Raw genomic sequence first — 144,179 nt, 5'->3', positions numbered from 1 at the left:
CAGTTGCAGAGGGAGGTGTTTAGTCCCAGGATCCTTAGCTTAGTGATGAGCTTTGAGGGTACTATGGTGTTGAACTCTGAGCTGTAGTCAATGAATAGCATTCTTACATAAGTGTTCCTTTTGTCCAGGTGGGAAAGGACAGTGTGGAGTGCAATAGAGATTACATCATCTGTGGACTTGTTTGGGTGGTGTGCAAATTAGGGTTTCTGGGATAATGGTGTTGATATGAGCCATTACCAGCCTTTCAAATCACTTAATGGCTACGGACGTGAGTGCTACGGGTCTGTAGTCATTTAGGCAGGTTGCCTTAGTTTCCTTGGGCACAGGGACTATGGTGGTCTGCTAGAAACATGTTGGTACTACAGACTCAATCAGGGACATGTTGAAAATGTCAGTGAAGACACCTGCCAGTTGTTCAGCACATGCCCCGAGCACACGTCCTGGTAACCTGTCTGGTCCCGTGGCCTTGTGTATGTTGACCTGTTTAAAGGTCTTACTGACGTCATCCAGAACATCTGATGCTGTCATGCATGCCTCTGTGATGCTTGCCTCGAAGCAAGCATAGAAGTGATTTAGCTCATCTGGTAGGCTTGTGTTGCTGGCTGTGCTTCCCTTTGTCGTCTGTAATAGTTTGCAAGCCCTGCCACGTAAGACGACCATCGGAGCCGGTGTAGTACGATTCAATCTTAGCCCTGTATTGGCGCTTTGCCTGTTTGAAGGTTCGTCTGAGGGCATAGCATGATTTCTTATAAGCTTCCGGGTTAGAGTCCCACACCTTGAAAGTGGCAGCTCTACCGTTTAGCTCAGTGCGAATGTTGCATGTAATCCATGGCTTCTGATTGGGGTATGTACCTACAGTCACTGTGGGGACAACATCCTCGATGCACTTATTGATAAAGCCAGTGAATTATGTGATGTACTCCTCAATGCAATCGGAAGAATCCCGGAACATGTTCCAGTCTGTGATAGCAAAACAGTCCTGTAGTTTATCATCTGCTTCATCTGACCACTTTTTTATAGGCCAAGTAACTGGTGGTTTCTGCTTTCATTTTTGCTTGTCAGCAGGAATCAGGAGGATAGAGGAGAGCTTTGTACGTGTCTCTGTGTGGGGAGTACAGGTGATCTAGAATTGTTTTCCCTCTGGTTGCGCATTTAACATGTTGTTAGAAATTAGGTAAAACTGATTTAAGTTTCCCTGCATTAAAGTCTCCGGCCACTAGGAACGCCGCCTCTGGATGAGGGGTTTCCTGTTTGCGTATTTCCTTATACAGCTGACTGAGTGTAGTCTTAGTGCCAGCATCCATCTGTGGTGGTAAATAAACAGCCATAAAAAATATAGATGAAAACTCTCTTAGCAAATAGTGTGGTCTACAGTTTATCATAAGATACTCTACATCAGGCGAGCAAACTCTAGAGACTTCCTTAGATTTTGTGCACCAGCTGTTGTTTACAAATATCCACAGACTACCCCCCTCGTCTTACCAGAGTGTGCTGTTCTATCTAGCCGGTGCAACGTATATCCTGCTAGCTGAATATCCATGTCATCATTCAGCCACGATTCCGTGAAACATAAAATGTTACAGTTTTTGATGTCCCGTTGGTAGGATATTCTTGATCGTACCTCATCTAATTTATTGTGCAATGATTGTACGTTGGCGAGTGATATTGACGGTAACGGCAGCTTTCCCACTCGCCTTCTCAGGATCCTTATGAAGCACCCCGCTCTGTGTCCTCTGTACCTGCATCTCTTTCTCTTGCTAATAACGGGGATGTCGGCCTTATTGTGCTTCCTGCTTGTTGAGGAAAACATCTTAATCTAATCCGAGGTGAGTGATCGCTGTCCTGATATCCATAAGCTCTTTTTTGCCGTAAGATACAGTTGCAGAAACATTATGTACAAAATAAGTTACAAATAACGCAAAAAAAACCACATAATAGCACAATTGTTTAGGCTCCGTAAAACTGCTGCCATTTCTTCTAGTGCCATTTTACTGCTGGACAGCTTTGTGACATCAAATGGACTTTGGTGGTCCAGATGTGTTGGTATCTGTACTGATGGCGTAAAAGCCATGATAGGGAGACATAGTGGAGTGGTAACGCGCATGCAAGCAGGTGCTCCTGACACAACTTGGGTACACTGCAGCATCCACCAAGAGGCTCTTGCTGCCAAGGGAATGCCTGACAGCTTGAAAGACGTTTTGGACACTACAGTGAAAATGGTTAACTTTGTTAAAGAAAGGCCCCTGAACTCTCGTGTATTTTCTGCATTATGCAATGATGTGGGCAGCGACCATGTAACACTTTTACAACATACAGAAGTGCGCTGGTTATCAAGGGGCAAAGTATTGACACGTTTTGTTAAATTGAGAGACGAGCTTCAAGTTTTCTTTACTGACCATCATTTTCACTTGTCTGACCACTTGCATGATGACGAAACTATCTGGGTGATGTTTTTTCTCGCCTGAATGATTTGAATTTAGGATTACAGGGATTCTTCGCAACTGTATTCAATGTCCAGGACAAGATTGAGGCTATGATCAAGAAGTTGGAGCTCTTCTCTGTCTGCATTAACAAGGACAACACACAGGTCTTTCCATAATTGTATGATTTTTTGTGTGCAAATGAACTCAAGCTTACGGACAATTTTAAATGTGATATATCGAAGCACCTGAGTGAGCTAGGTGCGCAATTACGCAGGTACTTTCCAGAAATGGACGACACAAACAACTGGATTCGTTATCCCTTTCATGCCCTGCCTCCAGTCCACTGACCTATATCTGAACTAGAGAGCCTCATCGAAATTGCAACAAGCGGTTCTGTGAAATTGTATTTAATCAGAATCCACTGCCAGATTTCTGGATAGGGCTGCGCTCAGAGTATCCTGTCTTGGTAAATTGTGCAGTTAAGACACTGATGCCCTTTGCAACCACGTACCTATGTGAGATTCTCGGCCCTCTGTGGATTCTCGGCCCTCACTAGCATGACAACTAAATACAGGCCCAGACTGTGTGTGGAAAATGATTTAAAGACTGAGACTATCTCCAATACAACCCAACATTGCAGAGGTATGTGCATCCTTTCAAGCACACCCTTCTCATTAACCTGTGGTGAATTATTCACCATTTTTGATTAACAAATTAGGTTTTATATGTAAGATGGTTAAATAAAGAGCAACATTTTTGATTATTGTTGTATTATTATTTGTGCCCTGGTCCTATAAGAGCTCTTTGTCACTTCCCACGAGCCGGGTTGTGACAAAAACTCACACTTATTCTTATGTTTAATAAATGTATCGTATAGTGTGTGTGTGGCAGGCTTACAATGATGGCAAAAACCAACATTTGAGAGTGCGCTGACCCTGGTGCTAGAGGGGGTACGCAGCTGGAGGTTGAATGTTTGAAGGGGTACGAGACTATAAAGAGTTTGGGAACCACTGGCCTAGATAATAATTGATTTGACTATTAAAAGTTTTTTTTTGCTAAGGTTGAGTTGTATTCATATAATTTCAGTTGCATTGCATTTCAAAGGTCCTTCAGAAAACTATTTTATGAGAGATGAGTAAATACTGACATTTATTTCCCATGATATGTGCCCATAGAAACACATTATATGCTTTCAAATGAATTGAGAGTAGTAAGTGTTCCAGTTGTGTGCTCTTGTGAGATCTGTCTGTTGTTGTTAGGAGTTGGTTTGCTCTGCTATTGCACACAGATGTGAGCTCCTCTGCTGTTGGTGTTGTCTCATCATTGCCCTCTGCAGGAAAGCAGGGAGTGTTGCCTTCCCCTCCATCGATCTCATGACACGCACTTGCACGCACACACAAACACACATGCACATGCATCAGGCGCACGCACACACAAACACACATGCATCAGGCGCACGCACACACAAACACACATGCACATGCATCAGGCGCACGCACACACAAACACACATTCACCCTTCTAGCTGACAGAGTTAGATGCATGTCCTCTACAGGGTGTTTGCGTTTGGATGAGTGGACAGCAGCTCATATACACTAATTAAATCACCTGCATTACTATCCTATCAGCTGACTGGCCTGGCAGAGATTAATAAACCAATCAACACACACTGAACTCAACCGACCCACCTGACTACTCACACACGGATGGATGTTCACACACACACACACACACACACACACACACACACACACACACACACACACACACACACACTCCCCTCTTTGAAACTCTCCCTCCTTCGAGGCACGGTAATTAATCAACCCAACACACCCCAGTTTGCCTTCCCCGTCTCTCTAAACATGGTAAATAACCCGGTCTTCGCTCTCGCCACGATGCAGGGAGACATTTCATCAAACAAATATGATCAAAACAAAGCTAATGACGTGTAAATTGTTGATGATGTATTCTGTAGTGAGCGGCCACAGTGTGCTGTCTGTCTGAGGGTAATCACTGACATGGGTAAGGCATAATGAAGAGGAAATTCATATGAATATGAGGGACATTGAACATTACGCAAAGCAAAGTTGACATTCAGAGAGTGATTGGTCTGGCTGTGGATGGTGTGATAAGGTAAATGTTTTATTTTGACGGTACAGTACACTCCCTGACTGTCTGAATAGCACACCTGCAAATCAGTCTAGTTCCTTGATGTTGAGGACAAATCTAAAGTGAGGAACATCAATGTCTTTAAATGAATAGTCTATGAATAGCAAAGATATAATAAGATAATGACCCACGAAGACCAAATGCAATAGAGTCAAATAGCAGAGCTATCATAAGAAAAGTGGAGGGGGTGGTTGAGGTCATGGTAGGGTGAAGCTTGGCCAGTCTCCCCACTGTAGGCTCACCTCTTTGAGGCTTGTCTCCCTCTGCTATAGCACCTCCACCCTGGTCCCTGGCTCTGCAGTGGGTGGTGCAGAGCACCAGACAGCCACTTTGCGTAGAGCGCCAGGCTAGTCCACAGCTAAAACCCCTGACATTCTGAGTAGTGTAGAGCGCTAGCTAGGCTAGTCCATATACAGCTAGAGTCCTGCTAGAGCCCTGCCAAGCCGGCGTATTACCAGCCCTAATCCCACAAGCTGAAGCAGGGGATCTTACATCTGAGAACAATGGCTCTCCTTCCCAAATCTGACAGAGGCACAGGCACAGCAGACACAGATTTGTGGAGACAGCATTGGGGTTGGCAGGGAGGGAGGGTTCATGGGGAGGAATGGAGGTGAGGGAGAAGGAGATAGCTACTAATAGACACAAACAGTGCTACGAGAGTTGGGATAATCCACGGTGAACAACTATAGTAACAGTCTCTATGTTATTACAAAGGAGGAGGTTCTTTGTCTAGTCAATAGAAAGGGCCGAGTTGACTGATCATACAGCACTATTAGAATACCTGAATACATGAGACATACTCCAACTGAGTGCTTGAACAACGTAACGAAATGACTGGACATGTAAACCAGACAAAGTGTGGAGTGGACTTATGGTTGATCATGTTTTTATCTGTGTTGGCATAGTCTTTTGTAACATGCTCAGCAAAACCTAATAACTGGCCAGGAAGCATGTGAGATTTTGTTCTGGGTGCCAAGATTAGTTTTAGCAAGACAAGAGCTACAAGCTCTTTTGCAGATTGTCGATGGATACCTGTATTCACGGAGTATAAACATGTAGTGTTCAGACTAAAGCCCAAGCATGCAGATTTTCTTCTTTCAAACTTGTGTCTTATATCATCCCTCTCTCTTATTTCACAGAAAATGTGGAATAGAAATGTATGATGTGTGGCGTGCCAAGGACCTCATTTGCCGTGGTACAGATATCTGGCAGAAGTGATACCTGTTTTAATATTGAAGTAAATGGTTGGTGTTGTGTGTGTTTGAGAGGCTGGAGGAAACATGCCTTTTATGCACGCACACCTCACACACACACACACACACACACACACACACACACACACACACACATTCCACACAATCTCTGCAGTGTGTGCAACAGATGGATTTTCCCCTCCAGGAGCTGACTGAACAAAAAGAACATTCAATATGTAATTACCTTCCTTCTCTCCATACACACAGCAGCCAGTCACGCTGTTGTAGAGAATTCAATATGCACCCATGACACTTCCTAGTGTAATGCCATGGAAATAAATGTTTGTTTTGCTACTGTGTGTGTGGAGGAGGGAGAGAACCACCTGCATTGTTAATCATGAGATGTGGGTCGTCCGTCGAACGCTAGCCAAACGCAAGACTGCACGGCTGGTTGGTGCGGGAATTTGTGATGTTGCCTCTTGTAGAGAGCCACCGCCGAGAAGATGGAGTTTCTTTAATAGCAAACTTTTCCCTGCAGATGTTTCCATGCAGTATTTTTTTATGGTTGCATGAGCGAACTTCACTCAAAATATTTTGTATTCTTATTAACTGCTTGGGTGCAATTTACTGTCCTCTAAGGCGATGGAGGTGGTTGGGAGAGGAAGAGGGGGACTCTGGTCAGAGCTGATAAGCCGCTGCTCACAAGCGGGCCTGCTGGAGGGACCAGATTTTCCAGGAAGACAATGTCCACTAGGTCAGACACACACATGCAGGCGAGTGTGAGCATGAGCACACACACACACACACACACACACCAAATTGTTCAGACACATACGCACGTCACATAGGCCCTAGCCTGACAACTCACACAAAATTGTTCCGCTGCTCTGTTGTTCACTACATTCTTTAGTCTGAGACTACTATCGTTGAAGTCGTTTTTGGTGACAATCAGCATATCAAAACCAACGACACATTTTCAAACCGCCGATTTACCCACGTGTGTTCTGGCTCTGGCCCAACCCATCGGTTTCTGGACCAATCAGACGGCCCCATATGTGTTCACATTCGGTGAAGGGTCGAAGAGGTACTCAGATCCAGACTCATTGAGGAGAATAAACTAACGTCTGTGGGCGTGGCGTAGCAAGGAGTCTGGGTAGCCAGGCAACATAGGAACTGCATAGCACTACACACACAAACACTCACGGCTCTACCCAACACACACACAGACTCCCGTTTCCAGCCTCACACACTACATCCACACATGATAATACACATACCTATGTACTGTAATTCCCCTCTATAACTAATTGAGTAATGATGATTATTCTACACTGCACTTGAACGACATCAAAGCGAAAGTTGAAAACAGAAAGAAATGATGATATTCTCCCCCTTCTAGTTGCTGTGTGTTGGTGTTTATGTCTGGGAGACTGGGGAAGGAAACGGCAGGGTAGCGATAAGGGGAGAAAAACGATGGTGGCTCAGCGGTGAGCTGGGCTGGGATCCACTCCACAGTGCAGACAAGAGCACAGCAGAGACGTGCGTCTATAAAGTAAAAGAAGCACCTTTCTGTGGGGATATGACAGCCAATCCATCAGGGGAAATGGAGCCTCTGTCTCTGGCACCAAGGAGAGAGGCCCCCAAGCTTTATAAATAGTTGCGCATTTTTAAAGGAAATTGGAAGTTGTCAGACATATGCCATCCGCTTAGATTCTTTTTTTAGGATCTCTCCTTCTAGACTTGTTGACGTGCGGCTCGGGGGAACATGATTGAAACATCACAGAATACCAAGTAGCAGGGGTTTGAAAGGCTAACCTGCAAGGTCGCTCTCCTTGGAGCAGGAAGATGAGTGTATTCATGGTCCAATGCCACCATGTCAAGGAGTGGCACTCTAGTCGGGCTGGAAAATAGAGTTTACTGCATTGTAGTGTCTCCCTTTTCAGAACTTCATCTTCATTGCATTATGGTGAAGTGTGTGTGTGTGTGCTCCTGCTACTTTTTATTTTTTTATTTTTTTATTTTACCAGGTAAGTTGACTGAGAACACATTCTCATTTACAGCAACAACCTGGGGAATAGTTTCAGGGGAGAGGGATGAATGAGCCAATTGTAAGCTGGGGATGATTAGACAGCCATGATGGTATGAGTGCCAGATTGGGAATTTAGCCAGGACACCGGGGTTAACACCCCTACTCTTACGATAAGTGCAATGGGATCTTTAATGACCTCAGAGAGTCAGGACACCCATTTAACGTCCCATCCGAAAGACGGCACCCTACATGGGGCATTGGGATATTTTTTAGACCAGAGGAAAGAGTGCCTCCTACTGGCCCTCCAATACCACTTCCAGCAGCATCTGGTCCCCCATCCAGGGACTGACCAGGACCAACCCTGCTTAGCATCAGAAGCAAGCCAGCAGTTGGATGCAGGGTGGTATGCTGCTGGCTTGCTTCTGATGCTAAGCAGGGTTGGTCCTGGTCAGTCCCTGGATGGGGGACGTACAGTTGAAGTCGGAAGTTTACATACACCTTAGCCAAATACATTTGAACTCCATTTTTCACAATTCCTGACATTCAGTCCGAGTAAAAATTCCCTGTCTTAGGTCAGTTAGGATCACCACTTAATTTTAAGAATGTGAAATGTCCGAATAATAGCAGAGAGAATTATTTATTTACGCTTTTATTTCTTTCATCACATTCCCAGAGGGCCAGAAGTTTACATACACTCAATTCGTATTTGGTAGCATTTCAGGTAGCCTTCCACAAGCTTCCCACAATAAGTTGGGTGAATTTTGGCCCATTCCTCCTGACAGAGCTGGTGTAACTGAGTCAGGTTTGTAGGCCTCCTTGCTCTCACACGCTTTTTCAGATCTGCCCACAAATCTTCTATTGGATTGAGGTCAGGGCTTTGTGATGACCACTCAAATACCTTGATTTTGCTGTCCTTAAGTCATTTTGCCACAACTGTAGAAGTATGCTTGGGGTCATTGTCCATTTGGGAGACCCATTTGCGAAAAAAGCTTTAAAATTCCTGACTGATGTCTTGAGATGTTGCTTCAATATATCCACATAATTTTCCTGCCTCATGATGCCATCTATTTTGTGAAGTGCACCAGCACCCCCACAGCATGATGCTGCCACATCCGTGCTTCACAGTTGGGATGGTGTTCTTCGGCTTGCAAGCCTCCCACTTTTTCCACCAAACATAACGATGGTCATTAGGGCCAAACAGTTCTATTTTTGTTTCATCAGACCAGAGGACATTTCTCCAAAAAGTACGATCTTTGTCCCCATGTGCAGTTGCAAACCATAGTCTGGCTTTTTTATGGCGGTTTGGAGCAGTGGCTTCTTCCTTGCTGAGCGTCCTTTCAGGTTATGTCGATATAGGACTCGTTTTACTGTGGATATAGATACTTTTGTACCTGTTTCCTCCAGCATCTTCACAAGGTCCTTTGCTGTTGTTCTGGGATTGAGTTGCACTTTTTGCACCAAAGTACGTTCATCTCTAGGAGACAGAACTCATCTACTTCCTGAGCGGTATGACAGCTACGTGGTCCCATGGTGTTTATACTTGCATACTATTTTTTGTTCAGATGAACGTGGTACCTTCAGGCATTTGGAAATTGCTCCCAAGGATGAACCAGACTTGTGGAGGACTACAATTTTTTTTCTGAGGTCTTGGCTGATTTCTTTTGATTTTCCCATGATGTCAAGCAAAGAGGCACTGAGTTTGAAGGTAGGCCTTGAAATACATCCACAGGTACACCTCCAATTGACTCAAATTATGTCAATTGGCCTATCAGAAGCTTCTAAATCCATGACATCATTTTCTGGAATTGTCCAAGCTGCTTAAAGGCACAGTCAACTTATGTATGTAAACTTCTGACCCACTGGAATTGTGATACAGTGAATTATAAGTGAAATAATCTGTCTGTAAACAATTGTAGGAAAAATTACTTGTCATGCACAAAGTAGATGTCCTAACCAACTTGCCAAAACTATAGTTTGTTAAACATCTAGACGTTCCGCTAGCGGAACACCTGCTCCAATATCCAATGATAGGCGTGGCGCGAATTACAAATTCCTCAAAAATACAAAAACTTCCATTTTTCAAACATATGACTATTTTACAGCATTTTAAAGACAAGACTCTCCTTTATTTAACCACACTGTCCGATTTCAAAAAGGCTTTACAGCGAAAGCAAAACATTAGATTATGTCAGCAGAGTACCCAGCCAGAAATTATCAGACACCCATTTTTCAAGCTAGCATATAATGTCACAAAAAACAAAACCACAGCTAAATGCAGCACTAACCTTTGATGATCTTCATCAGATGACACGCCTAGGACATTATGTTATACAATACATGCATGTTTTGTTCAATCAAGTTCATATTTATATCAAAAACCAGCTTTTTACATTAGCATGTGACGTTCAGAACTAGCATTCCCACCAAACACTTCCGGTGAATTTACTAAATTACTCACGATAAACGTTCACAAAAAACATAACAATTATTTTAAGAATTATAGAAACAGAACTCCTCTATGCACTCGCTATGTCTGATTTTAAAATAGCTTTTCGGTGAAAGCACATTTTGCAATATTCTAAGTAGATAGCCCGGCATCACAGGGCTAGCCATTTAGACACCCACCAAGTTTAGCCCTCACCAAAGTCAGATTTACTATAAGAAAAATGTTATTACCTTTGCTGTTCTTCGTCAGAATGCACTCCCAGGACTTCTACTTCAATAACAAATGTTGGTTTGGTTCAAAATAATCCATAGTTATATCCAAATAGCGGCGTTTTGTTCGTGCGTTCAAGACACTATCCAAGGGTGACGAAGGGTTACGCGCCAGACGCGTTTCGTGACAAAAAAATTCTAAATATTCCATTACCGTACTTCGAAGCATGTCAACCGCTGTTTAAAATCAATTTTTATGCAATTTTTCTCGTAAAAAAGCGATAATATTCCGACCGGGAAACCGTGTTTTAGTACAAAGAGAGAGAAAGTAAACATGGAGTCGACTCGTGCACGCGCCTCAGTCTCATAGTACTCTGACCGACCACTATCCAAACGCGCTAATGTTTTTCAGCCAGGGCCTGCAAAGCCACCATTCAGCTTTTTGCCGCCTTCTGAGAGCCCATGGGAGCCGTAGGAAGTGTCACGTAACAGCAGAGATCCCCTGTTTTGGATAGAGATGATCAAGAAGGCCAAGAAATGGTCAGACAGGGTACTTCCTGTACAGAATCTTCTCAGGTTTTGGCCTGCCAAATGAGTTCTGTTATACTCACAGACACCATTCAAACAGTTTTAGAAACTTTGGAGTGTTTTCTATCCAAAGCTAATAATTATATGCATATTCTACTTTCTGGGCAGGAGTAATAATCAGATTAAATCGGGTATGTTTTTTATCCGGCCGTGAAAATACTGCCCCCTATCCATAACAGGTTAACAAGAAATTTGTCAAGTGTGTAACATCTGCAGTAGTGGGTGTGGAGTCAGGCGCAGGAAACAGGAGTAGTTGCTAACGGGCTTTTAATGAATTGCACCGTAAAAGAAAAGTACACCCACGAAAACACAACTGGGTGTGATCCAACAAACACAATGATCAAATAACACGTACCACTGCATGAACGACAAACGACAACAGAAAGTAAGCCCGCACACAGAACAGGTGGGGAAACGGGCTTAAATACTCCACTAAACACTAATCAACACAGGTGCAAACAATTAAGACAAAACCAACAGAAAAGGGAAAAAGGGATCGGTGGCAGCTAGTAGGCCTGTGACGACGAGCGCCGAGCGCCACCCGAACAGGGAGAGGAGTCACCCTCGGCAGGAGGCGTGACAAAGTGGTTGAAAAACGAGTTTTAATGACTCCAACCTAAGTGTATGTAAACTTCCGACTTCAACTGTACACATGTCAATCACAATGTGCTACAACTACATGCAGTGAACAATCAGTCTAAATACGCATACCAGAGATAGTTTCAGCATGGATTGTGAATTCCATCATGCCTTTAGGTTACTGAAAACCAATGGTCATTGAGAAGGTAAATTCGGGAAGGACTCCCAATGTTGAACTTCAAAGAGGCAGTGCACTGTGTCTAATTCAGATCATAATGTCGGTCGGAGTGGTTGATTAAAGTTGGCTATCGCTGCACATGGAAATGGCAGGTGGTCTGTATGAGTGGCCTTCATGCTGAGATGAGAGGAGAGAGGAGGTATAGCCAGAGGGCTCAGACAGACTGTCCTGTATGGATCTGTAGCCTTCCTCCCCTTTCATCTCTCGTGTAGTGGAACAAGCCACAGACACAGAGACAAGGAACATCCTACAGAGAGAAAGTCCTTTACACTGAAAATCAGAGTAGAACAACCTATTGTACACTATCTGGATATTCAGTGTCTCATTAGGTCATGTGGACTGGGCATCTGCCATACACAAAAAAACACAAATAAATCATTGTAAATTATACTATGAATGTAAATTGCATTGAATCATTTGTGAGAGTGAGATCACCATTATCATTATACTTTTAATTTTTTTTTGATCAAATGCACAGGGTCACAGATGTAGTTGCATTGTATAGTGAAATACTTAATGTTCAAGCTCCAACACTGCAGGTGTGAATTAAACAATGATGTCCAAAGCAGCAGGAAGACAGGGTGAGCAGCAGGAAGACAGGGGGAGCAGCAGGAAGACAGGGGGAGCAGCAGGAAGACAGGGGGAGAAAGAGGAAGACAGGGGGAGCAGCAGGAAGACTGTGGGAGCAGCAGGAAGACAGTGGGAGCAGCAGGAAGACAGGGGGAGCAACAGGAAGACAGGGGGAGCAGCGGGAAGACTGTGGGAGCAGCAGGAAGACAGTGGGAGCAGCAGGAAGACAGTGGGAGCAGCAGGAAGACAGTGGGAGCAGCAGGAAGACAGTGGGAGCAGCAGGAAGACAGTGGGAGCAACAGGAAGACAGGGGAGCAGCAGGAAGACAGGGGAGCAGCAGGAAGACAGGGGAGCAGCAGAAGACAGGGGGAGCAGCAGGAAGACAGGGGGATCAGGTACAGTGGGGGAAAAAAGTATTTAATCCCCTGCTGATTTTGTACGTTTGCCCACTTACAAAGAAATGATCAGTATATAATTTTAATGGTAGGTTTATTTGAACAGTGAGAGACAGAATAACAACAAAAAAATCCTGAAAAACGCATGTCAATTTTTTTTTTTAATGAATTGCATTTTAATGAGGGAAATAAGTATTTGACCCCTCTGCAAAACATGACTTAGTACTTGGTGGCAAAACCCTTGTTGGCGATCACAGAGGTCAGATGTTTCTTGTGGTTGGCCACCAGGTTTGCACACATCTCAGGAGGGATTTTGTCCCACTCCTCTTTGCAGATCTTCTCCAAGTCATTAAGGTTGAGGCTGACGTTTGGCAACTCGAACCTTCAGCTCCCTCCACAGATGTTCTATGGGATTTAGGTCTGGAGACTGGCTAGACCACTCCAGGACCTTAATGTGCTTCTTCTTGAGCCACTCCTTTGTTGCCTTGGCCGTGTGTTTTGGGTCATTGTCATGCTGGAATACCCATCCACGACCCATTTTCAATGCCCTGGCTGAGGGAAGGAGGTTCTCACCCAAGATTTGACGGTGCATGGCCCCGTCCATCGTTCCTTTGATGCAGTGAAGTTGTCCTGTCCCCTTAGCAGAAAAACACCCCCAAAGCATAATGTTTCCACCTCCATGTTTGACGGTGGAGATGGTGTTCTTGGGGTCATAGGCAGCATTCCTCCTCCTCCAAACACGGCGAGTTGAGTTGATGTCAAAAAGCTAAATTTTTGTCTCATCTGACCACAACACTTTCACCAGTTGTGGCAAATTTTAGACGGGCATGTATATGTATTCTTGAGCAGCGGGACCTTGCGGGCACTGCAGGATTTCAGTCCTTCACGGCGTAGTGTGTTACCAATTGTTTTCTTGATGACTATGGTCCCAGCTGCCTTGAGATAATTGACAAGATCCTCCCGTGTAGTTCTGTGCTGATTCCTCACCGTTCTCATGATCATTGCAACTCCACGAGGTGAGATCTTGCATGGAGCCCCGGGCCGAGGGATATTGACAGTTATTTTGTGTTTCTTCCATTTGCGAATAATCGCACCAAATGTTGTCACCTTCTCACCAAGCTGCTTGGCGATGGTCTTGTAGCCCATTCCAGCCTTGTGTAGGTCTACAATCTTGTCCCTGATATCCTTGGAGAGCTCTTTGGTCTTGGCCATAGTGGAGAGTTTGGAATCTGATTGATTGATTGCTTCTGTGGACAGGTGTCTTTTTTACAGGTAACAAGCTGCGGTTAGGAGCACTCCCTTTAAGAGTGTGCTTCTAATCTCAGCTCGTTACCTGTATAAAAGACACCTGTGAGCCAGAAATCATTCTGATTGAGAGGGGGTCAAATACTTATATCCCTCATTAAAATGCAAATCAATTTATAACATTTTTGAAATGCATTTTTCTGGATTTCTTTGTTGTTATTCTGTCTCTCACTGTTCAAATAAACCTACCATTAAAGTTATAGACTGATAATTTCTTTGTCAGTGGGCAAAAGTACAAAATCAGCAGGGGATCAAATACTTTTTTCCCTCACTGTATTTAGACATAATAAAACACATTTTTTCCTATCACGGGTATCATCCGACCCGAATATCAACTGTCAATTTATGGATACGATTACGAATATGAGTACTGCCATGTTGGCACAACCCTAGTAAATTCTACATTTGGGCTACACCTCAACTATCGGTCGATCTGAACACTGTCTTTTCCCACAGACTTAAAACCTCTTAATTGATCCAACTCTTTTATTAAAATGTTCGCCTAAAATGTCATACCCAAATCTAACTTCCTTTAGCTCAGGACCTGAAGCAAGGATATGCATATTATTGATACCATTTGAAAGGAAACACTTTGACGTTTGTGGAAATGTGAAATTAATATAGGAGAACATAACACATTAGATCTGGTAAAAGATAAAACCATTATCTTTGAAATGCGGAATCAAATACTTTTTTCCCCCACTGTAGCTGACTAGTGCCTTGCGGTCAGTGGTGGTGGAGTTGCCATACCAGGCTGTGATGCAGCCCAACAGTATGCTCTTGATGATGCTCCTGTAGAACACTGTAAGGGGCCCTCGGGGACAGGACAGATTTCTTCAGCCTCCTGAGGTTAAAGCGTCGCTGTCGTGCTTTCCTCACCACGTTGTCCGTGCTGTTTGACCATTTCAACTCCTTGGAGATGTGTACACTGAGGAACTTTAACTTTTTTGACCATCTCCGGGGCGGACCATTGATGAGGATGGTTGCATGCCCAGCCTGGTTTCTTCTGAAGTCCACAATCAGCTCCTTTGTTTTGCTGACGTTGAGGGAGATGTTGTTTACCCTGCTCCACACCGTCAGAGTGCCTCCTCCCTGTAGGCCGTCTCGTCGTTATTGATAATTAGGTCTACTACTATCGTGTCGTCAGCAAACTTGATGATAGAGTTGGAACTATGCGACTTTTCTACTTACAAATGTACAATAATTGCAAAAAGCCAGAAAAAAAAACATAATTCAGCCAGTGTGCATCAATCGCATTCGTAGCTTAGACTTGCTCCTGCCCAAGGTGAAAATAACCTGTAATAATACTTGAAATGACAATTAATCTGTCCGTAGTGAGGAGAGGAACATTAAGATAACACTTGATAACATCTCCTGTCGCCTCTCACAACGAGTCACTGTGTTGGTAATCAAATTTCCCCACATTTCTTTGCAGATCTAAGCTACGGAGGTGGGGAGAAAGAGAGAGAGAGATGCGGAAAGGCAAAGAGAGTCTCAGGGAGGTAAAGATAAATGCTACAGACCATGTTGTCACATGATTTGCAAAGTATGAATGGATAAATATTTCAATTTAAATGCAAAACGCTGGTGGTAGTGGGGGGTTATATCAACTGCTGCATTTCAGTTACATGCTACTGGAGGATCCATAAATAAATTAATTATTATTCCTATTCAAATTAGGTTTTAAGCCTTCTGTGGCATGCAGTGTTCTTTACAGTAATGTTTTTATTTCCTAAACCCTGTGTTATTCTTGTTCTTAATGTAATTGATTCTGTCCTCTGGCTCATCGAGTTGACAGATATCTGCAGCGAGACAATTTCTCAAGATCCCAGCAGGAACACACTCATACGTAAGGGGCCTGTGTGTGTGTGTGCGTGTGTGTGTTTCCTTCCAGAGGCCTGTGAACCCCTCTACCTCCTCTTCCTCCTCCACTCCTAAATCACCCTCTACACTCTGCCCCACACCTCATCTTCTAACCTGGTTTATCAACATCAACCACCTCTAGCCTCCACCATTTCTGCTTTCTGATGTTTATGCAGTTTGTCCTGTCTAAGAGAGAGAGGGGGAGATATAGCCTACAGAGTGCTGAGTTGGTGAGAATCTTTGTAATGGCATAGTATTTTATTATACTTTGACTGACTTATGAGGGAGGTACTGTGGAAAGGCTTGCAGCATGGGGTCACAGTCAGGATTCAATAAGACATGCTTTACAACTCCTCTCCATAGCCGTAAATATATGTTCAAATATGACATGCCTGCCTTTTCAGGGCCATATATCTCTATATGGCTCAGGCCTTTGTTCGTTCTCTAGGCCTACCTATAGTGCCTACGATCTCTCATCATCCAGAAAGTCAAGGCTTTCATATGATTCCTTTCTAGGACTGAATATAGAGCCTACAATTCAACTTACCCAATCCGTGTAAACAAAGCTTCCAGAAAGTAAAGGATTCCATATGATTCCTTCTCTAGGCCTACATACACTGAACACCTTCCTAATATTGAGTTGCCTTCAAAACAGCCTCAATTCGTCGGGGCATGGACTCTACAAGGTGTTGAAAGCGTTCCACAGGGATGCTGGCTCATGTTGACTCCAATGTTTCCCACAGTTGTGTCAAGTTGGCTGGATGTTATTTGGGTGGTGGACCATTTTTGGTACACAGGGGAAAACGTTGAGCTTGAAAAACCCAGCAGCGTTGCAGTTCTTGACACAAAACGGTGCGCTTGGCACCTACTACCATACCCCGTTCAAAGGTACTTAAATCTTTTGTCTTGCCCATTCACCCTCCGACAGGCACACATACACAATCCATGTCTCAATTGTCTCAATGCTTAAAAATCCTTCTTTAAGCTGTCTCCTCCTCATCATCAACACTGATTGAAGTGGATTTAACAAGGGACAACAATAAGGGATCATAGCTTTCACCTGGATTCACCTGGTCAGTTTATGTTATGGAAAGATTTTGGGGGGAATTATATGACGTTTAATCCATAGAAGGTCTTTTGAAGGAAGGATTGCTCACATATATTTGACATTTATATATTAAAGCGTAATTGAGAAATCATTTGTATGTAGTTGGAACATTTGGAAAATATTGCCCTTCCTCAGGCCTCCTTTAAGACTCCATACATAATGTCCATCTGTCATATGAAACTTTACCGCTTGCTCCGTAATAGTGGTATTTTGATTTTTAATTTCTTACAATAATTGTTCAATATTGACAAATATAAACATGAATATTGAAAATAGAAAATGTTTATGGAATAATACAAACAAAAATTACACAACACAATAACTACATAATCAGGCCAAAATGGCCAACTATAGCAATGACTCACAATCTTTCAGATCTGTTTTGAGGTCAGAATTAAGGTATGTTCTGGGCATGTTCGTATTATCATACTGTACTGACCTTGACTAGTTTAGTGTGAATTCTTTTCACTTCTTTCTCAGTCAACAAATGCACATAAGATGTATGAGTGAAACATAAGAGTTTGGAAATAGGGAGAAAGGTGACAATGTTGATGTCATTGATGATGACGCTGATGGTTATGATGATATCCCAGAAGTGTTTTGATGCCAGGCAATAGATACAAATCTAGGGCTTTAGAGACACGATACAGTGCCATTTGTCATCGGCGGGCAAGGACAGTCATAATCATCCTTTCCGTTCACCTCCCCCATCAGTCTTCCCCTCGCCGTATATCAGGATCAATCTAGGCTCATTTATTTTAATCATCTCCTGTTTGCTAAACTGCCAAAGTCAAAGGAGGACAATAGAAACAAACCTGTCTGCAAACAAGCCAAAACAGGCTTTTATTAGCCTGTGTTTGCTATTTTTACATTTTAAACGTAACCGTTATTTAACTAGGCAACTCAGTTAAAAACAAATTCTTATTTACAATGACGGCCTACACGGCCAAACCCAAGCCAATTGTGCGCCGCCCTATGGGACTCCCAATCACGGCCGGGTGCAATACAGCCTGGAATTGAGCATGGGTGTCGGTAGTGACGCCTCTAGCACTGAGATGCAGTGCTTTGGACCGCTGCGCCACTCAGGAGCCCCCTATTCAGACGACAACTTTTTCGAGAATATGGCTTAGGTTGAACTAAGACATTAAATAATCTAATGTTGTTGCTATTGGCATTTCTGACATAGAGTTAAATGATATTTTAAATTAATGTAGCTATTACAGTGTCTGTGGTTGTGATAACTTGTCAAAAATGTCATGTTTAAATAGAAATGATATAACCAATGTTAGTTTTTTAAATTAGACAGCTCGCCACCCGCAGGCAGGAAAAACCTTTTAAATGTAATGTATATTTGATATTAATCACTCAACACACAACATGCTTTCCCCAAATGGCACCCTATTCCCTATGTACCGCATTACTTTTGACCAGGGCCCACAGTGTTTTGGTCAGAAGTAGTGCAGTATATAGGGAATAGGGTGTCATTTTGGAAAGCAGACCTAGCCTACTGGAAGTCTGTGAAATTATGTGACAGGCCTAAATCTCAAGCCATTTATCCTTCAATATCCCTCATCAGTTGACAGTAAGAGAGACACTCATGTGGAGAGAATGAGAGAGTGAGAGATAAGGCAATCACCAGCTGACCCTATTGACTCCCACATCTCACTGTGGTGGCGACAGGTTGTGCAAACACGGAAGGCCAGTAATCATGATACGTCAGAACTCTCAGGACCTGCTCTTTAAGATGATTGCCAAAAGCAATTAAAGTGAAGATCAAATCCAAAGTACACTCATCAAAAATATAAAGGCAACATGGAAAGTGTTGGTCCCATGTTTCATGAGCTGAAATAAAAGATCCCAGAAATCATAAAAAAGTGTATTTCTCTCAAATCTTGTGCACAAATTTGTTTACATCCCTGTTAGTGAGCATTTCTCCTTTGTCAAGATAATCCATCTACCTAGCAGGTGTGGCATATCAAGAAGCTGATTAAACAGCATGATCATGGGCCTCCCGAGTGGTACAGTGGTCTAAGGCACTGCATTGCAGTGCTAGCTGTGCCACTAGAGATTCTGGGTTCAAGTCCAGGCTCTGTCGCAGCCGGCTGCGACCGGGAGACCCATGGGGCGGCGCACAATTGGCACAGCATCGTTCGGGTTAGGGGAGGGTTTGGCCGGCAGGGATGTCCTTGTCCCATCGCACACTAGTGACTCCTGTGGCGGGCCGGGTGCAGTGCACACTGACACTGACACGGTAGCCAGGTGCGTGGTGTTTCCTCTGACACATTGATGCGGCTGGCTTCCGGGTTAAGTGGGCATTGTGTCAAGAAGCAGTGCGGCTTGGTTGGGTTGTGTTTCAGAGGACGCACGGCTCTCGACCTTTGCCTCTCCTGAGTCCGTACGGGAGTTGCAGCGATGAGACAAGACTGTAACTACCAATTGGATACCATGAAAATGGGGTACAAATAAATAACAGCACGATCATTACACAGGTGCACCTTGTGCTGGGGAAAATAAAAGGCCTGTGCCATTTTGTCATGCCACAGATGTCTCAAGTTTTGAAGAACTGCAACATTTACCTGGAGCTAACTCTGCAAATAGCACTGCTGGGTGATTTTAAAAAGTCATAGTCAATCGATTAATAATATCATAATACTCTTAGCAAAATATATTTATATTTAATTTACAATAATTTAAAATATGTATATTCTATGAGAATAAAAAAGTTAAGAACTTTTGAGAAACATCACATTTATTTTTCAACTGTAGTTGAAAGATATATGGCAAATAGAAACCCGATGGTGTTCAGAGATAGATTGGAGGGTATAAAAATATATATATATTTCACCTTTATTTAACCAGATAGGCTTGTTGAGAACAAGTTCTCACTTACAACTGCGATCTGGCCAACAGGCCAACAGAGTTACACATGGAATAAACAAATGTACAGTCAATAATACAATAGAGAAAGTCTACTGTATATACAGTGTGTGCAAATGAGGTAGGATAAGGGGACTGAGGCAATAACTAGGCCATAGTGGCGAAATTATTACAGTATGGCAAATTAAACACTGGGGTGATAGATGTGCAGAAGATGAGTGTGCAAGTAGCGGTACTGGGGTGCAAAGGAGCAAAATAAATAAAATAAATAACAATATGGTGATGAGGTAGATGGATGGGCTATTTACAGATTGGCTATGTACAGGTGCAGTGATCTGTGAGCTGCTCTGACAGCTGGTGCTTAAAGCTAGTGAGGGAGATATGAGTCTCCAGCTTCAGTGATTTTGCAATTTGTTCCTGTCATTGGCAGCAGAGAACTGGAAGGAAAGGCGGCTGAAGGAGGAATTGGCTTTGGGGTTGGCCAGTGAAATACACCTGCTGGAGCGAGTGCTGCGGGTGGGTGCTGTGACCAGTTAGCTGAGATAAGGTGGGGCTTTACCTAGCAACGACTTATAGATGACCTGGAGCCAGTGGGTTTGGCGACGGATATGAAGCAAAGTCCAGCAAAAGTGAGCATACAGGTCGCAGTGGTGGGTAGTATATGGGGCTTTGGTGACAAAATGGATGGCACTGTGATAGACTGTATCCAATTTGCTGAGTACAGTGTTGGAGGCTATTTTGTAAATGACATTGCCAAAGTCAAGGATCGGTAGGATAGTCAGTTTTAGGGTATGTTTGGCAGCATGAGTGAAGGATGCTTTGTTGCGAAATAGGACGCCGATTCTCGATTTAATTTTGGATTGGAGATGCTTAATGTGAGTCTGGAAGGAGAGTTTACAGTTTAACCAGACACCTAGGTATTTGTAGTTGTCCACATATTCTAAGTCAGAGTAGTGAATTTATTTTGACTTGCATTTAAGAGCAGTTGGAGGCCACGGAAGGAGAGTTGTATGGCATTGAAGCTCGTCTGGAGGTTGTCCAAAGAAGGGCCAGAAGTATACAGAATGGTGTCGTCTGCGTAGAGGTGGATCAGAGAATCACCAGCAGCAAGAGCGAAATCATTGATGTATACAGAGAAAAGAGTCGGCCCGAGGCTTGAACCCTGTGGCACCCCCATAGAGACTGCCAGAGGTCCGGACAACAGGCCCTCCGATTTGACACACTGAACTCTGTCAGAGAAGTAGTTGGTGAACCAGGCTAGGTAGTCATTTGAGAAACCAAGGCTGTTGAGTCTGCCAATGAGGATGTGGTGATTGACAGAGTCGAAAGCCTTGGCCAGGTCAATGAATACAGCTGCACAGTATTGTCTCTTATCGATGGCTGTTATGATATCGTTTAGGACCTTGAGCGTGGCTGAGGTGCACCCATGACCAGCTCGGAAACCAGATTGCATAGCGGAGAAGGTACGGTGGGGTTCGAAATAGTCGGTGATCTGTTTGTTAACTTGGCTTTTGAAGACCTTAGAAAGGCGGGATAGGATAGATATAGGTCTGTAGCAGTTTGGGTCCAGAGTGTCTCCCCTCTTTGAAGAGGGGGATGACCGCGGCAGCTTTCCAATCTTTGGGGATCTCAGACGATACGAAAGAGAGGTTGAACAAGTTAGTAATAGGGGTTGCAACAATTTCGGCGGATAATTTTAGGAAGAGAGGGTCCAGATTGTCTAGCCCGGCTGATTTGTAGGGGTCCAGATTTTGCAGCTCTTTCAGAACATCAGCTATCTGGATTTGGGTGAAGGAGAAATGGGGGAGGCTTGGGCAAGTTGCAGTGAGGGGTGCAGGGCTGTTGACCGTGGTCGGGATAGCCAGGTGGAAAGCATGGCCAGCCGTAGAAAAATGCTTATTGATATTCTCAATTATCGCAGATTTATCGGTTGTGACAGTGTTTCCTAGCCTCAGTGCAGTGGGCAGCTGGGAGAAGGTGCTCTTATTTTCCATGGACTTTACAGTGTCCCAAAACCTTTTGGAGTTAGTGCTACAGGATGCAAATTCTGTTTGAAAAAGCTAGTCTTTGTTTTCCTAACTGCCTGTGTATATTGGTTCCTAACTTCCCTGAGAAGTTGCATATCGTGGGGGCTATTCGATGCTAATGCAGTACACCACAGGATGTTTTTGTGCTGGTCAAGGGCAGTCAGGTCTGGAGTGAACCAAGGGCTATATCTGTTCCTGGTTCTACAAATTTTGAATGGGGCATGCTTATTTAAGATGGTGAGGAAAGCACTTTTAAAGAACAACCAGGCGTCCTCTACTGTCGGAATAAGGTCAATATCCTTCCAGGATACCCGGGCCAGGTCGATTAGAAAGGCCTGCTCGCTGAAGTGTTTTAGGGAGCGTTTGACAGTGATGAGGGGCGGTCGCTTGACCGCAGACCCATTACGGATGCAGGCAATGAGGAGGTGATCGCTGAGATCCTGGTTGAAGACAGCAGAGTTGTATTTGGAGGGCAGGTTGGTGAGGATGATATCTATGACGGTGCCCGTGTTTACGGATTTGGGGTTGTTCCTGGTGGGTTCATTGATCATTTGTGTGAGATTGAGAGCATCAAGCTTAGATTGTAGGATGGCCGGGCTATTAAGCATGTCCCAGTTTAGGTCACCTAGCAGCACGAGCTCTGAAGATAGATGGGGGGGAAAACAATTCGCATATGGTGTCCAGGGCACAGCTGGGGGCAGAAGGTGGTCTATAGCAACCGGCAACGGTAAGAGACTTGTTTCTGGAAAGATGGATTTTTAAAAGTAGAAGCTCAAATTGTTTGGGTACAGACCTGGATAGTAAGACAGAACTCTGCAGGTTATCCCTGCAGTAGATTGCAACTCCGCCCCCTTTGGCAGTTCTATCTTGTCAGAAAATGTTATGGTTAGGGATGGACATTTCCGGGTTTTTGGTGGCCTTCCTAAGCCAGGATTCAGACATGGCTAGGACATCCAGGTTGGCAGAGTGTGCTAGGGCACTGAATAAAACAAACTTAGGGTGGAGGCTTCTAATGTTAACATGCATGAAACCAAGGATTTTACAGTTACAGAAGTCAACAAATGAGAGCGCCTGGGGCATGGGAGTGGAGCTAGGCACTGCAGGGCCTGGATTAACCTCCACATCAGCAGAGGAACAGAGGAGGAGTAGGATAAGGGTATGGCTAAAGGCTAAAAGAACTGGTCGTCTAGTTCGTTCAGAACAGAGATTAAAAGGAGCAGATTTCTGGGCACGGTAGAATAGATTCAAGGCATAATATACAGGCAAGGGTATGGTAGGATGTGAATACAGTGGGGGTAAACCTGTGCATAGAGTGATGTTGAAAGAGATATTGTCTCTAGAAATATCATTTAAACCAGGTGATGTCACCGCATGTGTGGGAGGTGGAACTAAAGTGTTCACTAAGGCGTATTGAGCAGGGCTAGAGGCTCTACTGTGAAATAAGGCAATAATTACTAACCAAAACAGCAATGGACAAGGCATATTGACGTTAGGGAGAGGCATGCGTAGCCGAGTGATCATAGGAGTCCAGTGAGTGGCTCAGGCAGCTAGCGGGCCGGGGCTAGCAAGCTAGCAGAAGGGCCTTTGAGAGACGTCGCGACGGAAGAAAGTCTATTGTGGCCCCCTCGTGCTGAAAAGTCGGCAGACGGATCAGAAGGGCTTCGTGTGGTAAACCACACGGGTTGAGTGAAGGAAGTGACTAAAAACAAACAAAAGATAACTATTATAAACTATATTGTGTCCTTAAAATGTATATAGTGTGTATAAGCTGGCAGTAGAACCATAAGAGTTGTTGTCCATTAGTTTACTCCATTTAGGGGAGGGATATTAGGGTTAGCGGGAAATAATAAAGGAAATATAAAATATTTATATATATATTTGTATGAATATACTGTATATATTTACAAAAAAATGTATGGTGGATTGGAAATGATGCAGACAATTACATTGATGGAAGTCACAATATATCTGCAATATTAAAGCTGATCTACCACGCAAAAAAATGAAAAATAAATGAAAATACTTTGGGGGAGCGTGCAATTGGTATGCTGACTGCAGGAATGTCAGAGAATTGAATGCTATTTTCTCTACCATATGCTGCCTTCAACGTTGTTTTAGAGAATTCAGCAGTACGTCCAACCGGCATCATAACAGCAGACCACATGTATGCCGTTGTGTGAGCAGGCGGTTTGCTGAAGTCAACGTTGTGAACAGAGTTCCCCATGGTGGCAGTGGGGTCATGGTATGGGCAGGCATAAGCTACGGACAATGAACACAATTGTATTTTATCAATGGCCATTTGAATGCACAGAGATACCATGACGAGATCCTGAGGCCCATTGTCGTGCCATTCATCCGTCGCCATCACCTCATTTTTCAGCACAATATGATAATGCACGGCCGCATGTGTCACACCCTGATCTGTTTCACCTGTCTTTGTGATTGTCTCCACCCATCTCCAGGTGTCACCTGTTTTCCCCATTAATCCCTGGGTATTTATTCCTGTGTTCTCTGTTTGTCTGTTGCCAGTTCATCTTGTCTTGTCAAGTCAACCAGTGTGGTTTCTGTGCTCTTGTTTTTTCCTTATCGGCATTTTTCTAGTCCTCCTGGTTTTGACCCTTGCCTGCCCTGACTCTGAGCCCGCCTGCCTGACCATTCTGCCTGCCCTGACCTCGAGCCTGCCTGCCACTCTGTATCTCCTGGACTCTGACCTGGTTTAAGATATTTTGCCTGTCCATGACCTGTCTCTTGCCTGCCCTTTGGATTATAATAAATATCAGAGACTCGAACCATATGCCTCCCGTGTCTGCATCTGGGTCTGTATCGTTATACCATGTTGCAAGGTTCTGTACACAATTCCTGCAAGCTGAAAATATCCTAGTTCTTCCATGGCCTGTGTATTCACCAGACATGTCACCCATTGTGGATATTTGGGATGCTCTGGATTGACGTGTCGATAGCGTATTTCAGTTACTGCCAATATCCAGAAACTTCTCACAGCCATTGAAGAGGTGTGGGACAACATTCCACAGGCCACAATCAACAGCCTGATCAACTCTATGCAAAGGAGGTGTGTCGCGCTGCATGCGGAAAATGGTGGTCACACCAGATACTGACTGGTTTTCTGATCCACGCTACTACTTTTTTTTAAGGTATCTTTGACCAACAGCTGCATATCTGTATTCACAGTTATGTGAAATCCATAGATTTGGGCCTAATGAATTTATTTTAATTGACTGATTTCCTTATATGAACTGTAACTCAGTAAAATCTTTTAAATGTGTGTTTATATTTTTGTTCAGTATAATATGCATCTAACTAACCATCACCAACACAGTCATATATGGTACATCAACAAAATGAAAAGCATCTGGTACCTTCAGGAAGACTTGCTGAGATAGGTGTTTCTCTACCTACTCACCATCAACTCAGAAATAATCATTCAGAAGTTAATATGAATGTCAGTTAATAAGGTTAATGAAGAAGAGAGTACATGAGAGTTGTAGTATTTGTTTCCACACAACATTCTGCTTAACCCAGATAAAGAATTCTGGTGCCAATGTGACATACTGGCAGGATTTTGGCTTACAGTAACATCACTGGGACTCAGAGGTGTAGTTGATCCTTTCAAAGAAAATACTGCCTACAATGTTGAACATATTTTTTCATGACTATTGAGGGTCATGGGCTTATGTCATGTCATTATCTGTGTGAAATGCCATTAAAAAAAACTATTATTTGTGTTATCTCATTATACTCCATCCTCGATCATTTACACAAGCTTCTTCATAATCGGAGACACCGTTCAACGGTTACCATGGTTACAAACTCATTTTGTGCTGAACGTCACCACTTCTTGTGGCTAACGTTGTGCACATAACATGTTTTGAGGAGGCGTTCTTTGTGCCATTGTTCAATCGAGTAAAAACGAGAAAACGGATAAAGTGAGTGATATTTTCAATATAATGAATAATTGACAAAAGAAAGTAGCATGCTTTTATGCAGAGACGCCCACAATTTACGTTTTATTTTCTGAAGATAATGGAATAAATACTACTAGCGGGTCGAGTCATTGCTAGTTAGCTGTCTAGCCGTCTAGCTAGTCTGACAGTTGAATGCTGTTTAGCTAACTAGCAAATTTGTAAACAATATAGTTATCTACTGAGCTAGCTAATGTTAGCTACATTGTTACTGGACGAGCAATTCCGCTAATGTTACAGTTGTAACTAATAGCTATGTATTTCCATTATCTGTCAAAACGTGTTTTCCGAAAGCTAACTAACGTTCGTTAGCTAGCATTGTTCCCGTAATAATTGTATGGCTAGTGCTAGCCAGCTAGCTAGCTAGTTTGGCTAGCCATATCCCTGCTGGTCAAGCTGTGATGCCTGCATAGCAACATGTGCTTTACTCGTCTCAACCAACACAGCCACTATCATTGTGACTAGTTAGTTATGTGCATTGCTATGATTATCAACACCACAACACCTGCTTGCATAGGCTAGCCTATATTCATATTATATGTCTGATACCGAGATCATGGCAATTACTGCAATATGAATTTTGATCAGTATAAAATAACAAAGGAAGGCAATGGCAGCTGAAAATTTGCAGCAAAATATACAATTCATTGTTGATTTGGTTTGTTGAGCTATTTGTAATCATGATTTATATTTGCAACACTCAGTACATTAAATGGTGACCCAGGCCTGGCTTTAATGATGAAGGTGGTGGTACTTCTCTACCATGGCACTGAATCTCCTCTGTTCTTCTCCTCTTCCCAGTGGACCGTGGGTCGAAGCGCAGGCAGGTGAAGCCTCTGGCTGCCTCTCTGCTGGACGCCTTAGATTATGACAGCTCAGACGACAGTGATTTCGAAGTGGGAGACGCAGATGCCTCAGGTAACCAACCGCAGTGGGGGTCCTCTTCCATCCACCCCCCCTGTAAATTACACCCTTTCTTCCCCCACACACTCAGTTCATTCCTGTTATGTTCTTCTGTCAGTTCAGATAGAACTGGAGAGGAGAAAGATGGAGCTCAGAATGAATTATTCAAACCAACTTGAAATGTACTCAAAAGCAAGGCATGGATTTCTATTGTTTGTTGCTATTTGGTTGTGTATCCTTTTAGAAGTTGGCCATCATGGACTACTCGTAGTCATGAAGGCTCTATTTAGCTGTGGCTTGAATAGCTTTAAATGACACTTCAATGTACATCTTTGAGATTTTCCTAGCTGTGACATTCTCCATGTCAACACAGCTTTCAGAAGACTATCTCCACCATTACTTTCTGCCCGGTGCGTCTGTCAGTGCCGCCCCACTCTCAGATACAGGCATTCCAAGGTTTAGATGAAATCCTCATCACCCTGCTTGTCTGTGTCTTGTAGTGACCTTGTATAGCTGTGTTTCTCACTGACTCGGCATGATCTAGGGAGGCTGTGGCCGCTGAGGCGAACTCGGGCCTGCCACTCTGCCTGGGCTGGATTTATCACTCTGCTGGCCCTGAGGTCTTCATCCACCCTATCTGAAACACACACACTGAGGCCAGAAGCTGATAATGAGATTCTACAGTACTGTGAACCTCCTGGGCTCTGTGGTGTTGGAGTGTTGGACTCTGGACCTGTCACCTGACACCTTGAAATCCAACAACTCTTGTTAATCTGCATTGTAGATTAGACTACATAATATAATGTTAGAGAGCTGAATTCAACTTTGCTTTTATCACTTAGCAACATGATTTGATCATGTTCATCTTTATTTAAAGTGTCTCAATACAAACAAGAGATTAAGACAGCAGACATGCTTTCATTCATACTCCATGTTGAACATGCCCTCATGCATTCTCCATGTTGAACATGCCCTCATTCATTCTCCATGTTGAACATGCCCTCATTCATTCTCCATGTTGAACATGCCCTCATTCATTCTCCATGTTGAACATGCCCTCATTCATTCTCTATGTTGAACATGCCCTCATTCATTCTCCATGTTGAACATGCCCTCATTCATTCTCCATGTTGAACATGCCCTCATTCATTCTCCATGTTGAACATGCCCTCATTCATTCTCCATGTTGAACATGCCCTCATTCATTCTCCATGTTGAACATGCCCTCATTCATACTCCATGTTGAACATGCCCTCTGTCCTTCTCTCCTCTGTTCTAGGGTCAGAGGGTAGTGCCATTGGGAGTGATGAGGAGGGGTCCAAGGAGGAGAGCGCTGCTGAGGACAACAACAGCGACTCGGACAACATCGGCTCTGCAACGGACGGTGAGGAACAGACCAAGGAGCTGACAGGTGACGACACCCCCACAGAGGAAGAGGAGAGGACCAAGGAAGAGCAGCCGTCCTCTGACACTAGCACCACCACCACTAAAGACCCTGCTCCATCAGGGGTGCCCAGGGACCGCCGGAGGAGAGAGGAGAAGGCCTCGGACACAGAGGCTGGGAGTGGAGGAAGCGGGAGTGGCACAGGTAGGCTATGTTTTAAAATGTTTTTGTTACATTCATGTTTGGAAATAATAATATTTTTATAAACATGAAAAATAAAAACCCTTGATCCAGGTCGTGGTAATGTGGGTAGTGGTAATGCAGTAGTGGTAATGCGGAGGACGGCCGCCACACAGGAGCCCAAGAAGTGGAACCTGCGTCGTAAACGCCCCATGCTGGACTTCACCACCATGGAAGAGCTCAATGAGATGGACGACTACGACAGCGAAGACGACAACGACTGGAGGCCCGCCTCCGGCAAGAAGAAAGCCAAGGCTGCGGCCGCTCAGAGAGGAGGAAGCGAGGGAGAGGAGGAGCCGGAGGAGGAAGATGGCGACGGAGGGAGCGGTAGTGATGATGATGACAACGAGGATGACGATGGTGGTGATGATGAAGATGAGAACGAAGAAGGGAGCAGTAGCGACAGTGATAAAGAGGTGAAGAAACCCAAGAAGAAAGTGATAAGCAGCAGTGTCTTTGACAAGGAGCTGACCAATGACAGCTTGTCACAGGGAAAGAGCAACAAGGTAAACACAACTTTATGTCCTCTATCACACTTTGTTGTTGGCAAACTGCCTCACACCCTCAGCATTTAGGTGTATCATGTAGTCGTGAAAGTTGTTAGAGAAGTTGGTATAACTCTCTGATCCCTTCATTGGATCCAGTGTGTTAGCCAGCCCAACACTATGTTGCTATGTGCCACAGAGTTATATAATCCAATGAGGAGATTGGATGGTATCAGAGTGAGAGAACCACAGAGACTGCTAGAGAGATACAGCTTTGTGTTAGGCTAATCGACTTAGTTTAGAGTCCATCTGTGTGAATGAGATTTAGCCTACTGCTGTCTATCAATAATGATCTGTGGTCAGATGAGAGGGGAGATTGTGAGAGGCTTTAGATTCAGGACTTGGAGGAACTTTGTTTGCAGAGGCCGGAAACTTTATTTTTTTCCGGTCCGTTGTATACAAGCATATTAGAATCACATGTAACAGTGTATTACATTCAAACACGGAGATGAAGACATTTTAGAGACCTATACATTCCACCTAGTTAAAAACAGAACATGTGTGCAACAGCTGCAATATAGTGTATAAGGGTGCATTGATAATGGTTTTACCGAAACTTTACTGTGTCTCCCACTTCCTGTCTACCCAGGATGCCCTGCTGGAGCGTGCCCAGACGTGGAGCGCGGCGGCCCAGAGGATGGAACACATCCTGATCTGCTGTGTGTGTCTGGGAGACAACAGCGAGGACGCTGACGAGATCATCCAGTGTGACAACTGTGGTGTGACTGTACACGAAGGTAAGAGATCTGTAGCTTTTTCCTATTTTACTTCTACGGTAAGCACAGGTCAGAAACACAGCTGTTCAGAAGGGCTAGGACTACCTTAGCTGTTCAGGTTTGGGTCAGAAGGTTTGTGTTTTTTTCTGTAAGGCAGAGATTTAAAGATGAGCCGGTGTTTGGGTGCCAGGTTGGGTTTTGGTAGCATGTTCCATATACCCACAACCAGAAACAAACACTAAATAATCACCACTTCACTGTCCACCCCACACCTCAACATAAGCAGGGAAACCAGCAAACCAGAAGTGCGTTCTCCCCATCCAGCCCTGGCTGGGGAACTAACAGACTAACCCTCTTCCTCTTCATCTAGCATTATTAGCTCATTGTGTCTCCCTCTGACTGGTTGGAAACAAAATCAATGGCTTCTTAAATCGTGTCTCAGATGTGGCCTTCTTCTCTGGACAGGCGTGGTAACGCTGCCCATGCACACCACTGAATCAATGTGACAGCGCTAATTTTCAATTACGATCACTTTATTTATTTATTTACAGATGTTTTACTGATTTTAAAGCACCTACAAACGGAATGTAGAAAATGCACAGTAAGACATGCATAGAGGTTGGAGGACTGTAGAAGAGCAAGAAAGTGACAAGTAGGAACTCTCTTTCTCCTTCATTAGCCTCACTGAGGCATTTTCTCCTCCCGTGGTGGAGAGAGGCTGGCAGGTAGGAGTGTTGTGGCCGCCCCCTGACTGAACAGACAGCTGTTCCATACTGAACACTGCCCCTCCCTCGCAAGCCATTTCGTAGACACACACACACACCCCCCCCCCCCCCCCCCCCCCCCCTCGTGAGCCAGCAGCACCACAGTGCCAGGCGCCCTGAGGGAGAGGGAGGTTGGTTGATTCAGGAGAGGGTTGGCCCACACGGTTGCCTCCATGTCACAACTGCAGCTATGCGCAGCAGCTCAGAAAGTTGACCCCCCCCCCCCCACGTACACACACACACGTCAAGGCAGAACCTGTCATATGCATGGGATGATGCTGGCATGAAATGGGAAACAGAGGAATAGCCAGGGCCTTTCTACAGATTCTGTGCCCAGTGCCCTACCCACTCTGATGAGAGGAGAGTGAGCTGGCGTTTTGCCAACTCAGGAGTTTCAACTGTAGTGGGAGGAGGAGAGGATGCTGGATGCTTAAACTATGCATGGATTGTTCTGTTAGCCTTTTTGGCTCCAACCAGCTCATGTTTAGCTCATAGTTTTGGGGTCAAAAGGTGCTGGGTTATCCTCCATCCTCCTCTGGGCTTTAGAGGCACAGTGCTCTTTATGATGTCACAGACTCACTATTCTGAGAAAATAAGAGAGTGAGGGTGGAGGGAGAACAAGGGATTGTAACAGGAAAGAGAGAGAGAAAACGAGGGAGTGATTGTGAGGAAGAGATGAGAGATGAGCTGTCATTATCTGCAGCTTGGTTGAGTCGTCCGACCACCTCGTTCATCTCTCTGCTTGACTCCAGAACTCTTTGTTCTCCTTTCCGGAGCACTACACATTCCCTCGTTCAGACAGAAACTCTCCTCCTCGGACCAGAGGGAAGGAACGATGGATGAAAGGAGAAGATGCAGGAAGTCCAGTGCATAGAGGGAGGGAGTGAGGGGGAGAGACAGATCAAAAGCCTTGGTGAGCACAGCAGAGGCTCAGATAGCCAGTTGTCCGTACAGACACAGCCTGTATCTGTCACAGCCCTGGAACCTGCAGACTAGCTGCTTTTGATTAGCATGGGCTAGTGTGTGTCTGTGTGTGTTGAATGATCACAGACATCATTAACTGCATCGCCATTAAAAAAGCTCTGATTCTGTGTGTCTCTCTCTCTCTCTCTCTCTCTCTCTCTCTCTCTGTCTCTCTCTCTCTCTGTCTGTCTCTCTCTCTCTGTCTCTCTCTCTCTCTCTGTCTCTCTCTCTCTCTCTGTCTCTCTCTCTCTGTCTCTCTCTCTGTCTCTCTCTCTGTCTCTCTCTCTGTCTCTCTCTCTGTCTCTCTCTCTGTCTCTCTCTCTGTCTCTCTCTGTCTCTCTCTCTGTGTGTCTCTCTCTGTCTCTCTCTCGCTCTCTCTATCTGTGTCTCTCTCGCTCTCTCTATCTGTGTCTCTCTGTTTCTCTGTTTCTCTCTCTGTCTCTCTCTGTCTCTCTGTGTGTGTCTCTCTCTCTGTCTCTATCTCTGTATCTCTCTCTCTCTCTGTCTCTATCTCTGTGTCTCTTTCTCTCTCTCAAGCCTAAATGCTCCTTCTAGCTTTTCAGTAGTGAAGCCAGTCACTTCTTGATTGTTTTTATGTCCCTTCTTTACAATTTCTAGTCTTTTTTGTCTTGCAGTTTTCCTGTTTCAGCAGTGTGCTGGTATCTAGTGTAATTTAAAGCAGTGTGGCTGTTAAAATGCTCTCCCCTAATATAAGAACATGACATTGTCATTAATAGGCCTTGCTTGCATCCCAAATGGCACCCTATTCCCTACATAGGGCTCTGGTCAAAGGTAGTGCACTAATAAGGAATAGGGTGCCATTTGGGACATACATCATTCTACCACCAATTAAATCCCTGTGCTATTGAGTTCACTCGGCTCCCTAACGAGTTCTGGACCGTAAAGTTAATTATTTTCTCAAATGTGCTTAATTCATTTAGGCGCTACTGTTTGGGCTCATTTGTTTAAATGCATATTCAGTCGGAAACTATGTTTAGGAGGGCTGTTGTTTGTTGTCGCTGGATGGACAATGTCCATGTGTGACTAACTGGTCTGGCGTGTGTCATACTGTAGTACTGACACTCTCTCTGACACTCTAACAGTGTCCTTGGGGCCTTCTACTGTAAAACAGATCCAATACAAGGCACAAATCCTTCTATCCCCCTTCACTGTAAGGGTGCTAGTGTATGGCTGCGTCTGAAATGGCACCTCATTCCCTATGTTTTGCATTACATTCAACCCGTGGTCCATTTCATATGACATCGTTTAGTCTGTTACAGAACTGTTAAGAGCCTACCCTTCGTTCTGTTTGAAGTATAGGCCTAGTAGCTTTAGCATTGTCAATACCCACTCTTGTTGTTCCTCTGTCACGCAGTCCTCTTAGTAGTGCCATTTGAAGGCAGCCTTGCCTTAGATGAGGTTCATGAAGAGCTTAGTGCTTAGCAGACATATGGCCTTATCCATGGCAGTGAGATGCCTTCTGTACATCCTCCGTATCTCCTGTTATACACCAGGGTAATTATCATATTCATGTGGGTTAAGAGCTCAGCTCAAGGTTAAAAACCATGTTTTCCCTCATGCTGTTTCAACTAACTGCAGAAACCTTGGTGCCACAAGGGCAGCTCCCGAAGCCCTGAAATGCATTTAAAGACCCACACCTTAATAAAATAATGACAAAACACCAGCCCTGCCACTTGATTTTCTATAATGAGGCTGGAGAAATGTGGCCAAACCACTCTCAAATTCATAGTAAATATCACAGAGTGAGCCTTTAAGTGATCCACAACATATTAAGCTTGTATTGTGTTTATTTCCAGTGTTTTCAGATGAATTCAATCCTAGAGAAGTGCAGATGAATGAATGAATGGGACCCATAGAAGAAAACAATGCATTGTGAAGCTGCTTATTGACAGTTCATTTTAATTTTAGAAATAGCGTTGTAATCCATTATCAGGCCTTTGTCAGACGAGAACATTGAATTATACTTATTATTGAATTACTCCACTCTTTCTCTCCCTCTCTGTCTTTCGCTCTCCCTCTCTCTGTCTTCCTTTCAAAACAGGTTTAGAAAGTCGAATTGAAGTGAAAACGCTATCAAGCCGTAGCAGCCTTGTGGTTTTTCTCCCCCTTATAACGAGGAAATGATTTATTCTATGGTATACCGGCCATGAGAATGATTGCATTGTTTTTAAAAAGGAGCAGAATAAAGTCATGTTTTGAGAGATTGGTCTCCATCTTATTATGGAGTTTTAATTCAGTGCCGGTGATTTAGAGGAAGACAGCTGGCAGTTGTTTTCTGCTCATTCCATCTGAAAACACACACACACACACACATCTGTCATGAAAACCGTCAATTACATCATATGTAATTGGTGTTATTTAGTGAGATCTGGGCTCTGTGTGTGTGGGTGTTGTCTCTGTGATGCCCCATTTTGCACATCGGCTCTGCTTATATGAGTGCTTTTGAATAGGTCCACTTAACCTTGGAATGGAAAGTGTTACCATTGAGGGAGAAATTTAACTAATCTAAGAGCATCCATCTTGGATGCTTAAAACCTCATGAGTTAAATGGCAAAAAGTTTCTCTTTTCAGACCTGTTTTTACATAGGGTATTAGTTTATTGAGTTGTTTTTACATAGGGTATTAGTTTATTGAGTTGTTTTTACATAGGGTATTAGTTTATTGAGTTGTTTTTACATAGGGTATTAGTTTATTGAGTTGTTTTTACATAGGGTATTAGTTTATTGAGTTGTTTTTACATAGGGTATTAGTTTATTGAGTTGTTTTTACATAAAATATTGGTTTCTTGAATTGATTAAACAATTATTTAACTGCATGTACATTTCTCAAAATATTCAAACAATATTGATTTGTTCGACTTCCATCTGAAATAATTTGTGTCTGAAATCTAAGTGAGATGTAATGATGGAATAGGTAACACTGAAGCAGCATCGATAACAATGAACTGAATTCCCCTTTAATGGCGCTGCTCTGACAGGTGTGTTTGTGTACTCTCTCCACCTCACTCTCAGGAGGAGGCAGAGATGGACATTATGTTGGGTGTGTTGAGAACCGTACAGAGATGATTAGTGTGAGATCGCTGCCAACATGAAAATAGGAACCCATCTATGCACTGTCAAAATAACTGATTACTCTCTCACCAATATGATGTGTACCTATTAGTTTGATCCTGGGAAAAAGAAAAACACTCATCTTCATATTAGAACAGATGGAGATTCAGAACCACACACACACTCATATTCACACATATATGTTAACACTTCATGTCTTGTAAGCACTACCGCGTCCTTCCTTCCTCAGCAGCACCATATACCCAGTGAGATCTTTCTTTCACTATAAAATCATAATACAGTTCAAATTACTTCTTCTTCTCTTGATTTAGTCAACACTATACCCTACCCCATATAACCTCTTTAACTGCCAAGCTCGTCATTTGTGACAAGGATAATCTTCACTTGGAGGATTATGAAGCTACCCCGTAGTCATCACTTTTGGTCAGCTTAGCTCACATTAGCCAGCACCCCATGGCTTAGTGCTTCCAGCTTTGTATCTCGGTTCAAAAGGAACATCGGAGATTTGCAGCGACGGTTCAGCCGTAAGTCGGTAAAACCAGCGTGGTGATCGTTCACAGCTCCCGGTCCCCTTGGTTCAAAGCACCAATCACTATTAAGCACCCAACTGTTGCCAGCAGTATTTTCAGTAATATCTTTTTTTTTAAGAAAATAAACCTTGAGCTATATTGGAGCACCTGGGGACTTAGCCTCTTGCCCTTGCCTACATACTGTGGGGGGAATCATTGAGAAAGGACATTTTTTGTAGTTTGTTGTAGTTAAATGTGAGGCAGAGATTGTGGTTTGGAGGTCAGGATGAAGCTCCAGCTGTGTACTAATTGCCCTATTGAAATAATCAGTGCATGATTGATGTAATCCTGACTTGATTGATGTAATTCTGACTTGGACTTCCTGACCTGGTCATAAATAAACCTGCTGTAAATGTAACCTTTATTTAACTAGGAAAGTCAGTTAAGAACAAATTCTTATTTACAATGATGACCTGGATACAGCAGTACCCTATATAACCCGCCTATTTTCCACACAGACAAACATCGTTTTCAAGCCACTCTAACCTATCTGTTCACCGTGATGCAAAGCAAATGGTCAAAATCAGAGAGCACATATAGAGGACATGTATGCACTGAGAGAAAAAACAACATACAACTGAATAAACATTGCCGTCTGGTGTGGCTTCTCAATGTTTGCCGTCGGTTGGTCGTCAGACTCGACTGATTCCCGAGTGTGGTCCAGAGTGACAAGCATGCAGAGCATGTACAACATTGAGCGTTTGATTTGTGAGTCTCCCATCGCTCAGAGAGCCTGGAGGCTGGTTGACTGAATTAGGAGCCAGTGTGTTATCTCTTCAATGGAAGGCAGAGAGGCTGATTGCTGCCCTCATTTGTAGCGCGGACCACGTTTGGCCAGTGTAATAGCAGCCATAGAAACCGCATCAACGAAAGTAATTGTTTTGGCAACCCTGGAAAAAATATTAGCGTGCTTTGCGTGTGGCTTCTCTTAGTCTGAGGACTCGACAATATGATAAATATTCCCTCTTAGAACGCTGGAGTAAAAAGTTTTAGAGTAGATTGAAAGCTCTCTGGAGGTTTTAGGGGAAACAAGTAAACAGAAAGTTGACACGTTGTTTGCTTGTCAGGGCACTGTTCTCTGGTCTTTTCGGTCGTAGGTGTGACTCAGCCTTCACACCTTTTAAGAGGATCCTCAGCAAACGTAAAAGCTAATGGAATATGTTAACTGTTGTCAGCTACCGATCAACATTATTGAAAGCACCTCTGACGATGTGACTGACGTTCTACATGTGTTCCAGGTTGCTATGGAGTGGACGGGGAGAGTGATTCCATCATGAGTTCTGCCTCGGAGAACTCCACGGAACCGTGGTTCTGTGATGCCTGCAAGAACGGAGTCACGCCCAGCTGTGAGCTCTGCCCCAATCAGGACGGGATCTTCAAAGAGACTGACGCTGGGAGGTGGGCCATGATTCTACACAGTGATTTTATGATTTTTAACATGATTTAATTTGCTCATTTGGGCAAATTACATTGGACCAATCACACACACTCTTGAAATTGCAATCAACACACTAAGAATTGCCTACACTATAGGAATTGCCTTTAACCACATCAACAAAAGTAGTTGGCCGTTAATGGTAACTCACTGTAGGCGACCTAAAGCCTCTCTCCATTTAAATTGTGCATGCATTCAGCTTTGGAGAAAGTATAGCAGGTGGAGAGAGGGAAAGAGAAGAGAGGGAAGACCGGGAGAGAGAATGTGAGGGAAAGAAAGGTAGGGGAAGAAAAAGAGAGCAGGGTAGGGAATGGAGAGAGGGGAAAGAAGGCAAGTGAGGGAAGGAGAGAAAGATAGGAGGGGGGAGAAAAAGAGAGGAGAGACAGTGAGGGATAGAGAGAGAGAGGAAGTGTGTTATGTGAAGCGTGGAGACTCCAGCCACGCTGTCGCTGATAAGGCTCCTCAGCCAGCCTGCACCCGAATTTACTACTTCACTAGAGCATGAAAAACACAGCAAATTAAACTGTGGAGCGCTCGCTTGCTTGCTGGAGATGGATATCTTTATATTGGACTTCGAATTCTCGTCCCCAAAGTCCGCATGTGAAAATGTGTCACACCAACTGATGCTCAGTCAGAGAATGTGGCTTGGGCTGCTGAAATCAACTAGTGAAGTTTTAAAAGCTTTTTAAGGGATTCATTTCTGTTAATTATCTGAGTGAAGTTTTCATATTTTGCAATGTTTACATTTTCAAATTTTGCAGTACCTAATTTAATAGAGCTTTGTCAGCACACATTTACTTATATAACTTAGATGCATTATAAAGGTTTTGTATAATTTTAGCCAGTAGTGTCATCCAGTAGTGTCATCCATTTCATACTATATGTTACGTCCTGCAAAAAAATATATATATACAGTACCAGTCAAAAGTTTGGACACACCTACTCATTCAAGGGTTTGTCTTTATTTTTACTAATTTCTACATTGTTGAATAATATTAAAGACATCAAAACTATGAAATAAAACGTATGAAATCATGTAGTAACCAAAAAAGTGTTAAACAAATCAAAATAGATTTTATGTTCTTCAAAGTATCCACCCTTTGTCTTGATGATGGCTTTGCACACACTTGACATTCTCTCAACCACCTTCACAAGGAATGCGTTTCCAACAGTCTTGAAGGAGTTCCCACAAATGCTGAACACTTGTTGGCTGCTTTTCCTTCACTCTGCGGTCCAACTCATCCCAAACCATCTCAGTTGGGTTGAGGTCGGGTAATTGTCAAATTCATGGTCAAATAGCCCTTACACAGGCTGGAGGTGTGTTGGGTCATTGTCCTGTTGAAAAACATATGATAGTCTCACTAAGCGCAAACCAGATGGGATAGCTTATCACTGCAGAATGCTGTGGTAGCCATGCTGGTTAATTGTTCCTTGAATTTTAAATAAATCACAGACAGTGTCGCCAACAAAGCACCATCACCCCACCACCTTCATGCTTCACGTTGGGAACCACACATGCAGAGATCTGTTCTCCTACTCAACATCTCACAAAGACATGGCAAATCAGACAAAAGGACAGATTTCCACCAATCTAATGTCCATTGCTCGTGTTTCTTGGCCCTAGCAAGTCTCTTTTTCTTATTCATGTCCTTTAGTAGTGGTTTCTTTGAAGCAATTCAGCCACGAAGGCCTGATTCACACAGTCTCCTCTGAATAGTTGATGTTGAGATGTGTCTGTTACTTGAACTCTATGAAGCATTTATTTGTGCTGCAATATGAGGTGCAGTTAACTCTAATGAACTTATCCTCTGCAGCAGAGGTAACTCTGGGTCTTCCTTTCCTGTGGCGGTCCTCATGAGAGCCAGTTTCATCATAGTTCTTGATAGTTTCTTCAAGTGCAGTCACAAAAACATTCAAAGTTCTTGAAATTTTCCAGATTGACTGACCTTCATGTCTTAAAGTAATGATGGACTGTCGTTTCTCTTTTGCTTATTTGAGCTGTTTTTGCTATAATATGGACTTGGTCTTTTACCAAATAGGGCTATCTTCTGTTTACCACCCCTACCTTGTCACAACACAACTGATTGGCTCAAACGCATTAAGAAGGAAAGAAATTCCACAAATTAACTGTTAACAAGGCACACCTGTTAAAACCTCTCTGGGACATCTGGGACGCTAGCGTCCACTATCAACAGCCAGTGAAATAGCAGGGCGGCAAATTCAAAACAACAAAAATCTCATAATTCAAATTTCTCAAACATACAAGTATTATACACCATTTTAAAGATAAGATTCTCCTTAATCCAACCACGGTGTCTGATTTCCAAAAGGCTTTACGGCGAAAGCATAACATTAGATTATGTTAGGACAGCACCTAGACAAGAAAAACTACACAGCCATTTTCCAAGCAAGTAGAGGTGTCACAAAAACCAGAAATACAGCTAAAATGAATCACTAACCTTTGATAATCTTCATCAGATGACACTCCCAGGACTCAATGTTATACAATACATGTATGTTTTGCTTGATAAAGTTCATATTTATATCCATGAACCCCATTTTACATTGGCGCGTGATGTTCAGAAAATGTATTCCCTCCAAACCGCCGGTGAATGAGCAGATCAATTTACAAAAATACTCATCATAAACGTTGATAAAATTTACAACAGTTATTGAAATAATTATAGATACACTTCTCCTTAATGCAACTGCTGTGTCAGATTTTAAAATAGCTTTACGGCGAAAGCACATTTTTCAATATTGTTAGTACAGAGCTCAGCCATCAAAGCAAGCTATACAGTTACCCGAGTCAACTAAACTCAGAATTAGTATTATAAATCTTCAATTACCTTTGCTGATCTTCGTCGGAATGCACTCCCAGGACTCCCACTTCCACAAGAAATGTTTGTTTTGTTCGATAAACTCCATATTTATGTCCAAATACCTCCGTTTTGTTTGCGCGTTCAGATCACTAATCCAAAGGCATAACGCGAGAGCGCAAAACCAGAGACGAAAAGTCAAATAGTTCCATTACCGCTCGTAGAAACATGTCAAACGATGTTTACAATCAATCCTTAGGGTCTTTTTAACATAAATCTTCGATAATATTCCAACCGGACAATAGCGTATTCATTACAGAGGAAAAAGAAGGGAGGGCGTGCTTGCGCAGTAAACAACTCTTTGGTCCCAGGCTTGAGTCAGCTCCTATTCTCTGCCCAGCAACAGTAGAAGCATAAAACAAAGTTCTAAAGACTGTTATCATCTAGTGGAAGCCTTAGGAAGTGCAAAATGACCCCACAGACACTGTAGTTTGAATAGGGATTAGATCAACTATCCCTGTGGCTCAGTTGGTAGAGCATGGTGTTTGCAACGCCAGCATGGTGTGTGCAACGCCAGGGTTGTGGGTTCAATTCCCACGGGGGGCCAGTACAATTTTATTTTTTTTTAAATGCATGGAATGAAATGTATGCATTCACTACTGTAAGTCGCTCTGGATAAGAGCGTCTGCTAAATGACTAAAATGTAAAATGTACACGTCACTTCCTGGTTGGATTCTTTCTCAGGTTTTTGCCTGCCATATGAGTTCTGTTATACTCACAGACATCATTCAAACAGTTTTAGAAACTTCAGAGTGTTTTCTATCCAAATCTACTAATAATATGCATATCCTACCTTCTGGGCCCGAGTAGCAGGCAATTTAATTTGGGCATGTTATTCATCTGAATTTCTGAATACTGCCCCCTGTCACCAAGAAGTTAATTGAAATGCATTCCAGGTGACTGACTACCTCATGAAGCTGGTTGAGAGAATGCCAAGAGCATGCAAAGCTGTCGTCAATGCAAGGGGTGGCTACTTTGAAGAATTTGTTTAACACTTTTTGGTTACTACATGATTCCATATGTGTTATTTCATAGTTTTGATGTCTTCACTATTATTCTACAATGTAGAAAATAGTAAAAACAAAGAAAAACCCTTGAATGAGTAGGTGTAGTAGGAAAATGCTTCAAATAGCGCCTTTGCTAATGTATCCTTGTTTCTTTTCATGCGTATTTTTTAGATGGGTCCATGTGGTTTGTGCACTCTACGTCCCTGGAGTAGCGTTTGGGGACATTGATAAACTACGACCAGTGACTCTCACAGAGATGAATTACTCCAAGTATGGGGCCAAGGCAAGTACAAATAACATGTTTTTATATGTTTCAAAGAATAAAGATGATGTAAATCGTGTGGAACAAAATCAATCCATATTACTTCCAACATGCTTTATCACAGTGGAAGACTGAGGAATGGGTTTTAGATTTTTGGACTCCCTGTTTTTGTCAACACAGACAATAGACTTCCGTTGTCTGTGATGAATTAGTCTGGTTTATGAGGAGCAGCACGTTAAGACAGTAATAAAATGACTCTTGTGTGGTTGGTTACTGTTAAACTTTACATCCAACTAAACACAGTGATCAATCAGTGGAGTCACTCTGACATTCATTCTAGATGGAAACCTTTTGAGGGTCACTAAGCCAATAGAAGACTTTTGTGGAGGAGAATGATTTTTAGAAGCACTTGAAAAGGCTTCCTGCTGTGGTTCAGGGCCTTTTCAAACGGGAAATAAATTGCTGCTGGAATACGGGTGTTACTATATTTGAGAGGAGAATAATTAAAGCATTTGCAAGTTTCTCCATGTGGTCACTTTGTTTGTTTGATTGAACTGAGCGAAGTCAATGTTGAAGGTTTCTAAACCTTTTATGGTCTCCTTTGTCCCTGAGTGCAGTTTCTGAGCTCTCTATTGCATAAGTGGGGTTTCTGACCAATGTTTTTGCTTCCTCTTTGTCCAGGAGTGCAGTTTCTGCGAGGACACCCGGTTCGCCCGGACAGGCGTGTGTATCAGTTGTGATGCTGGCATGTGCCGATCCTACTTCCATGTGACCTGTGCTCAGAGGGAGGGGCTTCTCTCCGAGGCAGCTGCGGAGGAGGTAAGAGAAGAAAACAGGACATGAATCATGTGACTCTGTGTTTTTTTTGTTTCTGTAAAATTCCTCACATATGGTGTCAGAAGTGGGATTTTATTAAATCGCAGTCTGTTTTTAAAGACCCTGTAATGCGTTTCAACAACATAGCGGCGGTGGGATGTTCTTAGAGCAGGATATCCATCAGATCCCAGTTTCCAGACCTCCCATCAATAGCCTTAATTCATCTGATCAATTGATTGACTTCCTTACCTGGGATCAGTTTGTCAATGAGACAATAATGTATTAATTTACTGTAAGTTCCTCTGGTCCCAAACGAGTAGTCCTTTAAAACAGTCTCTAAAACCGGCCCTGGCTCTACACCAACCTCCTGCTTATATGGAAATTGTAATAACAAATCTAATCTGTATAATATTGACACTATAACGGTCTGGTTATAGTTAGTATTCAGGATCCTTGTGCAGTGCAGCTCATATGCGCCTCGCCTCACTTATTTCTGCGGCATGAAGGTGGCCGGCGCACCGATAAACCCAGCCCAGAAAGTGCATACTCACCGTTATCCACTTAATCCAGTGAGCTGTGGCAAAGGACCCCTATCAACAGGTGAAGCCTCTGATAAAATCAACCGAAACACCTTAAGCCTAAACGGTTCTAGGGGAGCCAGGGGCCTGCCTGGGAAATGGCTGGCGGGTTTTGTAGTGTGTTTTATCCCTATGACGGAGGAGGAAGAGGAAAGAGGGAGATGCATGTTTTAGGACCTTGAAGGTGAACTGTATGGTTGTTGTGGATATGGAATTTAATTAAGAAATACAGGCTTTTATTGTAATTCACTGTTTTCTTACCTGGAATTTGGAAGACCATTTCTGAGAAAGAAATCCCCATCGCCATACTCCGTTGTAGGAGTAAGATGCACTCTTCTTCACCAGTGAGCACAGTTCATCACTCTGTGGGAGCACTACATTGATGTTATTTTGATCTCGGATAACCAAGAAACCATTACTATTTGTTAGGTTCTAATTCTCAGAGTAAAAACTCTACGGACATTATGAAAGCTTAACCAAGTTGAATTCTTCCCAGAGGATCAATACAGCTGCATTAGACAAAACATGTTTCCACCAACACAAGTATATATACTCCAATTAAGATGCACTCCTCCTCCTCTCCAACCCTGACATCTGTTATGGATCGCCAGGAAGATGCAGTGATGGAGTAATAAACCATTCCTTCTCCCTTAAGGTGACCTGACCTCAACCCCCTTGATGTCTAATCCAAAGCTCTCCACCCGTTTCACCTATAGCACTCCCTTAACTGCCTCCCGTCCACCCAGCACATTCCAAAGCCATCTGTCTCCTACAGATAACCATTAACCTCTGATGTAAAAACCAGTCTCTATCACTCCTCAGATACTATAGTATTACTTCTGATGTATCATGTCTCTAGTATAACAATGTTCCATGTTTAATCCAGAATCTATCATAATATTTTGAATGATGTAAGTGACTGTATTTTACACAGGGAAATTGATCTCTTGACTTAAGAGTGCTGAAAGGCATACACGGTACACAAGGAACAATGTTGACCTGTGGTCGATCATGTTTTGAACACGTGTGTGTGTGTGTGTGTGTGTGTGTGTTTCCCCAGGACATAGCCGATCCCTTCTTTGCGTACTGTAAGCAACATGCGGACCGCTATGACAGGAAGTGGAAGAGGAAGAACTACCTGGCTCTCCAGTCCTACTGCAAGGCGTCTCTACAGGACAAAGAGAAGCAGCTGGCACCCGAGGCACAGGTGAGAGGTCAAGACTGGCTCAGACTCACACTGGCTCTCCGCTGTTAGGACTGCAAAATGTAAATAAATAGAAATGCTTGTCAGTGTTTGCGTCATTGATTATTGTACATAGAACAATGAACTGTCTTCGACAGTAAGTTATCCATGTTTTACTTATTTACTTTTATTTTACATTTGACATTTTAATCATTTATCAGATGCTCTTACGCAGAGCGACTTACAGTAGGGAGTGCATACATTTTGCTACTTTTTCATACTGGTCCCTCGTGGGAATTGAACCCATAACCCTGGCGTTGCAAGATCCATGCTCTACCAACTGAGCCAGGCAGGAGTGAGTTGAAGGAGAACCCAGCAGCAACAACCGGGGGAGGTTTTAAGTTGTGATGCTGCGTCCGAAATGGCATCCTATTCCCTATATAGTGCAATCCTTTTCACCAGGACCTATAGGGAATAGAGTACCATTTGGGACGCAGTCAAACTGTCATTAGATAATGAAGTGTGTGTTTCTTTGTGTTGTGTTGAACCCCTGGCAGGCCCGTATCACCACCCGGCTGCAGCAGTACCGGTCCAGGGCAGAGCTGTCCCGTAACACCCGGCCCCAGGCCTGGGTCCCCAGGGAAAAGCTACCGCGACCCCTGACCTCCAGCGCCTCCGCCATCAGGAAACTCATGAGGAAGGCTGAGCTCATGGGCATCAGGTAGGAGTTATCCTCTACAGGAACGATGGCCCCCCCACGAGACAGTTAAGCTAACATAGGCTAATGTGATTAGCATGCGGTTGTAAGTAACATTAAAATTACCCAGGACATGGGCCAGAAAGCTTAAATTCTTGTTAATCTAACTGCACTGTCCAATTTACAGTAGCTATTACAGTGAAATAATACCATGCTATTGTTTGAGGAGAGGGCACAATTATGAACTTGAAAATGTATAAATAAACCAATTAGGCACATTTGGGCAGTCTTGACACAACATTTTGAACAGGTATACAATGGTTCATTGGATCAGTCTAAAACTTTGCACATACACTGCTGCCATCTATTGGCCAACATCTAAATTGCGCCTGGGCTGGAATAATACATTATGGCCTTTCTCTTGCATTTCAAATATAATGGTTTTATCTTTTACCAGATCTAATGTGTTATGTTCTCCTATATTAATTTCACATTTCCACAAACGTCAAAGTGTTTCCTTTCAAATGGTATCAATAATATGCATATCCTTGCTTCAGGTCCTGAGCTAAAGGAAGTTAGATTTGGGTATGACATTTTAGGCGAACATTTTAATAAAAGAGTTGGATCAATTAAGAGGTTTTAAGTCTGTGGGAAAAGACAGTGTTCAGATCGACCGATAGTTGAGGTGTAGCCCAAATGTAGAATTTACTAGGGTTGTGCCAACATGGCAGTACTCATATTCGTAATCGTATCCATAAATTGACAGTTGATATTCGGGTTGGATGATACCCGTGATAGGAAAAAATGTGTTTTATTATGTCTAAATACAGTGAGGGAAAAAAGTATTTGACCCACTGCTGATTTTGTACTTTTGCCCACTGACAAAGAAATGATCAGTCTATAACTTTAATGGTAGGTTTATTTGAACAGTGAGAGACAGAATAACAACAAAGAAATCCAGAAAAACGCATGTCAGAAATGTTATAAATTGATTTGCATTTTAATGAGGGAAATAAGTATTTGACCCCCTCTCAATCAGAAAGATTTCTGGCTCACAGGTGTCTTTTATACAGGTAACGAGCTGAGATTAGGAGCACACTCTTAAAGGGAGTGCTCCTAATCTCAGTTTGTTACCTGTATAAAAGACACCTGTCCACAGAAGTAATCAATCAATCAGATTCCAAACTCTCCACCATGGCCAAGACCAAAGAGCTCTCCAAGGATGTCAGGGACAAGATTGTAGACCTACACAAGGCTGGAATGGGCTACAAGACCATCGCCAAGCAGCTTGGTGAGAAAGTGACAACAGTTGGTGGGATTATTCGCAAATGGAAGAAACACAAAAGAACTGTCAATCTCCCTCGGCCTGGGCTCCATGCAAGATCTCACCTCGTGGAGTTGCAATGATCATGAGAACGGTGAGGAATCAGCCCAGAACTACACGGGAGGATCTTGTCTATCTCAAGGCAACTGGTACCATAGTCACCAAGATAACAATTGGTAACACACTACGCCGTGAAGGACTGAATTCCTGCAGCGCCCGCAAGGTCCCCCTGCTCAAGAAAGCACTTAAACATGCCCATTTGAAGTTTGCCAATGAACATCTGAATGATTCAGAGGACAACTGGGTGAAAGTGTTGTGGTTAGATGAGGCCAAAATTGAGCTCTTTGGAATCAACTCAACTCGCCATGTTTGGAGGAGGAGGAATGCTGCCTATGACCCCAAGATTACCATCCCCACCGTCAAACATGGAGGTGGAAACATTATGCTTTGGGGGTGTTTTTCTGCTTAGGGGACAGGACAACTTTACCACATCAAAGGGACGATGGACAGGGCCATGTACCGGGCCATGTTCCGTCAAATCTTGGGTGAGAACCTCCTTCCCTCAGCCAGGGCATTGAAAATGGGTCGTGGATGGGTATTCCAGCATGACAATGATCCAAAACACACAAAGGAGTGGCTCAAGAAGAAGCACATTAAGGTCCTGGAGTGGCCTAGCCAGTCTCCAGACCTTAATCCCATAGAAAATCTGTGGAGGGAGCTGAAGGTTTGAGTTGCCAAACGTCAGCCTCAAAACCTTAATGCCTTGGAGAAGATCTGCAAAGAGGAGTGGGACAAAATCCCTCCTGAGATGTGTGCAAACCTGGTGGCCAACTACAAGAAACGTCTGACCTCTGTGATTGCCAACAAGGGTTTTGCCACCAAGTACTAAGTCATGTTTTGCAGAGGGGTCAAATACTTATTTCCCACATTAAAATGCAAATCATTTTATAACATTTTTGACATGTGTTTTTCTGGATTTTTGTTGTTGTTATTCTGTCTCTCACTGTTCAAATAAACCTACCATTAAAATTATAGATTGATCATTTCATTGTCAGTGGGCAAACGTACAAAATCAGCAGGGGATCAAATACTGTTTTCCCTCACTGTACGTATTGGCAAAATACCTCCCTACATTTTCTCACTGCAAAAAAGCTGCAAATTAGGAGCAGCTTGCGGAGGGGTTTGTGTGTCTGTGTGTGTGTCTGTGTCCTCAACATGCTGCAGGCCGTCAAGTTTGCTGTCACTCAGTCAGAATGTGCATCAGTTTCATATTTTTTCCCCACTCTTGCCCCAATTTTTAGATATTATGCACATTGATAGCTTGATAGCAAATGTTCTCACCATGTCATTTATCATAGTAGCAGGCAGCAGCAATCTAAATGATCAGACCGAAAACGTGCGAGGTAAAGTTAAATTAAAATAAACGTTAAATAAAAAAATGAAGTAATCCGGTGAAATTATCCAATCAGAGCAGCAGGATCAACATACAGCCTGCCCTTCTCTTTACAGACAGGAAAACTAGCCAGTTGAGTTATTTAGACTACACACATGACTGACTCAAAGACAGTATCTGAATGACATGAGAAAGATGCTTTCTGGCACCCGAAAATAACTGTTTTTCCAATCACGGATAATTACAAAAAATACTCAGATCATAATCGTATCCATAAATTGGCCAAATCAGTTACAATCCTCGTTTTGTCCAACTACTCGGCACACCCCTAGAATTCTTAAAGACTAGTTTTAACTGGAAGTGCGAGAGCTGCACCTTTTTCCCCTCATCAGGGAGGGGCTTAGAGGTTAGAGAGGTGGACCAGCAACCAGAGGGTTGTCTGTTCAAATCCCGGGTCTGCCCTGTTTTTTTTCTTCTTCAGCACGGACATCTTCCCCGTAGACACGTCAGACATCAGCGCCAGTGTGGACGGACGCAGGAAACACAAGCAGCCAGCCCTCACTGCAGACTTCGTCAACTATTACCTGGGTGAGCAGGGAAACAAAAACCATCTGACTGATGGCTACATAGACTTACATTACCAACCTAATACACGATTATAGTTCATGTTGTTACTAAATGTCAACTGTCTTTGAGAGTCTGTGCCAGAGTTCTATAGGCTCTCAGCATGCAGCCTTTGAAAAAATACATTTTCTTCCCCAAAATGAATGATGATGATGCCATTGCCAGATGTGTTTGTGCGTGAATGTGTGCGCTCGCATGTGTGTGTAAAGGTGTGTGCGTGTTTGTGTGACGACACAGCGTGCCAGTAACCTTGAACAACATCCCCCAGCTATCTCCCATCAGATCAGTACACCCTGTTTTCTCATGTGCCTTTTCCTGTATATAGATGGAGATAGATTGGGATCGGTCCTATTGGTGTGTGTGTGTATAGATTGGGATGGTGGTTTATTGATTGGTGTCCTTATTGCTATGCAGAGAGGAACATGAAGATGGTGCAGATCCAGGACAATATCTCTGAGCAGAAGAGCCTCAAAGACAAGCTGGAGAGTGAGCAGGAGAGGCTGCACGTTGACTACAACAAGGTTAGTAGGGGTACAAGCCCTAAAACCAACGAAAAAAATGTTTGCTTGACTGCTCTGTGGTAGTAGACACGGCCAGGGAGATGGTGGACAAAATGTTAATCCACACTGTTATCAACCAGTCACTAGAGGTTTACCAGTGATTCTCCAGTAGCATTGCTCTGAGTCCTCACACTGAAGCTGTGCTATGTCTTTGCACCTCATGGCCTCTAGTCTTCAGAAACACAGACAGTGCGTCATTCATAAACCTACAATGACACATTAACCACTGTTTTACTACATACCGTGAAAAATGCCATTTTAAGAGCGTTCTTGTTCCTCCGTCTAGCTCTCGCCATCTCTCATCTCTCGTTCTCCCTCAATCTCTCTGTGTCCCTTGCCTTTTCTCTCTCTCTCTCTCTCCATCTATCTCCTTTCATCTGTCCTCCCCATGTGACCTGGGTACGGTGGCGCAGGGCAGCTTCGCTCCATCAGGCCCGATGAAGAAGGGAATAAAACAGCGGAGTAAAAGTCAGAGGAGTTAATGTTGCGTTCAGTCTTTCTGCCACACGTATTAGGCGTTATTAATGGAGTGTGTGTTGCTAATTGCACCGCTCGACTTGCTTTTACATGGAGATGGAAAGAGAAAAACAGAGAAGGAGCGAGAGAGCGATGAAGAGAGAGAAGCGGCCCTGGGAGAGATGGAGAAACACAGAGAGGGAAAGAGGGAGAAACGGCCCTGGGAGAGATGGAGAAACACAGAGAGGGAAAGAGAGAGAAGGATAATTAAGATTAGAAGTCTAGCTACTGATACAGCTATAAAGTCCCTGACAGGGGGGGTGGAGGAGGAGGTAGACTCAGTCATCTCTGGGAGATAATGTGAGGTGTTAGTGAACGTTTCCCTTTCACCTCCTCTGGCAGAGCTGATTAAGTAAAGCCCAGAGAGAGATGGAGAAAGAGGGGGAGGAAGAGAGGGAAGGAGCCAGACAGAGTAATGGAGAAAGAGAGGGGGAGGAAGAGAGAAGACAGAGTTACAGAGATGGAGAAAGAGAGGGGGAGGAAGAGAGAAGACAGAGTTACAGAGAGATGGAGAAAGAGAGGGGGAGGAAGAGAGAGGAGACAGAGTTACAGAGAGATGGAGAAAGAGAGGGGGAGGAAGAGAGAAGACAGAGTTACAGAGAGATGGAGAAAGAGAGGGGGAGGAAGAGAGAAGACAGAGTTACAGAGAGATGGAGAAAGAGAGGGGGAGGAAGAGAGAGGAGACAGAGTTACAGAGAGATGGAGAAAGAGAGGGGGAGGAAGAGAGAAGACAGAGTTACAGAGAGATGGAGAAAGAGAGGGGGAGGAAGAGAGAGGACAGAGTTACAGAGAGATGGAGAAAGAGAGGGGGAGAAGGAGACAGACAGACAGAGAATTACAGAGAGATAGAGGGAGAAGGAGACAGAGATAGGAGACAGAGAATTACAGAGAGATGGCGTACAGTACTTGAGATTCACATCCAGTTAATAATGCTCACCTCTTTTCCTCCTCTCATCTCTCTCTTTGAGGAGCTTCGCATCTTATCTATTGTCTGTCTTCAAATATAGACATGACAGGTGTTTTTACCTGTGTGTGTGTGTGTCCTTTGATGTTTCTCTTTGTATGAGTATGTAAGGGGGAGTACAAGGGTATGTGTGTGCATCTCTCTCACACTCACACACTCACACAACATAACCTGTCTGTCTCTCCCTTTCTGTAGATGTGTGAGTCTCTGGAGGACCTGCAGAATGTCAACGGTGTTCTGAGGAGTGAGGGCCAGGTCATATGGACCATGCTGGGAGGAATCCTAGGACAGGTATGTTAATATCACACCACTTTCTCCTCCTCTTATCCTCCTTCCCTCTTCCTCCTCTGTCCACTTTCTCATCCTCCTTTCTTTTTCATCCATTCTCCTCCTATCTTTCTTTTTTATGTTTATTCCTGAGTTGGCAACACTCCCACTAAACCAAGCTCCAGCACCAGTCCTTCGTTTGTTGTTTCATCACGCCTCCGCAGAACAGAAACAGAACAGAAACAGAACAGAAAAGTTGGTTAGAAAGTCAGAGGATTAAACTCCAACCAGACAGGTCTCCCTGCTACATGCCTAGGACCTGGTGATGATGAGGGATTGAGAGGAATCTAGATTGGCCATAGCAACCCGCCGTAGCAACCCACAGAGTTACGGTGGGGTAATTCTGCAGCCCGTAATAGGCTCCTGTAAAAAACAACATCTTTCATTTACACTAAGTGATTGACCTGTCATTTGCCATAAAGGCAGACCAGACCTGGCTCTGCTCCACTCTAAACATAAAGGCAGACCAGACCTGGCTCTGCTCCACTCTAAACATAAAGGCAGACCAGACCTGGCTCTGCTCCACTCTAAACATAAAGGCAGACCAGACCTGGCTCTGCTCCACTCTAAACATAAAGGCAGACCAGACCTGGCTCTGCTCCACTCTAAACATAAAGGCAGACCAGACCTGGCTCTGCTCCACTCTAAACATAAAGGCAGGCCAGACCTGGCGCTGCTCCACTCTAAATGAAGCTAGACACGGTCCGCTTGCTTTCTATCACGTTCCCACTTGCCATGGCAACCAAATCGCCAAGGTGCATCGCCACGGGTGATGGGTCGTTTAATGAGTGCGAAATGCAGCTCTACAGAAATTGCTCTGTGAGACCTTTTTACTTTTTTAAGTAACAGAGCCTGTTTGGAAGTGCCATTTAAAACATATTTTATTCAGAAATTCTGTCCAAGGCAACAACCAGTGAAACATTATTCACACTTAGGTAGTGTGTGAAATTACTGAATCCAAGATGATCGAAATTGAAACGGTGCACAAGTCAACCATGTTATGTGATAACTTGAATTTAAACGTACAGATATAAACAGGGACAGAATTAGCTTGAGAGATGATATACTGATAATGTGTGTAAATCCTAATCTAATCTTGGTAATGCACTGATGAGATTATAAACCAGACAGGCTCTGTGCTGTGAGAGGGGAGACAGCCAGGGTAATGCACTGACACTGAAGAGATTATAAACCAGACAGGCTCTGTGCTGTGAGAGGGGAGACAGCCAGGGTAATGCACTAACACTGAAGAGATTATAAACCAGACAGGCTCTTGGCTGTGAGAGGGGAGGCAGCCAGGGTAATGCACTAACACTGAAGAGATTATAAACCAGACAGGCTCTGTGCTGTGAGAGGGGAGGCAGCCAGGGTAATGCACTAACACTGAAGAGATTATAAACCAGACAGTCTCTGTGCTGTGAGAGGGGAGGCAGCCAGGGTAATGCACTAACACTGAAGAGATTATAAACCAGACAGGCTCTTGGCTGTGAGAGGGGAGGCAGCCAGGGTAATGCACTAACACTGAAGAGATTATAAACCAGACAGGCTCTTGGCTGTGAGAGGGGAGGCAGCCAGGGTAATGCACTAACACTGAAGAGATTATAAACCAGACAGGCTCTGTGCTGTGAGAGGGGAGGCAGCCAGGGTAATGCACTAACACTGAAGAGATTATAAACCAGACAGGCTCTTGGCTGTGAGAGGGGAGGCAGCCAGGGTAATGCACTAAAACTGAAGAGATTATAAACCAGACAGGCTCTGTGCTGTGAGAGGGGAGGCAGCCAGGGTAATGCACTAACACTGAAGAGATTATAAACCAGACAGGCTCTGTGCTGTGAGAGGGGAGGCAGCCAGGGTAATGCACTAACACTGAAGAGATTATAAACCAGACAGGCTCTGTGCTGTGAGAGGGGAGGCAGCCAGGGTAATGCACTGACACTGACGAGATTATAAACCAGACAGGCTCTGTGCTGTGAGAGGGGAGGCAGCCAGGGTAATGCACTGACACTGACGAGATTATAAACCAGACAGGCACTGACGCAGTCTCAGACAGCCTCTCTCACATGACACTATGGAAACGACAAGGTTTGTGTGAGGTGTGTGTGTAAGGTGTCTGTGCGAGGTTTTCGTGTGTGTGAGGTGTGTGTGTGTGTGTGTTGTGCTGTGTTTACGTGAGAATGAGAACTGAGGCGGAGAGGCCTGCAGAGAGCTGGTGCTCTGACAGGATGCTATAGCAAGACACATACACACACACACACTGGTTACACCCAGTCTCTCTAAGGTTAAGGGGTAGTCCTAGATAATACAACATACAGTTGCCGGTAGACTGCATATGTAATCAGCCCTTGAGAAATCTACATAAGTGGCTAACTGAATGCATGATGCTTGATTAAAAGTATGGCTTGTGATGGGGGCTGTCTTCAGATAAATGGATGGAGCGATATAGCTAGAGGATGTGAAGAAAGAAAGACTGGAAGGAAAGAACGACTGAACGAACAACGTGAATCTGCAACGACCTCCATAAATCCCATAATTAGAAACGTAGAAAGGCTTAAGTGGCTACATCGGTCACGTCCCCGCGTTGCTTTGTGTCATCTATCTGATACCTTTTCATTTCCTATTTCACCTCCTTCCGCCCGTCCCATCCCTTACATTACCAGAAATGACTGCTGTCCCCAACCGCAGCCCCATCCCTCAACCCAGACACTGACTCAGTGTTGTCGTTGTGGGGGACGCCTCAGGGAGAGAGGGAGGTACTCTGTAAAAGTGAAGACATTGTGAAAGTTAAAACACCTCGGTCACAGCTTTTTAACCATTGAGATACTTCATTAACATTGCCTGGCTGTGTTCCGTTTGGCACGGAGGTAAAGCATCCAATTCGAAATGCTGTGCACGTGTGTGTCACACACCGAGACTCTTCCTTAAAGGCGTGCCAATCAGATGACCCTTCCCAGGGTACCGTTTGTGTGTGTGCTGTGTGTGTGTGTGTGTGTGTGTGTGTGTGTGTGTGTGTGTGTGTGTGTGTGTTTATGCTGTGTTAGTGTGTGTGCTTGCCGCTCAGTCCCCCACTGCCTCAGAGCCTGTCTGACTCCCAGTATGAACCAGACAGATGGCCTGAGGCTGGGCTGGTTCTCACTGCCTGTCTCCGATTCTTATTTTAGCAGATACCTTCACACACATATACACACACATCTCTTTGATATTAACTCTAACTGACAGGGGACTTCCCTCTATCAGTAGTGGAGGGATTTTTTACTCACTGAGCTATTGCACCAGGAGACTGTGGTCCACAATTAGTAGATAACACACCCCAGACAAACACACACACACCCTGGGGTCCTGTGGCCCTGGCCCCTCTCTCTTAGGTCCCCCCATAGGACTGGTCCCTGAGAGCCGTGGGCGACGGCGTACTGAGCGTGCTCAGATTAGAACTGCCCCAGTGAGAAGCCTGTCTGTTTAGTGGCCCACCAGCTCCCCAGTAGCTCCCTAGCAGATAGGTTTTCTAATTAACCTGCGACAGACAGTAGCCACCATGCAGCCAACGAGATACTGGGGAGAAATAGACCCACGTCTGTCTGTCTGTCTGTGTCTGTCTGTCTGTGTCTGTCTGTCTGTCTGTCTGTCTGTCTGTCTGTCTGTCTGTCTGTCTGTCTACTGACCAACAATAGGTTCCCACTCTATCTCTCGCTCTCTCTCTCCCCATAACTCCGTCCCTCTCCCTCCTCTCTGTGGACACCTTTGATCTCTCTGTCCTTCACTGCTTCTCTCTGAAGTCTCCACTACACCTATGAGTTGATTGTGTGACGTGTCTTTCTCCGTGACAGAAACTGAACTCCCCGTCAGTCCTGAAAGCCCCTAAAGAGAGGAAGCCCAGCAAGAAGGAGGGAGGAGCTCCTGGGAAGTCCTCCAACCTACCAGCTGTCCTCTACAGGTAAACAAACAAACACACAAACATTCAAACAACAGGCGTTACAAACAAGTAAAAGTCTCATTGAGTGGCTGGGCAATCAGAGAGGTCCCAGTATTCAACCCTGGGGCACTCCAACACTCTACAACCATCACTATTCCTAAGGACTATGTATTATCATACCTGTTTTCTTTATATGCTCTTTATATCTAGCTTCTTATCTGAGAACTATCTTGTTAGAGTTGATTTTGATGTATTTCCTGTATGTACAGTACTAGTCAACAGTTTGGACACAGATACTCAAGGGTTTTTCTTTATTTTTACTATTTTCTACATTGTAGAATAATGGTGAAGACATCAAAACTATGAAATAACACATATGGAATCATCTAGTAACCAAAAAAGTGTTAAACAAATCAAAATATATTTTAGATTTTACATTCTTCAAAGTAGCCACCCTTGATGACAGCTTTGCACACTCTTGGCATTCTCTCAAACAGCTTCATGAGGAATGCTTTTCCAACAGTCTTGAAAGAGTTCCCACATATGCTGAGCACTTGTTGACTGCTTTTCCTTCACTCTGCGGCCCAACTCATCCCAAACCATCTCAATTGGGTTGAGGTCGGGTGATTGTGGAGGCCTTCTTGGTCAAGTAGGCCTTACATAGCCTGGAGGTGTGTTGGGTCATTGTCCTGTTGTAAAACAAATGATAGTCCTACTAAGAAAACCAGATGGGATGGCATATCGCTGCAGAATGCTGCGGTAGCCATGCTGGTTAAGTCTGCCTTGATTTAGAATTAAATCTCAGACAGTGTCACCAAAAAAGCACCATCACACCTCCTCCATACTGTACTTCACGGTGGGAACCACACATGCAAAGATCATCCGTCTCACAAAGACACGGCGGTTGGAACCAAAAATCTCAAATTTGGCCTCATCAGACCAAAGGACAGATTTTCACGGTCTACTGTCCATTGCTCGTGTTTCTTATCCCAATTAAGTCTCTTCTTATTCATGTCCTTCAGTAGTGGTTTCTTTGCAGCATGTCTACCATGAAGGCCTGATTCACACAGTCTCCTCTGAACAGTTGATGTTGAGATGTGTCTGTTACTTGAACTCTATGAAGCATTTATTTGGGCTGCAATATGAGGTGCAGTTAACTCTAATTCACTTATCCGCTGCAGCAGATGTAATTCTGGGTCTTCCTTTCCTGTGGTGCTCCTCATGAGAGCCAGTTTCATCATAGTTCTTGATGGTTTTTGCGACTGCACTTGAAGAAACGTTCAAAGTTCTTGAAATTTTCCAGAATGGCTTACATTCATGTCTTAAAGTAATGATGGACTGTCGTTTCTCTTTGCTTATTTGAGCTGTTCATACCATAATATGGACTTGGTCTTTTACCAAATAGGGCTATCTTCTGTATACCACCCCTACCTTGTCACAACACAACTGATTGGCTCAAACGCATTAAGAAGGAAAGAAATTCCACAAATTAACTTTTAACAAGGCACACCTGTGAATTGAAATGCATTCCAGGTGACTACCTCATGAAGCTGGTTGAGAGAATGCCAAGAGTGTGCAAAGCTGTCATCAAGGCAAAGGATGGTTACTTTGAAGAATCTAAAATATAAAATATATTTAGATTTATTTTAACACTTTTGACTGGTACTGTATGTGTGTTCCTATTTAGCTGTGGGATCTGTAAGAAAAACCAGGACCAGCATCTCCTGCTCCTGTGTGACACCTGCAAGCTCTACTACCATCTGGGCTGTCTGGAGCCTCCGCTGACACGCATGCCCAAGAAGACCAAGAACAGCTACTGGTGAGGGAGGGAGAGAGACTGAGGGAGGTAGATGGGGAAGAAAGAGAGAGCGACTGAGGGACTGGGAGAGGTAGATGGGGAAGAAAGAGAGGGACTGGGGGAAGTGGATGGGGAAGAAAGAGAGGGGGAGGTAGATGGGGAAGAAAGAGAGGGTGGGAGATGGGGAAGAGAGAGAGAACATGTGAATGGGTGCTAGAGGACTCGGTGGTACAAGAGTTGCAAAAGTTGGATCAAGTGCTGTCCATAGCACAAACACACAACCCATCGCAATGACATGCTGCACTGTACATCTGGTATGACATTGTTTTACCATTGTTGTATAAAAACATGTAATTTAAGCAATAAGGCATGAGAACCCGGGGATTATCGTGTGATAACTCCTGACTTAGGTTAGGTGAAGCCAAGAGCTGTGAACAGCCCTTAGGAGGGAGTTATCACAAAATAATCTCCCGGTTAGAGGGCCTTTTTGCTTTTATAACGGTTGTCAACATATTTATACAAATATTAATGAAATGTTTTCATTTGTTTTTGCATTCTGAAGTTGCTAGCGAAGCGGGCTGGTCGTTAGTTCTTCTCTCATGTTTTGACCCAGTCATTAGTTCTGTTCATTTGACGTGGCTACGCTAAACAAATCATTGGCTTGTAGCTAGCAGAGATTCAATGATGATGAGAATAATGATCAATAAATAATGATTAAAAAAATATCCAATAGTCCTACGTCGGCAACAACTATCATGGTTGGCGAGTCCAAACTAACCAAGCTAGTTGATGTTAATAGTAACTTCGATGGTAGGGCTGTCCGTGGACCTGTTGGTGACAGCCAGTGCTTGCCTCTTCTTTGGCGGAGAATGGGACGTCCCACTCACATTTTTGCCAGCTAAAATGGCACGCCAGCACTTTCTGTTCTCCATGTTAGAGGGTGCCAATAACTCTTGAGTGAGCTCTCACATCGATGGCCACTCACAGCCATTATTTCCCATGCCTCCAGGCCCGCATTGGATAACTTTTGCATTCTGTTCATCCGATGTTGCTACGCTAAACAAATCATTGGCATGTAGCTAGCTAGCAGAAATTCAATGATGATGAGAGACAAGAACTTCAATAAATCAAATAGGCCTACACAGGCCGCTCTGCGTTGGTTAATGAATGAATGAATGGAATTCTGAGTGTTTACGGTTTCCATGGTGAATTATTAGTTTCCCCAACTGTTGCAAACCATTTAGTAGCATGGGAAAATAATGTGTAGACGCTTTCTTCCCCGAGGGAGATGAAGTTTAGGAATTTCCTGCCTGGGCTGCGGGACAGTGGATTGATGAGATTAACACGTCATGGTATTTTGCGAAAGTTGTCCCACAACTCCCGCATATCAACCAATCAGGATCCAAACAACCCGTTTTATAATAACTTGTAGTAGGAGATGCATTAATGTCCACCATTTATTTATTTATTTATATAAAGTGTGACATTTCAGCTTAGTGGCAGTAGATTTATCAGATAGAGAATGCAGAGATGGTGGAAATGTCCCACTTCACACAGAGCTAGATGTCCTTATCTGGATAGATAGATAGATAGATAGATAGAGGAGCTCTTTTGTGTATCTGTCTCAATAGTTTCAATAGTATTCCATCTCTGTCACTTAGTGAGATACTTCCACAGTGAGTTATCTCCATAGAGCAGCTAGTCTAATCTTTTTACTTCCGAAGTGAAGGAGGATGGGGGATTGTAATGTGTGTACATGCGTTTGCATATACGCGTGTGTGTTTATGCACGTGTGTGTGTGAGCGTGCACATCTTAGATGTGTGTGTATTGTTTGTTTCTGTGGCACCTCAACCTGCACGTTCCTCTTGTCTGTGATTGGGAGTAATTCATTTAACCATGAAAAAGAGAGGGTGGTGGCGTTCTGCTCCAGCGGGCGGAAATTAGAAAGCATTTGGATGGATGAAATTGTGTGGAGCCGAGGCCAAGTCATAGCCTACCTTATTATCAGGATCTGCACGGCAGGAATTTCACAGAGGCAGAAAGGAAGGTGCAGACAGGGCTTCTCGGTCAGAATCAGAAACGCATACAGGATCCACAAGTTCACTTTGTCTTAACTTATAATACTGATATTAACCTTTTAAGACCGATTAGCATTGTCTAACTTATAATACTGATAGAAACCCATGTCACAGTCTTATGCTTTGCCTGGGTCAGGAGAAACCCCTTTCCTCAAATCCAGTGTCGGACCTCCAGGCTCAGATTTCAGTGCTTTGGGAAAAAAGGTATTTTTTATTTTCGTAAATTTCAACACAGACATTAGAGACTAAAGTCTTAGTGTCAGTGCTTTGTTTTTCTCCCCAACATAATTAGCAGCATATAGGTTCTGTTGTTCAGACATTGATAGTAATCAGAGCAAAAGGTTTCCCGAAACCTATTTTCCATGCATAAGATGTTCACAGATAGTAAAATCAATACCCCTGCATAGAGAAGAGAACTTTTTCTGGGCCCTGAAACATCTATTTCTTACTCTCTCTCCCTTTCTTTTTCTTGCCCTTTATTTTTATCTCTCCCTCCCTCCTATCTCTCTCTCTACCTCCCTCCATCTCCTCAGGCAATGTTCAGAGTGTGACCAGGCCAGTAGCGATGATGCCGACATCGCCATGGAGACACTGCCCGACGGCACCAAAAGGTCTCGGAGACAGATTAAAGGACCAATCAAATTCATCCCTCAGGAGATGTCCCCAGAGCCCAAGAAACGAGATGTGAGGGGCACGGTGTGTAATAACACACACTTTAAAAAATATATATTATTATTTACAGTGCCTTCAGAAAGTATTCACACCCCTTCACTTTTTACACATTTTGTTGTTTCAAAGTGTAATTAAAGTAGATTTGTCATTTTTTGTCAATGATCGAGAGAAAATACTCTGTCAAAGTGGAAGAAAGCTTTATTTTTCATTTTTTTATTAATGGAAAATAAAACACTAATATATCTTGATTAGATAAGTATTCAACCCCCTGAGTCAATACATGTTAGAATCACCTTTGGCAGCGATTACAGCTGTGAGTCTTTCTGGATAAATCTCTAAGAGCTTTGGAAACCTAGATTGTAGAATATTTTTTTAATTCTTCAAGCTCTGTCAAGTTGGTTGTTGATCATTGCTAGACATTTTCAAGTCTTGCCATAGATTTTCAAGCCAATTTAAGTCAAAACTGTAACTAAGCCACTCAGAAACATTCAATGTCGTCTTGGTAAGTAACTCCAGTGTATATTTGGCCTTGCGTTTTAGGTTATTGTCCTGCTGAATGGTGGATTTGTCTCCCAGTGTCTATTGGAAAGCAGAGTGAGTCAGGTATTCAATGTCTGCTTTTTATTCTTGTTTATTTTTTACCAATCTTCTTTGAGAGGCATTGGAAAACCTCCCTGGTCTTCGTCATTGAATCTGTGCTTGAAATGCACTGCTGGACAGAAGGACCTTACAGATAATTGTATGTGTGGGGTACAGAGATGGGGTAGTCATTAAGTAATCATGTTAAACACCGTTAATGCACACAGTTACCCCATGCAACTTATTATGTGACTTGTTAAGCACATTTTTACTCCTGAAGTTCATTAGGCTTGCCATAACAAAGGGTTTGAGTATTTATTTACTTAAGACATTTCAGCTTTACTTTTTTTATTAATTTGTAAAAATTCCTAAAAACATAATTCCACTTTGACATTATGGGGTGTTGTGTGTAGATTAGTGACACAAAATCAAAATGTAATCCATTTTAAATTCAGGCTGTAACACAACAGAATGTGGACAAAGTCAAGGGGTGTGAATACTTTCTGAAGGCACTGTATTATTATAAAAAAATGTTATTTATTTTGTTTACACAAGCCCGTATAATTGCAAAAAGCATGCTAGTAGATACCCATAGACTTTCAGTCATTGCGCTAACGCTAGTTAGCATTTGTTTGTGAAATGACCTCTAACTTCCTTCATACTGGACATAGAGACATACACATTGTATCCAGAAGTTCATCTGACTCGGGAAGTAGATAAAGGCATTAATCCTGAAGTATCCCTTTAAGTGGTGGTCTGACAAAATGGGTTTTAAATGCCTCCACTTTGCTATTTTAGGGGTTGATTGGGTGGATATTTCTGGGGTAGCCTTTTGAGTTGTCCTGCCATCTACTGTATACTCCAGATTTGGAGAAACAGGCAGTAATCCGTCAACCTATACCTGGGGTTAAAAGTACTCCATCATAGGAAGTGTATATCAGGCAAGATTAACAGAGCCCAACAGATATACCAGGCCTGACTAACTGAACCCAACAGATTGGCCAGACTAATAGAGCCCAACAGATTGGCCAGACTAATAGAGCCCAACAGATAGCCCAGGCCAGACTAACTGAACCCAACAGATTGGCCAGACTACTAGAGCCCAACAGAAAGCCCAGGCCAGACTAACTGAACCCAACAGATTGGCCAGACTATTAGAGCCCAACAGATAGCCCAGGCCAGACTAACTGAACCCAACAGATTGGCCAGACTAACTGAACCCAACAGATTGGCCAGACTAATAGAGCCCAACAGATTGGCCAGACTAATAGAGCCCAACAGATTGGCCAGACTAATAGAGCCCAACAGATTGGCCAGACTAATAGAGCCCAACAGATTGGCCAGACTAATAGAGCCCAACAGATTGGCCAGACTAACAGAGCCCAACAGATTGGCCAGACTAACTGAACCCAACAGATTGGCCAGACTAATAGAGCCCAACACATAGCCCAGGCCAGACTAACTGAACCCAACAGATTGGCCAGACTAATAGAGCCCAACACATAGCCCAGGCCAGACTAACTGAACCCAACAGATTGGCCAGACTAATAGAGCCCAACAGATAGCCCAGGCCAGACTAACTGAACCCAACAGATTGGCCAGACTAATAGAGCCCAACAGATTGCCCAGGCCAGACTAACTGAACCCAACAGAGTGGGCAGACTAATAGAGCCCAACAGATTGCCCAGGCCAGACTAACTGAACCCAACAGATAGCCCAGGCCAGACTAACTGAACCCAACAGATTGGCCAGACTAATAGAGCCCAACAGATATAGATCATAACAGACCAGACTCACGGCCTAATGGCTGGCCATTCAGCACACATAGGTCACGCGGCTGTACTAAACAGGATTGCTAGTGGACATGCCAGTAAACTAGAGCTGGTGGATCCAAACACACACTTCCTCTGGTGTTCAGCCCCAAACACCCCCCGCTGGCTATTGTTTCAGGTCCGCCATCAGATTCAAACTGATCCAAATGGACTGAACTACTTCCAATCTACAATCATGTAAGAGGAAGTTGGAATATTAACAAAGGGGGAATCAAACATCTCCTTGTTGTTCCTGACACGAGTGAATGAATGATGGAGCCGGGTTGTATGTTTTTTTTTAAAAGGAGGAAGAAAAAATCAACAACATATTTAAACAGATTGTGAAAACAATTCCATCTGTTGCCTTTGGCTCCTCCGCCACCACTTGGCAGATGGAACGCGTATCATTAGAAATGCTAACTGCTAAATGCTAGAACCACAGCTACTTGGCTCCTTCACTTCAGCCCTCCCTCCTTCCCTAGCTCCCTCCATCCCTTCCTCTCTTCCTTCCTCGCTCCCTTCTAAGCCACTTCTGCCTGCCTGCGACGGGTGGGCGGGTGGCACCACCTTACAAAGGGCCCAGAGTATGAGTTTATTTAACTGTTTGGTTTCTATAGTGGACTCCATTAAGGTAATCTATGATTGGCCAGGGAAAGATCAACACATCCAATGCGGAGTCCAGTGCAATGCAGACTAAGGTTAAAAATAAATAAGATATAAGGTAAAATGTGCAAACACACACACACACACACAGCATACCTAATCAAGGTCTCTGCTCAAGTGAGGAAATTAAAACTGGGGGCAGTTTGTACGACTGAGCTAAATCAATCTTTTAATTAAGTACATCATTGCATCTTTAACAGCCATGAATCATGTCACAGCACCATGCAGGATTAGAGAAGTTAACGGAGCAGAGGACCCAGCAGTAACTAGATGTAGTAACTTCATTCTCATCATCATTCTCACTAGACTAATGGCATATGTTCATACAGGATGTTCCTGTGTAATCATGGAGGGGTGTTGCAGCAGGGCCATGTTTAATCACCACCCCATTACACACACTGTCACACAGAAGATTCTAGAAGAAGAAGCAATGATAACCAAGCCTCCTTGAAAATGCAGGATGGTTTTGGTCTGCAATTATTCTTTTTGGAGATAATAATTAGAGATATTGGTCTAATAATTAGAGATATTGGCAGTAGATTCTACTAGAAGAAGCAAATACCAAGCTTCCTTGAAAATTAGGTACAGTTTGGGTCCGGGAACTGATGGTTCTGAGATGTAATCATTCAATGAGTGTTGAAAGTAGTGATGCGTTATGAAGTATAGCTGTCAGGCTGTGTGTAGGATGTCTAACAGATATCCTCCACACTCTGTGACCTTGAGGGCACATGTTGAGATAGAAGAGGGCACTACCCTGCAGTAGGCAGTGTACTCAGTCAGCAGGTCCTGAACAAGGGCCAGAGGAGGCTGAGCTGCACCACAGAGTGGCAGTGGGCCATCTTACCCCTGTGGCCCCACACACACACACACACACACACACACACACACACACACACACACACTCATCCCCATGCAGGGGCCAGCGGGAGGTCGATTAGCCAGCCCTGATAAATTGAAACAGGGCTTTAGAGCGGTGCCAGTGCTAGGGTGCCCTGGTAAAAGCATTAAAAATGCAAAGCAGGGCCCTTTCAGCAGCTGCCCTCGCATTTGAAGATAAATGCAGCATTGAAGCTCCTCGACTGGAGCGGACGCGGCGAGAGGAAATCAGAAAAAGCCGGCTTAATCCCTGAGTACTTCCAGCAGCAGGGTCCTCAGGCCAGCGTACTTCTGGGCACTCTGCTTTAGACGCGCTAACAGAAAAACTCATTAACCCAGACTCACCGCCACAGCACTCTACACCACCTTCCTCTCGCTATCCTCCGTTCTCCACCTCCTCCCACTCCCCTCTATCCCTCCTGCCTTTCTCCATCCCTCTCTGATAGAACATACAGAGAGCGAAAACCTGCAGAAGGAATAGAAGACATCTATGGTTGTTTGTTCTTTTTCTTTTAAACTTTTTTTGTAATAAGGAATAGCAGGGTGTTTTTGGGTGTTATAAAAGACGGCGACAGCCAGCCAGCCAACCAGACAGACGCTTGGCTATTCTCTGACTCTTGCCAGGCAGTGAGTGGCCATAGAGAATGAGTGTTCCTCCTCTCCTTCCAGGTGTGGAGGGGGTTGGTTATTGACAGTCTAAAAACAAAAGACTGGGGGGAAATAAAATGGAAGAGGACTGGAGAGTGTTTTTCTCCCCTCTTCTCTGATGAATATCTGTTGTGTTTTTTCGGGGAGCTGAGACTGGGTGGGTGAATAGGGAGGTGGGGGGGAAGCAGGGCTGGGGTGGTATATCGCAGGAGGATCAGGGTATGGTGGCTGTAGATAAGTGGGATCCATGAAGAGGTGGAGGGAGAAAGGCAGGCAGGCAGGGAGGGAGGGAGCAGCCATATCTCCACAGCTCTTTCTCTCCCTTCTCTTTCTCTCTATCGCTCTGTCTATCCCGCCCCTCTCTTTCTCACTCTCTCTCTCGTGCAGTTGAATAGAACCTAGTCCACAGACAGCACTGTGTGGCTCTCTTGTCTTGTATGTCCAGAGGTAAAACAAAACACCAGCCTCACTGGGCAGTAGAGGATTAAATACAGGACAAACAAACAAAAAATGTATTTGGAAACGGTTTATGCTTTCTGTTGTATTGTAGCAAAAGGCAGAGACCACTGTGGGTTCTCTGTTTGATAATCTGATTAAACAGCTGAGGGAGCAGACGGCGTCATAAACAAACTTCCACTGGCTCCAGAATCTTTTCGAGAACAGGAAAGCTACAAATAAAGTAGATTTTTCTGATGCTGCTAATACCTTGTGGAGCATATCTCTAAGTCAAATTATTATTTTGACAGATTCTCACAGACAAAATACTAAGAACTAAAGATTTGCTGACCACTCAACAACTCAAAATAGAGAAATATTGTGACCTTGTTGTGACCTTGTGCCTTGCATGGCTAGCTGATAATCTTTCACAAGGATCATGAGACTGACCAGAGCTCAGGTCAATTATCTCTCATCAATTCACACAGATCAATCAATTAGCACAAAAATCTAGCTTTGTTAAAAGGGTCCGAAATGAACCTAACATGCTGTTCTGTATTCCACAGCGAACCAGAGGGCAGAAGAGGAAGAGAGTGTCCATCTGTGAAGAAGAGAAGTTTGAGGTGCAGGTATGTAATTGGTCTAAATGTGTTACGAAACATTCCTACATCCCCTAACCTCCCTAACACACTCACAACTAATACATACACATCCCCTGTGTTATTTACGGACTACTCTATTCACTCTATTAGCCTGCAAGGTACTCTTTCTTCTACGCCATTACCACACACACGGCAGTGTTGGGTCTAATCAGCCTGTGTTTTTCCATAGGAACCGGCTCTAAGGGAGCGGCGTCAGCGTCAGTCTGCGATGCAGAAGAAGACACCTAAAGCAGACGACACTAGGACCGACTGTACATCCTGCAAAGGACCCGGGGACAACGAGAACCTCGTCAGGTGGGTCACTGTGTGTGTTTGTGTGTACCAGTCAAAAGTTTGGACACACCTACTCATTCAAGGGTTTTTCTTTATTTTTACTATTTTCTACATTGTAGAATAATAGTGAAGACATCAAAACTATGAAATAACACACATGGAATCATGTAGTAACCAAAAAAAGTGTTAAATAAATCAAAATATATTTTATATCTGAGATTCTCCAAAGTAGCCACCCTTTGCCTTGATGACAGCTTTGCATACTCTTGGCGTTCTCTCAACCAGCTTCATGAGGTAGTCACCTGGAATCCATTTCAATTAACAGGTGTGCCTCGTTAAAAGTTAATTTGTGGAATTTCTTTCCTTCTTAATGCGTTTGAGCCAATCAGTTGTGTTGTGACAAGGTAGGGTGGTATACAGAAGATAGCCCTATTTGGTAAAAGACCAAGTCCATATTATGGCAAGAACAGCTCAAATAAGCAAAGAGAAACGACAGTCCATCATTACTTTAAGACATGAAGGTCAGTCAATACGTAACATTTCAAGAAAGTTTCTTCAAGTGCAGTCACAAAAACCATCAAGCGCTATGATGAAACTGGCTCTCATGAGGACCGCCACAGGAAAGGAAGACCCAGAGTTACCTCTGCTGCAGCGGATAAGTTCATTAGAGTTAACTGCACCTCAGATTGCAGCCCAAAAGCATGCTTCAGAGGTCAAGTAACCGACACATCTCAACATCAGCTGTTCAGAGGAGACTGCGTGAATCAGGCCTTCATGGTCGAATTGCTGCAAAGAAACCACTACTAAAGGACACCAATAATAATAATAAGAGACTTGCTTTGGCCAAGAAACACGAGCAATGGACATTAGACTGGTGGAAAACTGTCCTTTGGTCTGATGAGGCCAAATTTGAGATTTTGGTTCCAACCCCGTGTCTTTGTGAGACGCAGAGTAGGTGAACGGATGATCACTGCATGTGGTTCCCACTGTGAAGCATGGAGGAGGAGGTGTGATTGTGAGGGGGGGGCTTTGCTGGTGACACTGTCTGGGATTTATTTAGAATTCAAGGCACACTTAACCAGCATGGCTACCACAGCATTCTGTAGCAATAGGCCATCCCGTCTGGTTTGTGGGACTATAATTTGTTTTTCAACAGGACAATGACCCAAAACACACCTCCAGGCTGTGTAAGGGCTATTTGAACATGGAGAGTGATGGTGCTGCATCAGATGACCTGGCCTCCACAATCACCCAACCTCAACCCACTTGAGATGGTTTGGGATGAGTTGGATCGCAGAGTGAAGGAAAAGCAGCCAGCAAGTGCTCAAAATATGTGGGAACTCCTTCAAGACTGTTGGAAAATATTCCTCATGAAGCCAGTTGAGAGAATGCCAAGAGTGTGCAAAGCTGTCATCAAGGCAAAGGGTGGCTACTTTGAAGAATCTATAAATATATTTTGATTTGTTTAACACTTTTTTTGTTACTACATGATTCCATAGTGTTGATGTCTTGACTTTTATTCTACAATGTTGAAAATTGTAAAAATAAAGAAAAACCCTTGAATGAGTAGCTGTGTCACCTTTTGACTGGTACTATATGTGAAAAGGGTGGTGTGTGGGATAATGTGGGTGTCGCCATGGAATGGGAGGTTGGAAGGGTGCATGAGTGTGTGTGTGGGAACCATATCCTGCTGATGATTTAAGGTTCAGTCTTCATTAGTAGGCCTTGGTTGCCTTGCGTAGGCAGAAGGCCACAATGAGGTGGGCTGGTGAGGGGGGCTGAGGCCAGCAGCTCTGTACCTGTATTGAACAACCACCTGTATTGAACAACCACCTACGTTTACACACTTCATCAAGATGTGTTGAAAAGTCTGATATGCCCTGATCTCCCATCAGAGATTCAGCAGTCTCACGCTGCTTAAACAGGACCGTAACTCTACTAGATCCCTCAGTAGTGTGTGAATTACAGCAGTCAGCATTTGCACACTGTAGACTGACTGATTTATCAGAGTGTATTTATTATGAGGTAGACCACCCTTATTGTGTTATATTTGGCCTACAAACTGGGACTGTCATTGGCTCATTTCAACTGAAACTGTATGCTTTATTCACTTAATAATTTGTTAGAATTGACGCCATTTATCCAGTTAACGTATGGTTCTTATGTGAGCTGTATTTGGTATTATTAGTGTATGTAAGGTTGAGCTAATATTGTGTGGTTCTGTCAGTGTTTTATAGGTTAAGGAGGTCGGGGGCTGTGAGGTGTGCTGCCTGCCCTGACTCTTTCTATCTTTGCATTGCACAGGTTGTGAGAGCCGGGGCAGACACCTCTCCTCACCTCCCCACACCTAGACACAGCTGGACAGATGAGAGAGAGAGAAGCAGACCTTTTGCTTAGAGGCAGTGAGGGACTTAATTACGTGGAAGAATGACAGCGGCGGTGAGGGATCAGATGGCCATCTTTGACCTTCCAACCACGGTCTTCTTCGTGACCCAAATTGGACCTTCTACTGGCCGTCCAATTAAAATTGAGGGAGAGAGGCAGAAATGGAAATTTAACTTGGATGAATTCTAAAATACTTGTTGAAATTAGCAAATTAAGTTTTGGAAGGTTCAGTATTACTGAACTGGTCATTCTTGGAAGAAACAACAGGCCCTTTGTGGTCATCACTGCCAACTCTAAGAGTCCATCTATAAGGACTAAGGTCTATCTGGACTAAGGAGTGATTCTGAAACTGAACAATATTACTAGAAGCATCTCATTGGTTACCTGTCTGTCTGCTCCTCTCTATTCCTCTAACAATGGTGCTTCTTCTCTTCCCCTTTTTTGTCTCCCTTGTTCCCTTCTCTGTTTCTCTCCCCCTGTCTCTTCCCTCTCTCATCCATTCTATGTTGGCACTTCACTCCTTTGACCTCCCTAAGCATCCTATCACCACATCCAATCAGTTGTATTGACTCTAGTCATTTGTGGTCCAATCACATAGTGTTTTCCTCAGTAAAGGCCTTTAACTGGAGATGCTCTCATCAACTTCTTCTAGTGTTGTGTTGTTGTCAAGTAGAACTTTCTAGAGTAGAGGAAAAGTAGTCATTTTTAGTAGAATGATTTCCCTTTCTGGTGTTTGAGAAGTACTGTAAGTAGCTGCTTAGATAAGGTTTAACATATTGAAAATAGTAACATTTATAGTAATGGTTATTGTGACTTCTAGTGTGTGTGTGTGTGTGTGTGTGTGTGTGTGTGTGTGTGTGTGTACACAGTAGGTTTTTAGTCTCCCTTCCTTCCTCTCTTTAATATTTTTAAAGTGACAGTTTAACTCTGAGTTCTATTGGAAGTGTGTGTGTGGACGCGCCTCCCCAGTGCCCCATAGTGAGTGCTGTCAACTGAGCAGCTGCCATATGGTCTGTCTGTCAGGGTCCTTGACAGAAGTGTCACAGTTTGCCCTCACATGTCACTCCTCCGCTCATCCCCCCCATCCCAGGACCCTCTATGTCACTACTCCTCTCTTCTGCCCATCTGTCTGGGGACCCTATATCCATGGCTCTATGGCTCTATGGCTCTGGGAGCTGCCAAACCTCACATAATGCTTAGGTCCACTGGAAAATCTGCTGAGGAAATAAAGATGGTGGTTTGTTTTCCTGTGGAGATTAGAGATGCCTGTACAGGATGACCTGGTCACTCACCACGTCATGTCACCCCCACGAGCCCTCCTCATCCCTCTCATCCTCTTCTGTCTCCTGCTCCGCAAAATACTTAGAGGACTGTCCATGAGCTACAGCCTCTAGTTAACCCTACTACAGCTAACCAGCTAACTCTACTCCAGCTAACCCTACTCCAGCTAACCCTACTCCAGCTAACCAGCTAACCCTACTACAGATAACCCTACTCCAGCTAACCCTACTACAGCTAACCAGCTAACTCTACTCCAGCTAACCCAACTCCAGCTAACCCTACTCCAGCTAACTCTACTACAGCTAACCAGCTAACTCTACTACAGCTAACCAGCTAACCCTACTCCAGCTAACCCTACTACAGCTAACCAGCTAACCCTACTCCAGCTAACCAGCTAACCCTACTACAGCTAACTAGCTAACCCTACTACAGATAACCCTACTACAGATAACCCTACTACAGATAACCCTACTCCAGCTAACCCTACTGCAACTAACCCTACTTTCAGCTAACCTTACTCCAGCTAACCCTACTCCAGCTAACCCTATTCCAGTTAACCCTACTAAAGCCAACCATACTACAGCTAACCCTACTCCAACTAACCCTACCCTACTACAGCTAACCAGCTAACCCTACTCCAACTAACCCTACTCTACTACAGCTAACCAGCTAACCCTAGTGCAGCTAACCCTACTTTCAGCTAACCCTACTCCAGCTAACCCTACTCCAGCTAACCCTACCCTACTACAGCTAACCAGCTAACCCTACTCCAGCTAACCCTACTCCAGCTAACCCTACCCTACTACAGCTAACCAGCTAACCCTACTCCAGCTAACCCTACTTCTACTAACCCTACCCTACTACAGCTAACCAGCTAACCCCACTCCAGCTAACCCTACCTCTACTAACCTACCCTACTACAGCTAACCAGCTAACCCTACTCCAGCTAACCGCAGCTAACCCCAGCTAACTCCAGCTAACCCTCTACTAACCTTACTCCACTTAACCGTGCATGGCTCTGTGTGGTGTGTGTGTGTGTGTGTGTGTGTGTGTGTGTGTGTGTGTGTGTATATATATATATACACACACACACACACACACACACACACACACACACACATATATATATATATATATATATATATATATATATATATATATATACACAAAACCATTAGGCCTAGGGCTAGGCTATGGCCAACTGTGTATCTGACTGAGCCTTAAGTGCAACTGTAGCCTACAGTAAATGTACTTTTAACATGGCGATAGGTGGTGTGTTCCATCAGTTTAGAGTGTGTGAATGAACACCTGGTAGCTGTGTTGTGTGATCGGTGTGTACAGTATTTATTGATTGATTGAAGTCCATGCTTTGTGTCTTTTATTTGTGCATTCATTCTTGATTTTATATCATAATACGCCTTTTGTTGTTACTGTATTGTGAAGAAATTGAGCTCACTTTTGTGTAGGAACCTTAAAGGACTCCTTGCTAGACATATTAATTGTTTATATATTTGTTTTTCAATACATGCCTTTATGCTACTATTTGTTTACACACATGCCTATGTGTGATTAGTATTATTTGTATAAATATATTTCTATATGTCATTATTTCTAACATGTTGTGGTATTACCACATTTGGTAGAAGTTCATACAGTAACTGTGATGTACTGTATGGAGTAAGAATGTTGCTGCTCTCATGATATGTGTGAATGTGAAGTATCCCGAACTCCCAGCCCCTATGGCCCTCAGCATTACAGCAGAGCTTTAATAAACTCTTGACTTTTTCACCTTATTGCCATAGTGATAAAGGAGAGTTAGACAGCTAATTAATTGTTGTAAAGGTGTGTCGGCAGCCATGTAGATGGCGGGCAGCGGTCCGTTTGTGCGTCTAACGCCCTCTGCCATCTCTGATTTATCACGGGGGAAGTGCCCCCTTGTCGGCTGCTGACCGTTAACAGGCCAGTAGAGCTGGTGAGAAGAGGAGAATGGGCGGTGTTCTCTCTTTCTCTCCTTCTCTTCGCGACAAAGTTGATCTGTTTATTTCAGCTAAGCCCCAATTCTGTGGCCTCTCCTGTTCCTGCACCAATTCACCGCTCTTCTCTCTTTCTCCCTCTCACACAGTGCCAGATAGAGAGGGAGAATAGAGGCTTTTATGTACAATCTGGTTAACAAAAGCCTTCAATGTGTCTGGCACTAGACGGATAGGCAGCAGCAACAGAAAATAGTCAGAGAGACACTCTCAATGCTAGGCCCAGACCTGGATTCAATTTAGCTGGGTTTGATTGAGCTTGCCTGGCATATTGGACCAATAGAATAGTTCCAAAAGTGCAAACCCCGCCCATCTGGCACTCTAGGAAGGCTAGAGCAAACGCTGAAGTATTTCAAACATTTTCAATGGTATTTGAACCCAGGACTGGAGGAGAAGTACTCTGTGTTGGGCCCAGTAGAAAGACGGCCAGGCAGACAGACAGGCAGCTGTCTCACGTCGAGGTTGAGACTCAGAGAGATGGAATCAGCACAGCGTGGAGAACTGTAAGTGCCCCAATCCCTCATTCCTGCAGCCTTCTCTCAGCCCCTCTCAGCCCAGGGTCCACAGAGACACAGGGGGAGCAGGCCTTGGCAGAGGGATTGAGTGAGGAAGGGATGCTACAGCTGTGTTCCGACCATGGGGATGAGTGAATTTGAGACAGGCACTGGGTGATGGAGGGAGAGAGGGGAAGGATGGAGAGAAAGGAGGGAGGTTCTGGAAGAGCAGTAACCTTTGGGATGATGAGTGTGTTTCCCATTACTGTCCTGACACAGGATCCACTGAGATGATTTAATGGCGGCATTTTGTTTTTGCTGACTTCAGTCCTTTTTTTTTCTCTCTACTACCATTAAAAGAGAAGAGAAAAGGCATGCCAGGCTAGGGCTGAGCTGTGCTGCTGTGTGGGTAGAGAAGCCATGCAGCTCCAGTCTATTACTCCCCTGCTAGCCAGCCAGGCAGCTAGCTTCTTCCCTTCTCTTATCCCACTGATTCCGCCGCAGTGTGTGTGTCCGCTACGCTCACTTCCTGATTGCACTTTCTTCCTCCTCTTATCCTTCTCTCCTTTTTTATTCCCTTTTTCCTCTGCAGTGCAGTTGTACCCCCTCGGCCCCTCCCACCTCCCCACCTATGGCTCAGTGACTACACACTAAGATGAATCACCCAACCCCCAGAGGTGCCTTATATCCTAATTAGTGTGGGGTTTGCCCCAGCACACAGACAGATGTACACTGTTAAGGGGTGTGTGTGTGTCATAGACAATATCTTTCCTTCCTGTAACATAACATAAGGCCAAGGGGAGACAGCACATGGAGAGGCCCTCAGTGAGCAGGCTGGGGCCTTAGTTACGTCAGTCAGGGGCTAGAGGGGTCAGGCTCTACCTGGTGCTACTACTCAAGTCCACACACACACACACTCTCTGCCTGGCTCTGTATCTGTATGTCTGAGCTCGGCCCACTGAGGCCCCCTACTGGTGAACTAGGGGAACAGCTCCATACCTGTCTCACAGTTACATTCAGCATTTGCTTGTCTGCCTAGAGTGACAGCTGGGTGGGGTTTACACTATTCTATTGGTTACATTGCTCCAGGCAAAGTATTTGAACTAGGGCTGACCCCATTTAGTCGACTGGTTGATGTTTTTTTGGGGGGGGGGTCAACCGAGATTTATTTAGTTCGATTAAACAATGAATAGGCCTAAACAATTCCATTTCGGAAAGTGCATTCCCCAATGTGACTATTTTTAGTCTTTGCTGTAATAAAGGCTTTGCAAAAAAAAAACGCTTATAATATATTTTGTGTTGTTTACGTTGTTCCAAACGGTCAGAAAATTGATATTGTAATCTAACAGCACCTGTTTGGGACGCATAGGGCTAATATTCACGCAGCGCTTGTCCATTCCTTCTTTAAAAATGTTTTGTCACGTCCTCTGCATCCATTTTGCTGTCGCGTGTTACGGTGTTCAGAGTTTGTTATAACCAATTTATTGATGTGATTAGGATATGCTATAGGTCAGGCCCTATTGGTCACGTGCATTCAAAGCATACATGTGTCACGTAAAGAGAGCAAGGGTTGAGGGAATAGGGAAGGTTTTTCCTAAACTAATTAGGGATTTCAGTGACGTAACTTTTCGGTCAAAAATGGCTGTAATCATGTTGCAGCTGCAGCAGGGAGGACAGGGCTGTACACACTGTTATGTGGTGGTCACTGCAGCAGGGAGGACAGGGCTGTACACACTGTTATGTGGTGGTCACTGCAGCAGGGAGGACAGGGCTGTACACACTGTTATGTGGTGGTCACTGCAGCAGGGAGGACAGGGCTGTACACACTGTTATGTGGTGGTCACTGCAGCAGGGAGGAGAGGGCTGTACACACTGTTATGTGGTGGTCGCTGCAGCAGGGAGGACAGGGCTATACACACTGTTATGTGGTGGTCACTGCAGCAGGGAGGACAGGGCTATACACACTGTTATGTGGTGGTCACTGCAGCAGGGAGGACAGGGCTATACACACTGTTATGTGGTGGTCACTGCAGCAGGGAGGACAGGGCTATACACACTGTTATGTGGTGGTCACTGCAGCAGGGAGGACAGGGCTATACACACTGTTATGTGGTGGTCACTGCAGCAGGGAGGACAGGGCTGTACACACTGTTATGTGGTGGTCACTGCAGCAGGGAGGACAGGGCTATACACACTGTTATGTGGTGGTCACTGCAGCAGGGAGGACAGGGCTGTACACACTGTTATGTGGTGGTCACTGCAGCAGGGAGGACAGGGCTGTACACACTGTTATGTGGTGGTCACTGCAGCAGGGAGGACAGGGCTGTACACACTGTTATGTGGTGGTCACTGCAGCAGGGAGGAGAGGGCTGTACACACTGTTATGTGGTGGTCGCTGCAGCAGGGAGGACAGGGCTATACACACTGTTATGTGGTGGTCACTGCAGCAGGGAGGACAGGGCTATACACACTGTTATGTGGTGGTCACTGCAGCAGGGAGGACAGGGCTATACACACTGTTATGTGGTGGTCACTGCAGCAGGGAGGACAGGGCTATACACACTGTTATGTGGTGGTCACTGCAGCAGGGAGGACAGGGCTATACACACTGTTATGTGGTGGTCACTGCAGCAGGGAGGACAGGGCTATACACACTGTTATGTGGTGGTCACTGCAGCAGGGAGGACAGGGCTATACACACTGTTATGTGGTGGTCACTGCAGCAGGGAGGAGAGGGCTGTACACACTGTTATGTGGTGGTCACTGCAGCAGGGAGGAGAGGGCTATACACACTGTTATGTGGTGGTCACTGCAGCAGGGAGGACAGGGCTATACACACTGTTATGTGGTGGTCACTGCAGCAGGGAGGACAGAGCTATACACACTGTTATGTGGTGGTCACTGCAGCAGGGAGGACAGGGCTATACACACTGTTATGTGGTGGTCACTGCAGCAGGGAGGACAGGGCTATACACACTGTTATGTGGTGGTCACTGCAGCAGGGAGGACAGGGCTATACACACTGTTATGTGGTGGTCACTGCAGCAGGGAGGAGAGGGCTGTACACACTGTTATGTGGTGGTCACTGCAGCAGGGAGGAGAGGGCTGTACACACTGTTATGTGGTGGTCACTGCAGCAGGGAGGAGAGGGCTATACACACTTATGTGGTGGTCACTGCAGCAGGGAGGACAGGGCTATACACACTTATGTGGTGGTCACTGCAGCAGGGAGGACAGGGCTATACACACTGTTATGTGGTGGTCACTGCAGCAGGGAGGACAGGGCTATACACACTGTTATGTGGTGGTCACTGCAGCAGGGAGGACAGGGCTATACACACTGTTATGTGGTGGTCACTGCAGCAGGGAGGACAGGGCTATACACACTGTTATGTGGTGGTCACTGCAGCAGGGAGGACAGGGCTATACACACTGTTATGTGGTGGTCACTGCAGCAGGGAGGACAGGGCTATACACACTGTTATGTGGTGGTCACTGCAGCAGGGAGGACAGGGCTATACACACTGTTATGTGGTGGTCACTGCAGCAGGGAGGACAGGGCTATACACACTGTTATGTGGTGGTCACTGCAGCAGGGAGGACAGGGCTATACACACTGTTATGTGGTGGTCACTGCAGCAGGGAGGACAGGGCTATACACACTGTTATGTGGTGGTCACTGCAGCAGGGAGGACAGGGCTATACACACTGTTATGTGGTGGTCACTGCAGCAGGGAGGAGAGGGCTATACACACTGTTATGTGGTGGTCACTGCAGCAGGGAGGACAGGGCTATACACACTGTTATGTGGTGGTCACTGCAGCAGGGAGGACAGGGCTATACACACTGTTATGTGGTGGTCACTGCAGCAGGGAGGACAGGGCTATACACACTGTTATGTGGTGGTCACTGCAGCAGGGAGGACAGGGCTATACACACTGTTATGTGGTGGTCACTGCAGCAGGGAGGACAGAGCTATACACACTGTTATGTGGTGGTCACTGCAGCAGGGAGGACAGAGCTATACACACTTATGTGGTGGTCACTGCAGCAGGGAGGACAGAGCTATACACACTTATGTGGTGGTCACTGCAGCAGGGAGGACAGGGCTGTACACACTTATGTGGTGGTCACTGCAGCAGGGAGGACAGGGCTGTACACACTGTTATGTGGTGGTCACTGCAGCAGGGAGGACAGGGCTATACACACTGTTATGTGGTGGTCACTGCAGCAGGGAGGACAGGGCTATACACACTGTTATGTGGTGGTCACTGCAGCAGGGAGGACAGGGCTATACACCCTGTTATGTGGTGGTCACTGCTGCAGGGAGGACAGGGCTATACACACTGTTATGTGGTGATCACTGCAGCAGGGAGGACAGGGCTATACACACTGTTATGTGGTGGTCACTGCAGCAGGGAGGAGAGCGAGACAACGGGTGCGAGTAACACAAGTCTGAGCCAGGCGGCACAATCAAATCAATTGCGGTCGGACTCCCTCTAGTCATTTGTGTGTCTTAATTATTTCATCAAAAGGTTTGCTTAAAGCATCAGACAAGCTCAGTGCATATAGTGGATTTGATTAAAACACATCGGATGTGTCTATATATGGAAAAATACTCTGTAAAACATTTTGGTTAAACATCAATTGGTTGAAAGAACCAACAACTCTTGGTCGACCAGTATTTTATTTTGTCAGGGACAGCCCTAATTTGAACCAGGGTGTAGGCAGCTATGCTACAGTATCCTATGTTCTAGTACTATGCTACAGTATCCTATGTTCTAGTACTATGTTACAGTATCCTATGTTCTAGTACTATGCTATAGTATCCTATGTTCTAGTACTATGTTACAGTATCCTATGTTCTAGTACTATGTTAGTGTCCTGTGTTCTAGTACTATGCTATAGTATCCTATGTTCTAGTACTATGTTATAGTATCCTATGTTCTAGTACTATGTTAGTGTCCTATGTTCTAGTACTATGCTATAGTATCCTATGTTCTAGTACTATGCTATAGTATCCTATGTTCTAGTACTATGCTATAGTATCCTATGTTCTAGTACTATGCTATAGTATCCTATGTTCTAGTACTATGCTATAGTATCCTATGTTCTAGTACTATGCTATAGTATCCTATGTTCTAGTACTATGTTATAGTATCCTATGTTCTAGTACTATGCTACAGTATCCTATGTTCTAGTACTATGCTATAGTATCCTATGTTCTAGTACTATGCTATAGTATTCTATGTTCTAGTACTATGTTACAATATCCTATGTTCTAGTACTATGCTACAGTATCCTATGTTCTAGTACTATGCTACAGTATCCTATGTTCTAGTACTATGCTATAGTGTCCTATGTTCTAGTACTATGCTATAGTGTCCTATGTTCTAGTACTATGCTACAGTATCCTATGTTCTAGTACTATGCTACAGTATCCTATGTTCTAGTACTATGCTATAGTGTCCTATGTTCTAGTACTATGCTATAGTGTCCTATGTTCTAGTACTATGCTATAGTATCCTATGTTCTAGTACTATGCTACAGTATCCTATGTTCTAGTACTATGCTACAGTATCCTATGTTCTAGTACTATGCTACAGTATCCTATGTTCTAGTACTATGCTACAGTATCCTATGTTCTAGTACTATGCTACAGTATCCTATGTTCTAGTACTATGCTATCTTATCCTATGTTCTAGTACTATGCTATAGTATCCTATGTTCTAGTACTATGCTACAGTATCCTATGTTCTAGTACTATGCTACAGTATCCTATGTTCTAGTACTATGCTACAGTATCCTATGTTCTAGTACTATGCTATAGTATCCTATCTCCTTGTAGTGAGTGAGTTGTCCTAATGAGCTTGTAAATGCCGTGCAATGCTCTCGCTTTCTCTCTTTCTTTCTCTGTCTCTCCCCATTCATTACCTCCTCCTGCCCACCTTGTAAAACAATGCCTCTTTAATAATGTCTCAGTACCGTTCTACCGCCCGACACTAAATCAAAAAGTGGGAGGCTATTGGAGAATTCCCATAATCCGCTCCCTCCATTTCTATAGAGAAATTTCACAGAACTACTTTGTCACGGGGCGGGATGCGGGAGTCAATGGCTGAGTGCTTTGTGGCGTATTGATCTCCCGTCACGTGAACACCCTCCATGTAATTGCACTGCCCTCGTGTGATAAATTCACCACCGTTGTTTCGGACACTCCCAAGGCGCCACACCGCAAGGCCTGTGCTGGCCCGGGAAGAAGAGAGAGTTGGGAGGCCTGGGCTTCGACTGTTCCATAAATGGACGACTCTTTCTCTTTGCATGTGGTGCAACAAAGATGTTGTAAAGAAATCCCATATCAAAGGATCCCCGGCCCGGATTTGATGTGTCCATGGGGTTGTTTGTTGCCTGTTTGACATTCTTTTAACCAAAGGATGACTTTGTCAATGTGTTTGACAATAGTGATGGTTGTGATGATGACAATGTTGTTGATGATGATGATCATCTTGGAGTGTGTTATTCAAGGTCAACCGACGCCGCGTTGTTTTCCATTTAGTTAATCTACAAAGAGGCTGATCAAAGTACTGCATGAGGATTAATCCCCAAACAAGTAAACAACATTTATTTACCACTAACAAACATGTAGAAAATGTATCTTTTCTTCACTTGACTCATTGAAGTGTTTTTCATCTAATTTACACTACAGCCCGTTATGTTGCACTTTGGTTGTCCAGCAGCTGTACCACTAGTATCAAACCACTTGTATCAAACCACTGGTATCAAACCACTGGTATCAAACCACTGGTATCAAACCACTGGTATCAAACCACTGGTATCAAACCACTAGTATCAAACCACTAGTATCAAACCACTAGTATCAAACCACTAGTATCAAACCACTGTATCACTCTCCCCGGAGCAGAACCCCTCCGTGTATGTACTGTAAGTGTATTCCTTTTTTCTCAAATCATCTTATGACCTTGTATGTGTGTACATTTACGTATACTGTAGATTAAATACTTACATTTTGGATCCCAGCTCCAACCTTGTTATCTAATCCAATGGTATTACCTCAATTGAGGTAGGGTTTGCAGATGCTTAAAGCAGTAGTTCTGATGAAAAGTTGCCTTCAGTTTCATTCTGATCTCATTGTGATTAAACAACTCTAATTGCTCTGATTCCTTTTAATATCCAATTTATAACTCACTTGGCTTAAGTACCTCGGGAATCAATTGGATCTGACTCCCTCCCAATGTATCTATGGTAAAAAACTGCTGATTAAACGAAATGAACATTGATCTAGGCTACATCTTCACGCTAGCCCATGTACTGCCTTCTGGCTTAAACACACCCTTTTAACTTTAAACCCTATGAATCCTTTTTCTTACTTTGTTTCATATCTGTATAATCTCTAAAATGCCCTTTGATTACATTGAGTCGTGTGTGTGTGGGTGTGTGTGAGGCATCGGCTGTGATTGCCTGTAGGGGAGGAGGAACAAGGGAACAAGTCTAGGAGGACCCCTATAGAGGCCACACACTCCAGAGCACACCCTTTGAAGAGGGGAAATGTAATGTGAAGTTGTGAGACCTGTGATGAGAGCAGATCAAACCACGGCTAAGCCACCTGCTTGCCATCCCACTAAGAGAGAGACGGAGAGAGGGAGATGGGGAATGGGGAAAGGAAAAGAGAGAGAGGGTACAGGGGAGGATGTGGCAGAGAGGAGGGCCACTAAGAACTCGTCAGAGATTAAACAGCAGATGAAAGGGGATATTAGTCGCCCGCCGAGAGCAACATGTGTAGTAGACAAAACCAATCAATCGCCTACCTCATGCCCAATAAGATTACATCAATCAATAACTGCACGTTTGAGTGATTGGATTCTGTCTCCTTCCAGAGGAGGTTTGATGAGGGAGGGAGGGATGGAGAAGGGGGGGGGGGGGGGGGGGGCGAGTGAGCGTCTACATCTTCCCAATGATTAAAGCGGAGACAAATTGGTTTGATAACATCAAGGACCTTGCTGTGGCGGGGTCTATAAGGGCATTGTTCAGCGCTGATAGAGGTTGAGTGACCACGTACGGCGGACACAGTACGTGAAGAGGATGGTGGGGCTACTGCATCACCTAACTCTCAGACCAGCTAGCCAAGGACTGGCCTGCGCCACTGACAATGTATATAAGCTCAGTGAGGAAGAAGTGGAAAACAAGTGGTAGCATATACAATGAAGGAGAAGTGCGCCTAAAGCTGATCCTTGAGGGACACCATAGATAACTATTGTCATACAGTACCTGTTGTCATTGTCTTCAGAAAGTATTCACACCCCTTGACTTTTTCCACATTTTGTTGTGTTAGTCTGATTTTAAAATGGATGATATTTAGATTTTGTGTCACTGATCTACACACAATACTAAAAAATGTAAAGCTAAAATGTATTGTCAATAAGTATTCAACCCTTTTGTAAAATAAGTTCAGGAGTAAACATGTGCTTAACAAGTCACATAAGTTGCATGGACTCTGTGCAATAAGTGTTTTTTTTTATGACTACCCCATCTTTGTACCCCATACATACAATTATCTGTAAGGTCCTTCAGTCAAGCAGTACATTTCAAACACAGATTCAACCAGAAAGACCAGGGAGGTTTTCCAATGCCTCTCAAAGAAGGGCACCTATTGGTAGATGGGTAAAAATAACACTTTGGATGTTATATCAATACACCCAGTCACTACAAAGATACAGGCGTCCTTCTTAACTCCGTTACCAGAGAGAAAGGAAAACGCTCAGGGATTTCCATAAGGCCAATGGTGACTAAAACAGTTACAGAGTTGCCTCCCGAGTAGCGCAACGGTCACTAGAGCCTGGGGTTCGATCCCAGGCTGTGTCACAGCTGGCGGTGACCGGGAGTCCCATAGGGCGGCACATAATTGACCCAGCGTCGTCTGGTTTAGGGGAGGGTTTGGCCAGGGAGGCTTTCCTAGTCACATTGTGCTCTAGTGACTCCTTGTGGTGGGCCGGGTGCCTGCAAGCTGACTTCAGTCGTCAGTTGGACAGTGTTTCCTCCGACACATTAGTCCGGGTGGCTTCCGGGTTAAGTGAGCAGGTATTAAGAAGCAGCATGTCTTGGCGGGTCATGTTTGGGAGGACGCATGACTTGACCTTCACCTCTCCCGAGCCCGTTGGAGAGTTTCAGAGATGAGACAGGATCGTAACTACCAATGATATCATGAAATTGGGGAGAAGGGAGGAGTAAAATTTCCCCAAAATAAATAAACTGTTAGAGTTTTAACTGTTGTCATAGGAGAAAACTGAGGATGGATCAACAACATTGTAGTTACTCCACAATACTAACCTAATTGACAGAGTGAAAAGAAGGAAGCCTGTACATAATAGAAATATTCCAAAGCGTCCTGTTTGCGTCCTGTTTGCAACAAGGCACTAAAGTAATACTGCAAATACGGAAAACACAACACATCACTGAGTACAACTCTTCATATTTTCAAGCATGGTGGTGGCTGCATCATGTTATGGGTATGAGTTTCTTTTAGGATAAAAAGAAAAGGAATAGAGCTAAGTAGAGTCAAAATCCTAGAGGAAACTTGGTTCAGTCTGCTTTCCACCTGACACTAGGAGACATTCACCTTTCAGAAAGACAGTTACCTAAAACACTGCCAAATATACACTGGAGTTGCTTGTCAGACAAAATTGAATGTTCCTGTGTGGCCTAGTTAGTTTTGGCTTGAAAATCTATGGCAAGACATGAAAATATCTGTCTGGCAATGATCAAAAACCACCTTTACAGAGCTTGAAGAATTTAAAAGAATAATGGGCAATATTCTACAATCTAGGTTTGCAAAGCTCTTAGAGACTTACCCAGAAAGACTCACAGCTGTAATCACTGCCAAAGGTGATTCTAACATGTATTGACTCAGGGGGTTGAATACTTATCTAATCAAGATATATAACTGTTTTATTTTCCATTGATAAAAAATAAAAATAAACAATTTTCTTCCACTTTGATATTGGAGTATATTGTGTAAGTTGTTGACAACAAAAAAATGACGATTAAATCCACTTTAATCCCACTTTCTAACACAATAAAATGAGGAAAAAGTCAAGGGGTGTGAATACTTTCTGAAGGCACTTTCTAATGTACAAATTGTGAAAAGAACATAGAATGTTTGTGTTGTACAATGTTAAAGAAATACTCCTAAATATAAATGCATTTGATAAAAGATTCTGACTGAAATTGAAAGAAGTGGAAAACAGAAAGTGATCCAGAAGGACAGAAAGGAAATGTTTCTTCCTCTTGAACTTATTGCAAAATGCAGGACTCGTCATTTTGAATTTCAATGAACTAATAATCATCTACTCATCAACCAGCAGCCAGGCGGCTGGGTCAGCATCATGAGCAGTGCTTTAATTCAAAGATGCTCACCGAGATACACAACAAACAATACAATAGGTTCATTAAAACAGATGTAATGGCAAAATGTAGATTTCCACCTAAATATACATACCCAAAAGTAACTGCTATTCATGTGTGATTACATGTCAAAACGTGGTATATTTGGAACGGGGACATCTGGGAGATTATGAGGAAATGATCAGAAGATAGGAGTTACATAGTTCAGAATACACAAGGTCAAGCACACACAAAATAACTTTTTTTTAAATGTATTTTGAAATAGTCTTTCATTGACAAGCTAGAAGTGATGCCTAGAGTTGGAAACACATCATTTGGCTTCCACAATATGTGAACAATATCAGGGAAAAAATGTGATTGATGTACACTGCTCAAAAAAATAAAGGGAACACTTAAACAACACAATGTAACTCCAAGTCAATCACACTTCTGTGAAATCAAACTGTCCACTTAGGAAGCAACACTGATTGACAATACATTTCACATGCTGTTGTGCAAATGGAATAGACAACAGGTGGAAATTATAGGCAATTAGCAAGACACCCCCAATAAAGGAGTGGTTCTGCAGGTGGGGACCACAGACTACTTCTCAGATCCTATGATTCCTGGCTGATGTTTTGGTCACTTTTGAATGCTGGCGGTGCTTTCACTCTAGTGGTAGCATGAGACGGAGTCTACAACCCACACAAGTGGCTCAGGTAGTGCAGCTCATCCAGGATGGCACATCAATGCGAGCTGTGGCAAGAAGGTTTGCTGTGTCTGTCAGCGTAGTGTCCAGAGCATGGAGGCGCTACCAGGAGACAGGCCAGTACATCAGGAGACGTGGAGGAGGCCGTAGGAGGGCAACAACCCAGCAGCAGGACCGCTACCTCCGCCTTTGTGCAAGGAGGAGCAGGAGAAGCACTGCCAGAGCCCTGCAAAATGACCTCCAGCAGGCCACGTGTCTGTGTCTACAGGCCATGTGTTTGCTCAAACGGTCAGAAACAGACTCCATGAGGGTGGTATGAGGGCCCGACGTCCACAGGTGGGGGTTGTGCTTACAGCCCAACACCATGCAGGACGTTTGGCATTTGCCAGAGAACACCAAGATTGGCAAATTCGCCACTGGCGCCCTGTGCTCTTCACAGATGAAAGCAGGTTCACACTGAGCACGTGACAGAGTCTGGAGACGCCGTGGAGAACGTTCTGCTGCCTGCAACATCCTCCAGCATGACCGGTTTGGCGGTGGGTCAGTCATGGTGTGGGGTGGCATTTCTTTGGGGGGCCGCACAGCCCTCCATGTGCTCGCCAGAGGTAGCCTGACTGCCATTAGGTACCGAGATGAGATCCTCAGACCCCTTGTGAGACCATATGCTGGTGCGGTTGGTCCTGGGTTCCTCCTAATGCAAGACAATGCTAGACCTCATGTGGCTGGAGTGTGTCAGCAGTTCCTGCAAGAGGAAGGCATTGATGCTATGGACTGGCCCGCCCGTTCCCCAGACCTGAATCCAATTGAGCACATCTGGGACACCATGTCTCGCTCCATCCACCAACGCCACGTTGCACCACAGACTGTCCAGGAGTTGGCGGATGCTTTAGCCCAGGTCTAGGAGGAGGTCCCTCAGGAGACCATCCACCACCTCATCAGGAGCATGCCCAGGTGTTGTAGGGAGGTCATACAGGCACGTGGAGGCCACACACACAACTGAGCCTCATTTTGACTTGTTTTAAGGACATTACATCAAAGTTGGATCAGCCTGTAGTGTGGTTTTCCACTTTAATTTTGAGTGTGACTCCAAATCCAGACCTCCATGTGTTGATAAATATGATTTCCATTGATTATCTTTGTGTGATTTTGTTGTCAGCACATTCAACTATGTAAAGAAAAAAGTATTTAATAAGATTATTTCTTTCATTCAGATCTAGGATGTGTTGTTTAAGTGTTCCCTTTATTTTTTTGAGCAGTATATATATGTGAACCCCTCCAAAGTGGCATGTGACTGTAAATTAGATAATTACAGTGCTATTACATATTTTCAATCCCTAAATGCTATTTGTTCTCATAAAAACACAATTTCTACCATATCAACCTCACTCAAACATTGTGGTGATGTTTTGGGGTATCCAGGGTACATTCAAGTGTCCTTTCAACCTCTCCAAAGTGTCCAAATGTGGTAATTGCACTGTTTTTGCACACTTGATGCGCCTAAAAGTTATTGTTCACTATAAAAGCTACATTTCTACAACACCAACCTCTCTCAAACATTGTGGTGTCGGGGGATACGGGATATCCAAGTGCGCAAAGATATAGTCACTCGGTCTACATTCGATGTTGCCATTAAGTCATACATCATCAGATAACATTGACAACAGGCTAGATTTGTTCTTACCAACCTAAGGATGAATTTAATATCCTCCGTGTAGCTATAGCTCAAACACAGACCAAATTGAAGCTTACCTTGTAAGTTTGCTGTTTGGTGAAAACGTTATGTAAAATAAAAATGTTGACTGTCAGGGCTGGTGGTCAATAACGGTAGGTCACAGGCAGAAAAATAAGACATCCTCGTGATCCGTGGAGTCCCGGCTTTTGGTGTGTCTATACGTATTTCGTGTTTATTTCGTTTATGCTTTACAACGCTAATCAGAATGTAGATGGCAGCCATCTTGAAATGAGGTCATCGGCTCGGCCTGACCGTATACATTTGTATGGTAGTAAGTCACACCAAAGAATTTAAGGCACAGATCAAAAGCCATGATACTCAGCTTTCCGCACACACCCTGCTTTTGTAGATATGGGCTACCGTTCTCATACCAGATTGAATTGAAATGTGAAAAATCAAATAGTGTCCCCAAATATGGGGATGTTACATTTAAGAGGTTTTAAGGTCAAGTAATTAAAATAAGTAAACAGGGCTAAGTGTCGTGTGCACACACACACACAAATAAACACACTCGCCTAATAAAAGTTTTGGGAGGTGTTTAAAGTGTGTGTGTGTGTGTGTGTGTGCGCGTGCATGTCTCAGGCAGAGGAGTCTACCTCCTCCTCTCTTGGCCCTGTAGAGGAGATTCATGGTTAATCAATTGGTGATTGTGTGCCACAATAGGAGGATAACTCATTAGCGCCGCAGACACACTTGTGGTCATTTGTCTTCTTTTCACTGATGAGGCCAGAGGGTGCTTTAAATTCCCCCTTGTTTCCTAGACAGATATGCCTGCTCAGCCCATCTAGTGTGGGTGTGGTGTGTGTGTCTGCGTCCGTGTGTGTGTGTGGACCACCTGCCTCTGCAGGTTCCCTGCTGATGTGCACCAGCTGTTCGTCTCTGCTTCTACAACTTTAGTACGGTGTTTCCCAACCCTGGTCCTCCAGCACCCCCAACATTACACATTTTTATTGTAACCCTGGACACGCTCACCTGATTCATCTCGTCAACTAATCATCAAGCCCTCAATGAGGTGTTTTTGTCCAGGGCTACAACAAACATGTGTAATGTTGGGGGTGCTGGAGGACCAGCGTTGGGAAACACTGACTTAGTAAGATACAAATGGTCTATGAATTAAATTGTTACTCTGGTTTAGGGGCTGACACATAATATGCTGGGTCCTGGACTAAAAACATGGAATAAGTCCAGGAAACCAGCTCTTCATGTGCAAATAGAAGGAAGACATGTCATCCACACCCCATTCTCAACCCTAAAACTTCCCCTACTGCATATTCCCTATACCCAATCACCAGTCACACTCTCTCAGGGTTAATGCATGTGATGTTAATGTACTTAATTCCAGACGCTAAACTAAATGATTTATACTTCATTAGTTAAAGAGGATGATGAACTGAACGGACTTTAACACCCATTAGCTATTCCACTACCGATTGAATAGGTTTAATAGGATGTGAACAAAGCAGTGGTTACCGGGTTCCTCTGATGGTGTCCCCTTTAACTGCAGATCATGTAAGAGAGGCTGTCCTGTGCTGACAGTCTGCTGCCGACGGCAACACGTTTCTACATTGCCCTGTCACAGTGAATATATGGAGGAGATGGGGACAGAGGAGAGGCAATAGACCAATACAGACACAACTACTGTAGTATGTAAAATATGTGCCTGCCGTGGAATGAATTCACATTGATATATGGACACGGTTGTTTTAATGTTTAATACCTCAGGGTTATGAAATATAGATAACCTATTTTACTTGAGGTGAACACCATGGTAGCAAAAAGACATCCTCTGGCTACGCTTTCCGGGAAGCGGTGTTGGAGTTGGATGTTTTACGTTTTATCTTCTAGTCGTAATGTATTTTTTTATTTACTGTCTGTATCAGTGAAGGCACAGGGATTTTAGATGCCTTACCTTTTAGTTATCAGCGTTCATGGTATGGCTGCTGCGCTAGTATCTTATTGCTTGTACTATGACTTCCCACACAGGACAGTTGGTAGACTTTATTAATCGATACTTGCTTTTTGCACACTACAGCATGCAGTCTTTCAACAGGCGTTGCTTCTGTGCGTTATTGGCAGTATGACTTTTTTGTCATACTGTGTACATTCATATTCAGATATTCACATCAACGTGGGAAGGTTGCCTTCTCAATTTCCTTCTTGTTCGACTGCATGAAGCAGCATGAAGCAGCATGAAGCAGCATGAAGCAGCATGAAGCAGAATTCATTTGTAGGAGCGGTGACTGAACACCCATAGATTTCACAATAAACCCCTGCTCAGTATATTGACAGAGAATTGGAACAGATAGATTATGCTGGGAGGCTTAGTTCAGAACGATCCCCAGTGGTGGTTGATCCTGTGGGAATAGTGGGAATGGAAATGGCCTCGCCTGTCTGGAAGAGATAGGCCACTGTATGTGTTCAAGAAACACTGTGGCTCTGCTGTGGCGATATGTGTTGTGACAACAACACTTTCAACAGTCACCTACAGTCCTGTGTGACGGGGTCAAGGGGAGATGTCCATGTGGTTGGGTTACTTCCTCATTATTCTGGGAAGTAGACTAAGGCCTTTATTTATAATAGGTTCTTTAATTAGAATAGTGGTTCCTGGTAGTTGTTGCTGTGAAAAGGGCTCCTCTGACAGGAGGTGCTGGGTTCAACCCTCCGGAACTTCACCAGTTGTCATCACAACTTCACTGGGACTTAAATACACGTCTGGCTATGTTTCTATATGTTGTTGTTGTTACAGTCTCTCTATCCTAGACAAGTACAGTCATGTCTATTGGACTTTCACGTAGCCTAAATCATGCATAGATATCCATGAGACATTTGCATCCTATGTGGTTCACCTTCCCCAAGTCCCTCTCCCCTCCTCCCCCCTCCTCTCCTCTTCCCCTCCCGTAATAGAGATGAATACATTGATTAGGACATAATTAGTTGATCATGGACTGGAGGGAGAGAAGGATGGATGGACTGAAGGGCATTCAGGCTCAACCAATGGAATCTCATGAATGCTAAATTGAGTTTTAGTAGTCTCATTCTGTTTCTAACACTGAAAAACTCCCTCAGGTACACAGCCGCGCACACGCACACTCCTGCACACACCACACACACCATTTTGATGTGTGTGATAGTCGATATTCATATTTAGTTTTTTACTGCCTGTACTGTAAGGTTGCAAAACCCCGTTGCCCGACCCAAGGACACCATGATAGGACGGTTAACTGGCTCGAGTAATGATAAAGCTGTCTGGCTAGCCAAACTATACAAAAAGCTGTGCTCATAATATGACATGTGTAAGGTCAAGGGAAGGAGTAGTAACAGTGTGGTTAGATTTCATAATCATCTCATCTCTGACAACTACCTGCCCTGTCATCATCTGTCATTCTTTGTGTGTGTTTAGTTTATTAGGATCCCCATTAGATACTGCACATGCAGCAGCTACTCTTCCTGGAGTCCACACAAAACATACAAATACATGACAAAGTACAGAACGGTTATAGACAAGAACAACGTAAGATATTACATTCAATTCAAATAAGAGTTATATATTGGAAACAAAGAGAAAAAGAAAAATACTATACACACTATTCATATCTACATTAAAGTAGATCTTGAGGACTTTGCTTTTTGCTGACCTTGCTTTTTGCCTGTATCACCTCTGGTGGCAGAGCATTCCATGATGACATGGCTCTATACAGAACTGAGCGACACATTAAATCTGTTTTTGGTTTGGGTATACTGAAGAAACCCGTAGTGGCCTGTCTGGTGGGGTATGGGTGTTTGTTTGAAGTGTATGCAAATAGATTATACAAGAGGTTAGGCATTTTCAACACACAAATGTTTCTTTAGAAGAGAAGTAGTCAATTTCTCCTCGACCATGAAAGACTATGATGCATGTTGTTGATGTTAGTTCTGTCTGTGCGGTTAAAGGCATGCTGCTCTGTTTTCAGCCAGCTGCAGCTTTGCTAGGTCTTTATTTACTGCACCTGACTATATTACCAGACAGTAATCAAGATGGGAAATGATCAGTCTGAATATCTTGTACAGTTGTTTCTTGTGTGTAAAACAAAGCAGACATGCCCTTCCTCATCTTCACAACAATATGTCAATATGGCTTGACCATGATAACTGACCATCCAATGTTACTCCTAGGAGGTCAGCTGCTTCAACTTTTTCAATGGTCACACCCTTTACCCATATCTCCAGTAGAGGTTTAGGTCTACGAGAACGCTTTGAACCAAATGCAATGCTTTTGGTTTTAGAGGTATTTCCGACCAGTTTATTGTTAATTACCCATTCTGACACTGACCTTAACTCATTGCTAAGACTCTCAGTGAACTTACTGGCTGTAGGTGCTGATGTGTAGAGTGCGCAATCATCAGCGTACATAGTAATTTTAGCTTCTTGTAAGACAAGTGGCAAATCATTTGTAAAAATAGAAAAGAGCAGCGGCCCAAGGCAACTGCCCTGATGGACACCGCACTGCACATATCTGATGTTAAACAAGCTTCCATTGAAGAATACTATGAGTTCTAATGGAACTGTGTGTGTGTGTGTGTGTGTGTGTGTGTGTGTGTGTGTGTGTGTGTGTGTGTGTGTGTGTGTGTGTGTGTGTGTGTGTGTGTGTGTGTGTGTGTGTGTGTGTGTGTGTGTGTGTTCCACTGTATGTGACACCTGCCCCACCTCTCCTCTCTCCTGTAGGTGTGATGAGTGTTGTCTGTGCTACCACTTTGGCTGTCTGGACCCTCCCCTGAAGAAGTCTCCCAAGCAGACAGGATACGGCTGGATATGCCAGGAGTGTGACACTTCCTCCTCCAAGGTGTGTGTGTGTGTGTGGGCACAGACTGGTGGTGATGACGTCTTCTTTTGGCTTATTCTGACGCCATCACATTATTGAAGCAGCAGTTAAACAGCTGAATATTAACCTACAACACATCTTACAAGAAAATCTATAGTTATATGAGAATTAAGGATGGATGGGAGAGAAGCATGTGTTTGAAGTGGTAAGAGACTAGCGTTGACAACAGCCACGGCTTCGCTTAAATTCCCCGATCTGCTTCCCGGGCTGTGGTGTCTCTGTGAGCGACAGGGTGACGTTAGTATGACATGACAGCTCCAGCAGCTGCAGCAGAAGCACGCGTCTATGTGTCTTTTTACCTTGAAACCCAACCTGACAGCGAGCCAAAATGGCCGCTACCATCACCAGTGTCCTCATAGCTGCTACATTGTCATACATTTTCATTTGAAATGTCCCTAACTGGAAATGGCAAGTCCCACCAGAAGAGCTTTTTATTATTTTCCTCTGTTTGCATTTGAAATAATGTTTTTCTTATTGAATTACAGTGTAATCAAGGGTAGCGTGCGGCAGCTTGTGAACCTAATTAAGTTGATAAATGTAAAGCACATTTGAATTTGTCTGGGAAAGGTCAGCCTGTCCTATTGGCTCTATGTGCGTGGAAAATGGGGGTTAATTGATGTTGCAGAAGGAGGAAGAGAAAAATAAAAGCCTGAGGCATACTGAAAACGCTGCATGCTGGGAATGATACGTTAAATTACAGGCAAAATGAAAAGGTTAAAGCTCAGTTAAAATGTTAGATAGCAGAGTTAGTGGAGGGTTAAAATGTTTGCGGACTGTAAATGTAAAATGTTAGATAGTTGACTGGAGACTTGTGGTTGTTGTAAAGCGTGTTGCTATAGCGCTGTTGGGAAGGGTTCATGAAGATGCATCGGTGTACATGATCAACAACTATCCTTGGATTTCTGCAGCAACAGATTGAACTCTCGTAGTTTCTGCCCAACATTAAAGTCCTGTATGTTTGCATATTTATATTGTTCTCATAGCTGTCTTGTTCAACCAGTGGCATGCTGGTTCACAAGAGATAATACACATTCATATAACCCAAATAATTTTTACTAAGCATAGATCGAGATGAAGCTTATTTCCATACATAGAGCTGAACACTGATAATAAACAGCTTTGTTGAGAACATTAGTCACTATAATATACTGCTCTGTGTCTACTGCTCTGTCTGTGTCTACTGCTCTGTCTGTGTCTACTGCTCTGCCTGTGTCTACTGCTCTGCCTGTGTCTACTGCTCTGTCTGTGTCTACTGCTCTGTCTGTGTCTACTGCTCTATCTGTGTCTACTGCTCTGCCTGTGTCTACTGCTCTGCCTGTGTCTACTGCTCTGTCTGTGTCTACTGCTCTGTCTGTGTCTACTGCTCTGTCTGTGTCTACTGTTCTGTGTCTACTGCTCTGTCTGTGTCTACTGCTCTGCCTGTGTCTACTGCTCTGTGTCTGCTGCTCTGTCTGTGTCTACTGCTCTGCCTGTGTCTACTGCTCTGCCTGTGTCTACTGCTCTGTCTGTGTCTACTGCTCTGTGTCTGCTGCTCTGTCTGTGTCTACTGCTCTGCCTGTGTCTACTGCTCTGCCTGTGTCTACTGCTCTGCCTGTGTCTACTGCTCTGCCTGTGTCTACTGCTCTGTCTGTGTCTACTGCTCTGCCTGTGTCTACTGCTCTGTGTCTACTGCTCTGTGTCTACTGCTCTGCCTGTGTCTACTGCTCTGCCTGTGTCGACTGCTCTGCCTGTGTCGACTGCTCTGCCTGTGTCTACTGCTCTGCCTGTGTCTACAGCTCTGTCTGTGTCTACTGCTCTGTCTGTGTCTACTGCTTTGTGTCTACTGCTCTGTGTAAATAGTATTATTGAAAGGGGAGAAGACAGGCTCCTGCTGTTAGTGTGTGTGGAGTGTGTTGATCTGAACAGAGGCTGTGGGAGGACACACACTCACTGGAAGAAGCACACAAACACACACAAACACACACACACACACAAACACACACAATGGAAAGGAGATTTTCAAGGTTGGTAGGTGGGAGAGAAGGTAATGGAAAGGGAAGGGGGGGCACACAGGGATTAAACAAGTCTCTTATTAAAAGTGCTGCTGTTGGCAGCCTGCTGAGAGAGAGAGAGAGAGCAGAGAGTCCCCCAGAGACCCCCAGGACCAAACCCAATCCTCTTTAATCACCCCCGTGCAACACACACTGGAACAAACACAAACACATACACAACCAGGCAAACACACACTAGAATACTTGGCCTGCACACACTCAGAATCTCTTACATGAACATACTGTCACACACAGACACATCCATTTGATATAGACACACACACACACACACAGCGTGCACACACACACACACACACACACACACACACACACACACACACACACACACACACATCCATCTGATATAGACACACAGCGCACACACACACATACACACTTGCCCTCTCTCTCGTTACACACACTTCTAAAATCGTTTCATCCCCTCGGAGTATCTTGTCCCTGTGAAGATGCTCCCCTCTTTCCTCATCCTTCCCTCCCTCCCACCTCTCTCTACATCACTGTGTAAACCTGCCCCAAGGCAGACAACAGCAGGGTTGAGTTAGTAGAGGGGACTTTTACTCTGCTCCTCTTCAGCAGACAGTAGTGGAGTTAGTAGAGGAGACTTTTACTCTGCTCCTCTTCAGCAGACAGTAGTGGAGTTAGTAGAGGGGACTTTTACTCTGCTCCTCTTCAGCAGACAGTAGTGGAGATAGTAGAGGGGACTTTTACTCTGCTCCTCTTCAGCAGACAGTAGTGGAGATAGTAGAGGGGACTTTTACTCTGCTCCTCTTCAGCAGACAGTAGTGGAGTTAGTAGAGGGGACTTTTACTCTGCTCCTCTTCAGCAGACAGTAGTGGAGATAGTAGAGGGGACTTTTACTCTGCTCCTCTTCAGCAGACAGTAGTGGAGTTAGTAGAGGGGACTTTTACTCTGCTCCTCTTCAGCAGACAGTAGTGGAGTTAGTAGAGGGGACTTTTACTCTGCTCCTCTTCAGCAGACAGTAGTGGAGTTAGTAGAGGGGACTTTTACTCTGCTCCTCTTCAGCAGACAGTAGTGGAGTTAGTAGAGGGGACTTTTACTCTGCTCCTCTTCAGCAGACAGTAGTGGAGTTAGTAGAGGGGACTTTTACTCTGCTCCTCTTCAGCAGACAGTAGTGGAGTTAGTAGAGGGGACTTTTACTCTGCTCCTCTTCAGCAGACAGTAGTGGAGTTAGTAGAGGGGACTTTTACTCTGCTCCTCTTCAGCAGACAGTAGTGGAGTTAGTAGAGGGGACTTTTACTCTGCTCCTCTTCAGCAGACAGTAGTGGAGTTAGTAGAGGGGACTTTTACTCTGCTCCTCTTCAGCAGACAGTAGTGGAGTTAGTAGAGGGGACTTTTACTCTGCTCCTCTTCAGCAGACAGTAGTCGAGTTAGTAGAGGGGACTTTTACTCTGCTCCTCTTCAGCAGACAGTAGTGGAGTTAGTAGAGGGGACTTTTACTCTGCTCCTCTTCAGCAGACAGTAGTGGAGATAGTAGAGGGGACTTTTACTCTGCTCCTCTTCAGCAGACAGTAGTGGAGTTAGTAGAGGGGACTTTTACTCTGCTCCTCTTCAGCAGACAGTAGTGGAGTTAGTAGAGGGGACTTTTACTCTGCTCCTCTTCAGCAGACAGTAGTGGAGTTAGTAGAGGGGACTTTTACTCTGCTCCTCTTCAGCAGACAGTAGTGGAGTTAGTAGAGGGGACTTTTACTCTGCTCCTCTTCAGCAGACAGTAGTGGAGTTAGTAGAGGGGACTTTTACTCTGCTCCTCTTCAGCAGACAGTAGTGGAGTTAGTAGAGGGGACTTTTACTCTGCTCCTCTTCAGCAGACAGTAGTGGAGTTAGTAGAGGGGACTTTTTCTCTGCTCCTCTTCAGCAGACAGTAGTGGAGTTAGTGTTTGTCAAAACACTCCCAATCATTACGTACATTCAGCTTGTTTGTGCGAATACCACAATTTCCTATTTTTGATAAATGGTAGACAAACGGTTCGAAAAGCTTCCACTGTGTTTTAAGGTATTACATCAGTAATAGGTGGAAGTGAGTGTTGGAGATAATTTCCTCGACTTTGCACTCTGGGAGATGAGAGCCGTATTTAAGGAAAGTTCTTCTATAATATGGAGCTTGTAAATGCCAAGCCGTTGCTGCCTGCTGCGAAATCGCTTGTGCCTGTGGGATAGCAATGTTGCTTTAAATGCCAACTTTAAGTGCAACTGAATCGTACCTGACCGAACGTCTCAACAGTGATTTACCTGTGAGAGGAGAGGAACTAGTGGGTGTGGGTGGGTGGGTGGGTCACACAGAGCTGTGGCAGCCTGTTGGTCTGACCGTGGGGGTGGAAGACGTAGCTTGAGCTAGATGAACAGAACGTGCTGCAAAGTGGAAGAGGATTTGTATCCGTCCCAGCCCTGGCTGACTGGTAGCTGAATGGAAGGAACTTAGTTAAGGAAGAAAGAATGGAACAGAAGGAAAGATAGTTGGTAGGTAGGTTGGGAGCGAGGACACAGGTGCCAGCAAGTGTCAATTGGATGTAAGTTGAGGTAACACAATATTAAACTTGTTTAAGCTTGAAATAGTCAATGAACTTATTTGTTTTGCACAAATATTTGTGTTACAGTGCAGTGTGCCCTGTTCATGTCTTCACTGTCCTTTGAATAAAGCACACAGATATGCCTGTGAACCGTTTGTCTGATCCAAACATTGGGTTGAAGTAGTACAGTAGCTGGATTTCACTTGATGATGAGTTTGGTCCATGATGTTGTGGACCCCACATTTAGTCACCCTCTCTACCTTCCATCCATCCATCCTCCCTCTGTGTATCAGAGTGTTTCTCTCTCTCTCTAAAGGTCACAGTAAATACGATTCTGCCTCGGAGCTCTTGATTAATACTGAAATCTCTCTCCAAGGATGATTTGTCTGTTTCTATTATAAGATGGTATGCATTATGAATCGTCTTTCCCCGCGTCGCCATCGCTTTACGGTTGTATGTAGGAATGCAGTCGTTGGTGTCAGCAGTCGCACACGTGTGTGTGTGTGTGTGTGTGTGTGTGTGTGTGTGTGTGTGTGTGTGTGTGTGTGTGTGCGAGCAGGGTAATAAAAGGACAGGGTAATAAAAGTCTTTATTAGACAGCCAGGAGTTCATTAAAGAGGCTCTGTTTCTCCCTGCCTGCCTGGCTTAGATAAACCTGTGGCCTGACCAAGGCCACATCCCTGCCTCCCCCGTCACTCCAGGTCCTGGCCCAATAGATCCCAGTAATAAACTGACAGTCTTACCGTAACATACAGATGGCCTTTAATTCCAGAGCCCGTTACTCGGCAGCCGCGGTGCCGAGAGGGGCTTGTTTAAAGCTTTATTTCCACCCTGCATCGTGGCCGCATCTCTACCGGCCTGCCTGCCTGCTCTCTATCTAGACGCCTCTGTAATGTATTGGGCCTGGAGATGTGGAGAGGAGAGGGGGTTGAGGGCTTTGAAATGCCAGCAGCTTCAAGTTGCCCAGGCAGCAGTTAAAGCATTTGAAACGCTCTGCAGCGGATGGACGGAGGGTTAGTGTGTGGGCAGAGCTTCTTTAGATACACTTGGGACTTTTCTTGTCATCAAAAGACTTCTAACTGTCCATGAAAGAGTGATGATTTTGTTTTGTTTTTTTACCAAGAAATGACCAAGTTCAAAATGGCATTTCTTTGTAGCGTGACCTTGAAGTTCAACACTTGTGTGTTTAAAGTAGTCAACGTTGGTGGTTTTGTGTGCGTGCGTTACTGTGTTTGTGTTTCATGTGATGGTATGAGCCGTTAATGAGTCAGACCTACTCTAGTGTTTTGTCCTTGTTAACTGGGGTTTACAGTTAAAGCGCTTTTTGATTCAGTTTCTCAGGAATTCTAAATGGCGCCCTATTCTCTATGTGGGCCCTGGTCGAACAGATTCATCTGTAGAGAATAGGGTACCATTTGGGATGCACACTAAGTGTTTTGTAATTGTTTATAGGGTTGCAGTTAATGTGCGTTTGGATGTTGTTTTGATGTCCTACCCGATTCGGGGGACGATTACCTTTTACACGCAGCGCCATCAATCAGGAGGCTTTGCGCTTGACCTGTGAAGGTAGCTAATTAAGTTAGCCTAATTAACTTAATGACTTGTCACACTCCACTGGCTTTACTAGAGGAGAGGAAATTGAAAGAAAAATAGGAATCATTACTCATCGGATGGAATGACATTTATAACGCTCACGTCTGATATGAGAGATTGGGGAGACAGTGTTTCACCAACTAACATCAGATCAGGTTTTAGCTCCGAAAAATAAAAACATTTCAGTTAGTATTGTACTGATTTTTCTATTGACAATCCTTTCCCACTCAGTTTGAATTTCAACCTGTTAGTTTGGTCCAGCACAGTTTAAAGCAAGAAGCCCTGTACTACTGCGTGATCCCTACACTATTCAATATTCCCTCCATAAGGACACCTGCATGCCTTAAAGACTGACCAGATCAATAACAAGCAACTCGTTCTCAATCCAACCAAAGCATGATGAACTCATAAACGGATGTTGTATTTCACATGCGGCCCAAGTTTAACCACAGTTTAGTGTGATTTAAAGGCTAGAGGGGACGGCTGAACTCGACCGTGGGGACTGCCGTAACAGCGGTCCGCAGCCCAGGGTGGCCGAGTAGGCTGGGAGAGAGGCTGAACTGAAGACGGAGGGAAAATCAATGACCAGACGTCACCTCCATCACTTTAACTAAGCCGCCACGGGCCCCCGGCTGCCCCTCTCAGTGGCCAATTTGCAGAAAGTAAACAGCATTGTGTGATCTGTGATTGCTGCTCTGCTGGGGTCCCCTGTGACCACCGCCATAGGAGCATTACTCAGGAGCCAAGTTTAATAACCCTGTTACATGGTGGCCACTTCACTACTGGGACCCCTACAGTACAATACCTGCTGTATGGCCATGAATTAATAGACTCTCAGACTGGAGCAGACCATGAAGATGTGATGAAAATGGGACTACGCCACCACTCCCTGAAATGTGCTGAGGCGGCATATTAACCCTGTTACATGGTGGCAACTCAGGACCAGCTCCACTACATACTGGATGCATACTCAGCTCCCAGGACCAGCTCCACTAAATACTAGATGTACAGTGGGGGGGAAAGTATTTGATCCCCTGCTGATTTTGTACATTTGCCCACTGACAAAGAAATGATCAGTATATAACTTTAATGGTAGGTTTATTTGAACAGTGAGAGACAGAATAACAACAAAAATATCCAGAAAAACGCATGTCAGAAATGTTATAAATTGATTTGCATTTTAATGAGGGAAATAAGTATTTGACCCTCTCTCAATCAGAAAGATTTCTGGCTCCCAGGTGTCTTTTATACAGGTAACGAGCTGAGATTAGGAGCACACTCTTAAAGGGAGTGTGTAAAAAAGACACCTGTCCACAGAAGCAATCAATCAGATTCCAAACTCTCCACCATGGCCAAGACCAAAGAGCTCTCCAAGGATGTCAGGGACAACATTGTAGACCTACACAAGGCTGGAATGGGTTACAAGACCACTGCCAAGCAGCTTGGTGAGAAGGTGACAACATTTGGTGCGATTATTCGCAAATGGAAGAAACACAAAAGAACTGTCAATCTCCCTCGACCTGGGGCTCCATGCAAGATCTCACCTCGTGGAGTTGCAATGATCATGAGAACGGTGAGGAATCAGCCCAGAACTACACGGGAGGATCTTGTCAATGATCTCAAGGCAGCTGGGACCATAGTCACCAAGAAAACAATTGGTAACACACTACGCCGTGAAGGACTGAAATCCTGCAGCGCCCGCAAGGTCCCCCTGCTCAAGAATACATATACATGCCCATCTGAAGTTTGCCAATGAACATCTGAATGACTCAGAGGACAACTGGTGAAAGTGTTGTGGTCAGATGAGACCAAAATGGAGCTCTTTGACATCAACTCAACTCGTCGTGTTTGGAGGAGGAGGAATGTTGCCTATGACCCTAAGAACACCATCTCCACCGTCAAACATGGAGGTGGAAACATTATGCTTTGGGGGTGTTTTTCTGCTAAGGGGACATGACAACTTCACCGCATCAAAGGGACGATGGACGGGGCCATGTACCGTTAAATCTTGGGTGAGAACCTCCTTCCCTCAGCCAGGGCATTGAAAATGGGTCGTGGATGGGTATTCCAGCACGACAATGACCCAAAACACATGGCCATGGCAACAAAGGAGTGGCTCAAGAAGAAGCACATTAAGGTCCTGGAGTGGCCTAGCCAGTCTCCAGACCTTAATCCCATAGACAATCTGTGGAGGGAGCTGAAGGTTCGAGTTGCCAAACGTCAGCCTCGAAACCTTAATTACTTAGAGAAGATCTGCAAAGAGGAGTGGGACAAAATCCCTCCTGAGATGTGTGCAAACCTGGTGGCCAACTACAAGAAACGTCTGACCTCTGTGATTGCCAACAAGGGTTTTGCCACCAAGTACTAAGTCATGTTTTGCAGAGGGGTCAAATACTTTTTTCCCTCATTAAAATGCAAATCATTTTTTTACATTTTTGACATGCGATTTTCTGGATTTGTTTGTTGTTATTCTGTCTCTCACTGTTCAAATAAACCTACTATTAAAATTATAGACTGATCATTTCTTTGTCAGTGGGAAAACGTACAAAATCAGCAGGGGATCAAATACTTTTTTCCCCCACTGTATACTCAGCTCCCAGGACCAGCTCCACTACATACTGGATGTATACTCAGCTCCCAGGACCACCTCCACTACATACTGGATGTATACTCAGCTCCCAGGACCCCCTCCATTACATACTGGATGTATAATCAGCTCCCAGGACCACCTCCATTACATACTGGATGTATACTCAGCTCCCAGGACCCCCTCCATTACATACTGGATGTATACTCAGCTCCCAGGACCCCCTCCATTACATACTGGATGTATACTCAGCTCCCAGGACCCCCTCCATTACATACTGGATGTATACTCAGCTCCCAGGACCCCCTCCATTACATACTGGATGTATACTCAGCTCCCAGGACCGCCTCCACTACATACTGGATGTATACTCAGCTCCCAGGACCAGCTTCACTACATACTGGATGTATACTCAGCTCCCAGGACCCCCTCCATTACATACTGGATGTATACTCAGCTCCCAGGACCGCCTCCACTACATACTGGATGTATACTCAGCTCCCAGGACCCCCTCCATTACATACTGGATGTATACTCAGCTCCCAGGACCCCCTCCACTACATACTGGATGTATACTCACCTCCCAGGACCCCCTCCATTACATACTGGATGTATACTCAGCTCCCAGGACCAGCTCCACTACATACTGGATGTATACTCAGCTCCCAGGACCAGCTCCACTACATACTGGATGTATACTCAGCTCCCAGGACCCCCTCCACTACATACTGGATGTATACTCAGCTCCCAGGACCCCCTCCACTACATACTGGATGTATACTCAGCTCCCAGGACCAGCTCCACTACATACTGGATGTATACTCAGCTTCCAGGACCAGCTCCACTACATACTGGATGTATACTCAGCTCCCAGGACCAGCTCCACTACATACTGGATGTATACTCAGCTTCCAGGACCAGCTCCACTACATACTGGATGTATACTCAGCTCCCAGGACCACCTCCACTACATACTGGATGTATACTCAGCTCCCAGGACCACCTCCACTACATACTGGATGTATACTCAGCTCGCAGGACCAGCTCCACTACATACTGGATGCATACTCTATGAAGACTGTGGGAGCAGCAGACACAAAAACGCAAAAGATTGCACATGCCACCACTCTCTGAGACCTGCTGATACAGCTTATAACCTCTTTGCGATGCCGTTTTGTTGTTAGTGAAAGTAAAGCAATGGTCTTAGGTGAGTTCAGCTGATCTTTTGATAATGCCCTTTTTCAAATGTGGCCAGATTTATATGCAAGTGAAAATCCCAAACATTTTGTGGCTACAACATCTATGACCAAGCTACGCAAAGGTAGCTTGGTCATAGGTAGCTGCGCCCATACATAGGTAGCTGCGCCCATACACCAGTGTATGGGCGCAGCATCTTGCATGTGGCTGAGTAAATATAGGCCTATACAATACATTAAAAAGGCAAAGTGTGAGGGCCTCCCGAGTGGCGCAGCTGAGGAGGTGCACAATTGGCTGGGTTGTCCTTGTCCCATCGCGCTCTAGCGACTGTGGTGGGCCGGGCGCAGTGCACGCTGACACGGTCGCCAGATGTACAGTGTTTCCTCTGACACATTGGTGCGGCTGACCTCCGGGTTAAGCGATCAGTGTGTCAAGAAGCAGTGTGGCGGGGTCATGTTTCGGAGGACGCACGGCTCTCGACCTTCGCCTCTCCCGAGTCCGTACGAGAGTTGCAGCTACCAATTGGATATCACGAAATTGGGGAGAAAAGGGGTTAAAAACTAAAATAAAAGACAAAGTGTGGAGGAATTAGTTTGGAGTAAAAGTTATGTCAACCCTCCAGATGACAGGAAGACTGCAGGAGAATAGCTAGAGTCTCTCCCTACTTCTCACCCTCCCTTCCTCCCAGCATCTCTCTCTCTCCCTCTGTCTCTCTATCTCTCTCTCCCCATTCTCTCTCGTACTCTCCTTCTCTCCCTCGCTTCCTCCAAGCATCTCGCGCTCTCCTTCTCTCCCTTCCTTCCTCCCAGCATCTCTCTCTCCCAAGTATCTCTCTCTGTCTCTCTGTCTCTCCATCTCTCTCTCCCCATTCTCTCTCGCACTCTCCTTCTCTCCCTCGCTTCCTCCAAGCAACTCGCACTCTCCTTCTCTCCCTCCCTTCCTCCCAGCATCTCTCTCTCCCAAGTATCTCTCTCTGTCTCTGTCTCTCCATCTCTCTCTCCCCCTTCTCTCTCGCACTCTCCTTCTCTCCATCGCTTCCTCCAAGCATCTCACGCTCTCCTTCTCTCCCTCCCTTCCTCCCAGCATCTCTCTCTCCCAAGTATCTCTCTCTGTCTCTCTGTCTCTCCATCTCTCTCTCCCCCTTCTCTCTCGCACTCTCCTTCTCTCCCTCGCTTCCTCCAAGCATCTCGCACTCTCCTTCTCTCCCTCCCTTCCTCCCAGCATCTCTCTCTCCCAAGTATCTCTCTCTGTCTCTCTGTCTCTCCATCTCTCTCTCCCCCTTCTCTCTCGCACTCTCCTTCTCTCCCTCGCTTCCTCCAAGCATCTCGCACTCTCCTTCTCTCCCTCCCTTCCTCCAAGCATCTGTAACTTCCCAGACAGACAATACATTATTAATAGAGATACCTTATCAGCAACCCAAAGGTGACATTGAGTATGTAGGGAGTTTTCTCCCTATGTACACACACCTGGCTGCAGCTAATTGAGATGTTGATGCAACTAAGGTCCATTGGCCCGATCTAACTGGGCCTCTTGTATATTTCATTACATTTCTTGAAATTACTTTGAGCTTGATGGCTGTTTGTCCAACGTGGTTTAGATTGAATCGTTTTAAAAGGGGAGGGGGTCTACCTTGGGTGGAGGAGTGTGTCTCATTGATGCCATAAATCACACTAATGGGGATCAGGGGAGAGAGAGAAAGGGCCTCCTGTATACTATATCTCCCTCTTTATAAAAGTCTGTATTGTACTTTCATGTCCATAATATAATAGTCTAGAGAGAGAGAGAGAGAGAGAGAGACTGTACTCTCATGTCCATAATATAATAGTCTAGAGAGAGACTGTACTCTCCTGTCCATAATATAATAGTCTAAAGAGAGAGAGAGAGACTGTACTCTCCTGTCCATAATATAATAGTCTAGAGAGAGACTGTACTCTCCTGTCCATAATATAATAGTCTAGAGAGAGAGAGAGAGAGAGAGAGACTGTACTCTCCTGTCCATAATATAATAGTCTAGAGAGAGCGAGAGAGAGAGAAAGAGAGACTGTACTCTCATGTCCATAATATAATAGTCTAGAGAGAGAGAGAGAGAGAGACCGTAATCTCCTGTCCATAATATAATAATCTAGAGAGAGACTGTACTCTCCTGTCCATAATATAATAGTCTAGAGAGAGAGAGAGAGAGAGAGAGAGAGAGAGAGAGAGAGAGACTGTACTCTCCTGTCCATAATATAATAATCTAGAGAGAGACTGTACTCTCCTGTCCATAATATAATAATCTAGAGAGAGACTGTACTCTCCTGTCCATAATATAATAGTCTAGAGAGAGAGAGAGAGAGAGACTGTACTCTCCTGTCCATAATATAATAATCTAGAGAGAGAGAGAGACTGTACTCTCCTGTCCATAATATAATAATCTAGAGAGAGACTGTACTCTCCTGTCCATAATATAATAGTCTAGAGAGAGAGAGAGAGAGAGACTGTACTCTCCTGTCCATAATATAATAATCTAGAGAGAGACTGTACTCTCCTGTCCATAATATAATAATCTAGAGAGAGACTGTACTCTCCTGTCCATAATATAATAGTCTAGAGAGAGAGAGAGAGAGAGACTGTACTCTCCTGTCCATAATATAATAATCTAGAGAGAGACTGTACTCTCCTGTCCATAATATAATAGTCTAGAGAGAGACTGTACTCTCCTGTCCATAATATAATAATCTAGAGAGAGACTGTACTCTCCTGTCCATAATCTAATAATCTAGAGAGAGACTGTACTCTCCTGTCCATAATATAATAGTCTAGAGAGAGACTGTACTCTCCTGTCCATAATATAATAATCTAGAGAGAGACTGTACTATCCTGTCCATAATATAATAGTCTAGAGAGAGAGAGACTGTACTCTCATGTCCATAATATAATAGTCTAAAGAGAGAGAGAGAGACTGTACTCTCCTGTCCATAATATAATAGTCTAGTGAGAGACTGTACTCTCCTGTCCATAATATAATAATCTAGAGAGAGAGAGAGAGAGAGAGAGAGAGAGAGAGACTGTACTCTCCTGTCCATAATATAATAGTCTAGAGAGAGAGAGAGAGAGAGACTGTACTCTCCTGTCCATAATATAATAATCTAGAGAGAGACTGTACTCTCCTGTCCATAATATAATAGTCTAGAGAGAGAGAGAGAGAGAGACTGTACTCTCCTGTCCATAATATAATAGTCTAGAGAGAGACTGTACTCTCCTGTCCATAATATAATAATCTAGAGAGAGAGAGAGAGAGAAAGAGAGAGACTGTACTCTCCTGTCCATAATATAATAGTCTAGAGAGAGAGAGAGAGAGAGACTGTACTCTCCTGTCCATAATATAATAATCTAGAGAGAGACTGTACTCTCCTGTCCATAATATAATAGTCTAGAGAGAGAGAGAGAGAGAGACTGTACTCTCCTGTCCATAATATAATAATCTAGAGAGAGACTGTACTCTCCTGTCCATAATATAATAGTCTAGAGAGAGAGAGAGAGACTGTACTCTCATGTCCATAATATAATAGTCTAAAGAGAGAGAGAGAGACTGTACTCTCCTGTCCATAATATAATAGTCTAGCGAGAGACTGTACTCTCCTGTCCATAATATAATAGTCTAGAGAGAGACTGTACTCTCCTGTCCATAATATAATAGTCTAGAGAGAGACTGTACTCTCCTGTCCATAATATAATAGTCTAAAGAGAGAGAGAGAGAGACTGTACTCTCATGTCCATAATATAATAGTCTAGAGAGAGAGAGAGACTGTACTCTCCTGTCCATAATATAATAGTCTAGAGAGAGAGAGAGACTGTACTCTCCTGTCCATAATATAATAGTCAGAGAGAGAGACTGTACTCTCCTGTCCATAATATAATAGTCTAGAGAGAGACTGTACTCTCCTGTCCATAATATAATAGTCTAGCGAGAGACTGTACTCTCCTGTCCATAATATAATAGTCTAGAGAGAGAGAGAGAGACTGTACTCTCATGTCCATAATATAATAGTCTAGAGAGAGACTGTACTCTCCTGTCCATAATATAATAGTTTAGAGAGAGACTGTACTCTCCTGTCCATAATATAATAGTCTAAAGAGAGAGAGAGAGACTGTACTCTCCTGTCCATAATATAATAGTCTAGAGAGAGACTGTACTCTCCTGTCCATAATATAATAGTCTAAAGAGAGACTGTACTCTCCTGTCCATAATATAATAGTTTAGAGAGAGACTGTACTCTCCTGTCCATAATATAATAGTCTAAAGAGAGACTGTACTCTCCTGTCCATAATATAATAGTTTAGAGAGAGACTGTACTCTCCTGTCCATAATATAATAGTCTAGAGAGAGACTGTACTCTCCTGTCCATAATATAATAGTCTAGAGAGAGAGAGAGAGACTGTACTCTCCTGTCCATAATATAATAGTCTAGAGAGAGAGAGAGAGACTGTACTCTCCTGTCCATAATATAATAGTCTAGAGAGAGAGACTGTACTCTCATGTCCATAATATTATGGTCTTGAGAGTTAGTTCATAGACTATACCTTCCTGGAACCTTGATGAGCACCAGTCTTCCACCACATGAGGGGAATCATTATGATGAGCACCAGTCTTCCACCACATGAGGGGAATCATTATGATGAGCACCAGTCTTCCACCACATGAGGGGAATCATTATGATGAGCACCAGTCTTCCACCACATGAGGGGAATCATTATGATGAGCACCAGTCTTCCACCACATGAGGGGAATCATTATAATGAGCACCGAGACGTAGCCTATAAGGAAAGGACACCCCAACTAGACCAACAGGCCCCGCTTCAATTGGGCAGGAATTACTCTGTACTGTATCTTCCTGTAGTTAGATGACCAGTCTACAGTACAGTACCTCTCTAGTGTCCTGTAGTTAGATGACCAGTCCACAGTACAGTACCTCTCTAGTGTCCTGTAGTTAGATGACCAGTCCACAGTACAGTACCTCTCTCTAGTGTAGTGTCCTATAGTTAGATGACCAGTCCACAGTACAGTACCTCTCTAGTGTCCTGTAGTTAGATGACCAGTCAACAGTACAGTACCTCTCTAGTGTCCTGTAGTTAGATGACCAGTCAACAGTACAGTACCTCTCTAGTGTCCTGTAGTTAGATGACCAGTCCACAGTACAGTACCTCTCTCTAGTGTAGTGTCCTGTAGTTAGATGACCAGTCCACAGTACAGTACCTCTCTAGTGTCCTGTAGTTAGATGACCAGTCCACAGTACAGTACCTCTCTCTAGTGTAGTGTCCTGTAGTTAGATGACCAGTCAACAGTACAGTACATCTTTAGTGTCCTGTAGTTAGATGACCAGTCAACAGTACAGTACCTCTCTCTAGTGTAGTGTCCTGTAGTTAGATGACCAGTCCACAGTACAGTACCTCTCTAGTGTAGTTAGATGACCAGTCAACAGTATAGTACCTCTCTAGTGTCCTGTAGTTAGATGACCAGTCCACAGTACAGTACCTCTCTCTAGTGTATCTTCCTGTAGTTAGATGACCAGTCAACAGTACAGTACCTCTCTAGTGTAGTTAGATGACCAGTCCACAGTACAGTACCTCTCTCTAGTGTAGTGTCCTGTAGTTAGATGACCAGTCCACAGTACAGTACCTCTCTCTAGTGTCCTGTAGTTAGATGACCAGTCAACAGTACAGTACCTCTCTAGTGTCCTGTAGTTAGATGACCAGTCAAATCAAATCAAATTTATTTATATAGCCCTTCGTACATCAGCTGAAATCTCAAAGTGCTGTACAGAAACCCAGCCTGAAACCCCAAACAGCAAGCAATGCATGTGTAGAAGCACGGTGGCTAGGAAAAACTCCCTAGGAAAAACTCCCTAGAAAGGCCAAAAACCTAGGAAGAAACCTAGAGAGGAACCAGGCTATGAGGGGTGGCCAGTCCTCTTCTGGCTGTGCCGGGTGGATATTATAACAGAACATGGTCAAGATGTAAAAATGTTCATAAATGACCAGCATGGTCAAATAATAATAATCATAGTAGTTGTCGAGGGTGCAACAAGCACGTCCGGTGAACAGGTCAGGGTTCCATAGCCGCAGGCAGAACAGTTGAAACTGGAGCAGCAGCATGGCCAGGTGGACTGGGGACAGCAAGGAGTCATCATGTCAGGTAGTCCTGAGGCATGGTCCTAGGGCTCAGGTCCTCCGAGAGAAAGAAAGAAAGAGAGAAAGAGAGAATTAGAGAGAGCATATTTAAATTCACACAAGACACCAGATAAGACAAGATAAATACTCCAGATGTAACAGACTGACCCTAGACCCCGAAACATAAACTACTGCAGCATAAATACTGGAGGCTGAGACAGGAGGGATCAGAAGACACTGTGGCCCCATCCGATGATACCCCCGGACAGGGCCAAACAGGCAGGATATAACCCCACCCACTTTGCCAAAGCACAGCACCCACACCACTAGAGGGATGTCTACAACCACCAACTTACCGTCCTAAGACAAGGCCGAGTATAACCCACAAAGATCTCCGCCATGGCACAACCCAAGGGGGGGGGGCGCCAACCCAGACAGGAAGACCACGTCAGTGACTCAACCCACTCAAGTGACGCACCCCTCCCATGGACGGCATGGAAGAACACCAGTAAGCCAGTGACTCAGCCCCTGTAATAGGGTTAGAGGCAGAGAATCCCAGTGGAAAGAGGGGAACCGGCAAGGCAGAGACAGCAAGGGCGGTTCGTTGCTCCAGCCTTTCCATTCACCTTCACACTCCTGGGCCAGACTATACTTAATCATAGGACCTACTGAAGAGATGAGTCTTCAGTAAAGACTGTAAGTCAACAGTACAGTACATCTTTAGTGTAGTGTCCTGTAGTTAGATGACCAGTCCACAGTACAGTACCTCTTTAGTGTAGTGTCCTGTAGTTAGATGACCAGTCAGAAGTACAGTACCTCTAGTGTCCTGTAGTTAGATGACCAGTCAACAGTACAGTACCTCTCTCGTGTCCTGTAGTTAGATGACCAGTCAACAGTACAGTACCTCTCTAGTGTCCTGTAGTTAGATGACCAGTCAGAAGTACAGTACCTCTAGTGTCCTGTAGTTAGATGACCAGTCAACAGTACAGTACCTCTCTCGTGTCCTGTAGTTAGATGACCAGTCAACAGTACAGTACCTCTCTAGTGTAGTTAGAACCAGTCAACAGTACAGTACCTCTCTCTAGTGTAGTTAGATGATCAGTCAACAGTACAGTACCTCTCTCTAGTGTAGTTAGATCACCAGTCAACAGTACAGTACCTCTTTAGTGTAGTTAGAACCAGTCAACAGTACAGTACCTCTTTAGTGTAGAGTCCTGTAGTTTAATCACCATATACTACCTCTCTAGGGGTATTTCCCAGTAATGAATTATTCCTCCTAAAGTGTGCACTCGTTCACTACTTGTGCCACTCATTTTCTGTCAAATCCGTGGAGGAAAGTGAACAAGTGCACAAGAGAAAGAAGAGATTATTGGAATGCATCTTAGTGCTCTTTCCAGTCCTTGGTAGCCACATTCAGCAGTCAACAATCGCTCAAGCTGCCAGGCTTCTTATTGACTTGTCCTCTGGTCCCTCATGTTCCACTTCTTTGACATTTCTGTTGTTTTTATTTGTTCCTGATTTGTTTCTCCTCTCCAGCACTCAGAGATAATGGAGGAGGCACTTGAGCCAATTTGGCCCGCCGATTCCTTCCAAGCACTTTAGTCGCTATTTATGATTCCGTGCCACTTTTTAAATGGTTCAAATTGGAAACAGAGAGAAATGACTTCTCTTCCCACCACCACCATATACTTTCCCTGTGAGCATCAGCGCTTATCAAACAGAGGATAAAAAACCTCCCGCTTGTGCATTTTACCTCTGATTAAATTAGACCTGGCCTGGTAGGCTCCCCTCAGTATCTGTCATGCCTCACTAAAATGAAATTCCTCTTCTCGGAAAAGAAGGGAGATTAATGAATGCCCTTTGTAATAAATGAAATGGGAATCACAAATATGCCCAGTCATGAAATGTAATTGCGCTGCTTTCTGGTGACTGGTTTGGCTGGGCGGTGGGATGTAGGGAGCAATGGAGAGGGAAACATTAGGAGAGGGAGAAGAGTAGGGAAGAGAGGAGAGGGGAGGAAAAAGTGAGGGAGAAGAGGACCGGAGAAGAGAAGAGCGAGGTAGAGGAGGGGAGAGAGGAGAAGAGGCAGAGTGTGTGAGTGAGAGGGGGTTAAATGTAGCGCGTAACGCACAGTCTGAACAAGCTAATGAAGCGACTGTTTATGACCCAACCAATGCTATTGTGTCCTCACCTGAATGGCAACAGAGGCTTTAAAACACACCAGTGCACACACACACACACACACATTCACGCTCATAACCTCCCACTCTCATACACACACACACACTTATACACATATTCACACACATTCATGCTCAAACACTGACACACATGCACACACTCAAACACACGACTCATCAGATACACGACTCTTCACACACAGACACACGACACTTCACACACAGACATACGACTCTTCACACACAGACACACGACTCTTCACACACAGACACACAGCTCTTCACACACAGACACACAGCGCTTCACACACAGACACACAGCCCTTCACACAAACGCACAGCTCTTCACACACACACGACTTTTCACTCACACGACATTTCACACACAGACACACAGCCCTTCACACACAGACACACAGCCCTTCACACAAACACACAGCTCTTCACACACACACGACTTTTCACTCACACGACACTTCACACACAGACACACAACTCTTCACACACAGACACACAAGTCTTCACACACACGAGTCTTCACACACAGACACACAGCTCTTTACACACAGACACACGACCCTTCACACACAGACACACAGCTCTTTACACACAGACACACGACCCTTCACACACAGACACACAGCTCTTCAGACACACGACTCTTCACACACAGACACACAGCGCTTCAGACACAGACACACAGCGCTTCACACACAGACACACAGCTCTTCAGACACACAGCTCTTCACACACAGACACACGACTCTTCATTGGCTTAATCAATTTGTTTTGTGCCATTAGAATTTAATCTGTCCCTTTCAAAATGACTAAACGTCTTTGTGAAAAAAATTGTGTTTGATGACTATGAATACACACAGGGCTTCACACCAGTGTCTGTGTGTGTATGCTCTCTTTTGGACTTTAGTTTGGGTCACATGAGTTGTTTTGATCGGTAATTATTTGTATGCTTTAATGTTGTTCACACTGTGGGTGTTTTCATGTGGCTCTAGGAGCATCAATACCTTGCTGGGATGCTGTAACCCCTTCAGAACCACCCAGCAGCACCGATCAAAGAAACCCAGTTCCATAGCACTGCTTCCTCCACCACACACACACAGTGCACCGCAGACAACCACACTACTAAATACAATAAAAGCAGAAAACACGATAAGGAAAATAAGTCATACTAATTAGCTGCTAATTCTTTTGAGGACTGCGCCGGCTTGATAAAGGACCGGTGCTAAAGCTCATTAAAGAATGAGACATGCAGCGTTGGACATTTACATTTTCTTTTACAGCATTATTTTTAATCCCGCTTTATGAAGTTGCCTACATGGCGTGTGTGGGCGGGAGGGAGGGAGGGAGGGAGGGGGGGGGGTGCTTCACTCGTCTTTTAGAGCAATTGCGTTCTTCCTACCAGGCAGCGGGGGTCTCAGCCTCACGCACATTAGCAGCTCCATGAGCCTTTGTTGCCACCTAGGGTTCACTTCTGTCCTCTCTTCGCTCTCCTCATCTTCCTCCCCCTCTCCTCCTTGCTCTCCTTCTCCTGTGTGGGAGGAGTAGTTTCCCTGTTTCTCTTTCTCCCCTCCTTTCTCCCCTCCTCCTTTCCTCTCCTCCTCCTCTCCTTCCAGACTCACATGTTGAGAGCGGCAGTAGCGGTGTGTGAGAAAGCAGGAGCGCGGTGGACGACAGGCTCTGCATGCCCTTTAAGAACACCAAACTCAATTAGAATAAAAAGTATGGCATTTCATTATCATACATGTATATGCTGCTAGTGCCAGAGGGCTGGGGACCCATGGAGAGCTCTCCCTTTCTGTCTCTCTCTTTCCCCCATCCCCTCCATCCCCCTCTCCCCCTACCTCTCTTCCAGAGGGGAGGGATGGAGATATGCCAGAGCCTGTCAGTTTCTCCCTCTTATCCCCTCTTCCTCCACTGCTCTCTCCCTTTCGCCAGGCCCTCTGAGGGGAGACATCTTTCTGGTGGCTCTCTGCCTCTCCATTCTGCTCCGCTCCTCACAGAGCAAATATCACTCTGTCTGTCAGGGACCCTGACACTAGGCTGGACCCACTATCTCACTCTCTTGTTTCTGTTGCGGAACAGGCCCAGGGTTTCTCCTAGCCTGGTGCCAGATCGGATGGCCGTGGTCATAATGGAAAGGGTACACCACAGCATAGAGTTGTGGTTAGTTACTTGTCATTGTTTATGTCCTCCAATCCAATGGCTTGTCTAATGAATCCCACAGCAGTGCAGTAATGATCGTATCAGCACGTTTCCATGTTTCTATTGGCCGTCTCTCTCCTTAGCTCCTTCAGTGTATATTGTGTAGTGCCGTCATACTCCTGGGAGGGAGGTGGATGGAGGGGAGAGGAGGAGATCAGCAGCAGGCCCTGCAAATCAGTCCCCAAGAGGCCAGGAACAGGGGTGTCTCCCCTCCCCCTTCTCTCCAGGGACAGACACTACATCAAGGAAGGAGAAAGAGGGAGAGCGGGAGGGAGGGAGAGAGAGGGGGAGAGATCTGCCTGGGGATGTGATAGTGAATGGTACCACAGGTAATTGGAAAATTGGCAGGCTTGTCAGAGAGATTTGGTGGATGGCACAGGCCGATACGTACAGCGGCCGGTGTTCACGACATGTCATCCCCGGCAACGATAGATTTATATCGGCCCACAAGGACCGGGCGGAGGAGGGAAGTAGAGAAGTATCCTGACTTCAGGAAAAAGGAAGGCATTTTTCACCAGGGGCAGGCTGCATATCAAAGTGTGTCCAGAGAGGTGCAGACACAGACAAGGTTTGTGTGAGTTACAGGGTGATATATGAACCAGAACTAAACTCTGGCCCCTGGTTGATTTACGACTCCACAGTTACTGTCTTATAGTTAACAAGCCTGGGGGATCCTGCTACGTAGTTAGGCTGCGTCCCGATTGGCACCCTAGTCCCAGTGCACCCTATTCACAGAGCCAATAGGGATAGGTGAAAAGGTGCCATTTGGGACGCATCCTTAGATACTGTATGAGGCGAGAGATACTCTGAATACCTGGGAGGGGGCTTGATGTTTAGATACTCAATTCGCCCAATTAGCTGCTGTTGAAGTGCACTTGGGAGTTTCGGGAGATTTGCTCTCGTGTTATAATAAATACCATAGGGAATAGGGTTATGGATGAAGACTGTCATGAAAATAAAATAACCATCATAAATGTTTTGTTTTTTTGTGGAACGAACAGATGACTGAACGGCCGGGCATTCGTGAGGTTGAGTCCAAACTTTGCTCCTTGCTGAAACAAGCATGGTGTTGTAGCAAACAAGTCTTCAGTTGCCTAGGCAATGCCCCCCTCCCTGCAGCAGCAGCACATTAATTCAGGAACTGAGGAGAGGAGAGAATGTGCATCTTAGAAAGAAAATATATATATCCAGTACCAGTCAAAAGTTTGGACATACCTTCTCATTCAGGGGTTGTCTTTATTTTGACTATTTTCTACATAGTAGAATAATAGTGAAGACATCAAAACTATGACATAACGCATATGGAATCAAGTAGTAAACAAAAAAGTGTTAAATAAATCTAAATATATTTTATATTTGAGATTCTTCAAAGTAACCACCCTTTGCCTTGATGACAGCTTTGCACACTCTTGGCATTCTCTCAACCAGCTTCATCAGGTAGTCACCTGAAATGCATTTCAATTCGCAGGTGTGCCTCGTTAAAAGTTCATTTGTGGAATGTCTTTCCTTCTTAATGTGTTTGAGCCAATCAATTGTGTTGTGACAAGGTAGGGGTGGTATACAGAAGATATCCCTATTTGGTAAAATACCAAGTCCATATTATAGCAAGAACAGCTCAAATAAGCAAAGAGAAATGACAGTCAATCATTACTTTAAGACATGAAGGTCAGTCAATCTAGAAAAAGTAATGAACTTTGAAAGTTTCTTCAAGTGCAGTCGCAAAAACCATCAAGCGCTATGATGAAACTGGCTCTCATGAGGACTGCCACAGGAAAGGAAAACCCAGAGTTACCTCTGCTGCAGAGGATAAGTTCATTAGAGTTAATTGCACCTCAGATTGCAGCCCAAATAAATGCTTCACAGAGTTCAAGTAACAGACACATCTCAACATCAACTGTTCAGAGGAGACTGCGTGAATCAGGCCTTCATGGTTGAATCGGTGCAAAGAAACCACTACTAAAGGACACCAATAATAATAATAAGAGACTTGCTTGGGCCAAGAAACACGAGCAATGGACATTAGACTGGTGGAAAACTGTCCTTTGCTCTGATGAGTCCAAATATGAAATTTTTGGTTCCAACCGCCGTGTCTTTGTGAGATGCAGAGTAGGTGAACGGATGATCTCCGCATGTGTGGTTCCCACTGTGAAGCATGGAGGAGGAGGTGTGATGGTGTGGGGGTGCTTTGCTGGTGACACTGTCTGTGATTTATTTAGAATTCAAGGCACAGTTAACCAGCATGGCTACCACAGAATTCTGCATCGATACTCCATCCCATCTGGTTTGCACCTCCAGGCTGTGTAAGGGCTATTAGTCCAAGAAGGAGAGTGATGGTGCTTCATCAGATGACCTGGCCTCCACAATCACCCGACCTCAACCCAATTGAGATGGTTTGGGATGAGTTGGACCGCAGAGTGAAGGAAAAGCAGCCAACAAGTGCTCAGCATCTGTGGGAACTCCTTCAAGACTGTTGGAAAAGCATTCCTCATGGAGCTGGTTGAGAGAATGCCAAGAGTGTGCAAAGCTGTCATCAAGGCAAAGGGTGGCTACTTTGAAGAATCTCAAATATAAAATATACTTTGATTTGTTTAATTATTTTTGGTTACTACATAATTCCATATGTTATTTCATAGTTTTGATGTCTTCACTATTATTCTACAATGTAGAAAATAGTACTATTTAAGAAAAGCCCTTGAATGAGTAGGTGTGTCCAAACCTTTTACTGGTACTGTAAATATACAGTGCATTCGGAAAGTATTCAGACCCATTGACTTTTTCCACATTGTTACATTACAGCCTTATTCTAAAATGCATTAAATCGTTTTTTCCCCTCATCAATCTACACACAATAGCCCATAATTACAAAGCAAAAACCGGTTTTTAGAATAAAATAATTCACATTTACATAAGTATTCAGAACCTTTAATCAGTACTTTGTTGAAGCACCTTTGGCAGAGATTACAGCCTTGAGTCTTCTTGGGTATGACACTACAAGCTTGGCACACCTGTATTTGGGGAGTTTCTCCCATTCTTCTCTGCAGATCCTCTCAAGCTCTGTCAGGTTGGATGGGGAGCGTCGCTGCACAGCTATTTTCAGGTTCAAGTCCGGGCTCTGGCTGGGCCACTCAAGGACATTCAGAGACTTGTCCCGAAGCCCTCCTGCGTTGTCTTGGCTGTGTGCTTAGGGTAATTGTCCTGTTGGAAGGTGAACCTTTGCCCCAGTCTGAGATCCTGAGGATCTCTCTATACTTAACTCTGTTAATCTTTCCCTCGATCCTGACTAGTCTCCCAGTCTCCGCCGCGGAAAGACATCCCCACAACATGGTGCTGTCACCACCATGCTTCACCGTAGGGATGGTGCCAGGTTTCCTCCAGATGTGACGCTTGGCATTCAGACCAAAGAGTTTCATCTTGGTTTCATCAGACCTGAGAATCTTGTTTCCCATGGTCTGAGAGTCATGTGCCTTTTACTCCATCTAGCCACTCTACCATAAAGGCATGATTGGTGGAGTGTTGCAGAGATGGTTGTCCTTCTGGAAGGTTCTCCCATCTCCACAGAGGTACTCTGGAGCTCTGTCAGTGACCATCAGGTTTTTGGTCACCTCCCTGACAAAGGCCCTTCTCCCCCGATTGCTCAGTTTGGCCGGGCAGCCAGCTCTAGGAAGGGTATTGGCGGTTCCAAAGTTTTTAGAATGATGGAGGCCACTGTATTCTTGGGGACTTTCAATGCTGCAGACATTTTTTGATACCCTTCCTCAGATTTGTGCCTCGACACAATCCTGTCTCGGAGCTCTACGGACAATTCCTTAGACCTCATGGCTTGGTTTTTGCTCTGACATGCACTGTCAACTGTGGGACCTTATATAGACAGGTGTGTGCCTTTCCAAATCATGTCCAATCAATTGAATTTACCACATGTGGACTCCAATCAAGTTGTAGAAACATCTCAAGGATGATCAATGGAAACAGGATGCACCCGAGCTCAATTTCGAGTCTCATAGCAAAGGGTTTGAATAGTTATGTAAATAATATTTCTAAAAACCTATTTTCGCTTTGTCATTGTGAGGTATTGCGTGTAGATTGATGAGGGAAAAATGTAATCCATTTTAGATTGAGGCTGTAACGTAACAAAATGTGGTCACCGTAACAGTTATTATGGTGACCATGTCATTTGGCTGACCAATAAGCGTCATCCATAATTCCATGACCATCACAGCCCTAACGGAGAGGCTACACTGGTGTTAAGGAGCACTTAGGAATGTACCATAGCCACCTTGCTATGTGGTTAGATATAGAGGATACTATAAGGATACTGTGAGAGGAAACTGAAAATGTAACGACTGCTTTAAGGAGTGTGTGTGTACATACACACGAACGTGCAGATGGACAGACATACGTGAGGTGTAGGCCTAGTGTAGATTCTTGGTGTGGATGTAAAGGCCTGCTGTTTCTAACAGTGTGTATAGTGTGTAGATGTGGTTCTAACTCAGTGTGTATATTAACCTCTAGAGATGGAGATAATTGCATCTGTCAGAGTCGTTTAGTCACTGTTGCTGCTGTCGCCTGCCCCTCTGGGTCCAGCCTCTTTACAGCTCTACGTTTTAATAGGAAATGGCTGCTGAGCAATGTTGTTAGCAGGGAAGTCACCACTAACTAACACCAGCACAACACTAACCTCCCAACACTAACTACTTATCCCTGTTTGTATTGTGACAGACCTTTCTAAAAATCTCATTTGTGGTTGTGAGTTAGGATGTGATTTGTCCAACTGTGGTCTAAAGGACTTTGATGTTTCACCTTCCAGAGACCCATTTTGGGGACCCAGGTGAGGAAAATACCATGCCTGAATATTCTGTGTTGACCCGATTTCTATGTTTTTTTTATGTTTCAGGAGGAACATGAGGAGGACGAAGAGGACGATTCTGTCAAAGAGGAAACGACAGAGAACGAGTTCCCAATCTAAATTCCCAACTGAAACAAAAACAGCAGTTTTACCATATCTTGAGCACAATGATCAAATGCTAGTGGTCACCGGATGGTCAGTGTCATCAACTCCACTTGAAAGCTCTGTAGGTAACAGGACAGTCTGTAGTGTCTCACAGTTTTACTGCCCATACTGCTCATCTCTAGCCTGGTCCCAGATCTGTTTGTGCTTTCTTGCAGCTAATGACTACACAACCACAAGACGGCCCAAACAGATCTGGGACCAGGCTAACGCATCTTTTCTCTTCAGTAAGATATGGGACAGAGTTCCTACCCACGTTAGTTTTGTAGCCAGAGGAACAGTATATTTTAGAGAACAGAATGTATTTGGTTATCTTTTAGAGGGAATAGTATGTATTTACGAAAGGGACAGGGCTGAACTCTCACACTCGCTATGGTAACTGGAGATGTCACTGACATGTAGGTTTTATCATATAAATATACAATCTAGAATCTATTCTAGGTTATATATTCTAAAATGTATTTCTATGGTTTGTATATAAGAACTTAATGAAAAAGCACATCAATGTATTCTGACAGAGAAGGTTTTCATTCAGTGGGGCCCAGTGATAGATTTATGTTTTCAGGGGCTTCCGTCGTGGATTTAATTTGCAGCAGAGATGAAATCAAATAAATATAAAACCCAGGGAAAGTGCCTGGTTGGACCAGACCAGTCAGACTGTTAAAGGATATGTACCTGCTTGATGTTTTTATGAACTTGACCAACCAAACATTTTCCCTCAGATCTATTTTCATACACTAATCAGAATACAGTATGATGTTTTCTGAAGTCTGGTCCCAGATCTGTTTGTGCTGTCACAAACAAGAACCATTAGAGTTGGCTGCACAGCACAAACAGATCTGGGATCTTGCTATATCTTCAATGCCCGGTTTACATACACCGTATGTTAAGTATTCAGTGGTGTTGAGTATTTCTTCTACAATCTCTCATCACAGTTGAATTGAAACACTATTTGTCGTACAGGTCTTGTATCACTTTTTTTGTGCTATTTGGTCTTCTCTCTATCAATTGTCATGACCTCTTTTTAATGAGTTTAGTTTTATATTTGTATGCATTTATGTTCATACTGTCTGACATACTGTCAGTAACCTTTATACACATTTGACGTCAGCGATCCTCTTTGTTTGTGGCAGCACTACAAGTCAAAGGAAACAAACACAATTTGTATTTAGTAGGATTTCTTAGGCTTTTAACACAGGCTGTCTAGAAACTACAGTCCAAGTCAACACGTTTTGCCTTTGATTTGCCTGTTTAAGTGCTACCAATGTTCTATGTTTTGATTTAACATTAATGCAACAAGGAAAATGTCATGTTTTTTTTGTTTTTTCCTGGGGGGATATGCATTTGCTAAGAGTATGTATTTAGATACTTTGAAAATGTTTAAATGCCAATAAACTTAATTTCCACAAATATATTATGGTTTTAATATCGTTTCCGTCTCTGACATTCATTCAATTTGACTTTGTCAGCATCAAAAAAAGAACCCTCCTTATACAAAGCTTTGGGTCAACTGCAGTCATAAAAATCAGAAAGGAAATTGCAACCATTCTGCTTGATCATTTGACATTAAATATATATAGGGAATAGGGTGCCATTTGGGATTCATCCTAGATCCTAGCCTACAGTAATGGAGTGTTGAGTAGGACCAGAGACAGCACAGTGACTCCTCTGTGTTCCTTGGGTCATAATATGTTGCTCTATATTATTTATCCTCACAAAGGACTCTCAGCCCCATTTAAACTGCAGTCATGTGCCAGCACTAGTAGGGGCGTTGCTCCACACACACTCATGCTTATTTTTACAATCCTCCAAACAGGTATACACTAACGCACATTCTTCCTCCCCCCTCTTCCTTCCTTCACTCTCTATTTCTTTTCTCCTTTCTCTCTGTTTCTCTGTCTCTCTCACACACATTCATATACAAAAGGATTGAAAAATGAAACGCTGTCAGATGAATCTTTATATTTCATTGCCTCACAAACCCCTGTCCCCATCCCCCATGTCAAGGCGGGGAGAAGCATCCATGCATTCATTTATTGAGGGGTGTAATGCCAATTTGTTTCAAAGAGGAACTATTCATTTTCACATGTCAGGGAGGCAGGAGGGAACCCCTGTACAGCCGCTGAACCGTGAAAGACATTATCTGGAGGGCCTGTGTCTCTCCTTTATGGGGGAGGAAAAGAGAGAGAAGAGTGTGTGTGTGTGTGTGTGTCCCTCGTTCAGGAAAAGGAAGAGACACGTTACAATGCTCTTTGATGGGAGGGGCGGCTGGTGCCGGCAGACGATAGAGCCGGGCCTCCCGCCTCCGTTTTCCCAGCATGCCGTCTGAGAAGGATGTCATTAGGCCTGCAATAACAGCGATGGGCACGTTAATGACAGAGTGGCCCGCTCCGTCGCCCCTTGCTCCGCCAATCTGTGTGTGTGCCCCGCCAATCTCCTGTCTACACCCCTATCTGCAGTCGTAGCACAGGTCTTAAAAGTCCTTATACAGATCAACAGCCAGCTGTCTAGAGCAAAAAAGAAGAATGAACAAAGCACTCAGGTATTAATGTTTCTTTATGTGTGGCCATACATAGATGACGGATTTCGGACATTAGAAAAGGTCCTGAGAACATCGATATACAGAGAGGGAAAAAAGTATTTGATCCCCTGCTGATTTTGTACGTTTGCCCACTGACAAAGAAATGATCAGTCTATAATTTTAATGGTAGGTTTATTTCCCCGCCACATTCTAAAATTGCATTTTTGTCCCCCCAGTTTTATCATTGGAATGTGATACAAAACAACGCAACAGTGTGATTTAGGACCATGCGGACACCTCCGAGCAGTCGGGTGTTTATCGGACTGGATAAAAATACAATTAAAATAAAATTTATAATTATATCCCCGCCATTTCTAAAACCAAAGTTGCGCCCCTGGATATATGCCTTCCTCGGTGCTCACAAAGAATAGAATAAATGTTTGCCCAACACTGGGCACAAACTCGTGATGCTCAGAGTAAGAGGGCACTAATTAGACCACTGCACCACCACAATTCACAATGCTCTAGCAAGCTGTGAGAATACTTGATGATAGTTGATGGAAACAGCACTTTGTTTTTAATTATTTTGTTTTAAGCCTTCCCCAAACCATAGCCCTAACCTTAACCACTAGGAGTTAATACCTAATGATAACCATTTGAGTTGTTTCTGTTTTAACCCTGTAACCAGGCGGAATTAATGCGTCAAAAATAGACGCTCATCCCTATTACGTTGAATTCCGAAGGGAAACTAGGAGATCTTACTGAGGCCATAGACAGGGCCAAGGAGATGTGATCCTACGCCCTGTTTCTTTATACTGTATATGTCCTCTTTATGAAGGGATGTTCTCTTGATGTTCTCTTAACTTGAACAGCTTATAGACTACAGGGCTGCTTAAGTTGATGTGCTGATTTATGATTATAACAAAATGCTACAATGTAGAAATAGTATTTCAGGTTTTAGATCCTTTGTTATCCTTCTTATTTGCCTGTCATTAATACACTTCTTGCAGAAACAACTGGGTGAAGGGTTTCTTAGCTTAGCAGTAAAAAGTTGACAAACTGGCTGTGCTTCTCCTCTCCAGTTTGCCCAAGTAACTTTTTAGATTTATGACATGTCACACTTTAATAAGGTAGATCTATGTTCTGACAGCGTTGGCCTCAACACACACATGCACGTTAGTGTTGCGCGGGTCAGCTGTTTGTTAACCCGCAACCGCCTGCAATTGCTAATAACCCATCAACAACCGCACAACTATATGTGATAAAGTGAAAATCTGAGGCCTTCACTCAACCCTCACCCACTAATACAGAAAATGTGCTGTAGCCTACAGTCAAAGACAGCAAAAACAAAATATTGACATGGGGTGCAGGATTTTTTGTTGTTGCCTGATTTAGATATTTTTCTGATTATGATTTCTGAAATTTGGGTAGGCTATTTGTTAGTCAGCTTCTCTTTGTCATTATATGTTGACCTAGAAGACCAAATAAACCCTTGCACAACAAAATGATGTAATAGGTCAATAGAATGAATACTTCAATCTACTTGATATCGGTCAAGTTCTCTGTCAACATCTTTCGCGGAGCAAAAAACGCAATAATGTAAAAAAAAACTGGAAAGATTTTCTGTGCAAAATGTCAAAATGACATCAGCTTGACTGGTTGTAAGAATATATTAGCTATGAAAATGACTCAAAGTGTTTCTGTTAAGATTTCAATTCGGCTTCGATGCATATTTTGTGGTTGAAATAATATCAGCTTTTATGATGCTGACAGCATCTCAAGATGCAGAAAGAAAGAAATCATATTCCTCCGCTCCTGTTCCCAAGTCCAAATGTAGCCTACATTTGGTGTATCGTTTTACTGCAATAAATGCTTAATTCTCCAGGAGTTAATATTAAGGTTATGTGAGAAGTTATAGACCTACAGTCAGTGTCCAGATTTCAGTTTCCATTTAACCCATCTGAACAGTAGGTTACAGTTCCCTTGACGTGCCATAGGCCTATTTGAAGTCCGTCTTGTGACTGTGGAATTTATATGGCTACTCACAATCATCACATAACATAGGCTGCACTGCTATCATCCTCTTTTACCACTTCACCAAATCTTTTCCCAACATAACTTTTCTGGCCCTCTCTTCTCAACTCTCCTTTAGCAGTTTTTGTCTTATTGAATGAAACTTCGACATTGTCCTTTTTGCCTCCATGGATTGACATGGACTTTTTTTGCAAAAGCATTATTTGGCAGTTTCCTGTGCAGGCAGGGTTGCCAGTTCAAGATAAAAATGATTGCCAAATGACTACTCAAAACCTGCCCAAAAGGCCTGACAACTAAACCTTTTTCCATAACGTTATCTAGCCAATGAATAAATAATATCATAGTAACTTGTAATGACATCAAATCAAATCAAATGTTATTGGTCACATACACATTGTTAGCAGAGGTTATTGCGAGTGGAGTGAAATGCTTGTGCTTCTAGTTACGACAGTGCAGAAATATCTAACAAGTAATCTAACAATTCCACAACTACCTAATACACACATACATCTAAGTAAAGTAAAGGAATTGAATAAGAATATATATATATAAATATATGGATGAGCAATGACAGAGCGGCATAGGCAAGATGCAATAGATGGTATAAAATATAGTATACACATATGAGGAGTAATGCAAGATATGTAAACATTATTAAAGTGGCATTATTAAAGTAACTAGTAATCAATTTATTAAAGTGGCCAATGATTTCAAGTCTGTATGTAGGCAGCAGCCTCTTTGTGTTAGTGATGGCTGTTAAACAGTCTGATGGCCTTGAGATAGAAGCTGTTTTTCAGTGTCTCAGTCTCAGCTTTGATGCACCTGTACTGACCTCGCCTTCTGGATGGTAGCGGGGTGAACAGGCAGTGGCTCGGGTGGTTGTTGTCCTTGATGATCTTTTTGGCCTTCTTGTGACATGGTGCTGTTGGTGTCCTGGAGGGCAGGTAGTTTGCCCCCGGTGATGCGTTGCGTAGACCGCACCACCCTCGGGAGAGCCTTGCGGTTGTGGGCGGTGCAGTTGCAGTACCAGGTGGTGATACAACCCGACAAGGTTGCTCTCAATTGTGCATCTGGAAAGGTTTGTGAGGGTTTCAGGTGACAAGCCAAATTTCTTCAGCCTCCTGAGGTTGAAGAGGCGCTGTTGGCACTGTTGCGCCTTCTTCACCACACTGTCTGTGTGGGTGGACCATTTCAGTTTGTCCGTGATGTGCACGCCGAGGAACCTAAAACTTTCTACCTTCTCCACTGCAGTCCTGTCGATGTGGATAAGGGGGTGCTCCATCTGCTGTTTCCTGAAGTCCACGATCATCTCCTTTGTTTTGAGGATGCTGAGTGAGAGGTTGTTTTCCTGACACCACACTCTGAGTGCCTTCACCTCCTCCTTGTAGGCTGTCTTGTCGTTGTTGGTAATCAAGCCCACTACTGTTGTGTCGTCTGCAAACTAGATGATTGAGTTGGAAGCATGCATGGCGTGCATGACGCAACATCAAGAAAGTCGTGAAGAGGACCTTTTCCCCTCAGGAGACTGTTCTACATCTGCACCATCGAGAGCATCCTGATGGGTTGCATCACCGCCTGGTATGGCAACTGCTCGGCATCTGACCGTAAGGCACTACAGAGGGTAGTGCGTACAGCCCAGTACATCACTGGGGCCAAGATTCCTGCCATCCAGGACCTATATATTTACATTTACATTTTAGTCATTTAGCAGACGCTCTTATCCAGAGCGACTTACAGTAGTGAATGCATACATTTCATTTTCATTTCATACATTTTTTTTTCTTCGTACTTGGCCCCCCGTGGGAATCGAACCCACAACCCTGGTGTTGCAAACACCATGCTCTACCAACTGAGCTTGGCGGTCTCAGCGGTCTCAGAGGAAGGCCCAAAAAATTGTCAAAGACTCCAGTCACCCAAGTCATAGATTGTTCTCTCTGCTACCGCACGGCAATCGGTACCGGAGTGCAGGGTCTAGATCCAAAAGGCTCTTTAACAGCTTCTACCCCCAAGCCATAAGACTGCTGAACAATTAATCAAATGGCCACCCGGATTATTTGCATTGACTCCCCCCCCCCACTTTTTTTGCACTGCTGCTACTCACTGTTTATTATCTATGCATAGTCACTTTACCCCTACCTATTACCTTGACTAACCTGTACACCCGCACATTGACTCAGTACTGGTACCCCCTGTATATACTCATTATTGTTATTTTATTGTGTTACTTTTATTTAGTAAATATTTTCTTAACTCTATTTTCTTAAGTAAGCATTTCACGGTAAGGTCTACTCCTGTTGTATTAGGCGCATGTGACAAATACAATTTGATTTGATTTGATATTGGCCATATACAGTACCTCAAACCTCTGAGGTGCCTTATTGCTGTTAGAGCAGGAAAATAAATGTTTTGACATACCCATGGTATATGGTCTGATATACGATGGCTGTCAGCCAATCAGCATTCAGTGCTTGAACCACCCAGGTTCTAATTGTAAATAAATCACTTTGCGCATAACTATAGATAAATCAGACAGGAGAGTTTGAGTGATGAAAGCTGGACAGTAGATTTTGAAAAATCTGAGCAAGAAACACTTGGATGAACATAAACCACTATTTTAATTGTGTTGTTATTATGTGCCAGATGTTAAGACTACAACCTGTTATAAATGGCCCATATGCGAGATTGACTTGTCATTTCAATAGACATAGGCTACAGACTAAAATCTGGGTTTATGATTCAAATAACATTTTACCATAGTTTGCTTAGATAACGGCAGGTAGCCTATAGCCCCTGATAGGCCTACATCTCATTTCAGATAGTCTACTGTAGCCTAGACAATATGTAAGCTGAACGATTTAGCAGCTTGCTTGGTTCAAATTAACAGTCTCATTTATTCAACATGAAAAGCGAGGCGATTTAGCAATAAGAAGTGCTTGTTTCCCCAATAGCCTGCTGGAATCGGCTACTGAGGATGGGGTCATAATTTAAATCACTGAATGAAATATTAATAATATGTATATTAACTGAATATGCTTGTCAACAACAGCCAGTGTTTATTTTTATTCATTTGTTTTACCTGTAGCCTAATCTGACTACTGTTACCGTCAACTCCGCGTTGCATGGTGCCGAAGAACAGCCCTTAGCCGTGGTATATTGACCATATACCACACCTCCTCAGGCCTTATTGCTTAAATAGGCTACTTGATGGCCAACAGAGGCAAATGTATAATTATCCACTTTTAGCCTAATGTCAGTTTCATTGAGGACTTTTCCCCATAAAAAGAACCACGCGAGGGAGTTCCACAACTTCCATTTCCAATGTCCACTCAGGCAGCCCCCGAGACTCAAGAACTGAGCATGCATAAAGCACTTCGCTTGATACAGTTTTCTTTAAGCAGTCAACATTAGAATGCAGTTTAAACCATCTCCAAGGGATTTATGTAATGCGCTCTGGTGCGCCCAAAGTCGTTTTCCAGTGCTTTGTCTCTATTATGTCTTGATGTACATCACTTCTAGCGTATGAACATGTTTAATGGAAAAATATTAGGAAATAGGTGTCTCCATAATGACAATCTAAATAGCCTACCTACAACTGGTAAAAAGTTGTCACAATGTGCGTGTGTGCTGCTCTCTCTCCTCTTGCTCAAGTGACTCAGCCAATAACTATAGTGCTCCCTCACACCCACCCCTCCAGCCCTCCTAACCACTCACTCACTCATCCACTCACACAGCAACAGCTTGCCTCACTGCCTGACAGTCAGCAGCAGGTCACACTGAAATATACACTATCAATCAAAAGTTCGGAGTCACTTAGAAATGTCCTTGTTTTTGAAAGAAAAGCACATTTTTTGTCCATTAAAATAACATCAAATTGATCAGAAATACAGTGTAGGCATTGTTAATGTTGTAAATGACTATTGTAGCTGGAAACAGCAGATTTTTAATGGAATATCTACATAGGCGTACAGAGGCCCATTATCAGCAACCATCACTCCTGTGTTCCAATGGCACGTTGTGTTAGCTAATCCAAGTTTATCATTTTAAAAGGCTAATTGATCATTAGAAAACCCTTTTGCAATTATGTTAGCACAGCTGAAAACTGTCGTTCTGATTAAAGAAGCAATAAAACTGGCCTTCTTTAGACTAGTTGAGTATCTGGAGCATCAGCATTTGTGGGTTTGATTACAGGCTCAAATGGTCCAGAAACAAATAACTTTCTTCTGAAACTCGTCAGTCTATTCTAGTTCTGAGAAGGCTATTCCATGCGAGAAATTGCCAAGGAACTGAAGATCTGGTACAACGCTGTGTACTACTCCCTTCACAGAACAGAGCAAACTGGCTCTAACCAGAAAAGAAAGAGGAGTGGGAGGCCCCGGTACATAACTGAGCAAGAGGACAAGTACATTAGATGTCTAGTTTGAGAAACAGACGCCTCACAAGTCCTCAACTGGCAGCTTCATTAAATAGTACCTGTAAAACACCAGTCTCATCGTCAACAGTGAAGAGGCGACTCCGGGATGCTGGCCTTCTAGAAAGAGTTGCAAAGGAAAAGCCATATCTTAGACTGGCCAATAAAAAGAAAAGTTTAAGATGGACAAAATAACACAGACACTGGACAGAGGAAGATTGGAAAAAAGTGTTATGAACAGACGAATCTAAGTTTGAGGTGTTGGGATCACAAAGAAGAACATTCGTGAGATGCTGAAAAAATGTAAAGATGCTGGAGGAGTGCTTGACGCCATCTGTCAAGCATGGTGGAGGCAATGTGATGGTGCTTTGGTGGTGGTAAAGTGGGAGATTTGTACAGGGTAAAAGGAATCTTGAAGAAGGAAGGCTATCACCCCATTTTGCAACGCCATGCCATACCCTGTGGACGGCACTTAATTGGAGCCAATTTCCTCCTACAACAGGACAATGACCCAAAGCACAGCTCCAAACTATGCAATAACTATTTATGGAAGAAGCAGTCAGCTGGTATTCTGTCAATAATGGAGTGGCCAGCACAGTCACCAGATCTCAACCCTATTGAGCTGTTGTAGGAGCAGCTTGACCGTATGGTACGTAAGAAGTGCCCATCAAGCCAATCCAACTTGTGGGAGGTGCTTCAGGAAGCATGGGGTGAAATCTCTTCAGATTACCTCAACAAATTGACAACTAGAATGCCAAAGGTCTGCAATGCTGTAATTGCTGCAAATCGAGGATTCTTTGACAAATGCAAAGTTTGAAGGAGACAATTATTATTTAAATAAAAAAATCATTGTTTATAACCTTGTCAACATCTTGACTATATTTTCCATTCATTTTGCAAATCATTTCATGTATGTTTTCATGGAAAACAAGGGCATTTCTAAGTGACCCCAAACTTTTGTGCGGTAGCGTATATATTTTTTAAGTGAAACGCCAATGACGACCGCCAAAAACCTGAAAACCCACGAACAATATTTTATCACCCGCGACATCGTTTTCAAAGTAGCCCAATTTGCCTGGAAATCAGCGAACATGGAAAAACTGTGTGTAGGCTTATGCACTATTGCCCGATAGTCTAAAATAATGAAAGAAAACGTCAATGTAGCCTGTAGATATAAATTACACAATAATTAAACATTTACAGATTTTTTTAAGGTACAGTGTATTCCGAAAGTATTCAGACCCCTTGACTTTTTCCACATGTTGTTACATTATGGCCTTCTACTGAAATGGATTAAATCGTTTTTTTCCCTCACCAATCTACACACAATACCCCATAATGACAAAGCAAAAACGTCTTGCAACAATAACAAAAAAATAACAAAAAAATGAAACACATTTACATAAGTATTAAGACCTTTTACTCAGTACTTTGTTGAAGCATCTTTGGCAGTGATTCCAGCCTCGAGTCTTCTTGGGTATGACGCTACAAGCTTGGCAGATCTGTATTTGTTTCTCCCATCCTTCTCTGCAGATCCTCTCAAGCTCTGTCAGGTTGGATGGGGAGAGTCGATGCACAGACATTTTCACGTCTCTACAGAGATGTTTGATCAGGTTCAAGTCCGGGCTCTGGCTGGACTTGGTATTGGCCAGGTCATGAGCGGTGCCTGGTTTCCTCCAGACGTGACGCTTGACATTCAGGCCAAAGAGTTCAATCTTGGAGTTCAAACCAGAGAATCTTGTTTCTCATGTTCTGAGAGTCCTTTAGGTGCCTTTTGGAAATTTCCAAGCGGGCTGTCATGTGCCTTTTACTGAGGAGTGGCTTCCGTCTGGCCACGCTACCATAAAGGCCTGATTGGTGAAGTGCTACAGAGATGGTTGTCCTTCTGGAAAGTTCTCCCATCTCCACAGAGGAACTCTGGAGCTCTGTCAGAGACCTTCGGGTTCTTGGTCACCTCCCTGACCAAGGCCCTTCTCCCCCAATTTGCCAGGCGGCCAACTCTAGGAAGAGTCTTGGTGGTTCCAAACTTCTTTAATTTAAGAAGGGGACGTTCAATGCTTTTGGTACCCTTCCCCAGATCTGTGCCTCCACATAATCTTGTATTGGAGCTCTATGGACATTTCCTTCGACCTCATGGCTTGTTTTCTGCTCTGACATTCACTGTTGGACCTTATCTAGACAGATGTTTGCCTGTCAAAATCATGTCCAATCAATTGAATGTACCACAGGTGGACTCCAATCAAGTTGTAGAAACATCTCAAGGATGATCAATGGAAACAGGATGCACCTGAGCTATATTTCGAGTTTCATAGCAAAGGGTCTGAATACTTATGTAAATAAAATGAGCAAAAATGTCCAAAAAACAGTTTTCACTTTGTCATTATGGGGTATAGTGTGTAGATTGATGAGAAAAAATCCAGAGGGTGAGTGGGCAAGCGTCTTTGAACAGGGTATGGTAGTAGGTCCCAGACGCACTACTTTGTGTCATGAACTGCAACGCTGCTGGGTTTTTAACATTCAACAGTTTCCCGTGTGTATCAAGAATGGTCCCCCACCCAAAGAACATCAAGCCAAGTTGACACAATGGAGGCAACATGGGCCAGCATCTACAACTGTGGAACGCTTTCGAGAACTGGGCAGAGTCCATGCCCTGACGAATTGAGGCTGTTCTGAGGGCACAAGGACCCGGGGGGGGGGGGGGGGATACTCATTGTACACACACAGACACACACAGGTGCGAGGGTGGTGCGAGGGTGGACAAAAAAAAATTGCATTTTTTTCAAACACCTGAAACAGCATTTTTCTGCAATCTAGAATCAAATCAAATCAAATGTATTTATATAGCCCTTCTTACATCAGCTGAAATCTCAAAGTGCTGTACAGAAACCCAGCCTAAAACCCCAAACAGCAAGCAATGCAGGTGTAGAAGCACGGTGGCTAGGAAAAACTCCCTAGAAAGGCCAAAACCTAGGAAGAAACCTAGAGAGGAACCAGGCTATGAGGGGTGGCCAGTCCTCTTCTGGCTGTGCCGGGTGGAGATTATAACAGCACATGGCCTAGATGTTCAAATGTTCATAAATGACCAGCATTGTCAAATAATAATAATCATAGTAGTTGTCGAGGGTGCAACAAGTCAGTAACACAAGAGTAAGTGTCAGTTGGCTTTTTCATAGCCGATCTTTGAGAGTATCTCTACCGCTCCTGCTGTCTCTAGAGAGTTGAAAACAGCAGGTCTGGGACAGGTAGCACGTCCGGTGAATAGGTCAGGGTTCCAGCAGGTCTGGGACAACAGGTCTGGGACAGGTAGCACGTCCGGTGAACAGGTCAGGGTTCCATAGCTGCAGGCAGAACAGTTGGAACTGGAGCAGCAGCACGGCCAGGTGAACTGGGGACAGCAAGGAGTCATCAAGCCAGGTAGTCTTGAGGCATGGTCCTAGGGCTCAAGTCCTCCGAGAGAGAGAAAGAAAGAAAGAGAAAGAGAGAATTAGAGAGAGCATATTTAAATTCACACAGGACACCGGAAAAGACAAGAGAAATACTCCAGATGTGACAGACTGACCCTAGCCCCCCGACACATAAACTACTGCAGCATAAATACTGGAGGCTGAGACAGGAGGGGTCAGGAGACACTGTGGCCCCATCCGATGAAACCCCCGGATAGGGCCAAACAGGTAGGATATAACCCCACCCACTTTGCCAAAGCACAGCCTCCACACCACTGGAGGGATATCTCCAACCACCAACATACCATCCCGGGACAAGGCCGAGTATAGCCCACAAAGATCTCCGCCACGGCACAGCCCAAGGGGGGGCGCCAACCCAGACAGGAAGACCACGTCAGTGACTCAACCCACTCAAGTGACGCACCCCTCCCATGGACGGCATGGAAGAACACCAGTAAGCCAGTGACTCAGCCCCCATAATAGGGGTAGAGGCAGAGAATCCCAGTGGAAAGAGGGGAAACCGGCCAGGCAGAGACAGCAAGGGCGGTTCGTTGCTCCAGCCTTTCCGTTCACCTTCACACCCCTGGGCCAGACTACACTTAATCATAGGACCTACTGAAGAGATGTGTCTTCAGTAAAGACTTAAAGGTTGAGACTGAGTCTGCGTCTCTCACATGGGTAGGCAGACTATTCCATAAAAATTGAGCTCTATAGGAGAAAGCCCTGCCTCCAGCTGTTTGCTTCGAAATTCTAGGAACAATTAGGAGGCCTGCGTCTTGTGACCGTAGCGTACGTGTAGGTATGTACGGCAGGACCAAATCGGAAAGATAGATAGGAGCAAGCCCATGTAATGCTTTGTAGGTTAGCAGTAAAACCTTGAAATCAGCCCTTGCCTTAACAGGAAGCCAGTGTAGGGAGGCTAGCACTGGAATAATATGATCAAATTTTTTGTTCTAGTCAGGATTCTAGCAGCCGTATTTAGCACTAACTGAAGTTTATTTAGTGCTTTATCCGGGTAGCCGGAAAGTAGAACATTGCAGTAGTCCAACCTAGAAGTAACAAAGGCATGGATAAATTTTTCTGCGTCATTTTTGGACAGAAAGTTTCTGATTTTTGCAATGTTATGTAGATGGAAAAAAGCTGTCCTTGAAACAGTCTTGATATGTTCTTCAAAAGAGAGATCAGGGTCCAGAGTAACGCCGAGGTCCTTCACAGTTTTATTTGAGACGACTGTACAACCATCCAGATTAATTGTCAGATTCAACAGAAGATCTCTTTGTTTCTTGGGACCTAGAACAAGCATCTCTGTTTTGTCCGAGTTTAAGAGTAGAAAGTTTGCAGCCATCCACTTCCTTATGTCTGAGACACAGGCTTCTAGCGAGGGCAATTTTGGGGCTTCACCATGTTTCATTGAAATGTACAGCTGTGTGTCATCTGCATAGCAGTGAAATTTAACATTATGTTTTCGAATGACATCCCCAAGAGGTAAAATATATAGTGAAAACAAGTGGTCCTAAAACGGAACCTTGAGGAACACCGAAATTTACAGTTGATTTGTCAGAGGACAAACCATTCACAGAGACAAACTGATATCTTTCCGACAGATAAGACCTAAACCAGGCCAGAACTTAGAATCATAATCATTATGTTTAATACTATATAAAAAAATATATATATAATATACCTCTTCAACTATTTTTTATCTTCCTGACTGTTTTTTTTATAAGCAACTAAATATGCTTCTCTGCCTCTCTGCTAAAATGTAGGTACAAAATTGAAAGGAATGTGAGTCTCCTTCAGTACATTTAGTTATTTCTTGCTTTTCTAAAGTCTACCAACCTAGCCAGCAGGCATGCCAGCTAAGATATAGACAAGCTACTCTAACTAGATTGATAGCCTACAATGGCTTCTTGGTATCTAGTTATGAGGTTGGCAGATTGGAAACCTATCTGGGCTAGCTAAAGACAACTTCATAAAATTGCTAGGTGGCTAGTAGTATTACATGTTGAGGGGGCACGTGCCCCTGTGTCCCTTATGGGAATGATTTCTCTGCACACACACTCCACCCCAGCAGTATGACTAATATCCAGTCAGTTTGCCCCGGAGATATTACAGTAAAGATTTACTTAAGTGGCTCTGTGACATTTACAAGGAGATTTGAATATTTCTCTCTGCTCTTTCCTTCCTTCCTTCCTTCCTTCCTTCCTTCCTTCCTTCCTTCCTTCCTTCCTTCCTTCCTTCCTTCCTTCCTTCCTTCCTTCTCTCTTTCTCTCTCTCTCTCTCTCTCTTCCTCTCTCTGTACTTCCCCTCTCTCTCTCTCTCTCTCTCTCTGTACTTCCTCTCTCTCTCTCTCAGTTTTAATTGCTGTGGATAATGCCTAAGATATCATCTCAGTATGGAAGAGGTGCTTGAGTGACCTTTTCCAGGCTTACCGTGTTATGACAGTTTTTCTCCCTCTTTATTGCTCAGTGTCTGTGTGTGTGTATGTGTGTGTGTTTATGTTTGTGCGCGAGTGCGTGCGTGTGTGTGGATAAAGACACTCATTATGAGAGAAACTCCTGAAAAGGTTCCTAACACCATCAAGTCTCCCTCTTCACAAAGCCATGTTAATGACTCTCTCTCTCTCTCACACACACACACACACACACACACACACACACACACACACACACACACACACACACACACACACACACACACACACACACACACACACACACACACACACACACACACACACACTGGGGAGAATATTAGTCCAACCTTTTCGCCATGCTTGCAGAATTCCATAGAAAGGACGTGAATTAGACCTTTTTTTATCTATCTCAGATTTAATCTATCTCAGGTCCAGTATATTGCTCTGTTTAGAGTTGTGCATCATACTCACACAAAGAGGTTCTGTCCTTTGTGCTACCTGTCAAATTTACGACCTCATAAAAAGGTAAATACATTGAGGTACAAGGCCGTCCTGATACAGGCTAATGATAGTCATCCTATTAAAGCTTTATGACAGGAGTAATTCACACAGACACAGACTACACAGGACCATCTACACACATACGTGTGTGTGTGTGTGTGCGTGTTGTGTGTGTGTGTGTATATGTCTCTTCCAGGGCCACATTCCCTTGCTGCCTTGTCCAGTAATGGGCCTTACATCCAGATGAAGCAGATTCTAAGATACATATACAGTGAGGGAAAAAACTATTTGATCCCCTGCTGATGTTGTACGTTTGCCCCCTGACAAAGAAATGATCAGTCTACAATAAGAAGCACATTAAGGTCCTGGAGTGGCTTAGCCAGTCTCCAGACCTTAATCCCATAGAAAATCTGTGGAGGAGCTGAAGGTTCGAGTTGCCAAACGTCAGCCTCGAAACCTTAATGACTTGGAGAAGATCTGCAAAGAGGAGTGGGACAAAATCCCTCCTGAGATGTGGGCAAACCTGGTGGCCAACTACAAGAAACGTCTGACCTCTGTGATTGCCAACAAGGGTTTTGCCACCAAGTACTAAGTCATGTTTTGCAGAGGGGTCAAATACTTATTTCCCTCATTAAAATGCAAATCATTTTATAACATTTTTGACATGCGTTTTTCTGGATTTTTTTGTTGTTATTCTGTCTCTCACTGTTCAAATAAACCTACCATTAAAATGATAGACTGATCATTTCTTTGTAAGTGGGCAAACGTACAAAATCAGCAGGGGATCAAATACTTTTTCCCCCTCACTGTATATGGTGTTTATCTGTTGTAGCAGGTACTTCTTTAAGCCTCTTACCAGTTATATGTTTCACAAAAAAGCAACAGGAAAGAAATTGACTTGAGATCTGTAATCCTCACAATGCATTGCCATCGAATATCCAGGCTGTCGCTAAGTACAAACACAAATTGTCGATTGCTTACTTTCAAGGTATGTAAAAATAATATTCAAATGTGTCTGAGCTACCTCTGGAAGAGAACAACATGGCCTAATTCCTTCCCCATAGTAGGCCCAGAGTCAAAGCATATGTTCTATGTCTATTTCTATGGTTGTCTATCTATACTGTACAAAATGTACTGTACACACACACACACACACACACACACACACACACACACACACACACACACACACACACACACACACACACACACGGCCTTCAGGAAGCTGATTGATAAATGCAGGCTGGAGTGTGTGTGTGTGTGTGTGTGTGTGTGTGTGTGTGTCATTTAGGAAGCACTATCTCCTGCAGGGACATAAAGCAGTCACCTCAGAAAGGACACTGTGCAGCGCGCCCAACCACCAAACACCATCTTTCTCATTCCACCAAGGACAGCAGCATGACTTATGTCACCTCCACATCCCCTTCTCTTTTCTCTCCACTTCCTCTTCTCTTTTTTCTCCACTTCCTCTTCTCTTTTTTCTCCACTTCCTCTTCTCTTTTTTCTCCACTTCCTCTTCTCTTTTTTCTCCACTTCCTCTTCTCTTTTTTCTCCACTTCCTCTTCTCTTTTCTCTCCACTTCCTCTCCTTTTCTCTTTTCTCGTCTCTCCTTCTTCGCTTCTCCTGCCCTAGTGCTTTAGCTTCCCTCAGCAAGAAGGCAGCAACGAATCCCAAAGAAACAAACAAGCCTTCATAGTGTACTGCACTGTTCTTACTGTGTAACAACAGTTTCACAATGTTAATGTACCTGCTTGTTTGTGTGCTGTTAAATGGTGCTGAGCAAAAAGCTACTGAGTTATCATGCTAGAGCTCAAAGTGAGTGAGTGCCAATGCCCTCTGCGTCTACACAGCACACAGCCGAGAAATAGGATTTCTATCAGCAGATTGATACTCCTCTCTCTCGGTCTCTGCTCTTGTTATCTTAGTCTACATTTCACTCTCTTTTCCCTCAGTCTATCTCTCGATATTTCTTCTCTGTATCCTTTCAATAACAGACATATTTTAATTCTCCAAACTACTTTCAACAATTTAAGTTCCTGTCATGACTTCGGCCAAAGTTGATGCCTCTCCTTGTTCGGGTGGTGTTCGGCGGTCGACGTCATCGGTCTTCTAGCCATCGCTGATCCATTTGTCATTTTCCATTTGTTTTGTCTCGTTTTCCCACACACCTCTTTTCATTTCCCAATTACTGGTCATGTATTTAACCCTCTGTTTCCCCCATGTCTTCAAGTGTGATTGTTATTTGTTCAGGTCGGTGTGTTCCGGCTGGTTTGTACCGGGTGCTGTTTATCACCCATGCTTTTTTATTTATTTATTTTATTTCACCTTTTTTTAACCAGGTAGGCAAGTTGAGAACAAGTTCTCATTTGCAACTGCGACCTGGCCAAGATAAAGCGTAGCAATTTGACACATACAACAACACAGAGTTACACATGGAATAAACAAACATACAGTCAATAATACAGTAGAACAAAAGAAAACAAAAAGTATATGTACAGTGAGTGCAAATGAGGCAAGTTAAGGCAATAAATAGGCCATGGTGGCGAAGTAATTACAATATAGCAATTAAACACTGGAATGGTAGATGTGCAGAAGATGAATGTGCAAGATACTGGGGTGCAAAGGAGCAAGATTAATAAATAAATACAGTATGGGGATGAGGTAGGTAGATTGATGGGCTGTTTACAGATGGGCTATGTACAGGTGCAGTGATCTGTGAGCTGCTCTGACAGCTGGTGCTTATAGCTAGTGAGGGAGATATGAGTCTCCAGCTTCAGAGATTTTTGTGGCAACCGTTCTTTTTGCACTTTGTAAATTGTTTACTTTGTGCTGTCGAGTAAAGTGCGTTGTTTCACTCATATCTGCTCTCCTGCGCCTGACTTTATACACCAGCCCACCATCCTGACAGTTCCAGGTTATGCAGCACTTCTAGGTACGTACTTTAGAGTTTACATTCTTACGTCCTTGCTGGAAGAGTCTTGCAAAGGCCAATGGTCTGTTCCTGTAGTTAGCTATACCAAACTATCCACATTAATTCATTCACATAGTTCTAGAACCCGTGTTGCCTTAATACAGCCTTATACTTGTTTCTGTGCATTTCAGAGGCTTGCAATGCCTCATTGCTTACAGCGACCCCTATCTGTCCAAGTTCCCTAGTTGACGTATGACTAGTTTAAGGGAGCTATAGTTGTCAGGGCGTGACTAGGGGGTGTTCTAGTCTTTTCTATGTTGGTGCTCTTGGTATGGTTCCCAATTAGAGGCAGCTGATGTTCGTTGTCTCTAATTGGGGATCATATTTAAGTTCTCCATTGTTCCCACCTGGGTTGTGGGATATTGTTTTGTGTTAATCACTACTACTTCACGTTCATTGTATGTTTGTTGTTTTCTTAGTTTCAATTTAATAAAATATGTGGAACTCAAATCACGCTGCGCCTTGGTCCGACCTTTTCTACGAGCGTGACAGAATATCCCACCACAAAAGGACCAAGCAGCGTGCAACAGAGGGAAAAGTGAGTTGGACCTGGGAAGAGATCATGGGAGGATGCGAGACCCTTCCTTGGCGGGAGTCACCAGGAAATCAGGAAGGACAGCAACGATGCCGGGGGCCACAGAAACCCCAAGATTGTTTTTTGGGGTGGGGGGCACGAGGGGTGGTTGGCTGAGCAGCGGAGAGTACCAGAGCCCGAATGGGAGTCGATGGAGGAGTGCAATGAGGGATACTGGAGAGAAGAGTTAGCGAGGAGTAGGCTACAGCACAAGCGTGTCTTCAGTCCGCTGCCACAGAAACCCCAAGATTATTTTGGGGGGGTGCACATGGAGCTGGCGGTTGAGCAGAGGCAAGAGCCAGAGACCGTCAGGGAGGCGATGGAGAAGTTGGGGGAGAGAGAGAGGAGAGAGATGTTGGTCAAGTGTGTTCTACTCAACATTTGACCTGAAGAGCCTGTCAGCAGTCTGGTGAAGTCTGTGCCGGTTTCACGCATCTGGCCTCCAGTGCGCCTCCCCAGTCCGGTACGTCCTGTGCCAGCTCTCTGCACCCTCCCTGAAGAGCGTGTCACCAGTCCGGTGAAACTTGTAACGGCTCCACGCACCAGGCCTCCAGTGCGCCTCTCCAGTCCGGTACGTCCTGTGCCAGCTCCCCGCACTCGCCCTAAAGTGTGTGTCATCAGTCCGGTGAAACCTGTAACGGCTCCACGCACCAGGCCTCCAGTGCGCCTCCCCAGGCACGGTGTCCAGTCCCGCTCCCTGGCAGGAGCCTTCCTCTGTGCCGGTGCCCAGTCCAGGCACAGCGTCCAGTCCTGCTCCAAGGCCGGAGCCTTCCTCTGCACCGGTGCCCAGTTCAGGCACGGCGTCCAGTCCCGCTCCATGGCAGGAGCCTTCCTCTGCGCCGGAGCCTTCCTCTGCGCCAGTGCCCAGTCCAGGCACAGCGTCCAACCCAGCTCCATGGCCGGATCCGGGGTCTGGGCGGGGACGGCGACCCGCACCGGAGCCACCACCAACACTAGTCACCCCCCCTACCCTCCACATTTGGTTTCAGGTTTTGCGGCCGGAGTCCGCACCTTTGGGGGGGGTACTGTCACGCCCTGACCATAGAGAGCCCTTGGTTCTCTAGGGTGTTGTAGGTCAGGGCGTGACTAGGGGGTGTTCTAGTCTTTTCATTTCTATGTTGGTGCTCTTGGTATGGTTCCCAATTAGAGGCAGCTGATGTTTGTTGTCTCTAATTGGGGATCATACTTAAGTTCTCCATTGTTCCCACCTGGGTTGTTGGATATTGTTTTGTGTTAGTGTGTTGAGCACTACGACTTCACGTTTCACTTTAATAAAATATGTGGAAGTCAAATCACGCTGCGCCTTGGTCCGACCTTTTCTACGAGCGTGACAATAGTATGCTGCCATACTGCAGCTATACTAGCCCTTGTGTGTGTGCAGAGTCATGACGAGGTTATTCTGTCTCACTTTCATTTTCCTCCTGCCAGCCGTTTGCCTTAGCACTGTTATTAAATTGCCGTGGCAACATGGGGTTCTAGCTTCTCTCCATGACCTGTCTTTGATAACAGATCTTTTTGCAGTAAATTTCCCCCCGTCTCACACACACACACCCTCCCTAATACCATCTGCTGGCCCGACAGTGGCACGCCCACTCACAACCTCTAAAAATAGGCCGTCTGATTGACTTTCGAAGAGAAGGGGGTCCACATCACACCCCCGGCATAAAAACCCTTCAACACTCATACATAATTCAATCTCTCAGGGTGTAGGTTCTCTCTGTTTTCACCTCCTTCCCATCCCAAACACTCCACACAAGTCATTTCACTAATTTGGTGCAAATCTAATGAAGCTGGTGTGTGTGTGTGTGTGTGTGTGTGTGTGTGTGTGTGTGCGCGCGCGCGTGCGAGTGTGTGCAAGAGAAAGATAGAGAGCGAGAAAAAAGAGAGAGGTAGAAAATATTGAGAGGGTGAAGGAAACTGACAACTTTCTCATTTGAAAATCTCTCCCATGTTGGATGGATGCATGGAGCACATTCCATATAATTGGCTCCTGGCTGCTTGTTTTACAGCCCTACTTCATCACGCTGTGATTGGTCAGGTGCAGATTTATATTTTGCTGATTGGTCAGGTGCTGATTTGAGGGGTGGTGCTTTTCAAAGTTCATGTGGTGGGCTGTAGTATGAGGTATGAGTAGTGTAGGTAGAGATGTTGGACCCTGAGGCATATATTTTAAGTCTGGTTCGACAGATGTTAAAGCTAAGTGGTTGAGTTTCTGTTAGGAGGTGGAGATAGTTATAGAAGAGTTATTGTTTATTTTATTAGGATCCCTATTAGCTGTTGCAAAAGCAGCGTCTACTCTTCCTGAAAAACATGGCATAACACATGCTCACCACAAGCTGCATGTACGCAGGGACAACAGACACCCCCATAGCCACTACAAATAGTTTGAACTACTCTTAAAAGAACAAAAACAGCTTTAGACCTACACTTGAATGTGATTTGATGAGTGTACGAAGAGTAAACGTCATTCCAGTTTCCAATATGTTTGTCACTGTACTCTACTCTCCCTTAACCGACCCTTTTAGACTACTGTGTTGGAAAGGCTGATATTTCAGTGCCCTCCAAAGTGCAACAGAACTTTTTCATATCCATGCAATGATGCTGATAAAACAGCGAGCTCCTTTGAAAAAAGCTGAAGAAATCTATAATAATCTCCTTCTAGCCAGAGCCCATATCTGCACACCAGCTCGGCTCTCTCTGCACATATTTAAAGGTCATCTCTAGATTTACAAGGGAAGGCAATGGTTGTTCCTACATTTCCATGAATTGGCTGATCTGTCAAGGAGGGCTTGTTTATGAGCCGTTTGTTCCTCCTGCTGCTGCTCCTGCCTGCTCCCCATACCGCTCCTGTATCATTCCCGCCACCTCACGCTGCTCCCGGCCGCACCACCAGAGCTCATTCCATTGGTCGTAAAATACACAATTGCTCCGATTCATCACTGAATTAGTTGGAGCCTGACAGCCCACTGCCAAGCCCAGCCGCAGGGCTGAGGATCGGTGATCCAGGTAGGGCTACAGTCACAAACTATTATTATAATAACTGATTAGCAAAGACTGTCCTGTCAACCCTGGCCTGGGTAGCTAACTCTGGAGTTATGCACTGTGCTGCGACATGCCAGAGTCTATGGTGGGAGTGGGCAGGAGCATAGACCATGCTATACTATACTTAAGCAATAAGGCCTGAGGAGGTATGGTATATGGCCAATATACCATGGCTAAGGGCTGTTCTTAAGCACGACGCAACGCGGAGTTCAAGCCCTGAATGCCAATCAGCATTCAGGGCTTAAACCACCCAGTTTATACTACAGTCGTGGCCAAAAGTTTTGAGAATGACACAAATAATAATTTCCACAAAGTTTGCTGCTTCAGTGTCTTTAGATATTTTTGTCAGATGTTACTATGGAATACTGAAGTATAATTACAAGCATTTCATAAGTGTCAAAGGCTTTTATTGACAATTACATGAAGTTGATGCAGTGTCAATATTTGCAGTGTTGACCCTTCTTTTTCAAGACCTCTGCAATCCGCCCTGGCATGCTGTTAATTAACTTGTGGGCCACATCCTAATTGATGGCAACCCATTCTTGCATAATCAATGCTTGGAATTTGTCAGAATTTGTGGTTTTTGTTTATCCACCCATCTCTTGAGGTTTGACCACAAGTTCTCAATGGGATTAAGGTCTGGGGAGTTTCCTGGACATGGACCCAAAATATCGATGTTTTGTTCCCCGAGCCACTTAGTTATCACTTTTGCCTTATGGCAAGTTGCTCCATCATGCTGGAAAAGGCATTGTCCGTCACCAAACTGTTCCTGGGTGGTTGGGAGAAGTTGCTCTCGAGGGATGTGTTGGTACCATTCTTTATTCATGGCAGTGTTCTTAGGCAAAATTGTGAGCCCACTCCCTTGGCTGAGAAGCAACCCCACACATGAATGGTCTCAGGATGCTTTACTGTTGGCATGACACAGAACTGATGGTAGCACTCACCTTGTCTTCTCAGGACAAGCTTTTTTCTGGATGCCCCAAACAATCGGAAAGGGGATTCATCAGAGAAAATGACTTTACCCCAGTCCTCAGCAGTCCAATCCCTGTACCTTTTGCAGAATATCAGTCTGTCCCTGATGTTTTTTCTGGCCTTCTTGACACCAGGCCATCCTCCAAAAGTCTTCGCCTCACTGTGCATGCAAATGCACTCACACCTGCCTGCTGCCATTCCTGAGCAAGCTCTGTACTGGTGGTGCCCTGATCCCGCAGCTGAATCAACTTTAGGAGACGGTCCTGGCGCTTGCTGGGCTTTCTTGTGGCAGGGCTAAATGTAGTGGAAATGTTTTGGGGGATTCAGTTCATTTGCATGGCAAAGAGGGACTTTGCAATTAATTGCAATTCATCTGATCACTCTTCATAACATTCTGGAGTATATGCAAATTGCCATCATACAAACTGAGGCAGCAGACTTTGTGTCATTCTCAAAACTTTTGGCCACGACTGTGTACTATACTTGTCATAGGCGTCGAAAGGGACAGACCAAAACGCAGCGGGTATAGTGCTCATCTTCTTTTATTACTAATTAAAGTGAACACTTAAACGAAAAACAATAAACCGACAATCAACAGTTCTGCAAGGTAATACAGACTATGCAGAAAGCAACCACCCACAAAAACACAGGAAAAACCAGCTGCCTAAGTATGGCTTCCAATCAGAGAAAACGAAAGACACCTGCCTCTGATTGGAAGCCATACCTGGCCACACATAGAAAAAGAAAAATAGAAATGGAAAACTAGAACCAAAATCCCCTAGAACCAAAAACCCCAAAACACACAAAACAAACACCCCCTGCCACGCCCTGACCATACTACAATTACAAATGAACCCTTTACTGGTCAGGACGTGACAATACTATACATTACTAATAGTATACTATACTAATACCAATACTATACTAAACTTTACTAATACCATACTATATTATACCATGCTAGGTAACAATTTACTTGACACCCAGCGTCATAACATGTTATAGCATGGTCATAACCATGTCATAATATGTCATATGTCATAGCAGCTAGCATTTGGGCAGCAGGTAGCCTAGTGGTTAGAGCATTGGACTAGTAACCGAAAGGTTGCAAGATCGAATCCCCAAGCTGACAAGGTAAAAATCTGTCGTTCTGCCCCTGAACAAGGCAGTTAACCCACTGTTCCTAGGCCGTCATTGAAAATCTCTTCTCCAAGAGAAAGAGAGAGAATTAGAGGGAGCATACTTAAATTCACACAGGACACCGGATAAAACAGGAGAAATACTCCAGATATAACAGACTGACCCTAGCCCCCCGACACATAAACTATTGCAGCATAATTACTGGAGGCTGAGACAGGAGGGATTGGGAGACACTGTGGCCCCGTCCGACTATAACCCCACTCACTTTGCCAAAGCACAGCCCCCATACCACTAGAGGGATATCTTCAATCACCAACTTACTACCCTGAGACAAGGCCTAGTACACGCCCTGTATATAGCCTCGCAATTGTTATTTTATTGTGTTAGTTTTTATTACATTTTTTACTTTAGTTTATTTAGTAAATATTTTCTAAACTAAATTTTTTTAACTGCATTGTTGGTTAAGGGCTTGTAAGTAAGCATTTCACGGTATGTAGGTGTCATAACCAACCATAAAGTCTACCTGTTGTATTTGGCGCAGGTGACAAATAAAATTTGATTTGACTTAATTTGATGTACAGTATGTGATAGGCCTATCTGGCTTATATGACTATGATGGCCATAATGCTTCTTGACGGTGTCATAAAGTGTGTTTTCTAAGTCTAAGTAAAGGAAAGTGACACCGCATGGTGCTAATGCTTCATGACAGTGTCATAAAGTGTATTTCTACAAGTTATTTAAAATATCATGAAAAACATGACTGTAAAGAATTCATAACAACAATAACTAAGGAATTAAGAAACAAACTTTCAAACGAAAGTCAACTTCTTTGCAGGGAAAAAACACATTTAAATAAATGTGGGTTTTTACACCCTTATGTACAGTATATTAATAATAATACTAATGCTTATACTATACTAATAATATACTATACTGTACTAAAACTATACTATACTGTACTTTAGCAATACTATATTGTACTTTACCAGTACTATACTAAAACAATACTATACTATTCTTATACTTATACTATAAGAGGGCAAGGCATCATATAGTTCTGTATTTTTTCATGATGACAGACCATACACTGGTAACTCATGCCAGGGTAGTCTTCAAGACAGATATTGACTAATTCCATTTGAGGTAAACATTTCAGCACATACTAAATCACACACACTAAGCAGAGCAGGCCCATGTAAATACTTATGTAAACGTGATATTTCAGTTTTGTAGCAAAAAAAATATATGTTTTTGCTTTGTCATTATGGGGTATTGTGTGTAAAGGGGAGAAAAACATTTAATCCATTTTAGAATAAGGCTGTAAAGTAACAAAATGTGGAAAAAGTCAAGGGGTCTGAATACTTTCCGAAGGCACTGTATATTACATTGTGTTGTTACCTACAGAGAGCTGTAACCTACCCTAAGTGGTATCCCTCTGATGAGGATGTAATACAGTCCAGGGTTGCTCCTCCCATCCACCAATACACTTTCTTACCCACACCAAGCTCCACAGAAGCTGACAGTGAAGAAAAACAACCATTTAAGGTGAGAGTGGTTGCCCTGGTGTTGCCGACAGATACGGATGCTTAGCCCTTCTCTCTGTGTATAATATTCTGAAGGGTCATTCTTCTTTACCCTGCGTTTGATTTTTTTACTACCATTCTGCTCTATCTCTCACCTCCAGCTCTGCGGTGTGGCGATAGCGCTAGGTTAAAGGTACGCTAGCTGGTAATTTCTCTCAGTATTCTCATCTTTATCTTCCATTCCTCTGGTCTCTCTCTCTCTCCCTCTATCTACCCCCCCTCTCCCTCCATCTCCCCCTCTCTCTGTCTCTCTTTATCTTCCATTCCTCTGGTTTCTCTCTCTCTCCCTCTATCTACCCCCCCTCTCCCTCCATCTCCCCCTCTCTCTGTCTCTCTTTATCTTCCATTCCTCTGGTTTCTCTCTCCATGAGATGAGCGTGTCCTACACACACCCGTCGGTGTAATCTCCCTAGTGGAGCGCCCCATTTAAATAATGCTTTTTTCAGGATCATCACCCCCTCCTCTCTCTCATAGACACCTCTCTCTCACACAAACACACCTCACACACACACACACCACCACCACCGTAGGTTGGCTAATACAGCAATTTACACCCTGGATTTTCACTCTCACAGGGCGTTACTCTGATTTAATAAAAATGTCTCTTGTGGACATTTTGAGTAGGTGAGACACAAAAAAGCAGGATCTGAAAACCCTATCAAACCACTATCTGCGGTTTACTGAATTCCGCCTATGTGTCATCTATCCCAGTCATCATTTCATTACATTCTCTTCATCTGTACTTAGACTGGAGGACAGTAGACAGATACATATGGCAGACAGGTGAAAAAGATACCTGGATTCTTATCCATCATACAGTTTGACACCTGTCTTTCAGTATCATCATGTCCTATTGGCCAGTCGATCATATGACTGGGAAAAGGCTGTCATTACATTGGCTAGTCTGGCACCTGTCTGTCATGGCTGGTAAAAAGCTCACCCTCCTGTTGGCTAGTGTGGCTTCCTCTCTCTCAGCCACACAATGAGGGCCATCAGAGCCTTTCAGTGGATGATTTGGGCTGGAACAAAACGAAAGGTACAGCGGATGCCATGGCATGGCAGTATCCCCCTGCCCCTCCTTCCTGCCAGCTGACAAGCCCCCAACATTCATACAACGTTTCCACAGCATCTCTGCAACGTTAGAGAGCAACCAATGTCATAGAATTCTCATAGTCACACAGCCTTAGGTGAAGTGGCGAGAGAGAAGAAAAGCACTTGAGTATTAAAATGAGCTGGATGGTAGACAGCTGGCTTCAAACCTCCTCCTGATCGCAGGCAGGAGAGAGAAAAGCTTACTTTTGGACAGACTGGCAGACAAATCACATGTCTCTGCACCCTGAACGTCTGAACTGAATAGGATAAGGCTTCATTACCATACGTTTATTACCTCCTATTGAAACAGCTGCTAAAACAAAAGACCAGTTGATTATTTTGTTTGATCATTGTAGCATTCAAGGGTCTGTCTGAAAGGGAGAGAGAACAATGGGATAGGCTCACAGGGGAAGGGGAGGCTGATGTGCATACAAGGCAAGGAGGATGGGAGGAAGGCTCTGACATCCACGGGATCTGCCTGCTGCCTGCCGGACTGTCCAATTGAACACAATGGGTCCACAAGACAGAGACAGACACACACACACACACACACACACACACAATAAAGCTGAGACTGTCAGTCCTGTTCCTCCCCTGTCCATCCACTGCCATGGCTACTGTCTCCTGGGAGCATGGACTGACTCATCTGAGTTTTTCCTGATTCATAAAATACATTTTGACTGATGTGGCAATTGATATTTGATAGGTTTCATAGAATTGATAGAGCTGTCTGTGGCCCAGGTATCAATGCAACAGTAGGCTCTGATGGGGGTTACTCAAGCCTTGAAGCAATACAATTAAATCTACAGAAAATATTGGTGGTAATTGTGTTTACTGACAAATGATGTCTATACCAATGTGAACATGTATTAGCATTCTGTCTTCATCTTGTCTCTAAAATACCACCCTTACAAACAAGTAAAACATATCCATGTTACTAAAGCACAGCGTACTAACATAAGTACTTTGTCACTAATTCAGTATTTCAGTAAATCCAGTAGATAAACTCCAAAGAAGCCCATATTTTCCACTTTGGTATACAAGCATGAAAATGGGCACATTTTTCCACGCTTCTATACCAAAGTGATCAATGTTTGAGCTTATCTACTGGACTATCTCAGTGTGAGAATAGACACTAAAGTGAGGAAGTGTGGGTTTAACCTCTGAGCCTGGACTATGTGTCCTGAGTGCTGATTGGTTGGGTGAAGAGGGCTCTGATTGGGGCCAGCTCTCACTAACTAGCCAGTAATTGGGGAGCTGATTGCTCTGAGTGTGAAGATGAAACTAACCTGTCTGCCTGTACTCATCTCTGTTTAGTTTGCAACACTTTGTGCAGGTTTAATGCTTTATCATTTGTTTTTTTAATGCATTAAAAGAGCATCATAATGCATTTTACCTGAAGTATTTAAGTAAAGTGTTACAGTTCAGTAAATGAAAGTCAGGAGGGTGTTGTTGCCACTTGAATCTCTGTCCGTAGCATTTGTGTGTTGTTGTAATGCAAGTACATTGAGAAAATCAATTGATAATGCTACATAGACCTATCATTTACTGTATGACTAATATTGGTAGTCATTGATTTGATCGAACCTCACTGTATTAGCCTTGTTCCATTGGTTCTATATTAGAATGACAGATTAGTATTATTATGCATGAAATATTGGCTTTGAATAATATGGAAACAACAACACTACTAAGACAGACAGAAAACAGAGGATTACAAGAGGCTTTTTGCTCAATAATTTGATTTGAAAAGAAAGAGTCTTACCTTTGTTCCATGTTTCCCAGTAAGGCTGGTGGGAGGTGGAGATTAGCTCAGAGAATGGAGTTTGTCTGAAAGCCGATTAGCCAGAATTGAAACAGGGCCAATTGAGTTCTCTCTCTGTTAAAAAAAGGCTGCTTGCTGTGTGTTCAATCAAAAGTAAGAACTCTGAGAAGTCATTCATATCATAATGAATGGCATTCCTACGTTGTGGTCGTATGCTATGTTAATGCCTATGACATGCATTACATTGAATATTAGCAGATGTAAATTGCATGCTTAAAAGGAACATGATATTTGTTCCATTCCACTACGTACTATGACTGCATTACATTTCCAGAGGCATTTTAAATAAACCATCTTCTACATTTTAAAATAATTTAAATCTCATGGGATCTAGTTCTAAACACCGAATTGCTTTAGTTGACTCTTTTTTGGTCCTACATTGCCACCCAATGGATACAAATAGTACAAACCTTCCTTTTGAATTATTAATATTATAAAATGTTTTATGTAATCCAAAATCCCTTTCGTTGCTTTTAAAAGACAAATTCTAATTCCAAATGTTGGAAATTGTAAGGCCTACATAACTTCCCCTTCAATGTGTTGCTTGAATTGTGTGTGTAAACCTGTCAACGTGTAGTTATGACAGGCCTAAGAGCTACAGCGCATTCTGACATGTTTCAGACCCCTTGACTTTTCCCACAATTTGTTACATTACAGCCTTATTCTAAAAATGGATTAAATAATCACTTTTCCATCAATCTGCACACAATACCCCATAATGACAAAGCAAAAACAGGTTTTTAGAAAATCTTGCAAATTTTGTACAAATAAAAAACTGAAATACCTTATTGACATAAGTATTCAGATCCTTTGCTATGAGACTAGAAATTGACCTCAGGTGCATCCTGTTTCCATTGATCATCCTTGGGATGTTTCTATAACTTGATTGGAGTCCACCTGTGGTAAATTCAATTGGACATGATTTGGAAAGGCACACACCTGTCTATGTTATGTCTCACAGTTGACAGTGCATGTCAGAGCATAAACCAAGCTATGAGGCTGAAGGAATTGTCCGTAGAGCTCCGAGACAGCATTGTGTAGAGGCACAAATCTGGTGAAGTGTACCAAAACATTTCTGCAGCATTGAAGGTCCCCAAGAACACATTGGCCTCCATCATTCTTAAATGGAAGAAGTTTGGAACCACCAAGACTCTTCCTAGAGCTGGTCGCCCGGTCAAACTGAGTAGTCCAGGGAGAAGGGCCTTGGTCAGGGAGGTGACCAAGAACCTGATTGTCACTCTGAAAGAGCTCCAGAGATGGGAGAACCTTCCAGAAGGACAACCATCTCTGCAGAACTCCACCAATCAGGCCTTTATGTTAGAGTGGCCAGATGGAAGCCACTCCTCAGTAAAAGGCACATGACAGCCTGCTTGGAGTTTGCCAGAAGACACCTAAAGAATTCAGACCATGAGAAACAAGATTCTCTGGTCTGATGAAACCAAGATTGAACTCTTTGACCTGATTGCCAAGCATCACGTCTGAAGGAACCTGGCACCGTCCCTATGGTGAAGCATGGTGGTGGCAGTATCATGCTGTTGGGATATTTTTCAGTGGCAGGGACTGGGAGACTAGTCAGGATCGAGGGATAAATGGTGCAAAGTACTGAGAGAACCTTGATGAAAACCTGCTCCAGAGTGCTCAGGACCTCAGACATGGGCGAAGGTTCATCTTCCGACAGGAAAACAACCCTAAGCACACAGCCAAGACAACGCAGCAGTGGCTTCGGAACAAGTCTCTGAATGTCCTTGAGTGGCCCAGCCATAGCCCGAACCCGATCTAACATCTCTGGAGAGACCTGAAAATATCTGTGCAGCGATGCTCCCCATCCAACCTGACAGAGCTTGAGAGGATCTGCAGAGAAGACTGGGAGAAACTCCCCAAATACAGGTGTGCCAAGCTTGTAGCGTCATACCAAAGAAGACTCAAGGCTGTAATCGCTGCCAAATATGCTTCAACAAAGTACTGAGTAAAGGGTCTGAATACTTATGTGACATATATATATATTTTTATAAAAACCTGTTTTTGCTTTGTCTTTATAGAGTATTGTGTGTATAGTGAAAAAATGATTTAATCAATTTTCGAATAAGGCTGTAATATAACAAAATGTGGAAAAAGTCAAGGG

General features: G+C 44.0%; 1 protein-coding gene across 7 annotated transcripts; it reads left to right on the top strand.

Moving 5' to 3' along the window:
• Positions 1-25,856: 25,856 nt before the first annotated feature.
• phf14 (PHD finger protein 14) lies at positions 25,857-114,949 on the top strand. 7 transcript variants are annotated; one of them, XM_029732216.1, is made up of 21 exons: positions 25,857-25,963; positions 26,801-26,917; positions 28,182-28,490; positions 28,581-29,032; positions 29,661-29,808; positions 36,414-36,573; positions 40,668-40,779; positions 41,440-41,577; positions 43,213-43,359; positions 43,893-44,056; positions 47,231-47,337; positions 47,788-47,894; positions 49,609-49,704; positions 53,562-53,668; positions 55,335-55,466; positions 58,058-58,220; positions 58,737-58,799; positions 63,775-63,837; positions 64,040-64,164; positions 87,871-87,988; positions 113,422-114,949. In XM_029732216.1, coding segments are annotated over exons 1-21 (2,901 nt in total). In that variant the 5' UTR covers positions 25,857-25,962; the 3' UTR covers positions 113,494-114,949. The 7 variants fall into 7 exon arrangements, with proteins under 7 accessions (XP_029588076.1, XP_029588077.1, XP_029588075.1 ...); XM_029732217.1 differs by having other exon boundaries at positions 43,881-44,056; positions 58,058-58,208; XM_029732215.1 differs by having other exon boundaries at positions 43,881-44,056.
• The last annotated feature ends 29,230 nt before the right edge of the window (positions 114,950-144,179 follow it).

The sequence above is a fragment of the Salmo trutta genome, chromosome 34 (genome assembly GCF_901001165.1).
Source record: "Salmo trutta chromosome 34, fSalTru1.1, whole genome shotgun sequence".
Lineage (NCBI taxonomy): Eukaryota > Metazoa > Chordata > Actinopteri > Salmoniformes > Salmonidae > Salmo > Salmo trutta.
Note: the sequence above shows the minus strand (reverse complement) of the source record. Positions and strands in the feature narration are given on the sequence as shown.

Excerpts from the sequence above, each read along its gene's own strand:
- phf14 (XM_029732215.1), top strand. Across the intron at positions 49,705-53,561 it reads TGGGAGGAATCCTAGGACAG|AAACTGAACTCCCCGTCAGT; the intron begins GTATGTTAATAT and ends TCTCCGTGACAG. Across the intron at positions 55,467-58,057 it reads AAGACCAAGAACAGCTACTG|GCAATGTTCAGAGTGTGACC; the intron begins GTGAGGGAGGGA and ends CCATCTCCTCAG.